The 142,087-nt window shown below is 51.6% G+C and overlaps 1 protein-coding gene across 11 annotated transcripts; it reads right to left on the reverse strand.

Moving 5' to 3' along the window:
- Window positions 1-8,737: 8,737 nt before the first annotated feature.
- Window positions 8,738-62,040, reverse strand: NFASC (neurofascin). Of its 11 annotated transcripts, XM_086476743.1 has the most exons (31): window positions 61,947-62,040; window positions 58,970-58,987; window positions 57,957-58,062; window positions 57,573-57,769; window positions 57,086-57,208; window positions 56,704-56,874; window positions 53,732-53,782; window positions 48,584-48,695; window positions 47,762-47,946; window positions 47,234-47,365; window positions 46,789-46,932; window positions 46,287-46,398; window positions 46,023-46,189; window positions 45,305-45,452; window positions 44,545-44,669; window positions 43,593-43,628; window positions 42,605-42,706; window positions 42,294-42,491; window positions 41,220-41,290; window positions 40,380-40,602; window positions 38,295-38,410; window positions 36,859-37,063; window positions 34,795-34,917; window positions 33,971-34,144; window positions 31,979-31,993; window positions 24,849-25,082; window positions 22,479-22,595; window positions 20,405-20,560; window positions 15,455-15,586; window positions 14,801-14,870; window positions 8,738-8,969 (listed from the first exon to the last, which is right to left on the reverse strand). In XM_086476743.1, exons 1-31 carry the CDS (start codon window positions 62,038-62,040, stop codon window positions 8,738-8,740), a joined length of 4,089 nt encoding a protein of 1,362 aa, XP_086332869.1. The 11 variants fall into 11 exon arrangements, with proteins under 11 accessions (XP_086332869.1, XP_086332870.1, XP_086332871.1 ...); XM_086476744.1 differs by lacking the exons at window positions 36,859-37,063; window positions 38,295-38,410; window positions 53,732-53,782; XM_086476745.1 differs by lacking the exons at window positions 20,405-20,560; window positions 22,479-22,595; window positions 24,849-25,082; window positions 43,593-43,628; window positions 58,970-58,987 and adding an exon at window positions 11,251-11,262.
- Window positions 62,041-142,087: the final 80,047 nt, after the last annotated feature.

Consider the following 142,087-nt stretch of genomic DNA (forward strand, 5'->3'; position numbering starts at 1 on the left):
GGAAAGGGATTAGCCCCAGTTGGGGGGTGTTTTGGCAGGGACACGCACTCCTGTGCAGTGCGTGTGTGTTTCTGTACATATGCGCACCCCCGTGCCTAAATATATATGTGTGTGCATTGTACATCCACGCACGGAACCAGGCTCACACGCGTGCTGGGGAGGCTGCTTTATAGCAGAATTTTGGGAAGCTCCATCGAGCCGAGCCTGTCGTAGGTGGTACCCGACCGGGGAGGACCGGGTTTCCTCGCAGCAGGGTTAGCACAGCGTGGCCAGACGGTGCTGGGGGGGGGGGGATGGGGTGAGAGCATGGGACAGCTTTGGGTTCTGGGGCGTGCTGGAGCCACCTTTGGCTGCGGCTGTGGTCCGAGGGGCTTGGGGCTGGGCAGTGCTTTGCAAACCGTAGCTGTTTTCCCCCCACGAGGCTGCACCCAGAGCCGTTCCCCGTGAATATCTGCAGCCGCGAGGTCTTTGCTGGTTTCTGACTGCTGGGGGGAGGTCTGTCCCACTGGAGTGATGCAATGAGATGTGTCAGGGTTGCTCCAGGGCGTCTTCTGTGGTACCCTGCAGGCACTGAAGTTTGGGGGAAAGAGATGCTGCCGATCCCATCGCTGCTGAGGGGCGAAGGCCCCCCCATAGTGTGGGGTTTTGCCGGTGGGTGGGCAGGTTGCTGCCAGACTGTGCAGCGAGGTGGGAAGTGGAGGATTCAGGCGTGTGGCCGGGACCACCCTGCATTCTCCATCCCTCCCAGCTCCAGCCCAGACCCGTTAATGATGTAAAGAGATCAATGGGCACTGGGGCTGTCCACAGGTTAATGGCCTCCAATTACAGAGGAGTAATTAAGGCATTAGTATTGTTATCGATTGGTAAAGCTCCAGCGGTCCAGACTCCTTCAGCAAATGGGTGCAGGCAGGAGAGTGCCTGTGATGGAGTGGAGTGCGTTGCTGGTCCCATCTCCCTTCCCTTTGCCCAGCTTGCCCCGTTCTCTGCTCCCAGCTCTCGTGTTGGGGTAAGACTGGGTCACAGCCCTTCCCACAGGCCTCGCCTGGGCTGGCAGGTGCTTTTGCTGGACGGAAAGGGAGAACCGGGTTGGATCCTGTCCCCCAGCAAAAGGACTAATGGAGGGAAAGCCAGGAGATGTGATGAGCCTCGTCCCCAGCGGAGGGAGGAGGGTCTGCCGTCTGCCTCCCTCTCCTCAATGTCTCTGCTATCAGCAGCTCTCTGCCGGTGACAAGGGCATCGGTGACCTCCTGGGTGTTCGTCCTAGTGCAGGCACGTACCGAGACCGCAGCAACAGCAGCTGAGGGAGGAAGCAGCTCTGTAAGGGCTCCCTTGGATATTCCCAGTGCTGACAGTGGATGGCTCTTAGCTACGGTAATGGGCAATAGCTGGAGCTCCCTCTCCGAGGAGGAGGGTAATTGGAGGCAGCCTGTCGGCATCGATCCAGCCCCGCTGCCCCATCAGGCGGGCAGAGGTCAGGGAAGAAGCGGGTGTCATTATCGTGCCATAAAAAGGGACGAGTGCTAATGTGTGCGTGTCTCCCCCTGCATGGGTTGCGAGGATGAGGATGGGTCCGTTGTCGCTTGCCAGTGGGTGACAAAAGTGCCGTGTGACCTGTGGGAAGGATGGAAGCAGCCGCCTGCGCAGCCCTTTGCGAGGCTGAGACCTTGGGCCCCGCTGGTTCCCGTGGCTGTGGGTGGTGGGCAATGGTGGCCTTGAGGTATTGCAGGGGTCCTTGGGTTTCCTCTAGCTTGAGCTTCAGCGTCAAGGGCTAAGTGCAATTCCTTCTTCATCCTTCCTTGGGTGGCTGGTGCCTCCAGCACCCCAGTCTGCGCTGGGGAATTCTCCTACATGGGGCAAAAGGTGTGGTTTTTTTTTTTTTTCCAAGTAAGTGCTTGGGGAGGGGGCGGATAAAGCCCCCGCTGCAACACTGGAGTAGGAAGCACTAATACTTTCATCCTATTAGCGAGGGCCGCAGCAATTACATCTTCATTAGCCAAATAGGCTCTGCTGTTTCCCCCCCCCCCCCCCCCCTTCCTCCAGCCCATTCTCGTCAAGGCTTTGCACCAGGGAGCCTCTGTTAAGAGCACTTCAGAGCCTCGGGGGCAGGAAGGGCTGGGGAGGGCAGGATTGGCCCCGGGGGGAGGCATCGCTCCTGGCTGGTCTGCCAGGACACGCGGGGTTGGGGAGGGGGGAGCTGCGTTAAACTCTGGCGCTCCCATATGTTTGCTGGGGGCTTCTTTCTCCAGCTTATACCGTGTCCTTCCGCAGGGTGTTCGTGCCGCAGCTGGCGCTGCCAAGGACGCAGAGATGCTGTTTGCCACCACAGTGTATCTCAGACGTGCCAAGCCAGCATCATATACGTCTGGTTAAGCAGCCATTGCTCCTTTGTGCCTCAGTTTCCCCACCCGGAAAGGATACCGTTGCCTGCACCAAGGGCTGACTGGCCTCGGAGATGGTCAGTGAGGGCTTTGCGAGGAGCGATGCGCTCCTGCCGAGCTCATTGGGAGCAGATATTGCTGCTCTTTGAGTGGTTCCCCTAAAGGTTCTTGGGGGCTGGCAGCCCCGTGTGATTTAAAACCCCGTTGACAGCCGGGAAGGGAGTTAAACTCTCCCGTTTTCAGAGCGCTCAGCTGGCAGACAGACATCAGACGGGGCATCGGCGATGTCGGAGCACCCAGAGCAAGGCGGGGCGGCAAAAATACTAGTGGGGAAGAGCTTCCCTGCCTGTGCCAGGTCACCCCCGCAGCCTCCGCGGGTGCAACAAGGAGCGAAGACCCACGGCTCCCCAGGCCCTTCCTGCAGCCTCGTGTGAACCTCTCGTGCTGTGTTGCAGCGGCAGAAATGCAGAACTGCTGCGCTGAGCTTGCACGGGCTTTGGGAACCGTCCCCTCTGCCCTGAGCCCGCAGAGTGGCCGTGCCGAGACGAGCTGGTGCGGGGAGGGCTGTGCTGGAGGGTTTTCTCCCATCCTGCCGCCCCGGCTGCTGCTCTCGCGTCTCAGCGTGGTCCTGTGCTGCGCTTGAGCTCTGCACCTGCCTGTTGGGAGATGCTTCTGAAAACAAAGCATCCTTGGTGTCTTATCGCTGCCAGGCTTGGCCCAGGGCTTGTGCTGCTTTGCCTAGATAAACTGAGGATTAACAGGACGGACTAGCAGGGTGGCAGAGGAGGCGCTGGGGTTCTTAAACGACGCAGTCAAATTTTCTTCAGCAGGAGCACTGACCTGCTGGAAGGATGAGCTGCACCTCGGTGGCGGCGGCGGTCAGGCTGGGCCGTGCTTCCCCTTTGGGTGGTTTCAGGGGAGCATCCTTTTGAGGAGCCTTCCCTTCCTGGTGAGGGAGGGTGGCGCTGGGGGGCGATGGGGACCATCGGGTGGTTTGTCAGGCTGTGAAGGGCCACGTGTCTGAGCCCTTGCCCGGTGCTGGCTTTTACCTTTGGAAAGCTGACAGAAATAAATTGCGGGCTTAGCGTGAGTTTTGAACAATGTTTTATTATATGTTTAGTGTTCTCTATACAAAAAAATCCAGTCTTTTCTTTTTACAGTGGTTCAAAAAATGATATCTGAGTATTTTGGCCTTCTTTCATCTCTCATGCAGTCAGTTTATAAGTCCTTATATTAAACATTTTTCCTGTAGTCCATAAATCTTCTTGCTGTAAACTGTTAATTTTACAGCTTCAGCTATACATTTCTCATTGGAACAAGTGGGTTAACGCAAAGGTGGTGTTTTTTTGCTTTAAAAAAAAAAAGGCAAATAAATACATAGAATACTTTAGAACAACCAGGAGGTTTTACAGAGAGGATGGATGGATGGTGATATATTTACAAATTAAAGAAGAACAAAACAGTCCGATACTTTCTTTCTGATGTGAGCAGGAGGAACGAACATTTAAAACGCTGTACTGCAAAGGAAGGAGTCTGCTCTGTGGGTCTGACGTGGGGTTTAGACTGCGTTTGACAACCAAAGCCCGATGCCCGCTTGCGAAGGACATGGAGAGACAGGCGCTGCTGGGCAAGGGGGGAGCTACTGATGCGGTGGGTTATTTTGTTAGGACCAGGAAAGCATCGTTATGCTTCTTAATCAAACAGGTCTTAGTGCAAGAAATAGAATGTGGTCTTTTTTTTGTTTGTTTTTGTTTTACGAGGTTTATTGCTTAACTGAAATCATTTGCTGCTAGTACACAATTAAGCCTGGTACGACGCACGTTGCGGGTTGAACTCGCAGCTCTGCTGGGACCTGCGCACCAAGGAGAGGTGTCGGGCCTTGCCGGGAGAGCCGCTGGCACGGGTGGAGCGAGGGCTGCGTGCCAGGTAAGGCACGGCGAGGGGCACGGCGCTGGCGAGGGGCGATGCTGCGCGGCTCTGCCCTCGCCCCCCTCCTGCTGCCCCACTGGGATGGCGGCAGGAGCTGCGGCTCCTCCTCAACAGGCTGATCGCTCGGGTCAGAAGTGACCGTAACGCGGGGACAGGGGGGTCTGTCACCTGTGAGAAGGCAGTGCTGGCGGGGGCTGTGTTGTGGGGACGTTGTGATTGACAGGACAGACAGTTGGGGTTGCTGTGAGCAGGATTTCAGAGCTTGTACCAAAACTCTGTTATTTTTTTTTTTTCACGCTGCTTTTCTGTCTCTGACTGCAACATCACTTCAGAGAGAACAGGAGCAGCCCCAAGATCACGTAAACACAGCGAGTGTCCCCTCGTATCCCGTGCTTGCGCTCCCGTGGTTCCTATCAGTCGCTGTACGCATGCAGGGCTCCAAATAGCACAAGGCGGCATGTCAGGCGGGGACAGGCTGTGTTCCTGGGCTCGGATGCAGCCGGCAGAGTCTGGATCTGTCTCCAGAGCATGGATGAGGTTTTGGCTCAGACCGTTTTAGAAACAGGCTCAAATTTGTATGTTGAGAGTTGGACCCAAACCGCTTTTTCCCCAGCTTCTGGGAGCACTTGATTCTGGGGCTTGGCTCTTCTTTCTCTGTGTATGTATTTATTGTTAGGCCCTAATTTAAACCTTTTATGATGTATCTTTTGGAAAACAAAAGGTGAAAGCGTGCCCTGCTCCAGACAGGCTGTGCAGATCCCAGAAAGGGATGGTTGCCCCTGGGACAGACCCCTTAGGGGAGGGGTCCTGCCCTTCAAACGGAGGGTGGCTGGTGCAGGGCCCTCCCAAGCATCCCTGCTCATCCTGGGGGTTATGCTCTGGAGAGCGGGAGATGAGGTGACTGGCCTGTCCCCTCTGGAAAGGGACTGCTGGGGATGGAGAAGCAAAAGCAGCTCCTGTGGGGTGACACTGGGGACAGGCGGACACAACCGCTGGCACGGGGCACACCCAAACAGGCAGAGATGGGTGGGGAAGACCTCTCAGCACCACCAGCCCTCTGACGGGGTCTCCCTCCGTCTCCCAGTGCTCAAAGGGCTCAGCAGAAGCGAGGGCTTTGCTCCCTGTGACGCAGTAAGTGCCTGGGCAAACATCTACTGAATCTTTATTAAAGGCAGTAAAAAACGTTAAGCTCAGGGTCAGTTTTGAACTTTGTGAGAGTTTTCTTTGGGCTTCAAAACTGTAGGGGAAGTTTCAAAGAAATGTTGAAATTTTTCCTATACCTTATAATTTTGGAGTAATTTTTATACCAAGCTAATACAAGGCTACGAGTAACTTACACCGAGCCGCTTGTCCCCGGGGTCCTCTGCAGGCATCTCCTTCCTTTTCTGGTTACTTAAAGTAACGTGGTGGTAGGACTCTGAATGGTTTTTGTGAGACTTTTTGGGGTGAGGACAGGACTGGCTGGGCTGAGTCCAGCTCCTTCCCTCCCTGCTTGCCAGGGCTCGCCATGGGGCACGCACTGCGAAGCTTCAGGCTGAAACACCTCTCCGTTTCCAAACGGATGCAAAGAGGTTTGCTCAGTAAAATGGTGGTTAATGACAGGACAGGCTTTAATATAAATGGCACGTAATGCAGATAGAGGACACAGCCCTGCTTCCAGCAATGCCTGACCAACTTCCCTGAGGTTTGGAGGTGTTGCGTGGTAGCCAAGGGTCTCGTGGTCCCTCTTAGTGGCTGGTGCACAAAGCGGTGAGGATCTGGTGCGCTGGGTGTGGATGAAGATTCCCAGCTCCAGCGGCAGAGGCTGTTCTGCAGCAGAGGCTGCTGTTTCTTTCTCTCCTCGTTTCCACTGGTAGTTGGGCAAGAAGTCATGCAAACTCAACGTTGTAAGGACAGCCGTAGGCTTGGGAAGCGCTCATCCACGTGCCCGAGGGCTGCGTAACGTTTGGCCTCGTGTGTTTGCTTAAAAAGCAAACACGTGTCGTGGGAACGGGCTGGGAGATGCTCCTTAAAGCGGATCCGTGGTGAGTGGCAGCAGTAGAAACGGGCTTGTTGCATGAATGCCTTTACACTGACGGTAACAGGGCGAGACGTACGGCTCCGACTCTGTAAGGTGACGCAGACGGGTTCCTGTGCGGTGGAGAGGGGACATCCCTGTGCTGCCCTGGGGTAGCAGGAGCTCCCCCAGCTTTAGGAGGGGGCTCTGCCTCTCCACACCAGCCTAAACCCTCCTTGGTTCGTATGGTGCATGGAACTCCTTTGCTGTTTGGTTTGCATCCACCTGTTTTCTCTGTGTGATGCAGCAGTAGGTGCCGTGCGGGTGCTGACCAGGTCCAGGCTCTTCCCCAAAGCGCAGGATAGTCGTGCCATTAGCAGCTTAAAGAGTGTGGCAAGGTCCATCTCAACAATCCATATTAGTAGAAGTGTTCTTGTTAGTGGTATGTCTTCATAGCAAACCAGCTTGAAAGCTAAAAGAATAACTGCATTAATCCTATTGCATTTAATCCATTATGCCGAACGAAAAAACATCCTCCTCGGAAAAAGAAATGAAAGAAAAATCCATCCTAACGTCATTCGCCGTCTGTGAAACAGTCTGAAGAAATCTGATCTCTCTTAGCGAAGGTACCTTTGGTTTCAAAAGTGCAGGAAGTGGGAGAATACACATGGCCTTGGCCACTAAGTACGGTCTATTATAAAACTCTACCTTCTACAAGGATCCATGCTGTCTCAGCTGGGAGAGCTGCCCAGGCATCCTACTCCTACTGGTCTGGCAGATCGAAGACCATCGCGTTAGGGGCGCGTAAGCGGTGGGGGGGATAGTATCAGTTTATTAAACTTCTTGGGAAGTTCGAAGCTGTGTAAGGCATGTGAAGGAGCACTCCTATCCGAGCCGCTTTGTTACGGTGGGTTAACGGGTTAACTGAAATCGCGTGTCGTCTTGATGTGTGAATAAGACAGCGGAGGGGAGTCCCACGGTGAAGGGTCTTGCTCAGGCTGATCGGTGGAGGGGGGGGGGGAAAGGCCACTGTCAGAAACGAGGAGGGGAGTTTAGTGGACAACACGGTCGATCTGGCTCATCCTTGGTGCCTGGGGAAGACGTGGACCTCTGGTCCTGCGCTCCCGCCGTGTGCCATCCTCCCTGTCTCCCCAGGGACACGCAGCCCCGAACCATTCAAGCTGCTGGGAGCTGCGGTGCAGGGTGACAGCAGGGAATCCTCCACCCGATCCCAGGGGGTGCTTCTCATCCTGACCAGGAGGCTTTGATTTTTTTTTTTTTTTTTTTAATTTGTTTTAAACAAGTGATTTCTGGTCCCCTCCTCCTACGTTAACACTGGTCCTGCTTCCACTCCCTCTTTGCTACATAAGATTTATGGAATTGCCTTTAAAAGAAAGCAGGCGTGGTCTTGGGGGCAGTTGTCCCCCAAATTCTTACAAAGCGAAGACTAAACCAAAATGGTTTGCCTGCGAGCACACAGGCAAGCAACGCTGTTACCCTGGGCTCGGAGGGTGAGCAGCACCTGACTGTCCTTCCACAAATCCCACGAGCCCTTCTGCAACCTCTTGTCCTCTGAGGATGCTCTGGGGCCCGGCGGGGGGGCGGTGGCTGACGTCCCCGTGGGCTTTGCAGGGCTGAGTTACGGACCGTGGAGCCTCAGCACCGACGGGAGTTATGGTGCCGAGGGAAGCGGTGGGGACCTGCTCTTCCCTGCATAGGTGCAGCTGGATCTTTCGGGAAGGAGGCTGTGGCGCTGATGAGTTCAGGAGAGGCTATGGGCAAGGGATGGACGTCTCGGTAATACGGTGCCATGGTGTCGTCACCCAAAGATCCACCACTTTCCTCTTTTCGTGCATTTATGCTGCTCTCGCTGCTCTGCCCCGGCCCCGCTCGCCCCTCTTCCCTCCCCAAACTCTTCTCTTTTTTTCTTCTCCCCCCGCCCCCCTCACCCTCTTATCTGGAACCTTCCTGTAGAGATTAAAAAGCAGAAGTTTTGTAACTCCATTCCAAAAGAACAAAAAAGGGCCTCGGGGAGCCTGGGTGGCCGAGCCCATCGCGTGGCCCCTGCCGGGCTGGCGCTGGGTGCTGGGGCCAGCCCCGCAGCCGGGGTGCAGCTCGAGCGAGCATCCCGCTCCTCCTCCAGCCTCTCTGGCTCGGCCCAGATTTTCAGCTACAGCTACAACCCACCCGCGCCCCGGGAGTCCTTGCCGTTCGCTTGTTTGCTAAGGATAAGATGGCATCGGCAGCCACCTGGTCTGCCTGTTTGCTTGGAATATTTTTTTGGTTTATTTTTTTTTCTTTTTTTTTTTTTTTTTTGTCATTGTGGGTTGGTTTCATTAACGCGTTTCTGTTGGAGGTAGTGGCGGCGGCGGCTGTTGTTTAACCCCCATCCACTACAAACACCTCAGGCTGTTTGTGGTTTCAGTGCATCGCGCTACGCCAGCGAGTAGATAGCATTGACTGGGGAGGTGGCTTCCGAGCTCTCGTTGCCTTCGGTCTCCTCTTTGTCCTTCTTCACCGTGTACTGGCCGATAAAGGAGCCGTCCTCATTAAACTGCCCTTCGCCCCCCTCTCCGTAGTCCACCAAGCTATCGTCGCTCTCCTGCTGCTTTATCGTGCCGTCCAAGGAGGTCTGGCTGTTTGGCAGGGGTTTGTTGTCTTCGTCGCTGGGTAGCAGAAGACAGACAGACACAGTAAGGGTTGAGAATGGGGCTTACAACCTTCACCCAAGGTCTGGATATTCAAAAATAAATCCAGTGTGCGAGTGTACTGACCAGAGAGCCCAAACGTGGGGTGCTCTGACTGCAGCCAGCAAGTCATGGTGTGTCTGACACCCACGTGAAGGTGGGGAGACAGCCTCTGCGGGGGCACGGACCCGTGCAAAGGGTGCTGCGGTTGGTATTTCTGCACACCCAACCTTTGTGCTTTTTCTTTTTGGAAAGCCTTTTTTTTTTTTTTTTAACCTATATTAGATACGATGCTTAGATCAGTCCAACTGGATGTACGTTATAAATATCCTTTCCTTGTCATTGCTTATATTCTTTCTTTCTCTTAGCATTTTAGCCAACCTTGGTGTAACCTGGTTTAGTGAGGTTTGTTTCCAGATTTCCTTGCAAAAACCACACTCGGCTGTTTAGCTACATGCAATGGGGAGCACTCTCAAAGCACTGCGAGGGGGCATGTATAGGATGCCAAGTTCTGTGCAGCTTCCAAAACTCGTGGGAATTTACCTCTCCAAGCCTATTTCTGAGCATCTAAGCTTGTCTGCTCAATTCTTTATCCTTTTTGTCTTTTTCACTAGAAAGATTAAGCCAGGTCACTGAAAAATAAATAGTCTGACCCACAGGAAAAAAAACAATGCTTTAAAGAAGCCCTTTTAACAAAAAAAACAACCCAGGGAAAAGCTGTTTTCTCTCTGGAGGGCAACGGCTGGTATCTCATAAATACAGGTAACGTTGTGTGGAGGATGAGAGTGGATTGCTATATATATATAAAAATAACTTTCCTATCAATTAGTCCTTAGTTCATGTTTGATCTTATGTCCAGCATGCAAATTCTGTAATATTCCTAAAGGTATCACACATGTACCTTAAATTAAACATTTGTCCTCCCACCTCCATTCCTGTCTTTTTATTGCTGCTGTTTTAGCTTGGGACTCCTCAGACTCGCTCCCCAGCACAGCACCCTACTCTGTCCCTTTATTTCCCTTAAAATTGGTAAAAGTACTGTGTTTGATTGCAGCACAAAGGTGTTTGCCTTCTGCGAAGGCATGAGAAACATTGTCCTTGGGCCAGGGAGCAAAATGCTCTTTAGCTGGGGAAGGCATGAGATCTCTCTCATACCATTTAATGAATGGCATCAGCTCTCTACAGTGGGAGAGGAATTTGGTATCCCACAGTACAACACGCGGCTTTCTAACGTATTTGCTTATATTAGCACTTTGTGAATTAAGCAATAATACAAAACCAATATTTGAGGCCCTGTGTTAACTTGGCATCACAATAAAAAATAACTCGTTAGCTTTGAAAGCAGCTTCTTTCTTAGGGGAAGAGGAAGAGAATTCAGTCTGCAAGCAGGACTGCCAGTTAGAAAGCCCAATAAATGCCAAGTAGAGAGTGGCAAAACCCAGGTCCCTTTATTTGCAATATCCTTCCCAGGGTTTGGGGTTCAGTTAAAGCTGAATCTAGAGCCAGATTTTCCCTTATGGGGGAGTTTGCAGCACCAAACACCCCGGCAATGCATATCCCGAACCTGCCCCCTGGTTTTACCTCTCTCCAGTACTATTTATCCTGTTAGTGCATTAGAAGGTGAAGCAGATATTTATCAACATCTTGATGCAATATAACTCTGTTAAAATGGATTTCCATTGGGTTTGCTGATGTGTGCATTAGAGAACCAGAGCACCCAGATGAAAACCATTTGGGAAACGTTGTCCTGAGTTGCATAAATCATTGAGAAGAGGGGGGAGGCTTGAGCCAGAGGGAGGATTTTCAGGACTGAGACAAAGAATGAGCAGATTGTTTAGCATCTAGCATTTTTTTTTGCTCGTGTCCCTTGCCACCATCCCCTGGGTGTCCAGCATCAGGGCGCTGAATGCACCGAGGGCATCGTCCCCAGGTCCAACCCTTGGCTGGTCCTGCTCCACCAGGAGGGATCAGCTGCTCAAGCGTGGGGCTGGGGAGGGGGCCTGGCTGGTGCTCGGGGGTGCCCCCAGCCCACAGAGCATCTCCAAGCGAGATGCAACTCGCTGGACGTGGGGGGGACCCCCGGTGCCATCAGGAGTTAGAGGGATCTTGTTTAATGTGTTAGGTGGAGGCAGGTACATGGGAACAGGGAAGGGAAGGTATAGTTTCAGCTATAAAGAAATAAATAGCCAGAAGGAAGGAAAGTAAAATTAAAAAAAAAAAAAGCTAAATGTGCCGGACTTCTGGCAGCACGTGGTCCTACCTTTCAAGAGACCTTCATGGTCCATGTGGATAGACCAGGTGAAAAGGAGAAGAAAGAATGGGAATAAAACAGAGAGAAGCAGAAAGAGCCTGATCAGAGAGAGATATGATGAGGTCTGCATTTACAGGGGCAGTGCTAAAAACCAAAAAGAAATGTCTGCATTCCTCATGGAGCTAATTGCCTCGTTATACCAAATGGAGCCAGTATAATTGTTCAGAGCTGGATGAGCCTCATTGGCTTCCCCGGGAAAGCTAATACAGAGCAGCAGTGGACGGTGCAGGTGGGAAGCGGGCTGTTTGCCATCAGGCTGTTCGGAAAAAAAGGGCTTGCGGTTGCAGTCCCGTTAGCGAGCGGCTGTAGGGAACAGCAGTCGCCGCTGGGGACTGACATACAGCAGGACAAGGGCCAAGTGAACGGGTCACCCTCTCTCCCCTTCAGCCTTCTGTTGGGTTTCCATGATATAGTCATGCACCAGTATCACATTATCTGTTGACAAGCCTACTCCTCCCCAGGCTGCTTTGCCAGACCTCTCCTCCCCTCTGTGTCCTCCTGCCTTGGTGTCTGCTGAGATGGTCCATTTAGGGCAAGCTGGCACTGCCTGCAGTGTGTAACCTGTGCCACAGGACGCTATCCTGAATCTGAACTGGAGCCCAGAAGCTAAAACCACTCAACTTTCCCTTCCCAGCGGCCAGGGTTTCCAGCCGACTCCCCCACGTGCAGCTTAAACATTTGGTATAATGAGGCACAGTCACTGGCACAGAACATTGTCCAAGGATAATGGTCTCCTGCTTTGAAAATAAGCTTCTCGGCTTAGCCTCTGCTCAGGAAAACCATTATTCTGTTAGTGGAACAGAAAGATGTGACAGTATCTCTTAATTATAGGCTGCAGAGATTCGAAAGTTGCATGCACAGGGCATTAAGGACGTGAGATATGATGAGAGCACATCAGACATGCTATGTGGAGGTGGGGAGGGAAACCAATGAAGAACTCACGTCAGCTCAATTCCTGTCCTTGCCTGAAATACTAATTGCTACCCTCCTTGAGCCTAACATCGCAATCATTTTGAATCTTAATCAGCCAACAGCGTTTCATATCAATCCTTCAGGTTCACCTTCCTTTCTGCCTCCTTGAGGGAACCCTCCCATTACTTCTCCCAGGAAACCTGTTGCTCCTGAGAAGGAGGGGACAAAGTTTATAAGTTGTTGGGCTTTTGTTGTTCTTGTTTGATTGGGATTTTTTTTCCCCCCCGTCTAGTCCACGGGACAGCGCGATTGAAAATGCGGGACCATCTTGGAGCTTGGTTATGGCCCTTCTACTGACCTCTGCCTTTAGCTTGCGAACTTTTGGGAATGAGGCTGTCGATAAAAGTTTGAGTTTCAGCGAAGCAGAAGCTGCTGTGTCGGCTGAAGGATTTACCCCATTCCTTCCCATTGCCTGGAAGGCAATGCCCCTTGGATGGTGCTTGGGTGGGAAATGCAGCATTGCCGACTGCCGCGATGCTGCCAGCCATGCCAAGAGCTTGGTTTTCCCTCCATGCAAGGCAAGTCCTCCCTGGCAATACAATTGCCTGAGGAGCGGTGGGGGGTGAGGAGGTCTTGACTGCAGTCGCCTCCACGGGCTCTCGAGAAGCGGATCCCTGAAATCAGTGCGTACTGCCAGAAGCTCGGCTGTGGAGACCTTGACTGAGATCCTGCTGATGGAGATGAGCCTGGAGCGTTGTGGGGGGGTAGCTGCTGGGTGATGAGGCGTTTCAGGCATGCTACGCGGTATTTGCACCTTCCCACGAATTTGGGAGATGAGAGGATCCCTGCCATGACTCGGAGCGTTAAGGGGACTTGTTTTGGTCGAGGTATGGCCGCTAGCTGTGCCGTGGGCAGGTATGGTTATGGCTCGTGTCTGTACAAGGAGCACTGCCTGCACCTGTAACATCACGCATGGGAAGAGGTGTGGTTGATCTGGGACCAGGCAGAGCTAATTTCTTCTTTGCTCTTCTCTGTGTCCTGGCCAGGAATCTGAAGGGAATATCCCCAGGCTGCACTCTGTAGGTGGGCTTAATGCCATTGCCCTGGCGTGGCTTGCCACCGCTAGAAGTGATAACCAAATCTCCCAGGGAGGTGAGGAAGGTGTTGCAGGGCAGTAAAGGATGGCAGCCTTTTCCTACAGCATGCTGCTGCTTCTGCTTCCTGCTGGAGTGTGTTCGTGTTCTTTATCGTGCTATCGGAAGACTGGGGGGCTTTGGGCTTACAACATCCTTTGGAAAAAAGAGTTGCTACTGAAATAGAGTTACTGTGCTACTAACAATATAAATGTGTTCGTATTGAGGGCTGCAGTTGTTCTACTTCCATTTATGTATTGTGTGCAGGCAGAGATATTCATTTTGCTTCCTCTAAAGTCTTTGGCGGAACATACGTGTCTTGTTACATCCCTTACTGAATTGTAAATAAATTCTTCCTATTTCTTGCTGCCTCGATTTGTAATGCTAGGAGTATTGGTAATGATGTGGGGTTTAATTAACCCCTGTTTTGAAGTCAGGAGAAAAATTCCTGCTAGCCTAATTGGGCTTTGGATACAGCTCAGATGGAAAGGTGCACTTTAATTCTTTCAAGAAAAGCCAAGCCCGCAGTAGGTGCTCAAAGGGCAAGCTGGGTGTGCTGTAATACATCCCCGTCATCTGTCAAGTGTGGGCAATCCAATGAGACCTGACATCGTTACCTGCTCCTCGGGGGCACCCACGAAGAGCAGCAGAGCTGTGAATGCTGCATTGCACGTGAGCAGGCTTGGGAGAGCGCTTCTCCCTTGCCGAAATAGCCTGGGAGCGTTCCGGGAGCAGAAATGGGCGCCGCTGCTCTTCCGAGGATGCCATTTTGCGTGCAAGCAGCTGAGCGAAGGTGGGGGGAAATCGGGGCGGTTGAGCAGAACCGCTGCTCGGCTGTGCTGCAGCCCTCAGAGGGCGTTTCTGTAGGGTCTGCCTGGGGACCTCACAGAACAGCCTTGATTGGAACGCAGGCAGACCCCCAAATCGGTGTTCTTTCACACTTTAAGGGCTGATCTGAACATAACTTTGGGCATCTCTCCCCTGGATACTGCTTTATGGCTAGGAGAGAGCTACAGGGTGATATACCTGAAATATCCTCGGGCTGCTTCAGAGTACAATTATTATTTTGGGTTTTTTTTTGCATGTGCTATGAGTGTCATTGCAGTTGGTCTGCACGTGGCGAGAGCTGTGTCCCGGGTAGCTGATGCCGGAATCCCAGCTCTCTGCCTGGACTGATCCTCTCAGGCTGAGGCAGGGAAAGGAGGAGACCTTGGCAGCATCCTCGCAGCCCGGCTACTCTTCCAGGGTTTTAGGCAGGAAATGTTTCCTTTGATGGAGGACTTGCAGAGGGAAGGAGGCAGGAGGAGGAAGGTGGGAGAAATAATTGAAGAGGCTGTGTGGCACCGCGGTGCTGCGGTTATGTGGAGGGGTAGCGCGGTGAGGTCTGTGATGGCTGGGGGTGGGGCTGATGGGGAGACGTGGTTGTGTGGGTACACATGCCGATGGAAGCATACCTGTAGTCGAAGGACCCGTCTTCTACGTTCTTGTCTTCGGGATTTAGGTGCTCGTCTTTATTTTCTCGTACTGTGAACAAGCAGATCCCCAACATTCACGTTAAAAAGCAGCACAGGAGATAAAAGCTTTACGAGACAGTAACAGCAGCTGGTGTTGAGGCTGTCGTTGTGAAAGCCCTGCAGGGTGAAGTACAGCTTTTCATCGACTCCATAAAAACCTGCATCTGGGAGGGACTCGCAAAGTGTGCTGCTGTGGTGGCACCGGGGCACGGGCGCTCCAGATAGCAAGGGAGGATGTATTAATTGCTGAATTTTCTTAAGCCTGATCTTTGCTTTGCAAGAATTTAATGAGATTTTTGCATGAAAATATTTTTTTTTTCCTAGATGAGGACAAGCAAATTTACAGAGTAGAGGTTGGGTCATGCATAGCAGGAGTGTCCAGCTCCGCAGCCCAAAGCCTGCACAGCACAGAGCCTTCCCCTGACCTTTAATTAACTGAAATGCTTCCCACTAATAAGAGTGTTCCCGCTCCAGAGAAAGAAAAGCCCTTGTAATCACAAGCATCTATCTGAGAGCAATAAAATTTGATTAGCCCCCAGAAGCCTGGAGATGTTTAAACCATAAGCACAAACGATTGCCACGCAATGCTCTTACCTGGGTATTTCCCGCCTCTGCTCCTCTTAATGAAGCAGACAATCAACAGAATAAGGACCAGGAGAGCTATGGCACACATCAGCCCGATGAACCAGCCCTGCGTTGCGATGTCCACGTGATTCTTGGTATAAGCTAGAAGGAAAATTGAAAGAGGGGGGGAAAAAAAAAAGCTATAAGGGACAGACCAGAACCACAGAGGGAAACAGATGAATAATAACACACGGTCCATCGGTTTAGAAATTATCTTTAGCGCTGCATTTGTGTGTCTATGTGTGTATTGACCAGGTCATCCCAGAGGGTAGCACAAGGATCTGTGGCTTTTTCTTTTGTGTTGGTAGGTCAACTCTGCGCTCTAGCAGGAGCTACAGACAGCGAAGGGTCCCAACACAAAGTGAAACCTGGCACAGACCAGTGAGAAAGGTGCGCTGCAAACAATGGCAAAAGAAGCTGGGTAACAGATTTGATCTTTCCTTTACTGTGTCTGAAAACTGCCCTGGAAGCGAGGAGGTCTGAACGAAACGTGCCCAAGCGGATCCAGTCCCTGGTGTCCAGTGAGGCTGGACGCTGGATCCGGAGGGTTGCTGAGCCCTGACGAGCTCATTAGCAGCCTCGAGCTGGGAGAAACTCAAATCCTGTGGGGCAGCCTTGCCCAAGCTGCAGAGGCTCTGCTGCCACCACCGCCAGGGTCCTGCTGCCTTTGGGTGGCTACGGGGGTCTCCAGGGCTGAGAGGGGACTTGTGGAAGCCCACCAAGACTTGGCCAATGCACGAGTGGGGACGCAGCGGTGGGATCAGCTCTTTGAGGAACGGCAGCTGGGTCCCAGCTAGTTGAGAGGTGTTCTGATAGCACGGGGAAGTCTTTTCTCCTGGGGCAAGCTCTTTATACCGCTGTGTCCAGCACCCTCAGGGCTATGAATATTAATATGGTTAATACCAAGCAAGGAGGTGTCTTGTTCCCCAAACAATGCTCTGGCTTCTAACTGCCGTGTCCTCCCTCACGTACTCTTGACTACTTGTTTGCAGCTCCCATACACAGTCAGACAGACAAATCTGTGTCCTATAAATAGCAACAAGCTGCCATTTTCTGGCTCTCATTGACATGCGCTTCGTATTCAGCAAGACAGAGCAGAGGAGAAAATAACCTTCAGCGCAGCAGGGGGGCTAAATTTAACCAGGCTGCAGTGCAAACAGAGATAGGTATTCCTGGCAGGAGCGCGGGAGAGCCGAGCTGGTTGGGATTTGGCAGGGGTTTGCCTGAAACGGGCGGGACGGTGCCACGAGCATCCTTTTGGGGCGCCCATGTGACAAAAAACCAGGGTGGTGGTTACCACGAAAGCGTAAAATGCAGCCCTCCGTTAACGTATTCTGAATGAAAGGCTCTTGTAAGAGAGACGACAACTTTAAAAATGGGTTGAATTGGTAAACTTCCCTAACCCACACCATTTCAGGGCTGTAAGGGTGTACTTATTCAATCAAAATTGAACCCAAGAGAAGAGGTGCTTTCCTTAGGATGAAATCTAAGCCGGTTGCCAGTAGGTAATTGTAGCCAAACCACGACAAGGAAATTCAGATGAAAGATGAGAACTACAAGACCGAGGACCATTTGCTATAGAAATTATGTCAGATCCTGAACACTTTTGTGAGCAGCATCGAGCTCCTGGGGAAACCGGGGGGAAGTGGCTGCCTAATAGTGCCTTGGCTCCCTTTTGCTGCTTTTCCCTCTAATGGGGCCACATTTAATATTTACCTTTAGTACAACCTGAGCTACGTAGTCCTCCAAGATGCACTTTTTATTATGGAGAGGATGAGATTATAACAGAGTGGAGCTGAGAACTGGATTCAATTAGCTGAGTGCTTGGGGAGGAAAGGGGAAGAAAGCTTTACTGGAGAGCTTTGAAATGGAAAAAGATTGTGTTAGCAGTCCTGATGGGATGGGGTTTCTACAGAAACCAACGCTAAGGGAGAAATAAGGGAGGGGGTCCTCAAAATACAAAATGCCAGAGCAGCCTGAAAAGGTGGGTTTGTGCCGCCGTGCAGATTGGGGCTGGGTTTTAACAGAGTGGGAGGATTTTGAGTCCTGAGCCACCAGGGGATGTTGCAGTAGGATTGTGGCACTGCCTATCGCTGAGGTAGAGGTATAATTGCCATCCTTCCCAAAAAAGCAACACATGACGACAAAATTATAGTCACAGCAATCTTGTGTTTAGAGTAAACGAGTGACTGTCATTGCAGCATTGAGAAAGAGAAGATTAAGTACATGGCTGTCAGAGAGGATGTTTTGATTTGCTTTAACATAAGGCCAATGTCAAGGGGAAACAGTGGAAGGCAGCTGTGTAATCAAACAGGTAGTGATTTGAAATGCAACTGCAGTGACCTTTTTTTTTAAAATTAATTATAATCTTGTGGTAGAAAACATGTTACCTAACAGTTGTAGCTTGTATGCCAATGGCAAAGATGACTGCATTCCACCAACAGATCCATAAAATTTTTGTCTTTCTGTGTAAAGTGGACTATCTCACTAGCTCTAGCCTTGCATCATCCTCATCCTAGCATTTGTGAAGGCTGGGGAATTATTTTATCTTTTTTTTTTTTTTTTTTTTAATTTAGAAGACCTCTTTGTATTAAGCTACATTTGTAGTTTCAAAGTGTCCTTTACTACTGGGAGGAGCTCTGTTGGGTTACCGAGCTGTCAGTGAATCAGAAGCAAAGTCAGAGGGCAGTGTCCTGCACACAGTGTGGCCGGACTACTCCTGATTTATCTACCCTCCAACTGAAGAAACCTTTAGAATAGCTATTTGCAAAACATTAAAAACCAAACCCCACAAAAAGCTCAACAGTGCTTTCTTGTCAAAAGCATTCCCGGTGGCATACGATTGTCAGCGGGGGCTGAACGCTTGTGTCAGCAGTATCCAGCCAGCAAAGAAATGGATCTGCAGCGTTTATGCATGCAGGGATGGCGAAAGCTCTGTGCGTCCCACGGTGACGGGGCTCAGATCGGCCTCTATCGCTGGGACAAAGGTGGCCCCATCCTTTAGTCTCAACAATAAGCAGGAACCCCTCAATTACAGCAAATAGATATGCCGAGACTGCCAGCATCAATCAGCCAAGGATATTGCTTTTCCCCCCCCCCCCCCTCTTTCTAATGGTTCCCTGCCCCTTGCTGTCTGTGAGCAGGGGGCTGTCCCCTCTCCCCCTGGATCCCAAAGCGGGTGAAAAGCAGGTGAGAAAAGAGACGAGACGGGTCCGGATAGGGAAATAGTCATCCAGAAAGACACATTGCGTGGTATGGGTGGGGGCTGGGGAGCTGGTGGCGATTTCTGACTCAGGGGAGGGTCCAGAAGCCGAAACAAAATTGGGGATGCAACGTTGCAGCTGGAGCTGTTCTGGAGGGAGTTGGAAAAATCAGCTCTTTTATTGTCTGGGGTCAGAATGAGCCTCTGCAACGTAGGAACAGGCGGGGAGCCCAGGGGCTTGAAACCTGCGGACAGTTTGCGTGTCTGTGAGCCGAGTCCTGCCAAAGCAAAGCTGTGAACTGTCCCGAGGCAAGGCGGCCGCGCCGTGCAGCACGTATAGCGGCGGAGCCATAAGGGGAAAAACTCCGGTGAAAATAAATCCTTTTTGAAAACAGGGCTCTCTGAAAAGCTGAGCGTGTTCCAGGGGCCGTTGTGCTGTGGATTTGACCACGTCACGGGGTGATGGAACAGTTTGAGGAGGCACATCGGACCTCAGCGTGGGGCAGGACAGAGCCAAGGTCAGCACTTGCTGGTTATTTCTCAGTGTTGGGCAGCAGAAATACCAGCAGTTGCCATCTGTCCCTGGGTCATCTCAGCATATCAGAGATGGCGTTATGTCTTGCCAAATTTTCGGACACTAGATAAGGTGGGCGTAGGGGGTGTGGGGAGAACTGCTGCTCCCCACCTCCCCCTGCAGCGCTCCCTTGCTGTGAATCGCATTTTCCTTTTGCGCTTCTCAGCAAAGAGACTGGTAAGTGCTTGAGCTTTCCATGGCACGGCTGGATCCGAGCAGAAGAATTTTAGTTCTTCGCAAATCACAGCCTCTACCTACAACGTCTGTCAGTACGGGCTGCTCCAGTGGTGCTTGCTCCTCGGTGTTTCAGCTAAGTGTTTAGACCCGTGCTTTGACAGGCGTTGTGCACAGATTCCTACGGCAAAACCCCCGGGTGAATACAAAGGAAGTTACGGCTCTTTTGATTTACTGAAACTCATGGAGTGTGAACGGTGAGGTTTTATAAATGCATAGAGCCCGCTGCGATGCCTGTGGAAGTCAAGAAGGGTATTTCTCTGGCATTCAGTGGGCAGTGTAGGAAGCCCGTAATTAGAAAGCTGTAAAAATCACTCAGGTGCTAAGCCTGGAAAATTGCTTGTGCAATTAAACATGAAATTGCCAGAGGAAACATATGTGGAGGATGGAAAGCCCTAGGCACACGCCACGGATGACTCTGAGGTCTTCTGCAACCACGACGTTCCCCCTCCTGGCCCTGCCCCTCACTCGCATCCCATCACCAGTATCTCCCTGCCTGCCGTAACCTGGGGCCAGACGCTCTCCGGCGCCAAAGCAACCACCATCGCCGCGAGTAGCAACGCGCGCGGGGAAGTGCCACCGCACAGCGGTGGCGCTTCAAGCGGAGCCACGTGACAACATGAGCGCGTTCTCCACCCTCCTGAAAGACCCTTTCCTTCAAAGGGCTCCCCGTCCCCTCCTGGGGCTCTCCTCCTCCGTGCAATGTGGAGCAACCTCCCGGAGATGCTGGGGGTGGCTCTTGAATAAGGGCAGAGATGGAGGCGGGGGGGGCTGCCAGGGGGGTGTGGATGAGGAGTTCCATGCAGTCATGGTCAAAACCACCTCCCGCCACCACGCGAATGACATCGGCGGTGATGGATGCGACATGCCTCGGAAACGCACCCCGCGGCGGGGCTGAAGCCCGTCTCACCTGAGCTGGTGGTAAAGGTTATGTACGAGTGTTCGCTGGGGCTAGACCATATGGGGAACACCCACAGCTTGTACATCATTCCCGGCGTCAGATTCGCCAGCTGCACAGAGGAAGGGGTCTGAGCTTTAACAGGGATAGATTTCTCTGTCTTGTTACCTGAGAAACAGAAACCGCACATCAAACCCAGCCGCAGGAGCCTCGGAGAGATTACCGTGTTGACACTGCAGGCAACGCATTACGCTCTCCCTAGCCGCTGAGCAGAAATAACGCAGCTTGATGGTCAAGGAGCTATTAACGGCTTCGTGATTATTACTCGCTGAGAATAGAAGGAAAATTGGTGATGCAGGAATGTGGTGTGGGTTTTGCTGCATCCCTGCTTGCCATACTGGAAAAAATACCGGTAGCTATTCAGATCTCTCCCTACTTTTAAGATCTCTTAGGTCCTTTATCTGCCCAGCCTCAGGTCTGGATATTTGGGTATTTACCACAAAAGATCTGAAACTTGCCTGGTCCCGCTCAGCTGGATGAAAGTGCTACAGGACTCAGTAAAGGAGCCAATTCTTGGGCTTTTGGGAGTGGTGCCCGTGCACCAGTTTTGCTGGTAGGTTAAGGAGGCTTTGAATGACCTGGACGTTGCATTAAACACTGTGCGACCCCTCGCCCTAGGCGGCGGATTGCTGCTTTTGAGGGCGAGAGGAGTTTAGTCCTTCAGCTCAAGTAGGGATGCTCATGGGCTGGCTCTCCCAGGCTTTATCCAAGGATGATCTGTTCTTAAGGTGCCAGGAAATCATTTGCTGATGAGCTTAATGCTGAGCATTAAACGACTGAATTCTAAGAAAGCCTGCAGTGGGGCTTTGATTTGTGGCTCTGGAGGTGGGCACCTCCCAGTTCAGCAGTGCTGCAGGGAAGGAGAAATGTGGCATTGAAGCCAAAAGAGTGCTGCTTGCTTCAACCGCCATCGGAAAGGGAGGAGAGCCACGGCTGTTCGGGAAGGGCTGAAATCTCCGAGATTTCCTCCCTTTTGGCCAAATCCTGATAGGGGTATCCCAAGGCATTGCTGCTGCTCTGGAAGGGCATCGTCTGCGCTTTGTGCTTCCCAGGGCTGGCAGCGGGTGGTTTGGGAGCTGGGATACTTGGCATTTAGGGCTTGGAAAGCTAGTGCATATCCTGAATTATGGAAACCAGTTAAAAAAGGGAAGGCTGGGCATAGCCCAGCCCGTGCTGCCTATGGAAGCCCTGCAGGCTGTGGAGCGAGACCAGGCACTGGCTGTGCATTAGAAGTTGTCTCAAGGAGAAATCAAGGTTATCTCTTAAGTGGTGCTGTAAACGACCAAAAGCGGTTTGCTGTCAATAATTGCGCCTCGTTGGTTTATTTTAAGTGCCGATTTAAGGCTGGCATACCAGACGACATGAGGGATGAAACGGCTGGGAAATAAAGTCAGAGATAAGCAGTAGTCATGACTGCCTATCTATAAAAACAACCAACCAACCACATGTAAACATCTTTCTAAACAAGTACTAAACCCAGAGAATACTGGCTTTGAGTTTCCAGACTAATATGTAGCCTTACAATTTTAAGAGACAACGATATCCGATACGACAGGAGGTTTGGGATCATAGAGGATTCTGCCAACTCCGGGTTCAAGAAGCCCATCTTCAAAGGCGTTTAAAACTGCTCTCCAATTTACGTAGATTTCATTTGTTTTCTCTTAAAGTTTTGTCTCCTTTCATATATATACATTTATGTATATTTTTCTAAGACTCTTTACGTTGTACAGCCCAGCTCAATGAACAGCTCACAAACGAACAGCCCTGCTCGTCTATGTTTCACAAACATCTCAAGGCAGGCGGTGCAAGGAGGGGGATCCACTTGTGCCTCACCAGGATTAGCTCTGGTGCACTCTAAACAGCCACGACCGTGACCTGCCTTTTCCTCTCCCATCCTCCACGTGGCCATAGAGCATCGTTCCACACGCAGTAATTAAGACCCAGTAATAGGTTGCAACCGTGGGAGCTGGCAGGATCTCTAATGGCATCACCACCCTGTAGAGTCCCCACGCGATCTGATGCTTACTGGTGATATACTTAACCACAAAGTCAGTTCCTGCAGAGTAATTGTGGCTCCAGGTGATGTTTGCCCAGTTACTATTAGCCATAGCTCTTATGTCCCATATGGACGATCCATTGGTGGCTGGTGGACAGGTTAGAAGAGGAGTTAGTATTTTAGATTATACACGAATGAGACCTCATCTAGCATCTGGTGTTGGTAAAACCTTACAAAATTATTCCTGAAGTTAATGCTTTGATCTTAACCCACAAGCGTACCTAAGGACGTATTTGTTCCTTTCAAGATCCTTAGCTTTAAACTTTTGGGGCTGGTTGGGCAGCGGAAGCTCATGGCGTATCAGTGTTTTAAGTCCAGCTACGCTCAGCTTATCTTTGGAGTCTGAAGACTTCTGTGGCACATCCCCGAGGATTTCGGGCAGCAGGGGAATCTCCTGACTAAACTCCTGCCCAAATGGACACAGGAGACACGTGCATGAGTGCTCACGGACTCACTGCCACAACCGAGAAGGCAAGGCTGGGAGAGAATATTGTCACGTTACTGGGGCTAGAGACAGCCAGTGGGGCAATGAAGTCACTCGTTTCTGATTTTGAAGTTAAGGATTGTCGACGTTGCTTTGGAGAGCGGATGAACTTCACTTCTAGTGGAGCTAATCCACTAGTTTGGTGTGTGCTTAAGTGACATCAGGTAAGTTATGCCTCGGGTTTATTGTTCATACGGTTAACTCCAGGGTGTAGCTCAGGTTTTGGCTTGACAAAAGGCAGGTCGGTAACTGCAGTCCCCGGGACGAGGCCAGCTACGCGACTTTTAGGGAATTGCGAGGACCTGATGCTGTGGGGTCAGGGACGTGACCTAGAATCCCTCGTACGAGCACAACCTGTGCTGCCACACGGCTGCCCTGTCTGCCCGCATTACGGCTCAGCCTCTTCCCTCGTGTCCCCGGGGTGGTTCGGGACAGGCGCGGTTCCTCTTGCCGCTCCTCTTTTCCTCCCGCCTCCTGTCCCTGCTCTGTGGTCCCTCGCCACTTAATTGCCTTTTTTTCAATTAGCAACGTTTTCCCACGTAGTCCCTTAATGGTGACTGTGTTGTGGTAGCAATCTTGCTTCGTTAAAGCTGCATCTGTATTTCTTGCACCGGTTTTCAAGCTATCTTGTTTTGGCAGGGCACTCCCTGCATGCTTTCCCTTGACTTGCCTTTAGCGGCTGTGCCCAGCGAAAGGCAGCTGGGGAGGCGTGCGGTGCCACAAGCTGGAACGCAAGTTCACGTTTCTTAGTTCAGGTCTGCATCTTTAAGAAGCAACTTAGTGCAGAGCAGGAAACGTGCTGCTGATTCCCAAATCTAGTTTACTGCGGAGTACTGGGTGGAGGCAGGTCCGCCCAGCGTATGTTTTTGGTGGGTTTTTTTAACCATCCTGAGCTAATCTTGTGCAAGAATATAAAGAAAGGGGTCTGAACTGCTTTAATCAAATTCCCTGAGATGAGTTAAATGGGTATCAACTTTGTTATTCGTTATTACCATCTCCTTCCCCTCTTTATGAAGAGTTAAAAATGGAAGCTTTTGCACTTGCATTTTTGAGTGTATCCTATCCGGCTATGCGACTGAATTCTTTTGGGTGTGTTCTCTTTTGCTACTGTCTTGATTTATTTTTTGAGTAACCTGAATATAACTATCCATAATTATTAATTAACTGTAGATACCGTTATGGCAGTGTTTTAAAACCAAGGCTCAGCGAGGTACCTCTCTCTGTATCTATCGGGAAAACATGTATAGTAGAGAATGCGCCTCCACCAACGCAGGGTTTGATCATCCTGTTCTAGCTGATTGCAAGAGAAGTTTATCTTGACCTGATAAATACCTGGCACACACCTGCGTGCTGTAACTAAAACACTTCCCCAGCTCTCCTGTGGGCTATGGCTAGGTTACATCGCAAAGAGCAGGAGCATAAACCAAAAGACTCGTATAAGTGGTGACAGGTCTCTTAGCTAACGGCTGATGTGCTAAATTTGAAGTGACATCTTCTATAATAGTAACAGAACCCCTTTGTAATGGCAATAAGGTACAAAATAAGACTTTTGAGAGCTTTTGTAGCATCTTCCACCTCCTTCCCAAGCAATGATCCTAATTTAGCATTGCGACACCCCGGGGAGGGCTTTGTTACCCCTGAGACTGAGACCAGGAGGGTGGCACAGAGCCCCCCCAAATTGCTGACAGCCACTTGTGCACCTCAATTCCTGAGCCCGTGCCACCTCCGGCTCCTCGCAGAGCCGTTCCCAGAGCATGGGATGTCTTAAATTTTGCCTGTGCCCGTTATTAATCCTCCCTCTGAGCAAGATGCGGGGAAGGTGCCAGTAGGGTTAGAGGAAAAGGAAAGCGCAGTACCCAACTCCTGCTTTGTGGTGGCTGCTGGAGCCCTCTCTGTAGCTGTTGTAGTGCTTGCGGCGGTGGTGGCGGCTGTAGTAGTGGTGGTAGTTGTGTCGGTAGTGGTGGTAGTTGTGTCGGTAGTGGTGGTAGTTGTGTCGGTGGTGGTGGTAGTTGTGTCGGTGGTGGTGGTGGTAGTTGGGGCTGTTGTAGTACTGGTTAGACCGACCGTAGTTGGAGGTGGCCCAGTTGCAGCTGGGAGAGGGAAACACTGGCTTTTTAGACAAAGTGCTGTCTCCTCGGGGCTTGCACTCGCCCTCCCCGACGGCCGGACGTGCAGGCACACGAGGGGACGCGGAGCAGCGCAGCACAGGGGGGGGCTGGGGAGGGAGGCAGCGAACGGCACCGGGAGGCACGAGGCTGAGCTGCTTTTCCCACCCGCGTGCGGGGACGGCCACGTGCCCGGCCGAGGGGCAGGGAGTGATGCTGGGGGTGAAGAGGGGCAGCAAGCGGGGGGCTGCCCCTGGCAAGCTGCTCCTGTGCACCCACCTCCCACAGTCTGATCCCTTTCCCGGGGACGAACGACCTGCTTCTCTTTTGCCTTTGCTCTGCCGCCAGTGCCCCCTGCCACCCTGGGCTTAAATCGCATGGAGGGCAAGGAAGGAGGAAGGCAAGGGGTGTTTGGGGGGTGCACAGGGCAGGCTGTCCTCCCCCCATCGTTCCCCCTGCCCCGAACTGCCCTGAGAGCTCCCTGAAATAAGAAATAGGATTTATCTCTTAAGAAAACATAATAATCCCGTTTGTCGTGAGCCAGGCAAGCCGCAATTACATTAATTCAGCTGGCCCTGGACTACACCTCCAGCATTTTTGAGCTGCCAATTCAGCCTGCAGCTTCTCGGCTCTTTCTTTCCTGGCTCTTCTCTGTACTAATGTTGCAGTCTGGTGATGGAGTGGCTTTAGCATTAACATGGATTTTAGCTCGTGGGTGAGTGATGGATGGTACTTTGCCATCTCACAATTTACATTTAAATGAGGATAAAGGTGTTGGCACACCCCAAGCTGTCCAGAGGAAAAGTCTGAGCAATTTGTTTTCTAAATAGCCCCTGTCCACATCTCACCTGTGCCGTATTTCTGGTGCAAAGGGGTAAATGTGTGCTGTGTGCACACACCCCGCAGCCTGGCGGAGAGGATCCTGAAAGGGGAGTGCGTTGGCTTGGGCCTGAAAACCTGCCAGCAGAAAATGCAGCTGAAACGCTGCTTAAACTACCTAAGGTAGATGGACGGAGATTTACCCTGTGATGCTTGCACTACGTTAAATTTACTTACTCTTACTGTAAATCAAGGGATTACAAATCCCCCCGTTAGGCAAATGACACTGGCTATTTTAAATATCACCCACAAAAGAATAGCTCTAGGAAAGTACTTTAAAAGGTGCCCCAGAACCAAGCCAGGGCTTTCTTTTTCACCGAGGAGGGCCAACCCCTAAAACCTCAGCCCTCCTGGCGATCCAAAAGCAGAGAAGAGCAGTAGGTCACTCAGTCCAGCTCCCTACCGGCCGCAGCTGCAATAAAACCACAGTTACCAGCCCACCCCGAAAGCACCAGCCCGCCCCACCGCGTGCCCAGAGAGCAGCGTGGCCTCTCCACGGTGGGACCCACGCAGCGTCGCAGCCAGCCTCATGCAACAGTGCAGCCCCCGAAAGAAAGCACCCGCCTGGCGCAGCCCGTCGGTGCCCCACGGCCGGGCGAGGGGCTGGGGGCGAGCGGGGATGTCCAGCCACAGGGAGAGATGGTGGTGACAGGGTGGGGACCCAGCCTGGGTGGGAAATGGCACGGCTTTGTCCTCGGGTGGTTGTAGCCCTCCCTGACCTGACCCAGCCACGGCAATAAGGGTGTTTGGGGTGTTGCTGTTCTGCATTTCTTTCACCCGGTTCCTGAACAAGGTCTTTGCTGTGTCCTGAGGCTCTAAGCTGCAAAAGCCTTTCTTGGGTTGAGAAGTATTAACATCCATCTTTGCTGATTCATAGTGGGGTTTTTTGGAAGGTTAAGAGATTGGTGTCACTAGGTTAATGTCACCATTAACCAGATTAAGCTGCAGCTCCTCGGTAGGTTTGCAAGGTACACAGTCAAACAGCGCCACAGACACTAGCTATTAGCTAATGCAGTCTCAGCATTTCCCCTGTGAATCCCTGGCTCCCCTCTAAAAGGCAAACAGGACCCAACAAGGCACAAAGTAACTTGCTGAAAGGCAGGACCTGCTGGAAAACGTGGTACAACCACCCCAGCTCCCAGGCCTGTTACACGTCTCTGCATCATGCCTCTCCTACACGGCACCTTTGAGGACCATCTGCATCACCTAGCACTGCTGTAACGGCTTTAGCAGAAGAAGAGATTCAGTTTTAATGCTCCTCTAGACCCTAGTTGGGAAGAAATTATCTGGGATATGTCAAAGCTTCACTATCCCTCATGCAGGGTAGCATCTTTATGTCTTACATACAGATACACAGGCATGCAGGTGAAGCTGCAGTGCCAAGACCCTCTTGGATGCTGCACTGACCGAAGCAATTCAGCATCGCTCTGAGCTGTGCTGCTCAGCTCTGGACAGCAGCGATGCCAGGCAGGATCTGCCCCCACTGCTCCGGCACTCTAGGGGAAGCGATCCCCGAGAGCAGCGCGATCGCATCGCATCAGGATAATGCCAGCGAGCTCCAGAGAAGGGTCCCTGTGTGAGACTGAGGAGGGGGTGTTGGCACTGGGGGTAACAATGATGCTGGCAGGACTAGGAACAGGTGAGAAGCAGGATCAGGCGAGTCTGGAAAGCAATAGATCAGAGAGAGGAGGATGGGGAGAGCGTCTACGGGCAGCACGGCGCTGCAGGAGGGGACCGGGCGGTGGGAAGGCAGCACAGCGGCCGGCCAGGGCTCCCGCAGCCATGGGGGGGGATTTAGTCCTAAGCTGTCCCGGGATTCAAAGCTACAGCCTCATTTGTGTTTAAATATGAAATGTATGCGGGAGCAAAGCTCAGCTGGGAGATTTGGGGGAGAGGAGATAAGGGGCATTTTCTAGGCTTTGAAATCCATCCCCTAATGAGAGCTGATTTCGGTCTGGGGGGAGATAAAGGTGGTCTTTGACAGAGATCAGAGCGCTCGGGCTTCCCCCAAAGACAAGGGCACCTCAGCACGGGGGGAGCTGTGGGGAGCAGCCTGCACGGGGCCACGGCCCTTCCCAGGGGGTACCTGGGGTCCCCCGCTCGCTGCCCACCACGTCAGGGCTAATTAAGGAGTGACAGATCCCTGCTCCTGGCAGCAAAAGGCAGGGGAACAGGGGAGATGGAGGGCCAGGCTGGCCTGTCCAGAACTGCTCCTTTTGAAAGTCTAGAAGTCACACGCATCCTTCTACAAATGGGGTTGCAATATTTCATCAGGTATAATGTTTCTGAGCTTTGCAGAGCAGCTACGTTTATTTTTCTGCATCCCCAGCATGAGGTTCCCTGAAGGGCTCTGCCGACGGTTGCCTCAAGTTTAGGTACAGGACCGAGCATCTGGCGCTTGTGTGATAGGGAAGAAATTCCCCTCCCCTCCTTGCAAAAGCAGGAGGCTTTGCAGAGAAGTGGCTGCCGCTTTCCCAATTGCAGGGCAGAGCAGCGCCCTGAAAACCCGTGTTTCAAGCAGGCTTGAAGTTGCCCCAGTACATCCAGGGTAAAAAACCAGCGACAGCAGTTCCCAGTCTCTCGCTCCCACCCTAGCCCCTTTTCCTGGAAACATCTAAAGGACCATTCAGCTCGTTAATAGGCCCCATCTTCGCAAGGCAGAGATTGCTTTTTCTGTCTGCAAGATGCATTACCCTCTCAGGTAATGGAGACCAAGGGGCACGGTGGGGAGGAGATGCGCTCTTCGAATGGACAGGGGATGTGGCCGTCTGGCTGCAGCAATTAATGGGCTGAGTAACGAGAGAGATGCTGCAGCTTCGCTCCTATGACCGTGAATGGACCAGTAAAAAGGAGCCCAAACCTTACACAAAAACTGTGCAAAGCTCAGATTAGGGAAAAAAAAACCCTGAGAGGAAAAATCGTAAAAGCAAAAGGGGGATATTTCAAGAGGGAGCCTCTTAAGAGAGGGACGCGAGTCCTGCTCCGAGTAGTGCAGCAGTTCAGGGAGGAGTTGCGTGGTTTTTTTGCAAAATACAGGAAACAATACACATCCCTACTGCTCTTTAATTATTTAAAGATGCTTTTAATGTGTTGTTAGGCTGTAGTAACAGCTTTCCCTTGGGTGTGTCTACAAAATAATTGGGCTTGGAGAAATTTGATTAATTTTTCATGAATTTTGATGATTAGCCGAATACATTTTCAGAGATTTTTTTTTTTTTTTTTTCTTCTCACCCTCTCCCAGTTTTTAAGAGAAGGAAATTGTAAGGTCTTTACCATAAGGTGTTTTAAATCTGATGACAGCTATAAGAAATTCAGGAATAAAAAGGAGCGATTGAGCAGTCTCTAGAAGAGAGGGGTCAGCAGTTCTCTGCTACTGCTGTCCGTTTCTAAAACGAACAATGGGATCTTTCTCCTCTGATTCCTAATTATGGAAAGATAAGAAGGGAACAGAGAAAAGTCAATGTTTTTTTCCTTAAAGTCTAAGAGCACTACTCGTTATGGTCCCTGATGAAGTTTTTCCATACACACAGGCAGCACAGGATCTAGTTTTGATTTTTTTCTCACTCATAGCAGAAGCGAGAGCCCTTTTTAGATGTCCTGTCTTTTCCCATATCACCTCTCCCTTTGTCCAGGTCTGGCTTAAGAAAGATAAAGCCTTTCCTAAGGGAAAGTCCCTGCTCTTCACTTTGATTTCATCAGGCTGGTCCATTTTCTCATACACAAACAAAACAGCAATGACCCTGCATGTGTAAGGTTAGCCCTGGAAAAAAAAAAAAAAAGACCTTTTCATTCCTTTTTTAGTGCCAGCAGCCCATGGCAAAGAGCGTTTTTACTGCAATTTAAGCCAACTTTCGCTGTGAATCCATAAAAATCTACCAAATCTAGGTCACTGAGCGGAGATGAATCTTCCGAGAAGGGTCACGCAGTATTTCACTCGAACCCCGTACTTGTTAGGAAGAGAAACAGCCTCTCGCGACCGACACCGCTCGAATGGTGTAACGGCTCCCGCGCCCGCCCCGTGTCCTAACGAGACATGACATCCAGCTCAAGAGCAAGACAAAGATGAGGCTGGATCTTGCTATGGCTTGTAGTGCCTCGGTTTCTCTTGCTGAAGCCTCGCACGGTGAGGAAGCCGTGAACGCGGCTGAGTTAGTGCTTAACGACCTAGTGCTTCAGTTACTGACTCTTGGACTTGCTTCAGCTCTGGCATATCTTTTCCTTTTACTATTTCTCCTAGCAGAAGGTAAAAAATGGAGGGATGGGGGACCAGTTGACTCTGTTCTTGTAAAATTGCCTATTAAATGGCAAACAATTCATCTAGACTCCAGTGGTATAGGAAATTATGCCTGAAATGATACGATGCTGGAAGGATAAAGAGATCACGTTGTGCTTTCAAAGTTCAGCAATATCCACTGCAAGTAGAAAAGTACTTTGGAAGGTGATCCTGATCCGCAAAGAAAATCCAAATTCTTGTGGATAAGCTAAAACCTGGCTGAAGTACAAGCTATAGCAGCAAAACAAACAGCCCTCCCGGACTGGGAGGGTAGGGATCGTCTAAGCCAAAAGGTTACGTCCATTTTCAGTTTCTCACCACCCAAAGCAGACCAATCTGTTACCCCCCCCTTTTTTTTTAGGGAGAGAAAAACATAGTAAGAAAGACAAAGATTGGGATCTATTTTAGAAGGAAAAAAACCCACGCAAAATAATATTGGGTAGAGAGAGACATCACTGCAACAAAATAAAAGGAGGAAAACCACCGATGAGGTAGGAAAGCAAAACCTACAGGTGCAGAGAGCAGGTCCTGCACTTGTATCACTTGGGAAGAGTCTCCCCTAAGAAGCTGCTCCTCCCTGGGGAGCCCCGGGGCCGTGTCCAGCAAAGGCAAAGCACAACCTCTTACAGAGCCCTTGGTGCAGGGCAGACGAGGGCTGTTGCTCCAGACCAAAAAGCTTTTCTGCAGCGTTGGGGGCGCGTTTTGGCTGGCTGCGCTCCCTAGCAGTGCCGCTAGCCCCCTGCTGAGCTTGGCCACGGGGGCTGCTGGAACCCCGACTCAAAGCAGTGGCAGGGGGAAAGTCACGCCTGCAGCTTTTGTAAGAGGTGGGCGTCCTTCTTTGGGCAACCAGAAGTTAGGCTTATGCTTTAGACTTTGCAGAGCTGACACTGGGTAAACTGAGGATTTGGGTTTCCTGGGAAGCAGGTGGAGATGCTGCCCCCCCCGCCCGCCCCCCCGTTACAAGAAGAATTTTTCTCTCTGCTTCAAGGTAGAAATTCGCAATTGAGGGCAAAGCCAGCAGTAGCCTCGCATGCAGACATGCACAGCTGTGGCACAAACATTGTCCTTAACCCTTTCAATGGGCACCTGGAAACAAAAGGATTCCCCCGTACAAAAGCCCTGGCAGCCCTAAAAGAAGCCCGGGAAGGTGTGGGGGCTTGTGGTGCCCGTATGCTGCAACCCAGCCCTGCGTGGCCAAGGGGGGGCAGCTGCTCCAGCAGCGATAGCACAAGCTTCTGGGTGTAAAAATACAGCTTAAATACTGCAGGGCAGAGCACAGCTTTGGGATGGGCACCACTGAGTCAGGGCTGGCTGGTAAATATTCTGTATTTTGCAGGGCAGGGATGTCGAGGCTTTAAAAAGGAGAGGGCTTTGTGCAGACCTGGGATTAAAAACCTCTTTAATAGGGCAACTTGACTCTCATTTTCGCTTGTACAGTCTGTGGCAGCTGCAGTGCTCGGTGGATTTAGCTATCATTAGGCATCTGGGAGGCTGTTAAGCCCCGCTCAGAGATATTTTGATCTTTGCAGACCCCCCTGTGGAGCCTGCCCTTGTCCCTTCTGCCTGGAGGGGGGCTTCATTTTTACCTGCCATCATTTCATATGCCCCAATTTAGACTCCTGACACTTGGTCTTCCCATTGAAAGGGTTAATGGAGTGCATGCTTAGAGCGAGCGAGCGTGGAGTGAGCCTTGCCCCATGCCTGTTACCTCCTCCAGCTGGTACGGTACCTGGGGTTGGCGTGGCTTCAGAGGGCAGCGCCAAGGATAGAGAGGGGAATACGAGGAGAGCATAGAAGAGAAAGGAAGAGAAAACAAGAGGAATATATAAAACAACCAGAACACACCAACGAGAGACTAGGGACCACTTGCACACAGTCACCAGAGACTTGAGAGAGAGGGAATAAATGCATTAGCTACAGCCCGTCACCCTCCTGTGCATCAGAGCCGCTTGCGCAGGGCAGAGAGAGCAGGGACGTCCCCTGGAGATGGAGATTACCAGTGAAACACACACCAGCTCCCCAGCAGAGGTGCCAGCGGTGTCGATTAAGTAGGTGCTTGTATCCAAACCCAGCAAGGACCAGTTTTGACACTCTGAATTTCACCTTAGTTTTTCTAGTGTAATTGTAATATCAGCGCTCGTCCTGTCTTGTGTGGGTTGGAGCCCTGGGGCAAGAACATCAGAGGTGTGTTGTGTTTAAACTTCTCAGGTGAACGAGTCTGGCAAGCAGAAAACAAGCTCTGAACGCATTAATGGGTTTGATTCTCCTAATTTGCCTTTGTTTTTTTTGATTCCAAGCTCATCTTTCGTGTAGCTTTACAGCAAGTACCTTCATATCAAAGTGGGCATTTAATGCTGCTGGTCGCATCCTATGACGTGCCTGTCATTACCAGAACTCGCCTACATCACGCTGTACCTCAGGGTCTCGCGTTTTGAGGTCAAACTTTGCCGTATTTCTGTAACTTCAGACTGTAAACTACTTTAGTTTTTCTTGCTGTTTGACTGCCAACGCTTTCTCCTTTTGCTAAGTGGCAGCAGCTCGTCCCTTCAGCAGGGGCAGCCGGGGAGCACGGGGTGCCACCACCCATCCGCATCCCCGACCCCGCGGACAGGGAACCTTACCTCGTCACGCTGGTGTACGCGGTGCCTGCTGTGTCCTGCTACAAACCAGTTAAGTGACATACAACAGGCGTTGGTTAGGGCTGTTGTTCAGCTGCGCTCTGCTAACAGTCACCATTATCCACGTACAGAAACAAACCCAGTAAAGCCAACGTATACAACACAACTAGGACTATTGACTATCAGCACCGACAGCTTCAATCCGTTCCCTGTGCTGTGTTTGTTCAGCAAAGCTCCTTTTTCAGGCAATGACGTGCCCCCTCTCATGTGTTTGCCAGGGTGTAACTTAACTGATTCTTTCCCCCCCCCGTAGCATATGCAGCCCCATCTCCCATCCGGTCACGTCAATTAGTGATGGTGGAGCCCACCTAAGAGGTGTCAGGAACCATTTCATTTCCACTGGGTCATCAGTAGGAATTACTTTTCCTACTCAGAGCCATTAGTTGGGGAGGGGGAGATGGAGGAAAGGAGACAAAAACTCCATTAAGTCAGAGCACTAACCAAATCACGGGTCTTTTAGCAAATGCGAAAGAAAGGAAAGCGCCAGCTTTTGTCTCCCTGAGCTCCCTCAGGGCTCCTGAACTTTCACTTAGTTTGATGAATGTCCCACAATGGGCATTTTATCTTATTATGAATCTGGGAGTTGGAGCTTTGCTTTGGAGGGTCAGGTCAGCTGCTGTTATGGGGTGACAGGGAGGTGGCACCGTAGCCCCTGCCTGGAGTTCACTGCCCGGAGGATGCAGCTGCTGCACCCCCCTGCGAGCCATGTAAAAACCCTCTCCGTGTGCCCCTTATTTAGCTCAAACAGAGCCTGCAGAGGGGCAGGTTAGAGCTTCGCTCTTTGCAAGAGCGGAGCAAGATGCTCTCCTGCTCCAGGGGCACGTGAGGAATGCTAATTGCTTGGGGGCATAGGACAGTCCCCCCAGTCACCTCCGTAGCATTTCTGCTGCCGTACGCGGTCCTGGCCAGTCTATCTCTGCGGCAGGTAGTAGCTGTGCACCAGGTACTGTCTTGTACTGGTTGCTCTGTGGGCCACCTGATCCTCTGACCTGCCGTTTTTGGCTCACACGTGTACCGTCACCCCCTAACCCCGCTGCACCTACCTTCATTCAGCAAGGGTGGCGACTCCTCCACTATGGTTTCTCCTTCTCCCACCTGGGTCCGTGCGCGCAGGAAGAAGCGATAGCGCGAGATGGGGTCTGTCCTCTGCAGGGTGAACTTTGTCTGATTGGGAGAGAAGTTCTCTACCATGGTTCGTCCCGTTTTGGATCCATTAACTGGGGAGGAAAGGCAGGTTGTGGTGGCTTCAGCCTCGTTTCAGAAATACACTGTGCTGTCTACCTCGCCGCCTCTCCCCGAGGACCGACCTGCAAGTCGGTGTGGGGCCACGTCTGCTCAGAGCTGTAGCTGCTGCTAAATACACTTTGGGGCAGCTGGTGACTTGCTAGCTGGGGGATCTGCTAGCGGGGACGTTGAGGGTTGTACACGTGGTCGAGGAAGGGCACAGAACAAGTGCTGGGGTCTCAAGCAGAGAAGGCTGAGCTGCCCCAGGCATCGTGCTGGGCTCTGCAGAGCATGCTGCACTCTGGGCAGCATCTCTTATATAGCCAGGAGCTTGTATTTGTTGAGTGAGCCCATAAACTACTCATACTGCACTTAAAGGTCTTTCTAAATCAGAGATCAAACTTATTTCCCTTCAATGGTCAAGTCTGGAGAACTGCTGAGCACCCACCACCCTCCCTGGTTAACTGCAGCTGCCCAGCACTGCTCCAGGACTCCTCTCCATCACCAGCGTGTCTCATCTTGTGACGAAAGTCTCCAGTCCCTTGTGGAGAGCTTTCTGTGCTAGGTGAGGAGGTACTCAGCAGCAAGGGAAATATTTAGTGACTTAATTATTATCCTTAAGAAGACAACATGTGGAACGTACAGGCTTGATATCTAAGGCTGTATCCTGTGAGGACTCCATTGGGATGCTCTGGGTGATCCCACTCCAGACTGATGGTTTCCAAGTTTGGCTGTCGGATTCTTAAATACCTGGGAGAGCTGGGCACTTGAGAGGAGGATGGGACCAGGGAGGAGAGGGAAAGAAGAAAAAACACACAAGATAACATACCTTACAATACTGTATACAGCGCAGGCTGACTGATACACTCAAGACACATAAATATGGGCAGATAACACACCCACACTGAAGGTGAGAAACCGACTGAACAAGAACCTGTGCCAGGAACCATGCGCCAGCCCAGGGTTTTCAGCATCGCGTGCGCAGGGAGCAGAAAGCGGAGCAGCTCCGCATGCAGCCCCAGCCCCAGCCCGGAGCTCGCTGAGGCACCCCCGAGAGATGCTGCAGCCGTGAAGCGGAGCTGTGCCACAGTTCAAGACCCTTTCCCAGGCTGTACACGTACTGTATCAGGCCTGTTTACAGCCCCCACCCAGCCCAGCTTTTACATCTCATCTATTTATCTGTTGGAACGGTGAAAAACAGCGTAGCAGCTTCTCTTATTGCCAAGCATCTACGTGTTATTAACGTCTGGAGCTCTGTAACAGGGAGCTGGTGTGCGTATACAGTGGTCCTTACCCTGGGGAATGGCTGCTTTTATGACTGCTTGTTCAAAGCTAGTAAAGGAAGGAAAGCATTATACAGTCTTGAGTTAAATTATTCTCCTGGTTTACATGTAAGTGTGGTGTCTTAATTGGGGAAAGATCTTGGTGCTCTGATCTGAGAGATGAGTGATTTTTTTCTTTTTTTTTTTTTTAAACAGAAGCTTTGCAGAATATTATTCAATCTCCTAAAGGTCGATATATAACAAATAAAATAGCTTTGGGGTTTTTTCCCCTATACCACTATCAACAGTTTCCTTATGACAAGAGTACAATCTGCCATAATTGCTTCAATCAATGCCACCCATGTGTGCCTACAGCTACCCCAAGTGCCTACAGCTACCCCAAACGCCCCGTGCCTCTAGCACCCAGGTAAAAGCAGCTCCCTCAAAATACACCTGATTGCAAAACCACCCTACTGGAGCAGAGTCCTTTCTTTTTAAACAAGCTTAATTATGGCTGATCAATAGAAAATCCTTAGAAAATGGTGACGGCATCCAAGAAAACGTTAAGGAAGAACAAGACAGGACTGAGAGACGCTGTTCTTGTGCAGCGGGAATAGGAGGAAGAGAAAGAGGAAGACCCCACAGTATTTTGTGTTATTTGAGACAGGATTCGCTTCCAGCCTCTACTGTTTTCTCCTCTTGCATTTTTGTAACATACTGTGCCAAAAACATCTGTGCTACAGGAAGATTCATTGCCAGCTACTGAAAGTGCAGCTCCCACAAAAAGTTATCGGCATGTCTATAAATAGCTCCTATGACAGCAAGAAAATTAAAATCTCAAGTTCATCCTTGACACAAGCTCTTTAAACAGAAGAATGAGGCGCTCTTGCCTTAAAAGCCTGACAGGGGTATTAGTGACATTGTTTCAGAACAAAAGTACTTAGGTCTTACAGAGATTTTTCCTGCCTTTTACTGAGCAAGATGAATATATTCACTCCCATTTCACCGACCTGCAGCACGGGGAGGTGCGGTGACATTTGCAGGTCAGGCAGCAAATCAAGGGCACGGTGCTGTGCCTCTGAAGAAGCTTTGCAAACATTTCTCTTGTTCAGCCTAAGAGCTACTTGCTGATGTGTTCAAAGCAGCTGAAGGGGATTTTTAGATTGATGAGACAGAGCCAGTCGTCAGCTCTAGGTGTAGCTGCAGAGATGTCACCTACCCCGCGGTGACGAAGGCGTACAGCGGTGCCGTGTGACAGTGACGCTGCCCAGAAGGTGCTGCCCAGGCTCAGCTAAAAATTGTCCCTAGCCCATCTCCCCAGCAGCGCCGTGGCTCTGCCGCAGAGCGGTGCGGCTCCCGGGCCGCTCCGCAGCGCTGAACCACCCAAACCTCTGCCAGCAGGCGCCCGAGGGACCGACCCCCCCCCCGCCGCCCCGGGAACGTACCTCCTTCTGGGGTGGGGAACTCCTTCACTTCACTGCGTGGCCCATCTCCTCTCCCGTTGGTTACAACCATCTCAAGCTTGTAGTTGCTGTAAGGAAACAGCCGGGACACTATGCCCCGGTTTCGGTCTCCAGGAAAACTCACATACTGCCGTTTTTTGGAGACCCACAGGTTCTTCAGCAAACTACTGTCTCTCCAGAAATAGGCCTTCAAGAAACATGCAGGGCAAGTGAAGCTTTTCCCATTTAAGTGCAATTGGTTTTTCATTAACAAAGCATAGCAAAACCTTGCCTTTCCCAAGAGCAGCTCTCAGCTGCAGAAGCCTTTTAGAGCCGCGAATGAAGCGCCACATCCCCCCAGCGAGGCAGGTCAGTGGTGTTACCCGAGGAAGAGGCTGAGCACGGGGTTAAAAGTGCTTACCAAGGGTCACAGAGCAAAACCACTAAGCTCAGGCTATGAAGAACTGTTTCTGGCTCCCGAGCACTAGGCATCGAGAGGCTCTCCCTTTCTACCCGGATTAGTACCGTAGCGGCGTACAAGGAAAGGTGGGACGCGTCCAGGCACAAAGGAAAGTCTGAACTTGGAAAGTCTCCCATTTGAAGCCCCAGCTGTAAATCTTATTTCATGCAGAAATAAGATTCATTCAGAAAACAGACCAGAATGACAAGAGCAGAGGCAGAAAAAAATGAAAGCAGCACCCGGGGAGCTTGCTTTATGCTCAGTGGATTATTGGATTTGAAATGTTATAACTGTTTGCAGGACACACGTCTTAAAGTCGAATAGAAGGGGCTCTGTCCAGACTTTTGCTTGTTTTGAACAGGGTCTGTCCTCTGTACGTAAACACTGGTATTTTACCTTAGCAGTAAATGAACAAACAGGATCCAAGCTGTCTTTAGCTGCCAGTTAGTAGGAACCGCTGGGTTTAGGCTTTGCAGGGGTTGGTGTTCATTAGAAGACGATGTCGGTACTTTGGGGATGACACAAAAACTGGTCTGTTTGTACTTCTCTGAGGTCATTCACCCCAGAGCCAGCCAGCCAGCCTGTGGTTCTGGGCAGCTCTAGAGCCGGGAGACACCTTGCTGCATGGGTAAGACCACCCCGAGTCCCTCTCTGCGTGCAGAAGGGCAACCCCGCTTGCTTTGTCTGAGCACCCCAGATCCAGCCCAGCACCGAGCCCTGGGGGAGCAATGGGTGGTGACCCCAGCCCTGTCCAGGCACCACAAAGAACAAACCAAGACCCTTCATTTCTGGTGCTGCTCCAGAGCAGAGCTCAGCCCCTGTGCTCGGCACCCAGCCATGGCAAAAGGGTCATGGTGATAGCTGGAGGAGAGTTTTCTGTCATCCCCATCGCAGGCAGCTCCATCGCTGGGGCCACCTCGGCTTGTGAGAAGGTTAGCTGAATTAATAGTCAGTGCCGGAGAGCTTTGGTTTTGCTCACTCTGTACTCCTTGAGCTGTCCCTGGATGGTGTCCAGGTGCACTCGGGTCCAGGTCAGAGCAATGGCAGTGCTGTTTAAAACTCTGATCCTAACATCCGTAGGCGCAGCCTTGGGATCTGAGCGTTTGGGGATAAAGCAGAGTGTACGTTAGGTACCCGGTGGTACCGTGGAGGTCAGACAGACAGAGGGACATCCTTCGGTCCCCCCCTTGCCATGGCTCTCCCGTCGCAGCAGTGCTGGACTGCTGTGGCCCCACATGCTGGCTCTGCTATCAGCTGGTTTCCCGGCCAGCCCCATCTACTGGCAGCATTTTCATGGGGATAAATCATCTCCTTTTCTCCCTCTTTAAGTTCAGTTTCTGAGGATTTCCAAACTGGATAAAATAAAGCAGCCGTGACAGGCCAATTCTCAGCCTCCTGGCCGCCCTCGTTTGGGCTGAGCAGACCCTACAGCCACGCAAATACACGGAACAGCATCACTTACCTCCATCCCCCTCACTTTCTCCTTGACAGGAGCACACTTTAAAAGCTGACTGTTGTTTTTTTTTAGCACTGCTTCCACATGAAGGGTGGGAACCCCCCCATATTTCACTCAGCCAGCCATCATGAGAATATTTGCGAGCCAGTTAACGTGCTGCTGCGAGGATCACGGCAGCAAGGAAGGGGTCTGGCTCACCTCCCTCCCCGAGTGAAGGGTACTGGCAAATCCAGCCCCCTCCTGCTGCAACTGCCTGGGCACCGTTAGACCCGAGAGTTACAAAACTACCTGTTATTTCCACATCCGTTAATCTGAGTTTGGCCAGAACCTGCTGTTGATCCAGTTGGGTTTTTACCTCCTCTTACACATCACCTGCTTGTATGTAGAAATCTGCAGTTATTGGTGAAGCAATTCAGACATGACAGGGCAGGGACTAGTTTTTTTGTTTGGTGTTTGGTTGTTTTTAACTTGTCCCACCCCTCGGGAGACAGGCAGGAACACATTTGTGTCTAGGGTGTGATAGGGAAGCTTCGGTCGTCCTGGTTTACCTCCGTATAAAGTCCATTCAGATCCTCCCAAAACTCAAAACTATTGCACAAGTTTTCAACTGAAACTAGAAAAAACCCAACCCTGGTAGTGCATGGACAGGTAAAGCAGAGACAATGGTGCAGTCGGGTGCTCGTGGAGCTTTTCCAGTAACAGCCTCTCAGCTCAGTCCAGATTTGTTACCAGTGCTCAGCTTTTACCCTGATTCCCACCGTTTCTGCCCTTATCCCTTCCTGTTGCCCTGTCTCCTCTGGGAGAAGATGCCCAGTTGGAGGATGTATCTCAGCACCAAGATTGCAGATTTTCTTGAAATGGCTGTGCCCTGTTTGTGCCCCCTTGACTTCAAGCCTACAGTCACGGATGTCAGCTGGCTTATCTACCTTACTTCTGGGTAATCCTGAAGTCCCACTGACGCTGCAATGCAAGGAACTAATACATATTTCTTTAAAAACGAAGCAGTTGGCAGCAAACCACGTTATCCTAACAGGCTAAGGATAACCATAGTGCAGAGTCTTGGATGCTACAGGCACAGAAAGAAGGTGAAAAGAGAGTGAAACAAGCTGGCTGCTGTTCTGCATGACCAGGTGGAGAGTTTTAAAGAAAGATAAGCTGAGCCAGTGGCATGTTGCAAACAGGACCCCAAGCTGGGGCCTTACCAGGGAGGCACAAGAATCCAGTCCAGGATGAAGCAAGGCCCTTTTTTTGGCCATTCGTAGCACCTCCCATCTGAGTGCTCTACAGAAGTCAGGGGCAAAAAAATTTAACGTGGTTTATTGGAATAGAGCCAGAGCTCATCTGAGGTGAAATCTTACTGTCTTCTGCACTCAAAGCGTTATCTGGTGTGACAGAGAGCAAGGGAGAGGCTCAGTGACTTGGGCCAAGCAGGCAGAGCCCGGAACAGAATCTAACGGCCAAGCCTCTTTTTTCCAATGCCTGGAACTGGATTTTTGTGCCAAAACAATCAGTGCTATGAACACGTCCTGAGCACGAGTGCCAACCGACTGACCTTGGGTGGGATCCTGCCCTGAAACATTTACAACCTCTGTCTGAGCAAGTACTCACAATCTTCCCCTGAGTAGCCGATGAAGGTGTCAGGCTCCGGTGCTCTACCAAAGTCGTTCTCTGCTTGCACTTTGATCTCGTAGGGTACGTAGATGGGTGTGTTCCAGACGACGTGCCTCGGCATCTTCACTGTCTCATTGTACCAGCTCCCTCGGGGGTCCCTGCGCCTCCATCTCACGATGTACCTGAGGTTCGGCCCATAAGCTTGAGTTGCGTTCAGAGGCTTGATGGACCGAAACAGAAAAAGAAAGTGAGAAGGAGAAAGAGCAACTGTGTTTCTCTGCCATGGAGCTCCAAAAAGTTCTGTTCAGCAGCTGGTTCTTATTTCACGCTCCATCAGCGAATCTCAAAGGAAGTCAATATTTGTGTTCCCAGAGAGACACATACCTCGTCCTTGCCCTCTAGACCCAAGGCAGGACCAGGAGCCATACCCTTATATTCCCTCTGCAATTTCTATCCTCCTTACAGATGCTGGCTTATTGGTGGATGACACCTGCTGGCCCATGAAGAAAAGCAAGAGCTGGTCTGTAAGCCTTATGTACTGCTGAAGGAATCGGACTCTCTGAGCATCCTCCGCAACCTTAGCTGTGATCCAGCATCTTTTCTTCGGCTTACATTGCTGCAAATTATTGTTTTGATCACAAACCTTCTTCTAACACTAGCAATGGCCTCTCTTGTAGATGCAGCTTCTGCTTTTTATCTCCTTTATCGTCATTAAGGTTACGGTATTCTGTGTGGTAAATCACACATTGCTAAAGACTCTGAGTTCTGGAGATCCCGGCGCCTGTGACCGTCATGGCAAGGTGCTGGGTCGCTGTGAAGCATCAAAGAACAACTCACCGTCCAGGTTATCTCCATGTTGTTTTTTTGGGTCCCTGCACCTTGAACTCCTGTTGGGTTAATCTCAGGACCTGAAATTCATATTGAAAAAAAAAATGCAGTTTATAATGTTGAAAAATTACCATTTGAGTGGTTAAAAACCCTTTACTGTGCAAGCCAAAAGTACTTCCAAGACAGAAGTTAATGGCCTGATTTTTCCAGAAGTTCCCATTCAGGTTAATGGAACATGAGACTCTCAGCACTCTTGAAAACCAGGCCATTTATTTAGGAGCCACTTTTTTTTTTTTTTTTTTTTTTTTTTTTTTCTGCAAATGTCCTAAATCTTTGAAAGACAGCCATTGTGAAGCAACCCCAGGAGCCGAGTCTGACACTTTTGAAATCTGAAACAAGAAGAGTAATGTCGAAAGCCAACACTAGATGCCAGTAGATATTGCAGAAGCATCTCTGCGATGGTTAAATTAAGAAATGCAGCAAAACTACTAAGCTTCTTGTGAATCCCTCGTATGATTTTTCCCATCTATTCTACAACGTACAAAGCACTGGGCACAAAAAATGAAGACCCAAGTCTCGGTCGTGGACTGGAGCACACTTTACTCCTGAATCGATCTGGGCTCCTGGCCAGCTCTAGCTGCAGACAATGAATTAGCAATTTTGGAACAAAATGCCTTTTGCTTGTGGCCAGTTTACACTTGAGTCTAGTTTTCCAAGAGACTTCTGAGCTTCCTGTGGTCAGAAAGGATGAAAGACTTTCTTTAGAAAGCCTCTCTGTAAGGTGAACCCAGGCTTTTCTTCAATGGATTCTGCTGAAGTGACCTTTGCACAAACCTTTCCGTTTGGATTTCGCTGCTCTGCAGAATATCAAGCAGTCGTGGGCTTGAGGATGTGATATATAAAATTACACCCCAGCCCAGGACTGCGTGGACCAGCTCATTCCCTCGCCTGTGTAAACCTGTTCCTGTTACAGGAGCTGTGATCGTGCACCACAAGGGAAGGGTCTACATGGAGAGTGGTGGCCAGATGCTCAGACCAACGCCAAGACACCCCGGCAAAAGGGACCGGGCGGACGGTACTCACGTGCCCCGTTGGTCTGGTATCGTTCGGAGGGCGTGCTGGGCAGGCTGCTGCCCACGTCGTTCACTGCAATCACCCGAAACTGGTAGTTGACGTACGGAGAGAGGCGCAGGACGGCCGAGTTGACACTCCCGGGGTACCTGGAGTGGTTATGCCACATGCCAGGTTGGAACCGGTCCTCCTCAAACTGGACGATGTAGTCTGGGAGAGAGGTTGGAGAGGTGAGGTTAAGGGCTCCTCTCACAAGGAAAGTTTTCCCTCCACCCAGCAGAAGAAAGCAGGTGGGATACGGGGCAGAGGGTCCGGCGGCTGACCTGTGATGGGGCTGTTGTTGTCATCACCAGGAATCCACGTCAGTCGCACGCTCCTCTCGGCCAGGTCTGTCAGCTCCAAGTCACGGGGCCGGTCGGGTCGTTCTGTTGGCCGAGTAACGAGACAAATTAGGCTGGGATTGCCCCAGGAGCAGGGAGTCCCAGTTCCCATCGCTTCTCCCGGGAGGGGAAGCCCTGGCCATCTTAGCCCAGACCCGTGGGAGGACACATGCTCTGTGGCACGATTCACGTCCTGCAGCTCTTGGTGGACCAGAGCAATTTTTTAAATACAATTGTGCCTTGCCTTGAAACCCTACCTGCCCCCTGTACGACTGATGTTATCTGGTGGTGGAAGCACGATCTAGTGGCTCAAAATGGTCTTAAAACAAACTACAGGCAGCTGTCCAAAAAATAGATGCAAACAATAGAACAGGAAGGACATAAAGCCTCAATGAAAATACATACTTGTTAGAAATGGTCTGGGCACAATTCTGCTTTCTTTATGTGGTCACAACCCCCATGGTCGCACAGAACCAGGTCATGCCATAACAGTAATCACTTCTTTCCAGGTAAAGGTCAAGGGATTCAGCGTGGGGTTCTTTTCTCCCATCAGGGCTCACCATTTCCAGGTCTGAGTAAAGTGATTCTTGCACTCAGGAATTGGCACTGTGGCACACGAAATGATGTGGCACACGAAATGATGTGGCACACGAAATGATGTGGCACACGAAATGATGTGGCACACGAAATGATGTGGCACACGAAATGATGTGGCACACGAAATGATGTGGCACACGAAATGATGTGGCACAGGACCTTTCTGCCCACAGCCATCTGGATGGGTTTTCAAGGACAACTTGGACAGCACTTGGAAGCATCAGCTCCCAGCTTTTTCAGCTGCTACACCTGGATTTTCCGTTGGCGTTATTAGCAAGGCAAAACAAAATCAATTTACAAAATAAAATAAACCCAATGAATTAGTGATGATTACCTTTCGGTAACTCTCTCACACGGTTAGCAGGGGTGGCTGCAAGGTAAGACATTGGTTGTTAACGGTGTTAGTTTAGTCATTAAGTGTGGGTGGCCAGAGGAGCACCTGGCAAATATAAAGTTACACAGAGTTACAGGTTTCAGAAGGATCCAATCCTGCCCGGGGGCTGCAGTCCTTCCCCCAGAGACCTCCAGGCGCGCTCTGCACACCTTTATTCATACTTCTAGTACACAGCAAAGGGGGAGCATCAGCCTGCTAGAGAGTTAATTAGCTATTAGGGGAAAAGGAAGGGAAATAAATCAAGCCTGGTCAAATTATTAGGGATATGGGAGTCACATTGCACCCTGACTTTTGTAGGGCACTGCGGGTCTGTGCCAGCAGCGCCGGCAGGTCGGGGCAGCCCCGTGAATGCAGCACGTCAGCAAGAGCTGAGGTGGCCAAGCGCAGGGATTGATAAATGGGCGTTCTGCAGGTAGGTCTTGCAGTGTGCGCAAAGGGGTGTGGGGAATGGGCTTAGAGTGTGACTCCCTGTCTTGAAAAGGGGACCTGCAAGGCCAGGGGTGGCTCGGGGTTCTAGCGTTGCTCAGCACCGTGACACTCACTTAAATTCACTCGCAAATTTAGGACTGTTCTCACTGAGCTTCAACGTCCACACTTGGATATTTTTAGCTGCATGTAATGACTACTCCTTTTTTTTTTTTTTTGTCTCAAATTCAAGTTTTCTTCGATTCAAATTCAATGCCATTGTCCGAGTCTGAGATTAGGCAGCACGTCCTCGGTGAGTCCTGCAGCAACGGAACAATTGCTCTGCCAGCATCTCCCTGAGCATCTCTGCTTCAGAGGACAATTCTGTGATCACAGATCACCCTCTCAGTCTGACCTTGAAGTCAGCCTGTTGTATTAAAAATAAAGCACTTGGCTCTGCGTCAGGACGTTGGGAGGACAGCTTTACCTAGCACGGTGAGGTACGCTTTCGCCGAGTCCTTGTCCAGCTCCGTGCTCGCTACGCAGGTGTAATCCCCTTGGTCCTTTTCAGCCACCCCATATATTGTCAGGCCATCATCTTCTTTCTTCATCCTTAAACGGATGAAAGCGATAATCACACAACTGGGCCTAAGCACATTAGGCAGCAGGACTGAGGTCTAACTGTTCTCTGATAAGACACATGTAAAAGCCCGAACAGAACAGGAGTACGTCTCTGGTCGGAAGATTTTATCAGCTAAGGATGTGTTGAGCTATTCTTGGAAACCTCATTTCCTAAGGAATCAGTGAATGTGCTCTGGTGTGTATCTGGAATAATCACGCTTTCAGGAGAACAGTCTGACCGCTGACTGCCTCGTGTCCTCTGATCAGATCTCGCTCCACGAGAAGGGAGTCAGCTATGGAAAGGAAATTACAACGGTACCTCTCACAGCAGATAAACATTAATTTTTAAGTAGCTTGTTATTAACCTGCCTGTTTTATCAATATGTCCTAAAATATCTGTAAATAAAACCTATAGTCAAAGTCTTGATTTACTGATAAGTCACTTTTAATTGCTAGGCAGTGTCTGTTGGAAGGAGCTAGTACTACTGAAAGTATTGAGAACAGCAAATCTTGCCTAGATGGGAGCTCAATGTTTATCCATATTATCCCTGGTGATTCCTGAAACGTTCTGTAAAAAAATCCAACAATCCTGGGAAAGGAGACCCGTGAAAGTGTTAAACACAGACCTGTTCCCCATGTACAGGGGCGCATCGTCTTTCAGCCAGGTGACCGTGAGTTTCAGCGTAGGGTCGTGCTTTATACGGCAGTGGAGGCGAGGCATGGAGCCCCTCTTCACCACTTGATCTTCTGGTCCTCTCACGATCCTGGTTGGGTCTGCACAAAGCCAGAAAGCAAGTTCTAGGCACCAAGCTGCTGGGTCTTAGCTCAGGAGCTCAATGAAGAGCGGTGTTACTTGGAAAGGACCAGCATGCACATCAAGCGTTTGTCCAGTTTGCTGTAGTGAACTGCCTCTGATTGCAAATAAATTAATTTAACAAGCCATCAATTCATGCTGACGCTTTTAAAAATACCCAGTTTTCTGAGTCAGCATCAGTTCTGCTGAACAGGGAAAGCCCCAGTGGAAACTTGATTCAGGAAGGGTTTTATTGCCATCGGTTAACCCTGAGGAACGTTTTGTATTTCTTTTTGCATTGCTTAGGGCATCTCACAGCTCAACATCCACACCAAGCCCTCCTACAGCTTTGATGTATTGACAGTCTTGGGGTTTTTTTTTTCCAATATTAAAAGGGAATCTCCATTTTTCTGGATTCCAGCTCCAAATTACGTCGGGCCTCTCCTGCTGGAGCGCACAATTAACCCTCCCTTAACCCAAACTATTATTTCTGCTGCAAGTGTCACAAGATCCAAGAGACCATTTTAACCCAGAGCCCTTTGTGCCCTTACCTTTGACTTCCAGGCGAACCTGGGCCTCCGCTTTACCCAGGATGTTGGTGGCGACGCAAGTGTAGATGCCCTGGTCCTCCTTCCGAGCCATGTTCATCTCCAAGCTCCCGTTCTCATGTGCCTTGTAGTTCCCTCCATCCAGCGTGTTCCCCTGGCCATTCTTAAACCTCACAACACCACAAAGTGCTATTGTAAGGGCAGAAAGAGCAGGAAACCTCCCTTTCCACTCCTCTGGACTGGCAGGGGATGTGCTGCAGCTCTTACCATCTCAGGGTGGGGATCGGCGAGCCGAAGAAGGGGCAGTCGAGTCGGGTCCGGTTGTTTTGAATCACCTTGATGAGCTGATTGCGAGGGGCCAGTATCCGTGGAGGCACATCTGCAAACAGCAAAAATCACAGCCGTTGAGAAAGAAAAGAAACCAGGTTCCAGACTGCTGCTTCCAGTCTTTTCATCCACCCGCCCTTCTCTTTTGTTCACTCTTCCTTGCTGGCACGTTCAAGACTCGGTAGAGCTTCTCCACTCCCTCTCGTCTCCCCTTCCCGTTCTCGCCTCGCTACATGAACCAGCTTCCATCTTAGCGCCAGCAGGACTCGCTCAGCCTTGCCTGGCTTTGCAGGACCACGGCAAGGCACTTCTGCCCCAAAGCCCGGTTGCAAAGGTCACGTACCTTTGTGCGGTCGCTTCAGAGGGGAACAGCAAAGGGGAAGGCAGAGACCTCTTTCAGGCAAAACCGAGCGTAGGGTGTTCTCCTTCCCTAGGTACTCACCCAGGACACTGACAAAGGCGTTGGCGAGGAGGTAGCCGTGCTCGTTGGACGCGTTGCACTGGTACACAGCGCTGCTGCCGATCTGGGTATCTCGAAATACGATTGTGTCTCCAGACACCTCTCGGCTCGGGTTGGGGGGAGAAGCTTCAAAACAGAGCGCGCTCTTTAAATTCAGTTTTAAAGTAAAATTCAGCAGACAAGAGCATTACACATCTTTCCTTCTCAGCCCAGATAAAACCAGATGATGGTACACCAGCCTACAAAGACACGGTTCCACTGGCCTTGCCTCAGACAAGCAGGTGGTTTAGGTGCTGCGACGCCAGAGCCCACGCACACCGCTCGGCAGGGTGCCTGGCACCCCGACAGCAGCTCTGGCTCTCACGGTCAGCCACGAGATCCTTGGCTAGGGCTTTGGTAAAGGAGGGGCAGATTCTTCCTTGCTCACCTTCTATAGGCTCGCCGTTCACCAGCCACTGTATCGCAGGCTTGGGGTTCCCGTTGGCTCGACACACCAGCCTGCCATCCTCGCCAGGGGCCAGAATGAGGTTTTGGGGTTCGTCCAACCAGTATGGAGCAGCTTTAAAATACACCAACGTGTTATAAAAGCAGCAGCAGTACTACCTCACCCAAAAATCCCCTCTCCGCTGCTCCCTGCTGGCTTGACAATGAAAACACTGGCCTCTCGAGTGGGCTTCCCTGGGTGCAGCGAGGGTGGAGAGTCCTCTTTCCCCCCCGCACTCTTGGGACACGCACAACCATGTACATCAGTGAAGCTCTGCTGAGTTACGCCAGCTGAGATCCCTTCTCACGCTGCTTTTGGGTCAGTTTGGGCAAGAAGCAAATATGGCTGGATACAGCACAGAGCCGGCCCCCGCTGCCCCTTTCGGCAGAGCAGAGCATCCCCTCCTGTGCACGTCCCCTCACAGCCGCTGGCTGCGAAGATAAAAAAGATGGCAAGGTAAAGCCGACGCACCCTTCACCCTCACTGAGATCGTGTGGCGGATGCTGCCCATCTTGTTCGACGCCAAGCAGAAATACTCCCCGGAGTCTTCCTCAGAGACGTTGGAGATACGAAGAGCCTTGTTGAAGTTTTCCAGCTTGGTTTTGCCTGCTGGGAGCTCTCCTCCTTTCTTGTACCACATGATGTCTGGTGCTGGTCTAAGGAGAGGGGAGGAGATAAATGCTTTTGCGAGCCAAGAAAATGACTCAAGCACTCGCAACACCCAGGGAGAAGCACTGATCCAACCGCTGGGCCACCCTCATCCTGCCACAGCCCCTGAACCAGGACCCTGAGCATCACCAGCTGATCAGGAGCCGGGTCCGTCTCACGCCTCGCGTTTGGGGCTGCAGAGCGCTGGGCTGGCAGCGTGGGCAGGCAGCACCAGGCAGCACGCCCCGGGAGGGCTGCCAAAGGCTGACCCCGAGCCCAGGATGCATCTTGCAGGCACGTGGCCCACCAGTGTCCTCACCCAGAGTTGATACACGTGGCGAGGCGCGCCCAGGAGGTTTGCAAATAGCTCTAAGGACAAACCAGTGGGGAATTATCCCCGGACAGCAAGTATCGGCAGACACCTGCTTCTCTGAACAGTGCTGCAAAACTCAGCTCTCCTGTTGGCTCCGTGCTCTTGGGCTTTAAGTAGGTTATGAGAGTATTGTTAATAGCAGTTAAAAGGAAGGGAACGAGCCCTCTGCCTAGCCAGAGGTATTGCCACTGGTGATTCAGCATCTTGGCCCCAAGCCGTCCCACCGGGGATCACCCTCTCCCCACCTCCACCGGCCGGGAAGCGGTACGTACACTCCTGAAGCAATGCACTCCAGCAAGAGGTCCACCCCTCTGAGCACCATCTGACTGCTTGAGGTCCCGTAGGGATACATGAAGCTGGGAGTTGTTTCCGTAATCCCTCGGGCTGAAATCAGCAGGAGAGAAAAAAAAAAAAAAACAAACACAAAAAAAAAAAAAAAAAAAAAGAAAACCAAAGTGCTTTTAAACTCTCCTTTGCCACAGCAATGGGGAGGGCACGTAGAGGGCCAGAAATACATGGTGTTTGTGGGGGGGGAAGGTGGCAAGTTCCTGGCCAAGCCTGGGCTACTGAACTCGCCCAGAAACGTACCTGGAAAGTAGAGATGGGCTCAAGGTAGTTTTTAAAGTTTAAAGAAAAAAAAAAAAAAAGAGGGGGGCAGAGAGAGGATGCTTGTCAGGCAGGGAGGTAACGAAGCAGCAGAGGATGGGCAGAGGGAGCTGAGCCGCAGAGGTGGTGCGTCAGGAAAGTCCCCGCACCACCAGGTCCTGCCGGGGCAGCACCTTTCCTGCCCACCCCTGCCTCTAGCACAAAGAAATGGGCTGAAATCAAATGAGACTTGGAAATACTGATGGGCAGAACATGTGATGGAGGACGAAAGGCACAAATGGGCACAGGAAGGGTTTACTCGGACATCTGAGCCGCTTTGCCACCGAGATCTCCGAAATACGGAGGATCCCGGCGCTGGCTGGGGCTCTAGCAGCACCAAGAAGGTTTGCCACCCTTACTGGGAGCTGCGGGGTCTGGAAGGACAGTGCCCTTTGGGAAGGAAGAACTTAGCGACAAAAATGACAGATTTCAGGACTGGACAGGAAAGTTTAACAGGAAAAAACCAGGGGAAGACACAAGACAACCATCTACAGATACACACAGTGAGGGTCTCTCTGTAGGGGGGAAAAATTAATTATTAATGGAATAAATTCCATTAATAAGTGGAATTATTAAACTAGATGTGGATCAGTGAGGCTGAAACAGGATGAGATGGGCTTGAAAGCAGCGGTAGCAGAGACAGAGGTTATGAGATTAGGAAAGGGGACAGAACAGCCAGGGTTGGCACAGGGTCACTACAAATATCGAAGCGACCCGTGGGGAGAGGCCCCCCCAGTGCAGGAGCAGGATCTTGGGGTGCAGCCCAAGATCCAAAAGCTTTGTTCAGTCAGCGAACAGGAGGCAGCCAGGCATGCCCAGCGCCACGGGGCTTTTAGGGGTACCCACGTCTACTTGGGAAGCCCCCACCTGAGCTGTGGTAGGGGAAAAGGGCTGGGAAGGAGAAGGGGAGAGAGGGCAGGGGCTGTTCACGGGGTTCCCATCAGCCTGCCCTAGGGGAAGGCTGGGACCAGGCTCACAAGGGAAAAAAACGAAAAGACCAACCCCAGTTAAACCGTGCCTTTGAAACGACTCCACGTCTGCCGGAGCGCAGCCACACGCACGCATCCCGCCGCTCCCACGGGTTACCGCTCCGCTCGTGCTCCTCAGCGGGGTTAGTCAATTATTTGATTAATGGATTATTACCAGGGCAGGCAAATCTTGTCCTTATCCTGAAGGGCCAGCTCTCTGGGCAGGCACAGGCTGCCGTTTGCCTGCCTGCTGCTGGGTCTTGTTCCCAGTGAAAACCAGCCAGCCCGTGCCGGGGCTCTGCCGGGGGGTGACAGAGCCAGCGGCTGGGTTTAAAGCTGGTGTTTCTCATCAGCTCCCACATCTCCAGCCAGACTCGTGAACTTCTCTCTTCTCACGTGATTAGCAGAGTGGGGTATTATTTGATAAGCCAATATTGGCTTTTATTAGCCAACAGTCTGCAGCCCGTTTGAACAGGCTGTTTCACACCCACAGTGAAGCTATTTGCTCAGGAGCCCGGGGCATAACTAGAAGAGAGGAGCAGCAGTGCAAGCCAAATTTTACGAGCCATATATTAATGATGAAAATTAAAAATAAGGGAGATAAATTAGTATCCTACCCACTTGTTTAATAAGCCTAACAACAACACTGCATAGCTGATCAGCTTTTTGCCTTAGCACAGCACTACTAATAAATATTTTGCTATTTATACTAGGGAGTGGCCAGAAATTCTCTCAGGCAGAGGTACTGCTCCAGCCCTGAACTCGCGGCGGCTACACCTGGAAGCTGTCAGACAAATAGCGACGTCTCACTCGTCTGGATGGAACAGAACTGGAAAAATACATCCCATGGCTATTTATTTCTGCTCAAAAATAGACTCGGCTTCCAATATATTGCTGCTGTTTTCCCCGCCTCTGTGAAACTGGACCCGTTCAGCTGTGAACAGGGTACCCCAGAAACGGCCATTTCTCACCCCAGAGCAGCCAAGTGCCCCCTCCCCACAGTCCTGACCTGACGGTGTTTAAAAATGGTACGTCAGCCCGCATTTCTACCAAAAGGCGATAATAGGAATCTGCACATCCAGACACATCCCATCTGTTTGCCTCCTGCACAGCGAGCCAGCTTTGAAACACCCCGCAGGTTTGCCAAAAGAAAAAAAAAAAAAAAAAAAAGAACAAAACAGACTTTCGTTTCCATTTTAAAAAAAGGCGAGAAACTTTTGCTAATAAAATATTCTATGACTCCTTTTAGATCATTTTTCCTTCATAATTGCAGACAGTTTGCCCAGGCAATTAAGCTTTGCAGCAAGGAGACCACTGCACCCGCTCCGAGCCGTGGGGAGAAGGTTGCACCTCCCACAACTAGCCTGGCCCTCGAGTGCAGTTTGGGACAAGTGTCCCACCAACCTCTCGTGCCCCACGTCCGCGCCAGCAGGTCCCTTGTCCCCGAGATGAGCCCAGGCACATCCATCGCAGCCGGGCAGGGAAGGGGACTTGCAGCCCCCTCGCTTTGCCGTGCGCCCCCAGCCTGCCCCATCGAGCCTCCCTGCAAGCTCCGCAGAGCCCTTTGCCAGCCGGCTCTGGAGCTGAGCCCGTACCACAGGGGCCGGCACCCCAAGGAAGAGGGTCTGAGAGCCCCAAGTCTCCCAAACACCTAAAATATTTGGGAGGCTGATGGCCCTCTTCCCCGCTCCCCACCCCTAAGACTTCTTTGCTTTGCTGCAGCTGGTTCCAGTGGCCAGTACAGCCAGACTGGTCATTCCAGGCAGAAACGCGGGGACAGCAAAAAGAAAAAGGGGCTGAGGGTAAGAAATTTTCCACCAGTTCATGAACGATTAAGAAATTGCTGGGTTGGAGCTCAGATTTGCACCGAGGTGTGAGTGGGTGATTTGAGTCCACTGGACCCATAAAGCGTTCCGGGGGATGTGAAGTGCCAATAGCCCATAGAGCGCAAAGCTCAGGCAGTTCACCCTGTGCACCTTTGAGGAGGAATCTGGAGAAATCTCTGAGGCTGTGCAGGTAAGATCTCATTTTCCTAACCGAGTGACTGTTAAGCATCCCTTTTCCCTGAACAAAGACGTGCAGTGGGAGATCCAGAAGCCCACAACCACCGCGGTGACTTTCCCTCCGGAACCTGCAAGGGCTGCAAACACAGAAACAGCGCCCAGCCAGCGTGAGGGCCTTCTGTTGGAAATGCAAACGTCGTTCACGCTGCTGAGGTGCACGATATGTTTACAGGAGAGCTCGCCACTGGATTTCTCTTTGGTCCCTGGCCCTGTGAGAGAGGCACCTCCTCCCGCTCGCCTCTCGATGAGGCGTGATGCAGTTTATGCGGTTCCCAGCGAAGCTGACTTTGCTGGCAATCCCTTTTCGTGGCCATTTCTACAAATATTTTCAGACTACGCCCAGCCCATTTGTGGCCACCAAGGCTGGTTCCTCTGCTGAGCCTTCCCCAGCTCTCCAGCATCCTCAGCAACTTCCCAACTCCTGGCTGCTGGTGAGATGCCAACGCCCCGGTTCCCTCGGCGGGGAAGGGATGCCCGAGCTGCCCGCTGGCACGAGAGGGCTTTTCCCGGGGACACCGAACCCAGTGCCCTCGCCTGGCACATCCTCCTCTTCTCACGCTCCAGCTCTCCGCTCTGAGCTGGCAAAAGCACCCCTTGTCCCCAAAAGTCCCCGTGGAAGAAGAACACGTGCCCGGGATCATGCGGAGCACAAAGAAACCTGTGGCTCTGGGTGGAAGAGGAGGAGACAACGGCTGAGCGGGGTTTCACTGTGGGGCAGGGCTGGGGACCAGCACAGAGCGTGGCTGGGGTTGTTCCCATCCTGCCCCCGCACAGCCCTGGTCCCCGTAAGCAGCAAGAGGGGCAGAAAGCAAATCCTGCCCCTGACAGCACCCGGCCTTGGGGCAATCGGACTCCACGGTGGTCTTTGAAGAGGCGCTCGCATCCCTGGTAGCGCCTGCGCTCTCGGCATCGCCCGCAAACAGCCCCAGCTCCCCGCTCCCCTGCACGCCCCTGCTGCTGCCCGGCTTCGCCCGCCTTAGCCCGTCACGTCCATGACGCTTCCAATCCATTCTCAGGGCAGCGATTGTGCCCCGGGGAGCCGCGTGGTTTTGTGTCTGGAGCATAATTTATGAGTTTGGGATGGGCTTCTCCCGGCAAACGCAGGCTCCGGAGGTAATCTCCCTGCCCAGACAAAGGGCAAGAGCCTCGCGAAAGCATCCGACACGTGGACAACCTCACCACAAAGAAACAAAGCACCCAGCTTTTGAGAAAACCAAATACTCCTTTTTTTTTCTTTTCCCCCCTCCCAGCCTCTGTCTATGTTTAGCTGCAAACACAATAGATGCTCTTTCTGAAGACAGAGAGAAGAGGGATGGTGGGTCTTATCTTTAAATTATGAGCCTTCGCTGAGGACAAGCCACCTCGTCAGCGAGGAAGCAAGCTGGGCTCGCTCAGCCACGCAGGCTCCTTCACGTGGGCCAGATCCTATTAACCCAAACGCCTCTCAAGCTGGGCTCTGCGTATCCAGTTAATTAGCTTAAAACTCAATAAATTTTAAATTCTGAAAACCTCGAGAGGATTTTGCCGCCGTTTGGCTCGTTTTGTCCCACCCGGTTTTGCAAAGTGGAGGCCGTAACCCACGAAGGGGGACAACGGGCACGACACAAGGGGTGCTTGGGCACGGACGAAGGGCAGACGGTGCCGCGAGCGCGGCGGCTCGCTGCCCGGTTAGCGCGGGAGATAAGTCGGGTTAGGCAGAAGGGGGTTAAATCGTGAAGGTCCCCAGAAGCCAGCGTTGACTCACCACTGTACATGTCAGTGTGATTTCGTAAAGACGTTTCGTTATGGGGTTTCTCTGCAATAAACAAAAGACCGTGAGAGTACCGGGTGCCACAAAGCGGGCGGGGGGACAGGCGGTGCGGGGAGGGGACGGGGGACAGAAAACAAAATAACTTCCCGAAACACAAGAGCAATGCGGACAGGAGACAGCGGGGATACAAAAGCACTCTGAGCACAGCTGCCTTCCAGGACAAACAACATAACACAGCAATAAAGGAGAGGAGACGAGGGCTGTTTTCCTCCTAGGAGACGAAAGGACAAATAAACGTATGAAAGTTGTATCATAAACATTTTCTTGGAGCGTTTTTCTTTCCGTTGTATCTTTGACAAAAACTTCCTTTCAGTTTGAAGAATAAAAATGTTTTTTTTTTCTCTCAGTTTCTCAACTATGAGGGAAACATTCTGGCTACTTTTTCTCAGCGTAAAGCACAGGCTGGACTCAACTAGGCAGCAGCGTAACGATGCAGAAAGGCATGGCGAAGATGAACAAATAAAAATAATGACTGGGCTCTAAAAGCATAATCTACTGTAAAATCCCTTTGAATTACAAGGTATTTAAAGTGGATTGCGTTACATGCAAAATACCAGCTCTCCAATAACACGCTGCTCTCATTTATTGACAACCACCCCCAGCCATCACTTGTACTTGAAGAAAAACCTATTTGCCACCCGTCCTCTGCGAGGAGCAGGGGGGACGCACCATCCTGGCCAGTGGCTGCTGCAGGATCTGCCCTCCTCAGCCCACAGCCCTGCCTGAAATACTGGTTTGGTGCCTGAGAACGCCCTGGTTTCCACCAGGAGGTGGCACAGCCATATTATGGTATCATCTGCCCAGACAGGAGGTGTGAGAGGCTATGGTGGCTACCATATAGTTGTTGCCCTGACCCCTTAAGCCATCACACGTTGTGTCTCTGTGGAAGAGGGTTAAGAGAGCCCAGCAGATTGCCCAAGAGCTCCCTGAACCTGGATACACCAGAGAAACTCTCTGCAGGGAAAGGCAGGGGCTGTATCGCTCGCCCAGGCCTTTGCATTTTTCTCTTCTTGCATCCAAGGGCACGGCAATCCCATGCAATCATTTTTTTAGCAGCTGGTGAACTTCTTTTTTTAAGGACAGCCGATGCTCGTGGCTAAATGCCGAGATGATTGAACAGCTTGAGTCAAATACAAGCTTGTCTCCTTTGAACATCGTACGTATAAAGAATTTTTTGTCTCGTAACAGTTGAGAAATTAGAGCCTCAGTTCTTTAAATTATAAGGACCTCAGGGGGGCTTGTGGGGTGGCGTTTGCATCTGATAATACAGCAGATGTTTCCAAAGGAAAACTTAAAGAGAGGGTCCAGTATAACTGGATGCCAATTCTGCATAGCCTGGGAGCAAACCACTGCGGTGGCATCTGAGCCCAGCAGGAGGGGGAGCTTGTATCTGTCTGCACAGAAATCTTCCAGGATTTCTTCCACTTTTTTCCTAAAGCTTGGCAAATATGTCAGACTGGAGCCTTTGGAGGCTTCAATGATCACAGATCTTTGCCAGAATTTCTCCAGCTCACACTAATTTAGGGCTCAGTCCTTCCCTAATAGGTAAACATTAGCATTGTTTGCCCAGCTCTGTAAACAGACAAATAATATTCGGAATTAATTACCTACACACAGTCCTCACCATTAGCAAAGAGCCTGTTCATAGTAGTTATATTGCTGATTCTCTACTCACGCTTTGCACAGAGGAGACGCTGTTACAATAAAAGCCCAAAACACTCCAGGCCTCCTCTGCCTCTCACATGGCTTTCAGGTCGCTTTAATAGCATTACTTCTAATTTAAGCTGCTGCAAGATCAAATTAAGCTCCTAACGCTGCGATTCAGGAGCTCCTCGTGCCTGCTTTGCACAAGAGCCCGCTGCCCGAGACACAGCCTTGCATCTGCCAGCACACGCTACCCCTTCCTCCCAGTCAGACCTTACTGGGAATGGGAAATGGCTCCTGTCTCATGACTGGGGCTTGCAGATGCCATTTCTGTGTCAACTGCTGATTGTGCTCTTGCGCATACACCCCCCCCCCCCCCGCAAAAGAGAGCTTTTGCTCTGCAGGACCTGCATCAACTCGAAAGCTTCATGTCCTGCAGCTCTCTGCTCAGCTGCTCTCTGCCAGCGTTCCCCACCAGCCAGCTGCCACCAAATGCGTCAGCATCGGGAACTCGCCTGCCTCCGAGCTGTCTCGTTTCTAGAGGAGAGATTGCTGGTGGCTGGACCTGCCCGTGGAAAGGCTCTTCACATGCCCGGAGAGAGCCACGCACGTGCTCCTCCTGTCCCCCAAGACACGATGCTCTTTGCCATGGTGAGATCGCCGGCATCCTGAGCGTGTCCCACATGTACATGCTCAGACCCCAAAGCCTCAAGCCCTCCTGTCAGCACAGCCCAGAGCAAAGGAGCTAAACAGCAGCTTCTGGTCAGCAGGTAAATCCTGAGCTGTGCAAGGCTGACACACACTCGGTCCCCCCACGCAGCACCAGCATGGCTGGGGGTTCCCCATAAACCCAAGGCTATTTCCAGCTTGTCAAACTAGGGAAACACCACTTGATACTAGACATTTCCCTGAAGACAGGGGGAATGCCCCATCTGCGTTGAAATGCTTTCCAGTTTATCCCACACACGCAGACGTAGCAATACGTGCACCAAGCTACCTCTGCAGCCCTCAACCCCTCAAGCTGCAAAGCTCTGAGATGCTGGAGTGAAACCAGCCACCCCTCCCTGCCAGGTCAGCCGCCTGAAGACTGCCATTCCTCGTCCAAACTGGTTTTTGGACTATCCTAAACAAAACAAACGGAGCCACTTTTCTCCCTGGTAGGTCTCAGTGCTGTCAAGGATGGAAACAAGGTGTCTGGAAGGAAAACCCTGCCCGAGAGAGGCCAGGGAAGACCCATCCTGAGCGATCACCGCGACACTTACTGGTTTTCACCTTGAGGGTGTAGGGGTTTTTCTGCTGGATGGTGTGGGTGAAGTGGAAGCGCGCGTTGCAGCTGTAGTCGGTCTGGGCGTCCCGCAGCATGACGTTGGAGAAGTACAGGTCACCGTTCTGGCCTTGGGAGACACGCTTGTCCTGGTGGATGGGGTCCATGGCTGCAGGGGAGGACAGAGCAAGTCAGGTACACCCGCGGGGGGCTGCATGGAGGAGAAACCCCGGCCCCAAGCCGCCTATGGGTGCCTCCAAGCTCCGAACTAGCAGTCACGACCCTCAACGTAGTTATTTTAGACCAACCCTGCAGGCGGTGGAAAGGCTGCCCCACAGGGTTCGAGGGGGGGAAGGAGGGGGGGGGTCCCCCCGACTCACAGCTGCTCATCCAGAAGATGACGGGAGGGGGCAGGCCAGGCGGCGGGTTGCACTGCAGGCTGAGCGGGGCGCCTTCGTCCACCTCTATCACATCCACCTTCTCCTTGGGCCACAGGGGAGACTCTGCCACATGAAGTAAAGGCACCGCGTGAGGAAGGGAGGGGAGCAGCTTTACAGATCTCTTCCCGCCGGAGCTGACCTGGTTTCAATAGAGCGGCCTCGATGCAAACTCCATTTCTACATGCGCAAGACTCCCTTAAATCTATACCAAGTATTTCCCTGTTCGCTACAGCCATAACCCCCACGCCTTCATCTCGGTCCTGTGGCTGGATATGTCCCGACACAGGTAACACATGAAGCACGCTGAGACGTTGGAGCACTGGATATTTTCCATGCCTCTTCTGCAAAATCTCATACGAGGCCAACAATCCCTGCTCTCCCCGGGGCTGCTGGCTGCTTGCTCTGCGCTGCTGCTGCTGATACTCACTAGAAACCTGGAGGTGGATTTTGCTGGAGAGAGCAGTGCCGTAGTCGTTCCGGGCGAAGCACTGGTACTCGCCCTCGTAGTCCTCCGGCCGTCCCCCGCTGTGGAAGTCAACGATAAGCGTCCCCGACCGCCGCCGCTTGGACACCTTGGGGTCCTTCGCCACGTTGAAGAACTTCCCGTTCCGCGTCCAGGAAAACCTGCAAGCGTGGGAGGGAGGATGGGTTTGTAACCACAGACCGTAGTTACCCAGTGAGATCCTTACCGGTGCCGTGCAAGCCCACAGCTGGATTAGCTGGTGGTGTAAAGGGCACAGCTCGACCAGAGGGGAGCCAGCTCTAATGAACAGCAGAAGTCCAGCGTAACACGGGCTGTAAATGCACTTACGTGGGAAAGGGGTTCCCTTTGGCTTCACATTCAATGAAGATGTTATCCCTTGGGTCGACGATGTAGTCCTTCACAGACTGCTTGGTGATTGTAGGGGGCTGAGGCACTGCAAAACAAACAAAAGGCCATGAGGAGGGTTGGGCAAAGAGGGTGAATCCCCTCTCTGCCATCCTGCAGCAGATCCCGATGGGATTTCAGCTCCTTCCCCAGGCTGGACATGCAATTTGTGGTTTAAAGCCCTTCGACACCTGAGGAAATTACCATGAGCATTTGTCAGGGTGTGCTACTACTCATCACCCCTCGGACCGTTGGCACTGTTCAGGCTCCCTTTTGGTACCGGGAAGCCCGTTTCTCACTCGGTGTCGTGGTCTCATTAAGAAATTCCATGGTTACATCTTCCTGCTACCTCAGGAGTCGGACTGAAAGGCACCCTGGCTGTGCCCCTCAAAGAGAGGGGCTGCAGCTGGGACAGGGAGCCAGAGAGCCGCTGCAAGACGTTTACAGGTACTCCCTGTGCAAGGAAGAGGCTCAAAACCTCCCAGGTCTACCCCAAAGGAGCGCAGAACTGGTGTTCGGAAGGACAGAGCTAGCGAGGCTGCAAATGTGTCAGTGCATGGAGCTGAGCTTGGCACATGCCCTCACCAAGGCAGAGGAGCCTGAGCTCCTCCGAGATGTGGCTTTAGCAACAACAAGCCTCTGCAGAAACAATATTTGCAATGCAAAGACGCTGTCTGGTTGCTCGACCTGCTCCAGGGAAAGCAGCAGAGCCTAAGCCCTCCTCCCAAGCTGCTCCAGCACCTCCCGTGCCTCTCCCAGCCGTGCCTGGCTGTGAAAGAAGAGGCTCATCCTGACTCTGGCCAGCCCTGCCACCGGAGCGGGCGATGCACCCACCTCCGCCGCGTGCCAAGCCACAGCCGCCACCAGCTCCCTGCTTGGTAGGGACCCCTCGTGCCCCGTTTCGGCCATGCAGGGGAGACGGACACATAGACACCGAGGGCGAGGGGAACACTTACATTCGCTCTGAATATTTGCTGCAATTCCCAGTGTGCAAGCATAATGAAAAAAAGAAAAAAGGTTATCTGAAGAACAAACCTACACACATCACGTACACAAACATAAACACACATCGTTATTGTAGGGCTTGCAAATACTACACACGGATCATTTCACAATTCAGGCGTGTTCTAATCTATCTCCTCACTGTCCATGGGAGAGAAGCTGCTGCTGAGCCCTCCTCTTAGCTGTCAGCTGCCTCTGCAGCAGGGGTTTTCAGGCCAAAAGAGAGCACAGGGTGCCAGGAGGGGCTTTGGTATGCTCACACCGCTTTTGCCTGCAGGCGCTGGTGGCCCCGAAGTCCAGCAGGTTGCCTGCAGGAGTTAGCAATGTTCCCCCCTTCCCCACGGCCAGGCTTATCCTGAGCACCCCCTAGTTTCATCCCCCTGAGCCAGAGGCTAATACAAGCCTGATAAACCCTTAGCTGGCTTTTTAGGTGATGCTCAAACCCAAAGAAGATGCCTGTAATATAGAGATCTATATCCTGTCCCCAGGATATGGGCAGGCAGGATTTTATCCAAAGATGAAAACTGGTTAGGGTTGGGGCAGGGAAAAAGCACGTCAGCAGGCTTAAAAGAAAGAGCAAATAGCGCAGCTCCCCCCAACACAGGGTGAGCGGGGGCTGTTCCCTCTGCTGTGAGGCTTTGCCCACACATCTGCCCTCTCCCGAGCTGCTTCTGCCCTTAAAACATACAGTTTGGGGAGCAAAATGCCTCCCTGGGGAGATCTCCAACTCCCGAGGCGTGTCAGCAAGGGCAGCTGGGTGCCCACCAGCACCTCGACCCCTCTCCTGCCGGTGGGGACCAGGCAGAACCCACACACCAGCACCTGGGCGAGGGAGCTGGTCTCCGTGGGGCAGGGAGGACTTTCACAGCTAGCGAGAGGTGGAGCACAGGGCTTGTGCAGCCCCAGAGCCTGTGATTTGCACGTTTCTCACCCCAAGCCGGAGCAGCTGGGGCTCTTCGCACACCACCCGCTCAAACCTGCCGGCGTTGGGGCGCAGGAGGTGCTTTCATTAGCTCAGGCGAGCGGTGGGCGAGGGAGCCCTGATCACCGGGTGGCTGAAACAGGAGCTGAAACCAAACCCCTGGTGGCTCTGAAGGCTGGGAGGGAAGCGAAACAAAGCTGATGCTCCCCGTGTGTCCCAAAGGGCTAAGGGAGGTGGGGAAGGGGTGGCTGGTGGCGACAGGTGTCGGCAGGACCCCTAACCCTCGCTGGGGGGGCTGGAGGTGCTCCTCCCCCACCTGCTCTTGGCACTGCTGTGCAAAGCCGCCTCCGTGCACGTTATTTGCAAATACCTGCCATGCAAGGGACTCATTCAAGAAAGGATGACGAAAGGACACTCTTAGTTACGGTCCCAGTTTCCCCACCAGCACTGGAGGGGACGATGCTCTCCTGTGTCTCAGTGCTGTGCGGCAGGGAGGAGGAGGAGGCAGTCGCGGCTAGAGAAACGGTGAGCTGCTGAGGAGCAGGGAGCTGCTGCAGGCTCCGCCAGCTGTCAGCATTTCTCTTACTTTTCGAAGGTCACATTACATTTAAATAGCAAAATTACTCCTTTCCTGAGGCGAAGCACAAGAGGCGGCAGAAGGCAGCCGTTTGCAGACCCGTGCAGTTTTCTCCAGCCGCACTGGCCCCGGCTTCCACGCTGCCTGCCTGCATTTCTGCACTATTACAGATGCTAACAAAGCCAGGCCTGCAGGAACCACCGAGCTGTGCGCCTCGAATAAAATTCCCATTGCTAGGAACAAGAGTGCCCCGTGCACGTTACAGTGCTGACTCCAGGGGAACCGATATCTTCGTCCACAATCATCTGGAACGGAGCAGAGCAAGGGCTCGAGTCTGGGACCCCCTCCCTGTGCTTTCAAGTAACACAAGTGTCTGTTCCCCTCCACAAATCAGAGCTTTCCCCACCCATTCTCTTCAGTCGTTTCCATGCTTCAGCCAAAAGCCACTGCCCCAAATTTTTCCGTCCTGTTTCGCTGCCCAGAGCCAGGGATCAGCTGAGGCACCACCGGCACACCCAGGACTCCACAAAGCAACAACCCACAGGGTAGAAATTTCTCCTCTCAAGAGCAACCCTGGCACTTCAGCCTGAATTTAGACCCCAGCAAAAAGCTGTGCTTTTTCTACTAACGCACTGCTCGCTGGAGGATTTCTGTGTGTTGCGCTGTCGGAAGAGATTCCCTGCAGCGACAGGCTGATTATTATTAACAGCCGCTACAGGAGGAAGCTGGGACACAAAGAAATTATGAAACTGGTTTCCAGAACAGTGGCTGAGCATCTCTCAGTACAAACCCCCATCTCAAGTGCATTCAAACAAGTCATGCATTTCCCATGTGCTGGCCTGAAGATGCCCATTCAGCAGAAACATCAGCCCGTGTCTCCCTTCCTCCTCGCTCCATATCCCCCAGTTCTGAATAAAACATAACTCCTGTCTCATGATTAACCAAAAACTCCCGACAGAGTGAGAGAAAAATTGCATTGCTCTGCAGGACCTGCCTGGGTCCCCACTGGCCTCGAGGACCCAGGTGTCAGCTCATGGCAGCATCTGCCAGATAAGACTGTCAATGAGCTCATGTCCTCCACAAAAGAGCATCCCAAAGCCTGCCTGTTCTCCGTAGGGACACCACAAGTCCTGGGTTGCTCCACTTAAATCAACAGGCTGAAGACTTACCAGCTTGGCTGAGATGCTCTGTTCCATTTTGACATGTGGTTTTGAGTCCACTGCTCAGTTTTTGAGATAGATTGACTAAATCAGAGAGGGATTTAGGTGACTTTCTGCAGGGCGTGTGGTTTAAAGAGAAAAATAGCCCCAAACAAACAACAGAGAAGAAAACTTCAGGCTGGACCAGAAAAGCCTCCTGAGCTGTGCACACCTTCCCGCCACCCCCTCGACCATTTCAGCACGAGTTTTTACAGGGGTAAACCACAACTTACAATCCAGAGGGACTTCGATGGCGCTGATGAGGTGATGAAGGCAGAGGATGAATGCTATTCCTGCGCAGGTGAGGTGGTGTCTTTGCATGACCATCTTGGACGCCTATGGCAGCGTTAGGACCTCAGTTGCGTCCCCCCGAGGCGAGCAGACCTGCGGCGTGCGCAGACGGATCCTCAGCTGCAAAACAAACAGAAACCTAGCGGTCACTGAGCCCTTTATAGCTCTGTTTCTGTTGTCTTCCTTTTGGCAACTGTGCAGAGAGAGTGTTTCCAAGCCAAAAATATTTGTGTGGAGGGATGGGAGTGTGAATAGTGTCAGAAATAGTTTCCAGGCTCTGGTGACTCGGGTACAAGTCCACGGTCACTGTCCTCCCAACACCTGGGTGGTTGTGCTGGCAGAAAAACAGCCTTATGGGGTTATTTGTGCTCAAACCCTGGAGAGACCTCTTGGATGGAAGGAGAAGGACCATGCTCTCCCCTGGGACTGATGGAAAGTTACTCAGAGCCATTGAATACAAAAGCAGTGAACAGTCCCCGTGGGATAAAATAAAAAGAATGATTTGCTGTTTAAAAATAATAATAATAATTTTATTTTATGCACAAGAAACGGGAAATATCTGCTGCCTCTGCTTGCAGCCTGGCCATAGCAGGGAGCCAGCTCCGGAGACCCCCTCGTGTACCAAAGAGGCTGTCACTGAGCCGGCACAGCTCTAGCCGGAGTCGGGGCACGGTAGGACCTTTCCCAACCGGTCTCTAAACAAGCCCATTTCCAACCAGGTTCCAGCTGCTTCCCTCCCCAGCCAGTCCCTGGTGCCAGATGTGCAGCACACTGCCGGGCTCCCAAAGGCACCCATGCAAACCTCCCGGGGACCGCCAGGTTATCGTTTGCCTTTTCCAGACACGCACCTCGTGTTTTGCTGTTAATAAACCCATAGACCAAATGCAGATTAAAAAAAAAAAAAAAAAACCAAACAAAAAAGAGTGAAAAGGAAGATAAATTATCCCGTTGCGCCACAAAAGCCCCCTTCGAAAGGCTGCTGAGGCGCAGAGGTTGCATCGTGGCTGGGTTACAACTCCCTGCAAGAGAGACACACAAAGGGCACCGGCCGTGCAGACAGCTCGCTCGGCTAAGAACAAAAATAACGCCGGGGCAGCAAACAGTGGAAAATCCCCAGCCTTGCTCCACGCCGCTCCTCCCCGGCCCTCGCACAGGATTTTCGCCGAGGTGGGATGTCGCCAGGCAGGGGAGCGGGGCGGAGAGGCCATTTGGCAAGCCAGGAGAGCCCGTCTTCATGAAATATAGATCACCCGCTGCAGCTTTGGATGCTGCTCCCCCTTCAGCTGTTCCCCAGCCCGGTACGAAGCAATTGCAGGAGGGAGGCGGGGGGGGACCCACAGAACAACAGACAAAACCCGGCGAGCGTGGGGCTGCCGGGGGGCTCCAGGTACCGCAGGGAATGCTGCCGGGAGCCAGCGAGGAGCAGATGTCTTGGGAAGCAAACAGCCCTGACACATGGCCCGGGAAGGTCTCCTGAACCCCAGACAGGCTCAAACCCGGCGCAAGACAACTTTTAAGGACACTTTTCCCCGTTACGCTTATGGGGAACAAATGCGCTTAATAATTTCTTCATCCAGCCCTCCTCAGGTGCCATCGGGGTCTCTGGGTCCTCACTCTTGGGCTGAAGCCCGGAGGAACTTGCCGTCCCAGCGTGTCCCAGTTACACCAGATGACAGATTGTAGGTTGTGAAGGGGCTTGGAGGAGAGTGTTGCTTTGATCTTTTTTGCTCCTTCTAAGGATTTTCCAATCCAGCTGTTGCCATAAAAATAGTTGAAGGACAGAATAATTATAGGACTGGGCCAGTAATTAAAGTCATGTCCAGGACTTCCACAGTCCTGTGATCAGGTCATGCTGAACAAAGCTCTTTGAATTACTTCTTTAGCTTTCTGACTAAGGGAAGATATCATTTTGATCTGTAGCCTTCATTTTTTAAAGTGGTTCGTTTCTCCAGTTACAGCTTAAAATGAGTAATGGATCAGCTGGTTTTATGCCTTTCTGTTACTAAGCACAAGTCTGACTTATGCACTGAATCAGCCAATACTGCAACCCGAGATGTAGCGAGGCTCAGATTTCTAGCGTCCTTACTACGCTCACATACTGATGCTTCACATCACTCTCACAAAATACTTTTAAACCCCTTTTTCATTCACAGATGTAGCTCAGGAGGGGAGGTGCAAGGCAGCAAGGATTTAAACAGCGCACATCTCTACAAGCGGCTTGGAGCCCGGAAAGCAAAGAATATGTTGTTTTCTTTAGACTGGGAACTATTAGTGTGAAAGAAATGGCCGTGACACGAAGGAGTAGGTTCCCGGCACAGATGCGTGGGAGATATTTGTACATACACGCATTTTGCATTAAATGGGAATACAGAAAGGGCTGAGCCCCTACACTGATCCATACAGCATACACAGGAGGCATCTAGCTGATGCAAAAGCGTCGCTCCTACCCATCCCCACGTGCACTGGGACTGTAAAAGTAAGGGCTGTACAAATCAGGAGGAGATAAATGTGCAGGTAACTTTTGAGCTGCAAAAGGGAGCATCAGGGACACAGCGGCTCTGGGCTGAAACCGTGGGCAGAGCTACGTGGGACTGACCCTGGCGCTTCCAGCACCGGTGGACGAGCCGGGGGGGGACAGCCCGTACAGCACGGGCGACTGCACGTCCACGCAGAGTGGCGCCGACCAAGAGCAAATAATCAAATCCACGAGAGAGCACGCATGAAATGCATCCCCGCCTTTGGAAGAGCGAACGCTGGGCTCCTCCAGAGCCCCTTTGTCTCGGGGCAGATGTGGGTGCGACTCGCCGTGCGTCAGGAACAATCGGCCACCGTGCCTGCGCGTGTAGGTGGGTCCTGGGGACAGGCAGTGCCAGAGCCCCCGGGCGCGCAGAACACAGCCCACATTGTCAGGGCTGCTCCTCGCCCGGGGACAGGGACATCTCCCCAGCCCAGAAGGCTGGAGCTGCGTTCGTGGAGGGCATGAACGTGCTTATCTGGGGACGCTGACAGTTGTGAAGCTGTCTGATGTCTTCCTCTGGCTTCTGCCCAGAGCCATGGAGGCGAGCGCTTTGAGGGTGGGGATGTTCGGGAAGCCTCTGAGCTGGCTGGACCCAAAACCCATCTGAAATCTGGGTCCATAATGTTCAGTAAAAACACAACGCAGAGGAAAATCTCACACAAATAGTTGTGAGATTGTGATGCCATCAAATAGGAATTTAACTGCTTAACTGCATTTCTCATCCAGCACTGAGCCTGCATCCAGGCACCAACAAAAGCCCTGTCCCTTCTCCCCTTTCCTCCAGCTACAGACAAGGCAGCAACGAGATGAACTCGGATGTCTTTTTCCCCAAATACTTACCCAGAGTTCAGAAATGTTTTTCAGACTTCTTGGTGCTTTCCATTTCCCCCATGGCCTGTTGTAACACCAGTTTTCAGAAACTGTTAGTCATGGATTGAGAAATACATCCCAGACCTTGGCCAAGACCTCCCTCCAGATGCATCAGATACTTTTGCAAATACATTTTTCTCTGGACAACAGCATGAGTAACCCCAGGACAAGATCTTTAAAACTAGAGGCTGCTCCTCTTGACGAAGTCCAGCCAAACATCCACACAGCACAGGGTGCATCTAAAATCAGGAGGTGGATGTGCAACCTTAGCTCTGCTCCGTTTGGAGCCTCCATCGTCTCTCTGAACGGACACTGGAGGGAAAAACATTAAATGCGAGAAAGACAAAAAAAGGATGGACATCTCTGGGGATGACAGAGACACCCATGATGGGACGATTAGTCCCAGGGCTGAAAATACAGATGCTGGGACTCAAAGGCAGCAGAGCCTGCCCCAGCTGAGGGCTGGGCAACCAGGATGGGAACTGGAGGCTCTGGAGAGGATTTGTGCTTTCTACAGAAGAATTAGCCACAGTTTTTACACTTGTGCATCAGTCAGGGCAAACCACCTTTCCAGAAGGAAACATCTTGCTGTGCATAAGCCATCCTGCACTACAAATCACACAGGCAGAGGACCGTATCCTGGCATTGTGAGTTCTCTGTTCTGTTTTAAAGGCAGAGAGTGATTTTGAGGCGTTGTCAAATGTTTTCCAAATAAATCTGGGTTTTCAAACGATAGCGCAGCAGGTAAGCAACTGCCCCGAGGGTTGGTGGAGTGAAGAGGAGGTACAAAGAGTCAAGGGCTATCAGATGCTCGTGTGGCCTGGCAGAGCCCAGCCTGGCTCCAGGGAGACCCACATTGCCCCCACCAGCAGGGACAAGCCCCCCATGACACCCTGACGATCGCAGCACCCACCAGGCGAATGTGCCTTGATTATCCCATGTGGCAAACGGGATGTCACTGAAACTGTACCGGGCCCATGTGCTGTTACAGCGTCGTTGCCCTGCTCTGCTGCGAGTTTCACGCTCTCAAGTTTCTCCGTATGTAAAGACACCACTCGCGTACCAATAATTAAACCAGAAAACACATCCAAGCGCTTTGTCTGTGAGCCACCCAAAAATCTGCAGTGAAAGGGGGAGGGAAAAAAAAAAAAAAAGCAGCTTTAAAAATTCCTTTAGGTCCTTCTCCATCTCCTGCGAGCCCTGCTCCCGCGTCAGGAGAGCTGCGGATGGCACCACCAGAGAAGGGTTTCTCTGCAGGCGCTGCCTCCTCTCTTCACAGCTCCTCAGGGACACCAAGCCAGGCAGCGGGCTGCGTACCAGCCTGGCAGAGCTGCAAACCCTCACAGCCATAGCGAGGGAACTTTGATTCTCTATTTCTCCACGCACACGTCGATTTAACATGTACATTGCTTCCTCCCTGCCTCGAGATGGGGGAAAAAAAAGTCTCTCCTTTCCACAGATGGTAGAGCGCTGCGCTAGCGCATCCTCATATCCCAGCCCTGGAGCATCCCTTCTTCCCCCCATGCCGGCGAGCCAGAGCTCCCATCTGCTCAGCACCAACAAGTTTCCCGCTGGCTTCGATTGGCACAGCCAGGAGAGGTGGGAAGGGGGACTTTGCCTGTTGCAGGCTCCCTCTGCCAGCAGAAAGTGGCCGACGCGCTCCGCTCGTTAGCGGAACACGAACCACGTCGTCCGCTCGCTTCTTCTCCAGCCGCGCTTTGGGCTCCCCCTTCAGAGCTCCACGGCTTCGCAGCGCTGGAGGGCAAATGACAAATGAAAAGATCTCCTCTTGCTGCTCAGGTGCATCCCCGTCGGGGAGAACCCGCTCTGGGCCAAGGCAGTGGGAGCCAGGACCACTGTCCCTCCCCCAGGCTGATTTGGCCAAAACGTGGCTCTTTGTCGTAATTCCCAAAACCACATCCCTGCAAACCGCAACATGTGGGATGTCCTGCCCCAGCCCCGCTGCCCTTCATCCCGCCGCGGGGAAGCCGGGCACGCTGAGCGGAGCCTGAGGACTTGCTCTGGGTGCACAAATAACACTGGGGAAGGGCTGAAATTCATTTCCTTCTCCACAGCTTAATGAAATGGGACCTTCCGGAATAACGATGGAAACAAATCCCTTCCTGGTAGCCCCGCTCCGGCAAAATGACCACAGGCATGACCTCTGAGGCAGACAGGGGCTGGAGAGCAGACACAGGAATGGTGAGCAAAGGGAACTCTGGTTGAAATTAAATAAAGTGAAATAATTCCACAATGAAGGATTGTTTTTAATCAGCTCATTAGGTCCAGCAGGACTCTTTCAGCAGCAATTAGGCATTTATCCTTATTTATGGTTGTAAGAGGAACAGTAAAACTCGAGCAGCTACTGCTCCCAAGAAGATTCCTACAGCACCATTTAATGCCTTTCAGATGCTTAATTAATACTGATTGAACAGGGCAGAGCAACGTCTCCACAAAGAGAAAAAACCCTTTTGGTTTCAGATAATGAAAACCAGTGATTTAGAGGGGAATATACGTGTGTGATTACCTAACAGTGACTACAGGTTTCATTTCGCTCCTGCTCCATTTCGGTTCTCCATCGCCTTTCCCCTCCATACCTAACACAACAGGTGGGCGCCCAAGCTGCCAACTTCCAGGCCATAAATCTACATCCCCCTTTCGTTTGGCAGTGACGGGACTGTCTGTCACACCGGGGAAAAGCCACCAGGCAGGTGCCAGCCGAGCCGGACACCCCATCAGGGAACTGCTCCACGCAGGTGAATCCCCATCGGGAACCACGCAGGAAGCCGGGACCCACCCTGCAGCACAAACCCTGGGCGATAGGGACGGGCACATCCCCACACCTTTGCGTTTCCCCGGCCGTACGCAAGCACACACACCGGTAAATGATGTCTGTACAGCCACATCCCTGCAACACGGCTAAGAATTCGAGGCAAATGTTGCATTGCAGTGCAGAAGTCAGGGGAAAGCGAGAAAGAAACGATCACGAAGAAGCAAAGAAATGATCACAAAGGCAAGACACGACCATTTGGCATGTCCATCCCGAGGGATGGACCCGTGCCCTTTCCTGGGGACAGCCAGCAGCACGTCCCTGCTTGCCTCCGTTTGGAGGAGAGAGAAGCGCTTTGTGTCTGTCCCTGAGGTTGGGTACAGCTTTCACAATTGTTCTGCAAAACAAATGTCCGAGCAAACACCAGCAAATTCATTTGCATCTCGTCTTCTCTCCCTTAAAAAGTAATCATTCCCATCCTTTCAGCAACTAACACTTCAGACCTACGTACCCTCTAATCACAGACAAGAAGGAAAGTCAGGCTTGTCGTGGGAAACGGGTCCTGGGCTAAGACTATTGATGGTCCAGTGTCTATCAGCAATCATTTTCTATACATGCTGTAACCCCAAAAGAGTCCCCAATCACATCTTTGCTCCTGTCCTCTGAACAAAAGGACGATTCTCAAAACACAGCCTGCAGGAGCAGAGGTTTGCAGAGACAGGCACTTTCAACACCATCACTGCCAACCCTCTGTAAAAACTCCAGGCAGACCAATTTGTTTGGGATAACTGCCCCTATACTCCTCCCGTCACATTTCCAGCACATCTTTAAGGAACACACTCACAGGCTGCTTCTCACAGCCCCTGGTTTCTCGTCTCACTCCTCCACGGGATTTTTGCTGTATGCTGCATTTTCCTTTCACTCCCTGTAACTCTCCTGCCTCGCACGTGGGTGAGTTTTCAATGCCAAGCCCCGCAGGCTGCATCCATTTTCAAACAATCGAGCAAACAAACAGGCATTGAGAGAAAACGCCGTGATGCCACCAGGAACAAGGATGGCTTCCTAAAGTCACCCACCAGCACGTGCCAGGACGAGTCGTGGCACCATCCCTCCGACTCCACGTAGGGCAACACGTGGGAAGTGGGAATGAGCCTGTCAATCCCCAGAACTCCAGAGCTGATGCTGGCAGTAAGGAGATTTACACCTTAGCTTGTCTCCACAGCTATCTGCCAGCCAGAGCTCACCCGACCTTCCTCCTGCAGCACCGTCGGGACCAGCTGTACCCGGGCTCCCGTTTCAGAAATATTATAAAAACGCAGGAGGCCGGGGACAACTGCCCTTGCTGCTATTCAGAGCTGCGCCTGCGTTTCGCAGCGTTTGAGCGCACACGGTGGTTACACTTTCAGGAGGTAATTCATTCCCTTGCAGAGCTGCGTGTCACTACCGAGAGCGCGGGTAACTCCAGGGACAGACTCTTCATCTATCACGGTCATATCGCAGCACTACATAAATGTGAATTAATTTATCATCCTGTCCTTCTGGTAATGTAAGGAAATACTGTCATTCTATTACACAGAGGGACTCCAGTCCGGAGAGGTTAAGTGCTACCCCAAGGTCAGACAAAAGATACGGCATGAGTGGGAAATGAGCTGAGATCACCACAGTACTCAGTTTAATCAGAAAATACCATTTAACCTTTACAAACCGGTCACAGCCTGGGGAGGGGGGGGTGGTAGGGGGAATAAAAAAAGGGAAAAGCATGAAACTTTCCATGGAAGATGACCACATGGCCTTCCCCAGCCAGCCCGTCACCCACAAGCCTGTGCCGTGGCCCTGCGACAGCTGGGAATTGGCCCCACGACAGCTGATCCGCAGGCTGCTGGGGCCGCTCCGGGACCCGCGGGGCACCGGGTCACACCAGCCCCACTAATCAGCTTCCCACCCTCCTGGGGAGCCGCTTGTTTCCACATCTTTTCCTTTTATCAGCAAGAGTGAGAAGCGAGTAAGAAAAAAAAACCAAAACCACAAACCCCAATTCGTCAGAGTTATCCCTGGTTGAAAACAAAGGGGCTGCAGAGCATCGTTTCTGCACAGGCTGCAGCTTGAGCAGGACGTGACGTTTAAAGAACATGGGACGGGTTACAGCCAAGATGAAAAAAGAATCATTTTTACTTCTTATTTTGGGGGAAAAGCACTTAACAGTTGTTCTTACATGGCACCTATTCAGAAAAATACATGGTCGTTTACTTCCATTAGGCTATTGCTTTGTTTAAGAGGGACAAGGAAGGGAACCAGTGTGAAAAATATGGATTAAAAAGGAAAAAATACAGGTGGGAAAGCTTCTCAATGAGAGGCTTTAGGGGGCAGCTTTAGGGCACACTGATGACACCCGTTTTAGCGCTGCACGGGACCTTGCCTGGGTGCGCTTCACCTGGAAGCACCCAGTTCACCCAGGAACTTCCCAATCACCGTTTCTACACCAAAGCAGAGTCCCAACAGCCGAACCCCGCGCAGTGGCTGTCGGGTGGTGCCTGTGAGGAACGCTCTGGGCATCTTGTCCAGTTCCTGATGGAGCAGCACCCACACTCAAACCCAAGCCCAACGGTGGCACTGCCAATCCACCAGGAGTCTCAGGAGCGGGGGGAGACAACAGGGTACCAGTCCCCCACCCTCACAGCAAAGCTCCTTTCCAAGGCCATCCATCCCACGCTGCTCAGCAGCAACAGGGGACACCCAGCCTGCGAGCAGTTAATTTCTGCCCCCGCCGTGTCCCTCGGCCACCCCTCCCAGGGACAGCAGCATCTGGCCCCTGGTGATTAGCCAACTGCTAATCACGCAGAGCAACAGCTATAAACAGCAACCGCAGGACAGTTCGTCCAGCAATTGCTCTGGAAAAGCTGCCTGTCCCCTTCTGGCTCCCACGTGAGGCTGCTCGGCTTCTCTCTGCGGGCCACGACCCCGAGGAGGAGCACGCAGACCCAGGGGTTTGCAGCGGGCTGAGCCTCCGTAGTAAAGATGATGGATGCAACACGCAGGGAGAGGCAAGAATATTTATACTTCCCTAATTGCACGGGGCCAGGGGATGGCCGGGCTTGAATTCATGCAGGGCACCAACCCTGGCTTCCCTGCTTGTACACTGGTCATAACCTCGTCACCTGCCCCTCGTCCACACCGGTGACACGCCTTGAGATGCTCAGGGTTGTGACTATGGGCAGAGCCACCTGGCACAGAGCACCCCAGCGCCGACCTCCCAGTGCCCGAGCAGCCATGGGCCACGAGAGCGAGCCGGCGCTGATCCCCGTGCCTTGCACCACAGACCCGGCTCTGCAAGGCAGCCCGCGGCTCTCGGCCCTGCATGGCGTGACTTATCCCGGCAGCAATTCCCTCCTGCGGCTGCTTGTCGCTCATGACGGCAAATAAACGGTGGCCCAGGCAGGAGCTGAGTCCCGGCTCACGTCCTGTCATAGAGGAGGGTTCAGTAGCTGTGAACTGGCCGAGCCTCCCAGAGACACGCTGCTGGCCACAGTCAGTCCCCGTGGCCAGAGGAGACTGCAAGACACGGCCTGGGACGTGCTGCCCAGGCAAGGTCCCCTCCCTCTGCGCTTTCTTTTAGTTAAAAAGCTCAAAAGGTCAGCAAGATGTTGACTCTGCACTTGGTCACACAGAGGTCCCAGGAGGACAAGGGTCCCACAGGGTCCCAGGAACTCAGAGAGCTGCCCTACCCCTGGCCAGCCTTCCCCCCGGGAAAGCCCACAGCATCTCTCACAACCTCAAACCAGAAATAAATGACAACTTACTCCGCTCTGCCACCCCAGCTCCTCTCCGGAACGTGCCACAGGAGCCGTCTACATTGTCCCGCACTGGGTGCCAGGCAGGGCAAGCCGCCCTGTTCAGCTGCATCCAGGGACGTGACGCATGATGTCATAGAAGTTCACGCCCTGACCGTGCAAGAAGGGCTTCCCCTTGGCACCGCGGGAGAAGGTTAACGGAGCAAAAGGGCCTGACCCGCAACCTTGGGGTGGCCCTGGGGGTTAAAAGTTCCTACAGCAGGAAGCCACTTTGGTAACTAAATGACTTATTTGTGTTTCTCTCACACCTTACTGAGGTCCTGGTCACTTGTGATCCCCAAAGAGCCTGGGAAAAAGCCTTCCACTAACCTCTAACTCCCTCCCAGGGACTCCCAGTGGCCTGATGAGTCCTTTGACTGCCAGAAAAGCTTGCGCTCAGCCTGAACAGGGTCCATATGGCAGCCCAGAGTGGTCTCCAGCATCAATGAGGGCTGCTGTGCCCCTGCCCAGAGCCAATGTCCCCAGTGCCCTGGTTTCAGTGGCTGGGCAGGGACAGCATTGCCACCAGCAAACCTGGGGACAAGGGGGAGCAGGGTGGGAGCATCCCTGGGCAAATGCAGTGGCAGAGGGACCCGCGAGAGCCCCGGTCCTGCCTGCGCCTCTGCAAACAGACGCTGCTTATTCCATGGGTTTTCCTTTCCAAACCATTCACCAAGATTTTTTTATTGAGCAGATGGAAAAGAAATCAATTACATTAGTACAGACAACCCTCGATTTTATTAAGCTGAACACTCCTTCCACCAGGGAAATCAGGTATTTCAGCAGCACAAACAGAAAGAAGGCGGATGCTTCTGGGGTTTAGGATTGAAAAGTTGAAAAGTAAAAGCTGTGCAGGCAGCAAGGCCAGAGCTGGGCTTTCAGATGTGCTCGCAGTCACGGGTGCTGTTCAGGGTGCTCTGAATGGGTGCAGTTCAAGTGCTGACCGTTCCTCACTGGAAATTATAGTATTCAAAGGTGAAGAAGAACTTGAGCACAAAAGCTTTCGTTTTCTTGGGAGTGGTGTAAGCCCAAAAGAAGAGCTGGGACAAGAGTACCAGGAGGAGCAAAGAGGATTTCACCCGAGAGCAGGAGGCACAAACGGCACCGAGGGCTGCGACCAGCTCCGAAGAGCCGATGGGCAGCGTCACGGGGCAAGTCCTCCTGCGCCTCCTCAGAGGGCTCGGGAAACAAAGCGGGACTGTGCAGCCGCCCGCCCATGCAGGAATGCACCTTCCGAGAAGCTGGAAATGCCACGTTCCCGGTGGGAACACACCACGGCACAGGCTGGCCACACGCAGCCGAGATGCTGAGGTCTGTGGGGACCCACCTGCTGCAGCCCCACGGACATTTCCCCGCGTACGCTGGCTCTGCTCCGCCCTTAGGGTCTCCCCCACCTTTTCGGCTGCTTTCTGACTGTTCCCTTCCACCATCGCTCCCACCTCCGGCGCAGGTCCCCAGACACCCTCTCCCCCCGGTCTGTAACCGGATCAAACACACGGGTGTCACCGATAAGGCAGGAACATGCCTGCTGCTGATTAATCCCGTTAAGTGAGATGTATTTACAGACACCGGCTCTTCCCCAGAGCCTGGCCGGGGGCCCTCAGGCTGCTGTATCACCTTACAGCTAATCATGATGTGCGGGCAGCTGCCAGACACCGTGTCCTCCATCCACCACCCTTAGACTGGCTCTCCAGGACCACATCCTTACACCGGATCTCAGCACAAATCCAGAGATAAAGCTCCCAAGAAGAGTCAACATCGGTAATTAAGCTGCTCTGCTCTTTCCAGACACAGTCTTGGAGCACATCTGGTTCCCATGTTCTCCAAAATGCCTTTGACATTTAAATTCAAACCTTAGGCGCTTCGACAGCAGCGACGGAGCAAAGCGGCAGCAAATCTGACATTTCGTCCCTGAGCCATCTGACGTACAACCTTTAGACGAGACTACAGCACAGAACAGTTTGGAGAACTGGGAGGGGACCAAGAAAGATAGGGCAATTCTTGAAAGCCTTATATAAAAATGCAAACAACACGGCAACTGGAAGTCTGCCTCTCTCAGCAGCACTGGATTTGCCTTTGCTAAAATGCTGTGTAACGGGTTTTCCTTGCTCTGTGTACACTTAGACCCTAACTACACGTGGGAAATCACGGGAAGATCATTACCTCTCCTCTACGCTCCCTTAACAAGTCACATTACGACAGTAGAATTGAGCTCATGTCTGGGAATTTCAGTGGATGCCCACCTGCCATAGCTTCACAAATATTCACCAAAAAATACCTTTTACTGGACTATTCTGCAGTTGCAAAGCATGTCTTGTAATGATTTTCTGAAAAGGGCAAACCAAGTATCACAAATCCACATTTTCAGCCAGTTTTCCAAAGGAAAAGCCCTCCCTGGCTTTCAGCTGGTTGCTGCCAGTAACTCCTCAACCTGTTGGCCCGTTTCACATCCAGCTGGGGAACCCTTTGCCTCTGCTAGAGACATTCAGTTCCTGCAAATTGCGTGAAAATGGCTTGTCAGGGAGCTTTCACCTTGTGGGACAGACATTTGGCTGGGAGACTTCGATGCACAGACTTTATTACTTATGCAGTCAAAATCAAGCCAGCCCCACAGCTCTGGCTGCGTCCCCCTGTACCCACCCATCACCCTAACCGGGGCAGGCTGGGTGCCTTCTCTCCCCCTTCCTCCCTCAGACCCCACCAACAGCATTTTAAAGTCATTTCTTTCCCAGCAGCAGCAGTTGGTGACCCAAAGTTAATGGTCTACGTGTCTCCCATCACCCGCCTGTAACGTTTTGGTGGCCCTGTTCTCCCTGCCTGTCCTCAGACGTGAAATATTGACAGCCTTTGATGACAGACAGCACGTTTTAGCCTGGTATAGCAGAGATGCTGTGAAATCACACGTTATTTATTACCCTGCGCTCAGAACTAGAAGGGAAACACCATTCTCTCGTATTTCTCAGCAATGCCTTTGCAAGTTTGCCAGCACGTTTTCACATTACTCTGCATAAAATTCTCACCCTTTGCAACACGGTCATTAATATTGCCGGCGCAGTCACTCCATCTGCCTTCTGAGCCCCCTCCAAAACAGCAATAAGTTAATTGGTAGAAGCATTTGGCTTCTACGTAATGAAGCTGGCTCAAAAACAGCTTTTAACCTTCAGGACTGAGTAGGATGCAGGATGGGGATTACTTGTTTACTGTGTTTATAAAAAAAAAAAACAAAACAGGGATGTGTGTGGATATTGAAAGATCAGGCTAGTGTTTAGTATTTCTTTTAGAAGAGTCAAAGTGAAGGCAATGGCAGCAAGGCTGCGCCTGGCGCTGGGCACAGCATCCTCCCGTGGAGCTTCTCCCGCAAGCTTTGCTGGAGAGGAGCTGCTCCGTGCCCCGCTGCTCCCGAGCTGCCCTGCAAACCTGCTGCCACCCTTGCCAGCTGCGATGCCCACGCCGAGCTGGCAGCATTTCTGGCACTAGCTGTGAAAACGGGAAGGCAAAAGCAACCAGTTTGTGCCCTGAGAAGGTGCAGATGGGCACAGGAACAGTGTAGGTGTCAGCGATAAATGATATATGATGGGAGAAAAAAAAAAATCCATCTGCAGGACTAACCATTGCTTTGTGATCTCCAGCTGTGTGACATCCATCCTGAGACTACCAGCAGTATTTAGCTGGGAGGTCAGTTTGAGCCAGGGGATGTATGAGCTAAGGACCATCATCATTTCCAACATCCCACGGACTGGAAGATAGGAAACCCGTGTCCTGCAAAGCCCTGCAAATATAGATCTCCTCTCGCTGACAAGGACTGGAAGCCGGGGAATACGTCACTAAATAAATAATGGAGTTTAAAGACAAGCAGAAAACAAAGGAAGGGAAAACTTCAATATTTAACTACTCCACTGTCTCCCACCTCATCTCAAATTCACCCAGCCCAGCCCTGCAACATGGCAGTGAACGGCCGCAAATGTTAAATGCAAAATAGAATTGTAAAAGCCATTAAAATGCTGTAGCAGACAGAAACAAGGGGTAATGAGAAGGGATTGAGAACTAAGGGCTGAATCAGCAATTTTCTTGAGTTCTGTATGCCAAAGTTTGAGCTGAAATGTCTTGTAAGATACTCAAATGCTTTTCCCCCTGGCAGTGCTCAGGGAGAGGAGGAATGACCCCACCGAGTAACACCCGAGACCAGCTCTGGCAGGAGCCGCGGCGGGAGCGTCGGGGCGGCTGGTGCTCAGCGTCGCTCAGCCAAAGCATCCCAATGCCTTCCGGCCCCGGCACCCTGGCCATGCTCCAGCCGGGCAGGCTGCCTCCGCTGCCTGCGCCGCTGCCTGCGCCGCTGCCTGAATAGGGCTCCTGGGGAGGAACCAGCGCGCAGCCAGGCACCAGGCTCGGGGCACGACTCGACCCAGGGCTTTTCAAAAAAGCTGTTCCCAAGCTCCTTCCCTTGACATTCCCCAGGACAGAATATATAGAAATGCGGAGCATGTTCCACGCTGGCTAAAGCGATATGGAAAATAGTAAATGTTTTTCACATGGTTTTTGAAAGAGTTTCTTTCCCTTTGCTAGCACAAACTGCACGTTTTCCAAGCGACATCATTCTTACCCTGAAGGAACTGTGTGAGCTTGCGTTTGGTGTCGTGGCTTTAAGAGTGGAACAGAATCAGAAGGAAAGCTACGCACTAACTTTGATTTAAAACTTAAAGTAAATTTGAGTCTCTTAACCAAAATGCACACAGAGAACCACGTGGAGCTGGATCACTCTAAAAGGAAAAAGAAAACATGCAACACACAGATTCCAAATTTCACCATATTCAGTGTAGTGCTGACTGCAAGGTCCCCAGCCTGCAGTTCTCGCTTGGCATCAAGAGTCAGTACCATAACGTACGCACCACTACCACCGCTTGTGGCTGCTGGGCTGGAGGGCTAAGCCTGGTTTCTTCCATGCTACCATAGAGTTACACGCTCAAAGCCCTTCAAGAGCTAATGGCACTGAAGAGCCTAACTCATTTAGACATTTCTCTACTTTAAGACTTTGTTAGAAACGTTGATAAGGCAAGCATATGCTTAAAGATAGCTACGTTAAAAAAAAATCATCTCTCCCCAGAGATATTTTCACAGCTCATTTATTAAACCCCCTCAAAGAACAGAGGGGAAAAGCCAGCTTCAGTTGTTTTTAAGCTATAACAAGCGATGAGAGTTCCAGTTTTGCCTTCCAGCCTTGCTGCTAGTTTCACTCCTAACAAGCTGCGCTTCAAGGCAACGCACTTATCACACAAGCAGCTTTATTTCAATCCCAATATGAACAAAGGGAGAGCAAGGCACAAGCCTGATCACTCCTGGCCTGATCCTGTATCCCCCCAGCTGCATCTTTACACCCAATTCAACCAGGCTGCTGGCTCAAGAGTTACGCTCTAATTTAAAGATGGGATTTTCATGCTCCTTTGCAGACGAGCCCATGCTCAGTACTACTGAAAGGTAAAGCAACACCATCCCCATCAGAAGGCACCAAGGGGCTTCTGTTAATAAGCCTTGGCTTAGTCCCAAGCAGGACCACCTGTTTGTTTTTTTTTCCTTGCCTGAATATATGTAATATAAAGGCAGCAACAGCATTTTCCAAGTGCCCTTGCCAGAGGAAAAGCGCTGCCGCCCGGCTGCGGGAGGAGGTGGGTGCCTGCAAAGGCAACTGCTCCCCGGGCAGCAGGCAGGGCTGGGAAGGCCGGTTTATCACCATCCGAGAAAGAAAGGCGTTTGTAGAAACTTGACTGAAACGTTGTTTTTACAAATGCAGCCAGAGGAACTGTTTCGGACATGGGAAGATGCCCAAACCCTACTCCCCTGACGACCTCAGGGCGGTCTCCCATGGCAAGCGCTTCCCGAAGTAACTTGGGAAATCACAAGCCTGTCTGAACTGAGCCCCTTGAAGCAGCTTGATAAACCTAGAAATGTTTTGCAGTGCTTGTAAACCACTCCTTTTTATGATCCTACAATTACAAACAGCTGTTTATTTTGCTAGTTAGCTCTTTCAAAGCGTTCTTCCCAATGCATAAAGAAAAGTGTCAGGCATTTTCCAGGAATTTTCGGAGCAGAGAAAGTTTGGCACTCTATTATTTGAGAATCACTGAAAGGGTGCAATTAGCTTAAGAACAAGCATCTATTCTGGGTGGCAACCTCAGGATCCTTCCTCTGGCATCCAAACAGGCACCATGTGACAAGTGGATGCCAAGCAGCCAGAGCCTCCCTCCCGCTCAGGCATGCATACAATTCCCATAATATCTGCCTCCCAGCCTCCCTCATAGCTCAGAAAGCTGGTCAAAACCTGCAGGCATCTGTAACCCTTTGTGTGCTTTGCATCGCTTGAGAGAGCCGCAGAGTTTCAGGAAACACGAGCAAACCCAATGCCACAGCCCCCAGGTGAGGGGCAGCTGGATCTGGGGCAGAGGCAGGAATCGAGGCTCTCGCCCTCTCCTGCCTGCAGTTTTCTACAGCCATAAGAAGAAGATTAAATTACAGTGATGTCAAATCAAATCAGTCCCTCATCCACCCCAATTAACATGTTTCCACCATCAAAATATCGAGGAACGCAGGAGAGGTGAGCTTTGAGTTTGGGAAAAAAATGAGGATTTCCATGAAGGAGAAATGAGAGCACACGGGCAGGCACGAAAGCCCTTTCAGCTTCAGAGTGCCACCAAAGCACACACCAAGATCAGAGCAGGATGGTTTGGAGCAGACGCCACCCTCGCAGGAGGTCGGACCCCTTTTGGGGGGTCGCCAGCCCCCAGCGCTCTCCCCGGCCTCTCGCTCGCATCCCCCGGGAGCGCAGCCCTTGCGCGTGGCCATAGCAACCCGTCATAGCATGCGCAGAAACGCCTGCTTGAGCGAAAAAAGGAGGAGAATTCGCTCCCCAGCTCAAAAATTATTCATGAGAAATTAGTGAGAGCTACAACGAGCCCTCTGAAGCGTGCTCCCCCCCCTCCCAGCGCTGCCTGGGAGCAGGCAGGCAGAGGACCTTCCTCTCCATTCCCCTTGGCAAAAGGCTTGATAATTTAATATTAAAAAAGGAAAAGAGCTCTTTCTTGCGTTGTCAGTTCTGAAGCACCAGTTTGAGTGCCTTTTTTTGTTGTTGTTGTTCTCAATTAGAAGAAAAACCTTCTTGAAGGCAGTCTCTGAGCAGCTGGCAGAGGGGTCAATCACCCCATCACCGCTCTCAAACCCCCTCTCCTAGTCCTCTAGTTCAGCTCCCAGCGCAGCCTAAGCCAGCACGAGTTGCTCACATCAGATATTTCTGAGCCCATTTGCATTTTTATTCTTTTTTTTTTTTTTTACTCCAGGTGCCAAACCTGATCTTGCACCGAAAGGTAACCTCAGGCTGCAGACAGCGACTCGCAGGGATGCAGCAATGCTGTGGGGAGAGGGACAGCCCTGAGCCCCCGCCTTGCCCCACCCCTCTGCCCCCAGACACCCACAGCCTTTTGCTTGCTTATTTTCATCTGAGCCCCTTCCTGCACCCACGTGCCAGCCAGCCAGCGAGGGGCAGAGAAATCCTGTTACTTACAGCAGTAAATAAACTGACATGGAAAAGAAAATACTCAGTCAGGATATACAAGGAGTTGATTCAATTAAAAGACCATGTTCTACCACAATTCCATGATGGCTGAGAAACCAGAAACCTCCTTACCGTTCCCACCCCACCAGAGCTCGATGAGCATTTCCCACAGGGAATCGCAGCTGGCTACCCCTGCGGTTCAGGGACCGCTTCTCCCCTTCCCCCCGGAGCGGGCAGAGGGTTTGCTTGAGCTGTGGCAGGAGGAGCAGGCATGCAGGGGGGCCAGCACTGCCCAGGGTCCCCGCTGCACCCCCGGGAGTCTACTACCCATCCAACAGCCTCATTTCAGCCACTTTATGCTAATTATTTTCTGTACGGTTTTATGCAAATTCTTGCTACAGAGAGAGATGCATGGAAATGTATTTGCCATACTCCGAGTGCCGGCAGTGCAATCAGCTCGTCACGTCACCCTCTAGACACGCCTGGTCCTGCTCCATTTGGGGACGCTAATGCCATCCTGCCGGGTCATTGCTGGGATGCAGGAGAGCTTGCCACACATTACGCCCTTTTCACCAGTTCCCAGCAAACTGGCTGCTGGGTATCACATGGTGACTAATGGCTCCTGTTGCATCCCACCACCGCAGCCCAGCGTGAAGCCCGAGGGGGTATAATTTTGACCTGCTGTTCAACGCTGGAACTGTACCGCACAATTATGGGTATGGAAGGAAAGATGCCAGGGCAACGGGAAGAGGAACACAAAAGGCAGCAAAATTGAGCTTATTCAGAGACTTTGGTTCCTACTTTCCCAAATTCAGATGCTTCATAAGCAGGAGAGAAGCTGGGGCCTCGAGCTACATGCAGGGGAGCCTGACCTGCAGGCAACCCTGGGTCCATGAAAGAGAGACCCCCATGACAGATGTCTGCTGGAGCATATTCTGAAAACAAAGCAGCAACACCAAAACACAGTTGCTGCTATCACGGCTTTTAGGATAGGTTTCTCAGTCAATCTTTCAAGAGGTTTTGATTTTAATCAGATCAAATCACAGCAACAGACAGGTACGACTGATGTATATAACTCGACACAGCATCTCCAGAGCAACGCGCCTGCAGTTACACCCAAACCATCTGACCATGCGGCCTGTGTCGAAGTCTGGAGCCACTCAGAAGGCAGCTTTCCTCCTTCAGGGCTTGGAGGAAATTCTGAATTTGCGTGCTGGGATGGGCTGGCCATAGCTGGGGACAACAGAGATGCGATATCCCCCTTGCACCACGCAGCTCACAAGCTTGCCTGGACGGATGGAGGAGACCAGGGAGGCAGATTTCCAGGTCACCAGCTCATACACGCCTTTTGCATTCCTCCAAAGCATGAAGCCAGCCCAGGGGGCTGCATTCTATTCTGTGGATGGAGCTTTCTAGGGCCTCAAGAGCCAAAGCAGCTCAGTTCAAGGAGGGTTTGGGCAAGGCAGAACAAAGCCCACCATTAAATAGTAATGAAAATGCCCAGCCCAGTTCATGGGAGGAAGACGATACTAATCACCTCCCCAAGGAGTTCACCTCCATCATCTCCACCTCCTGATGCCCAGAGGCTGCAGGGTGCTCTAACGCCTCCTGCCACCACCTTGGGGCTGCCCGTAGCACAGGGGTGCACAGGCAGACCCCGCCGTGGTACCACTGCTTGATGTCTGCCCTGGGGGGGCATCTATAGGTGCTCTGGAATACCCTCCTTCCCACACCAGCTTGGATCCAACCCACAGCACAGTGCAAGGGAGCAGGAGGCTACAATCGGCTTACACCCAGATTACTGCAGAGCCACCAACTCCTTTTGCAAGAAAAAGCTTATTAGTAACCCAAGAAGTCAGGAGAGCACTTTTACATCTTGCCCTAAAGCTCTCTGGATTAAAAGAGAAGCATCCTAATTAAACCAAAAGGTACATATGTTTCCAACGAACGCTGGTATTTACACCACCGCCTCCCCCCTGCAGAGGAACGGGCTGTTTCCATCCAAGCACAGTGGCAGCGTTATTCAGCTCTGTGCCGGTGACGAGCAGCCCCGAGAGCGGGAATTAAGGGGTTAGATGCACACGTCATCCCTGCCTGACTTGGAAAAGAACGGAAAGCAAGAAAGTCAAAAGACACACTGCAATAATAGAGATCAAAGCCCAATTAACTCGCCCCGGGCAGCATCCAGCCATGGCAAAATGAGGCAAGCGAAGAGCAAAGGGGGGTCTGGGTGCAGGCAGCCGTTCTCAGCACCGCTGCCGCAGCGGGATGGATGCACGCAGACGGAGCCACCGGCGGGTCTCACCCCCAAGGTGACACATGCCATGCCCTTGGGACACGCTGGTCAGCCCTCAGGCAGGACACAGTAGCAGACTTGCCTGCCCGTGCTACAGCAAATGTCTCGGAGTCCAAGGCTTTCACAGAAAATCACCTTCACCGCCACCTCCTCACAAGTTACTCCAAAGGCAGAGCCGCCTACCTTTGCCTTCCCCATTTAAGACACAGATTTTCCCCTCCAGAGCTCGGGTTAAGGTTCTCCGTCTCCTCTGTTCCAAATGCCAAGTCTCTCCATGCGCTGCGGAGGATGCACTAAGCCCCTCGCAGGGCTGTGAGACCTGCAGCCCCCACGTGGATCCAACCTGCCCAGGGGCGAGCCCAGAAATCACTGGGCTGCTGCCCAGGACCCCTTTCCCCATCCTCCCCCTGCCACACTGATACACAAATAACTGTTTTCTCTCCAGCCCACCTATTCCCACAGGCCGGTGAAGGGGAGAAGGCACAATAGCAGTTATTAACAACTCCAATTTTCTTCTCCCTTCCCTCCCTGCTCTTGCTGGATTTTCCTTCATGAATAATGCAGGGGCTGTGGTGCAGGACACTACCCACTCTGTCCCCTGTCGGTCCCCGAGCCAGCAGGGAGCGGGCTCAAGTGCCAGCCAGGGCCTGTCCCCACGTCCTGGGTGCCAGCACCGCCGGTACGACAAGGTTTTGTTCCCAGATGCAGCTTCCCTTTGTTCCAGCCCCCCTGGCAGCAGCGAGACAGACCCGCACATCATGCAGCAAAGCTGCTGAGAAGGCAGAGCAGAGATCTCACCAACAGGGGAGCCAGCCCATGGATGGAAACGTCTAAGCCAAGGATTTCTAAGTATTTCACCCATGTTTCAGCACAGTTTTCCCCCTTCCAGCAGCATCATCATCTCCATTTTATGGCAATGGAAACTGAGGCAATAAAGGTGAGGAGTTGCAGGGAGCCTCACCTTCTACCACGCTGTTTGAGACACTCTCAGATTACTCAGGTACCAGCAGAGCTGGTACCAAATTGAAGTGCAAGAGAGTGAATTAATTAAAGCCCCCTGCCCACCGCCTTTACCCTGTAGCCACAGTCCTAATGTGCCTCAAACACAGACTTCTCAGACTCTGCTGAGAATGTTATTTATTGCAAGGTACAAGGTGAAGCCTGAGAAGAACCCCTCCTGTTCGAGCAAGGGAAGCAGAGGAGGAGGCTGGCCCAGGTTTGAGAGGGCACATTTTGGACAGCACGGGCTTTTCTGCCCTTCTACCAGCTGGAGTGGGAAAAATAAAACAACAAACTTTGAGCTCGCAGATCCCGGTCTTGCAATGCAGAAAGCACAAAGCACACTGCAGAACCAAGCCCCAAACGTCTCTTAAACCCAGCGCGCTCCCGAACATGAACCATCCTTGAGACTCTGTGCCCAACGCAAGGTGTCCTACCCCAAGCTGCTGCACGTCGGGAGCGCACGGCGTTCCCCCGAGCACCCGCCGGGCTGTGATGAATCCGTCCTTACCACCCCAGCAGCCTAACAATGCACGAGCAAGGCTCAAACGCAGCTGAGCACAAGCGAAGAGAGCAAAGCAGCCGCCTCCTCCCAAACCCTCTTCGCTCCAACCGTTCTGCTGAATCACTTACTGCATTGCCGGCACGGCTGGCGGGACCTTCCCCGAGCCTTGTGAGCCTCACGCCCGAGATGCAGCACCCAGCAGCGGGTTTAACTCCTGGAGCATCGCAGCACACCAAAGGCATTCGGAGCCAAGGAGAGGATAATTACCTCCCAGTAGGTTTCAGCAGAGCCTCAACTATCTTGCCCTGCATATAATTAACTGCATCTCTACCAGTTAAATGCTTTTCTGCCAACCAGACTCTAGCTGCCAGCAAAGCAGCACTGTCCTCATGACGGTGGCTGCTGGGGTGCAGAGGTACCGGGGCACGGCGGAGAAGCGGGGTGACTCCCAGCGTGGGGGAGAGGCAGACGCGTCTCTGCTCGTTCCCATGCGCCGGCAGCGTGGGCTGAGCAGTCAGACGTGAACAGGTTTTCCTCATCGTGTCCCCCGTGGTGTAGACAAGATGACTCAGAGCACAGGAGAGGGCAAGGCAGGATAAAATAGAGGGCGAGGAAAAAGGCAGAGAGCGAGGGGAGAAGGGGGTGAAGATGCCAGCTGGGTCCTGGGGCCGGAGAGCGTGCAGTGGTTTGCATCTCTGCCACGAGAGCCAAAGGCTGCAGCAAACCCTGCACCGAGCGGGCATCAGTTCCCATACAGATCCCAAGCTGCCACCGCAGGGCACTTCTCCTCCCAGTAACACCAGTATGGATGAACAGCTTCCCCCCCCATCACCACACAGGGCCTTTAATAGCACTGTGCTTGCAGGAAGGGAGAGCTCGCTGGCACGGCACGGGCCATGGCACCCCTGGAGCTCTCCAAAGGAAGAGGATGGGGCAGGCAGGTCAGCCTGTACAAGGACAGAGGGACACGGGGATCCTTCCTTCTTGGCCAGAGAAACAGGAGATTGCTCTCCTCCCAAAAGCGCTTCCCTGGTCCAAAGATGGCTGAGCAGTAGGGTGAGACCTCCTCCGGGGTCCCGGGTCGCTCAGCCTTCCCCTCCGGATGACTTGATGCTTTCTGATCCATGCGAAGGACTGAAGTGGTTCTGCATTCCAGCTCTGATGTGAAAAAAAATCCCCCAAATCTGAATCTCAGACCCTTCTCAGCCTCACTTGCTCTCGTGGCACATCCTGTCTTTTACTATTTTCCCAGTAGTGAGACGCAGCTTTTAAAGAGCCAGCCACAAAACATTGCAGAGAGGTGATTTAATTAAAAAATGGGCACAGTCTGCATATGTATCCCAGTTCCACTGGTAATTAGGAAACAGATGGGGTAAGGAGAAGAGAGAGAGAGGAATCTTTGTTAGGTTAATTGTTTGAAGTCACTAAATGAAATATAGGTGGCCTGATTTCCCTGGAGGATCATACATAAACTTAAGGATAGACTTTTGCAGAGAATAAAGGAGGGAGTTTCCCAGTGAAGGACAGCAGAAGATTATGACTAATCAGGCAAGAACAGAAGTGATAAACCCAAGGAAAAAACAAAGCTCCCCTTTGTAGCTTCAAATGAGGAATTGACCAATCTGATCCACAACTTCATTACCATCCCATTAAAACGCTATTTCCATTTTCCTGATTAAACGGGTCCGAGTGGAGAAGTCTTTGTGGTCTTGGCTGTCCTCCAGGGAGGAGGTGCTTTGGTGCCGAGAGGTCTAAGCCCTGGGGGCAGTTCGGATGGCACCTTTTTGACCAAACACTTCAGTTCTCTCGCTTCCCAAGGTGCCCTCCAAGGATACACTTTCCTCCCGGCTCAGATGTACCCAGAACTTGATATTTTGGAGCAAACACAGCAACTTCTCCCTTGTTTTCTGGCTCCCGTCTCCCAAGAATTTGGTACTAATGCTCACTGGATGTTGTAAGCCAAGGGGTATGTTCTTATCTCCTCCAACAAGAGCACACAATTTCCCCCCCACGGTGCTGCAAAACTTACCCTTTAGTAGCAACTACTGTTCCAATAACTTTAAGCCTCAAACAACTGATCGGAATGTTATTTGTGACAGCTAATTTAATCACAAGCTCAACAAAACTTGGTCTCCATAACCCCCCCAAATCCTCTCTCCCCCATGAAAGGGCCTGGTAACCACCACGAACTGATTTCAGTTCAACCCTGCTGTCTGTATCTCTCATTAACCCAGAGTAGCTGCCGAGATAATTACAGAGTCAGCCTCGCTGATCCGGATTACTGAGATCGGGCAATGCCCAACGGGCAAGCCAGCAAGCCCAACAGATTTCAAACCACTAGAAAATTAGAGTGGGGCTGGAAGGGAGGAGAAGGATAGGGGGCCCAATGCAGCAGGACAATGAGAGCTAGACCAAGCCTTGGGATTTGAAACTATAAGCCACATTCCTACCAATCGATTAGTTAGTTCCCTCTGCCTTCCCCTGCATTCAGGCAATGTCTTCCTGCTATCTGGTGAAATTAAATCATGATCCAGCCTCTTGAAGAATAAACATTAAAGAGATAGAAGCAAGATCTGAGTTTAAAAACTGAACTGCTTTTAATCTGCAAAGATTGCCTAGTGCAGATCCCCAGTTGAACCATCATGATACCAAAGAGACTAAATAAGACGCAGGGCTACGCTTGAGAAACGGCAATGGGAGCCGGCGGCTGCGGGAACCAGCATCGCTGCCACCGCGCCGAGCGGCCGCTCGGGTGGCTCAGCCCGCTCTGTCACCTCACGCAGAGGTAGAGGAGGCGGCAGCTCGGCCACGTCTGGAAGGAGGCGGCAGCAGCTGCTGCAAACGGCCGGCGATGTCGGCACGTTCCCCCCGCCGGCCGTGCTGCTCGCCCCAGCCCCTCTGCGCTTCACACCGCCTGAAGGGCTTCCCATCGCAGAACTGGCCCTCCGGCAAGGAGCTCAGGCTGAGCAGCGCCCCGAGCCAGGAAATCTCACCAGTTGCCCTGAGTTGCTGGGTCTGGGCTTGCCTTGGTGCCCAGCCTGCGGAGGCCACAGCATCTCCATTTCCCCGGGCAGGCGCAGAGCGGGTTTGCCTCTGCATCTCTCCGGGGCTGTGGCTGCAGTATCTGTGGCATCGCCTAATGATGTCCCCAGGACATTTCCCTGACCCCGGAGAGTGAGCCACCCAACCTTTGCTGATAACCCTCGCTCCTGACCTTTACAGCACAGCGTACTCCCACGAGACACGCTGATGATTAGCACCACCATCCTCCCAGTCCGAAAGCAGCCCGACAGATCTGCTCTCCGCACGACTCCAGACAGCAGCAGGGCACTGCCAGCACTGCAGTCTGAAAAATCTCCCGTCCTCGTGGTTGCTGTCTGCTTAGTGATGGACAGCCCAGACAGCGCGTTACAGAGGTGGGGAGGAAGAGATGCAAAGCCTGGCAGGAGGCGATGGTCGCAGTCATGTCACAGAAAGCAGTGGCAGGTGGTCAGAAGCAGGGCTGGTTGCCAGCAAAAAATCATCCCTGCTTGAAGATGAATGAAGTCACTGGGGATTAACTCAGTCCAATATCTCTATTGCTTTAAGTTGGGGACAGCACAAGCTGCAGGCCTGGGAGATAGGGAATAATGAGGATGAATACAGGCTCCCCAGGGAAGATGAGCCATGTTCTCTTTTCAGGACCCTCGGAATCCCACTGATTGCTTACAGGCTTACACTGAGCAAGAAGAGTCCGCTGGAGCTGGTTCTTCTTTCCCCCCAGAGAAGCCCGAAGAGGTTTTTAGAACTGGTCATGTTTCAGGGATAAGTAGCTGCTGGGGAGGGGCTGAGTTTTTTTCAGGGGGGCTGAGTTTTTTCATGGGGCAGAGGCCCACAAGTCAGCAGTGCTGGCAGGGAAAATCCTGAGCTCCTTTTGCAGCTCAGGCTTGGTGCTTTATCAGGGACTGAACATGCCCAGGGCAGCAGTTAGGAAACAACTCTAACTTAGCATAAAGCTGTTTATTAAAGAAGATGCACTTCTTGTTCCTTGAAATGGCAGCATGCAAGAGTGCACATAGTGCTGCCTTCTGCTTGATTAGCCCTGCAAACCTCCTGCGTGGTCATACAGGATGAGTTTGACAATTCTGCAAAGTTTCTGGCCAGAATAAGCTCACCATATTTCTCTTCTGCCTTTGTCCTGAAGGAAACTGCAGAGGAAAAGCAGTTGGTTTCTTCTAGTGCTTGCCCTTGGTGCAGTTTCTGAGTATTGCTGTCCTGTTTGCTGCCTCTCGTTATGGGGGGAGGCAGGACTCCAGCCAAGCTGTTGCCCATGCAGACAGCAGGACGTGTTGCTGTCACGCAGGACTGCTTCCCTTCCTTTTGCAAGCTTACAGACTGCCATAACTCAGAGCGAGAAGGAATAGGAGGGAGAGGCAGGAATGTTGTCTCAAATCCATGAATTTGCATCCATGTCTAAACCCAAATCACTTCTCCTGCCTCAGCTCCTCTCCAGGAGGAAGATGCCTTTTATCTGCCTGATTAACACTGCAGGCTGTATTCTAAAAACCCTCCAGAAGTCCCAATTAACAGTTTAGTGCATCTTTAACTTGCTCTTGAGACAATTGCTACTCTGCTACCAGGATCCCAGCTGTAGCTGTATTCTCATTTCAACCATCTTTTCTAGCTTAGAAACTCATCACAAAACCTCTGACCACATCCCACATACACCCTCCTGCTCCCATCCAGATGCTCAGCTGCAGGGCAGGACCCTCTGGGTCCTTTGCACTCAAGAGGCACCCGAGACGGCGTTTTGGCCACTGACCACAGCCCAGATGTGCACAGAGACACCAAGGACGCGGTCAGAGCAGCAGGATGAAGCCCACGCTGTCGTACCAGGAGGGCTCCGGTCCGTGCTGCTCCATCCAGCAGCGGTGGGCCCCGCTGCTCCCTCCCTCCCTCTGCAGGAGCCACAGCTGCCCGCACAGGGCTATAATTAGCCACACTGATGGCAACTCAACTCCAAAAGCTTTTCTTTCGCCCTCCAGAGCCCGCTGCCAAAGACAACTATGGATTTGTCACAGATTGCGCTTCAGAAATAGAAAGACGGCGGCACACAGCGCTCCGAGCGGCCCGGGGTCCCTCGGCGCTGGGACAATTAGGATTTTAGTCAGGTGTCAGATTCACTTGCCCGAGCCCAGGACTGTGTTCTCTCCAAAGCACGTCCCCCTCCACGGCCGCTCCCACCGCAGGCTCTCAGGGAAAGGCTCGCTGCAGCCCGGGCTGAACCCGAACCCTCGCACCAACCCCACGTGGCATCTGGCCAACGCTGCCCACCCCGTCGTGGGAGGTAATTGCGCTGCGGGGCTCCATCTGTCTTCCCACATCTCAGCATCTGTTCAGAATCAATACAGGAGCATCGCCAGCGCAGCTCAAACCCCTTTTGACCAGACAATAGGCAGCATCAGGCAGAGACTGCATTTCCCTTGTAAAAAAGCAGGGTTTTTTTTGCTTTCTGGCATGTAACTTCCATGGCTGTGCACGTACCATATCGCTGCTGCCTGTCTGCACTATTTTATTTTGCAAGAGCTCCTTCTGATTGAGAAGCAGGATTTATTGCAAGTTGATTGACATATGTTGACTTGAACCAGGCAAAGGCAGTGATTTAGTGCGTTCAACAGCCCACAGAATAAATAAGTGGTGCTCACCCAGGGCCTCGATGTTTCTTGACGTGAGGAGAAAACACATACCAGCCCCTGCAACATGGACAGTCCCCCTTATCTGTCTGTGGGGAAACTGAGGCAGGGTGTCTAAATGGCTGGTTCAGGGTCACAGCCTCCCGGCAGCAGAGCTGGAATTAGATTAAGGACTTCTGGTTTTGTCCTACAGAATATTTTCTATAACTTCTTAGCTGTGCTTTAGGGAACAATCCCGCAATAACAGAGGATGGAACTGGGCCTTGAAATGTGGAGGAAGCAAAGCAAGAACTTTGAAAAATTCTCTTTGCAGTTGTTTTGTCTTCAAGTCTGTGACCACAAGAAGGTTAAACCAAGTGCCTGCAGTTGGCTCAGCACTCTTACCATGCAGCCCCACCACTCTGCACAGGGCTGCTCCATCAACAGAAGTCATGAAGGCAAAATCCTCCCCTACGCTGGGCTGGAGATGATGGGTCCCACAGGGCATCGCTGCCAGGGATGGCTGGGAGGTCAGGAAGAGGCACAAATACTCAGCAGCTCTGTCCTCTGTGCTTGGGGCCAGCAGCTACGAGGGTTTCCAGAACACCTGAGGCCAGCTCGAGTCTCTCCTGGAGGTCTGAGCATGGACTTGGGATGCGTGTTTTATAACCAACCCTCTTCCCTCCGGTGCTGGGCTGCTCCGAGGCTGCACCCAGACTTTGTCCCTGCAGTAAAGCATGGCGCAGTGCACAGAGGAGGTCTGATTCGGAAGGATTAAGAGGAACTGAAAGTTTTTCCTACTGGTTGATCCACCTCGTCCCTTGGACAGGCTGTGTCTGGAGCCCAGCCCTCGAATGCCTACAGCCAGCTGCGAGGCAGGGAGGGCAGCACTTGTCCCCGACAAGCCACCCCCGGTGTGACTACACACACTAATGCAAAACACTTTCCAGCCCCCAAGCCTGAAGTAGGTAGTACGAGCTCAACGGATGCTCTCTGCCACCCCAAGCAGCCCAAAGCCAGCCTTAAATCAAGTCATACCACTCCTGCCTAAGCATGTCAGGGATTAGACACTGAAAAGTTCATTAGTGCCATTTCCCTACTTATCATGGACCGAGGCAGGCGCAGGGGGGGCCGGCGCTGGCGTTACTCGCTGGTCAGCTGCAAGGCCACCATCGCTGGCTGCGCTGAGTGGAAGCGACACGCTGCTGCTCGCTGTGTGCTGCTCCAACGCGTGGCTGGAGCTGACACCATGTCTGTGCTGTCGGCTTCGAACAGGAGGGTGACACTAATCTCTGCCCATGATAGGGCTGCGCTGGTCAGGGCGGGTTAAACACCCTCCCACGACAGCAACCTGCTGCGCGGCTTCCTACAGCTCTTCCACTGATGGAAGCCAGAAACAGAGCAAAGCTAGCTCGCTGCCATGGGGAGGCTGTCGAGGGGCCTGGGAAGTGGCTCCTCACCCTGCCTGGAGGGATTGTGGAGCTGGGATGTTCCCATGCTCCTTTCCCAATTCCTGCCTGTGGTCACACATCAGCCTTCTCCACAGAGGCTGAGTTTTGGCTGCCAACACACCCTCATCTCTGGAACGATATCTTGCACCCACAGACCAAAAACTTACGGGCAACTTCAGAGTTTCTCCTTCTTATCCACTCATTCTGCTGGAGGAGGTTTTCTCCAAAGGGTTCCTGCCTGGCTGGTTCAGTCCCAGTACAAAACAATGCTCTGACAAAGCAACTCAAAACACTTCATCACCGCTTAACTTAAATTAATGTAGTTTTAAAAGCAAGAGCTGCTACTCAGAAGCCCAGCAGTGGAGCACAGAACTTTTCAGCCACCTACCAGCAGCAGAGTCAGCACGATGAAATTGGAATACAATTTGCTTCCCATCCAAGGAATGTCTGGTTGTCTGCTCCCACCTGGACATCAGCAAATGGAAGCCTGCATCATAAGGTACAGGTAACAGCAGTCCCTATGGAGCCATCTCCATTGACAGCACCTAGAAACAGCGAGACAACTAGGGTGTGGAGCCCAGGGCAGCTGCACAGACATCTCGTGTCATGATAATATCACTTGTGGCAAGAGGAAAGTGCCTGCAAGACTTTGAGGCAGCTGATGTACTGCAAGCCCTTGCAACCTGCAGGACTGTCTCCTATTGTTTGTGGTGTTATTTTTTCTGCCTCTGTAAAGGCTTATTTCAATTTTTTTTAATGCACCCCAGCAGACTAATAGCACATTCTAGTAAGTGAGACCACATCTAAGGTGAAGCGAATCAGGAACTGGGCTAGCAGAGATTTCTGAGGACAAGGAAGGAGAAACTCCTTCCATGGTGCCAGGAGAGGGAAATGCCATCTAAAACCAGCCACTGCTCTGGCAAAGCCCGGATTGAATGAAGACTAGATAAGAGCTGACAAGCTGACATTTGAAAATGCAATTAGCTGCCTTGTAGAGCCACCCTGTTATCTTATTGTTAATTATATGTTTGCTCAGCCTAAGAGGCAATACACTTATTTAAAATTCATTCTCAGTCTCTCCTGCTTTGACTGGTCCCTTCAACCAAGAACTCCTGTCCTTCGCCCCCAACCCTACTTCACAGGGTTATGGTGAGTTTGATTTCCACAAAAGGACTGTGCTATCATGTATTATTATATAACTGCCATTATAAACCTGCTCTTGGGGAAGTATCTAGAGCAGCGAGTGAATTCCCAAGACAAGAGGTCCTTGGGAACAACTGGATGCCTATGAGAGAGATGAGCCTTGCTGCATTCATTTCCCATTTATGCAGTCCCAGGGAAGCGCCATCCCTCCCTCCCCAGCAGTGACAATCCCACTCGCCCCACTGAATTTAACGAACCTGTTTCTGCAGCACTTGATCCGAGCTCTGCAATCTGAGATGTATTTATTCTTATACAAGTCCCTAGCTCCTCTCTTAACTGTGATAAAGTTGTCTTTTAAACATATTAGCGTGCGTCATGGACCAGGGCCATTTTACGGACATAAACATAATTCACACTTGTTTGTCCTGCAAGGCAAGTTAGGTGGAAGGAAGAAGCATCATAGCTGAGCAAATTCAGTGATCTCCCAGGTAAAAAGCCTGCCAGGAGCATCTAGAAAGCACAGGCTCCCCAGCTCATCTCCTAGCATGCACAGGAACCAGTCCCACATCCATTCCACAACCAAGGATCTCTAGAAAGGTTGGTCTATTCAGAGAGGAAGGTTAGAGTAGCAAGGCAGACAAGGAAACTGGAGTCCATTAAATACAACATTAGAGAGAAGCCTGCTGGCCTGGGCTCAAGCCAGATTAGCCTCACAGCTGTCACCATGGCCAGGAGAATTCAGACGAGGTCAACCAAAAATACATAGCCGTGGACCCAGCTGCTGATATTGCTGGAAAATAAAACCCTGTGGGCCTTGGCATCTGGATAGCAGAGCTGTCAATAAGGGATGTCAGGCTGTGATATGCAACATAATATTTTGAAGGACACTTCTATCGTACACATATTTGGCTTCTAATAAGCGCAGCCCATGTATTTTGTATGAACTAATATATGTACGAATTAACCCTAACTTCAGCTTTTCTGGGCAGAAGGGAAGGAGCACTTAGTTTTGACAGAAAGGTCAGTCTTAACACATTTTACATTAGAACCCAAATTCACTAGATACAGTGGAAGAAGGAAATAGGATTATCAGTTTATTAAGTAAGTTGATTTGATACGGTTTTCAAGAGGTTGCTCTCAGTGCTTGTTCATATACATAGCTTCACTGCAGAGGGCCTCAAATCCTACCTAGCTATGGTCTTTTGAATTTGCAATGGGAGAAGTAAAAATAAGCCAAGATTTAAGTGCCCAGACATGCTGCAAGACTTGCAATTCAACTACAGACAGACTGCTCAAGATGACAGTGCCAAAACATGGTCTGGGACATGCCAGATGTATCATGAAAGGAGGGCTGGCATGAGAGGAGCTTCGGGGTCCCATGCATGCTGTCACATGTGCATGGCTACAAAGCCTCAGTTCTCTCCTTCCCTCCTCCCTCCCACTTGCCTGCACACATCTGTGAACACGTCACAGAGATTCGAACAGAAACCAATGAGCTTACAACAAGCAGTCTTTGTTGCTGGGTCTGGTTGGAATCTGAAAGCAAGATTTCACGAATCCTGACACCATTTAAGTGACAGCAAGAAAGAGAGCTTTTTCTATGCCCTTAACTCAATAAGGGTACAGCTCAGCATACAGATGTGTCTTTATCAACTGCAGAGCCACACTGTGCTGTTAGGCATATTAGTAACTCTCCCAGCTATCACAAACAGGGTTCTGTAATTAAATGCGAGGCGGCTGGTGGTACCATACCCTACTGTGGAACTGCTAAGAGCCTGTGGAACAAGATGCAGGCTGGCTCCAAGTACTAATCATCTCAATTGCTTGAGGAAGGGTGACATTTACCACCACTCACACACCAGAGCACAGACAGCCCCTCATTAACCAAGCAGACTATGTGTAAAGCTTCCAGAAGCACATCAAGAGTCAGGGCTGGTCTTCACCTTTTCGCTTTGTTGGGTGAGAGAGGAGGGCTGTAATTTCTTTCTCTCCCTCCTGCCCTCAGGCTGTGTGAATATCCAATAAAAGCTGCTGTGAATATCCAATAAAAGCTGCTTCACAATGATATAAGGATGGGCAGTCAATCTTTGTACAGGAGAAAAGGTTCTCAAAGTGGTGCAGAAAGGGAGCAGGTTCTTCTGCTTCCTGCTGGTGAAGACCCTCAAGGTAACAGGAACTCAAAACAATTCTGTTTGGAAGGGACCACAGCAGGTCAGCTTGTCCAATCATCAGCTGAAAGCAGGATCAGCTATAAGGTCAGACGAGGCTCTTAAGGGCTTTATCCAGATGGGTCTTTAAAACACCCATCCCACACGGGTGGAGACCACTCAGCCTCTTTGAGTGACCTATGCCACACTGGAGAGGTGGGGGGAGATTCACCCCTCATGTTCCAATCTATGCCCGCTATCTTTTCTCCTTACCAAGGACAGAAGGAGCAGCTGGGAGACCAACAACACAGGGACTAAGCGGGGGGCCTGGAGACACCCCCCCCCAGCCCCAGCACGGGGGTCCCGGAGAGCCCCCCCCAGCCCCGGCGCGGGGGCGCGGGCGGCGGTTCAGGACCCTGGAGAGCGGCCGGGGCGCCCCGCGGGGCCGGGCCGGGCCAGCTCCGATCGGGCCTTTCGCCGCCCCCCCGCACACTCATCCCCTTCCCATTCCCTGGCCCCTGGCCATTTTCCTTCTTCTTTAGTAAAACCATCCTTTAAGCACGTTTGCTTGTTGAAATCTGGGGGTGGGATACCCTCCCAGGCTCCCACCGTCATCTACGGTTTTGTTTTGCGTCTTCAGTGTCATAGAACCATCATTTCCAACCAGAAAGGTTGGAAAAGGCCTTTCAGATCATCAAGTCCAACCATAGACCTAACACCGCCATTAAACCATGTCCCTGAGTCTTACGTGGAATGAAAAATCTTTAAAAAGCGGGGAGCATACGTCCTACTTGTGCACCCAACACGTGCAGGACACCTAGTGAATTAAACGAAGAGCCTGAACGCTTGTTCAAGAGCACTGCTCTTTGAGTACCCCTAGAACACAGAAGCTGCTTTCCTTCCTCAAGGAACGACTGCTTAATACAAGTGAATAACATGAGCAACAGGTCAGTCAGTGCCTTAGGTGGTCTCCTCAGTTTTAGAGGCACTGCTTTTTCTTTTAACTTGGAGCTTCTTGAGGTTAATGGGATAACTAGAAAAAAACAAGCGTTTCATAGCAGAAAGGGGCCTTTGCTATACTTTCTGCAGATTCAAGGAGAGTCCTATCCACCTCACAGCTCACACTGCAATTGCCAGCCCTGCCCATCTGTGCCAAGGCATTTCAGGAGGAATATAGTATGCAGGCTGACAGTGAGACAGTATCGTGCTTGCTGTGACTTAGAAGGTCTGTAGGAACCCATCAGTCTCCATGCTGGAAGACAGCAAAATCTACTGTCAAGGAGGCATAAAGCAGTAGAAAACCTGCCAGGAATTCAAATGAACATCCAGGTTCACCTTGCACCAAGCCTCCCTTTAACTAGCCATCTGTAAGGTTCGGTGTTTGCTTCCAAAGGTGGGAAAGCAGCATCTAGGACAGCCCGTGCTAGGTATTTATCAGCTATACCTATGTCACGCTTTGAGATTATTTGTTGCCTGTGACAAGGAACAGCAGTGCCCATTGGAGCAGGGCCTGGCAGGAGGTGGGTCCACCCTGGACTGCACAGGCCCTCATTTATGAAGCTTCAAACCCTCTCAGCCTTCACTGGAGTCACTGGGACTGGAAGGTGCCCAGTACCATGCTAGCTTGGACCTTGATTGTACAAGCACCCTCTTTCCAGTGCTGATGCTTCCCCAGCAGCCCTCAGTTTAGGCTTAACCTAGTAGCAGAGGCAGAGTGATGCTAGCAAAGGATTTCTAGATGCTGCTTTTTGGAGGAAAGTCTCCATTCCCTGTACCTTACCTGCCCGCAGCCAGGGCATGATGCTTTGCTCTCCTGTGCCCTTGGGCTGTTCTCCCTAAGCTGCATTCCTACAGTGAGTATAATAGGACCCGGTGGTTATCACCGGCAGCAAAAGGATGGGATGAGATCCAAAGGACTCTGAAACGCGGGGAGCTGAAGAGGAAAAGCAAAGACTTGTCCCTGCAAGGCATCCTTGGGAACTTCTACCTGGTTTAGCCATGCAAAACCATCTCTATTTGTTCAGTTGTTAATCCTTCTCCTCCTATCTCATTAACTAGGAATGGTGATCCCTATAAGCAGGGCCAAGGTCTAAATCCTCCTCTATTTTAATCCATAATAACACAGCATGGTTTCTTTCAGATCTGGATTTAACAAAAAGAAAGGGGGGGGGGGGGGGGATTATTTAGCATAATGACAACTTCACGTTAATTTTGAGCTGGATCTCTAAAATTATGCAACAATTACCCTGGATAGCAAAGGTAAAAGAATGAAGGTGTGTACTGCTTCAGCATGGGGGGGGGGGGGGGGGGGGGGGGGGGAGGGAAGACAGAGTAGAAGTCATCCAACAACATTTAAAATCAAGAAAATTATTTCTGAAAGGAGTTACCCAGAGGGCAGGGAGACAAGCTAGACCTCTCTGACAAGATTTGCTAGAGCCTTTCAAAAACTGTAACTGAACACAATCCTCTGTTTGAGCTGCCTGCTCAGTTTTGAGATACAAGGGAATATTTCGGTACGGGCAAACTAAACCCAAGGAACAATAAAGATTCAAAGGGGAAGTACCAGAGTTTAGGTTCCTTTCTTGGATTTTTAAAAGTCTCCTCCCAGGTTTTGCTTTTATTCAAATTCAAGTAAAAACTGATTTTCTATACATGACTCAGAGACATTCAATGTAAACAACTGTAATGGATTTAAATCCTCACAATTCAGCTGCATTCTTATCTCACCTAAACAAGCAGAGCTTCGCAATTGTGTGGAAACCAGGGGATTTCACATCTCCCTGAAGTCCTGTAACAATACAAATGAAGCAGCTCTGCCTCACTGTTCAGGTTTATCTACATATAAGGTTAAGTGCTGATGAGATTTGAGACCCCGGCGCTGCACAGCCAACTAAATTAAAACCCCATAAAAGTCAACACACACACACACGCTACTTCCGTACGGAGAAGGAGGAAATTCAGCAACTCCTGCCGAAGGCTCACAGATAACATCACAACCGCAGGAGTGCCCTGGGAATCTGGCTGTTTAATTTCTCCAGATTTCTCAAACAATCTCAAGTGCAAACCTTTTACTTGGGGACTCCTCCTTACCAGAGCACACCAAGAATGAGATGGAGCCAACGCAGTCTGACGCTCTGACCCGTACAAGCCTTCGCTCTGCCCAGGTAGGCTCCATTTCTAGAAACACTGACATTTATCCAGGCAGTATTTTGTTAGAGACGCCCCGTAACTACCACATTTCTGCCAAGTGGGGTTAAACAGATGACAGGAACGGATAGAGGAGCCAAGTCTGGCAAGGTACCTGGTACCTATGAATAATTCACCCAGCCAGCCTTCTCCCAAGGACACCATGTCACCTGACCAGGCCCGAAACAGAGCATTGGACGTAAAAATTGTTTCAGTGGAAAGGTAAATGACTTTAAAAGCCATCTATCTACCATCTCCCATCAGCCTGAACCGAGCACCAACAAAGGTCCCTTTGCCTCCTGTCCATTCTTCCTTTCCTCATGACCACAGGCAATGCCAATGCCTGCCTGGGTCTGCATTTCTCTGCCCGCTCAGTCCTCGACACACAATATCGACACGTTGCCATTCACACCCAATCTCAACACCTTCCCCGCTCACCAGGCACGGGCTGCGCCCAGCAGCTCACCCATGAGAGTCTCAGCACCCTCCTTCACAGGAGGGACACAACCATGCCAAGACCTACACATGGGATCTCACATGAGTAGCCTCCTCGCAGGGTCTCAGGCAGCTGGCAGGACCACGGATGTGAAGAAGACCTCATTTCTTGCCGTTATTATTAAAGATGTGCGACCATCTTTGACGCTCGTGCACTGCAGAAAGCCTTTGCGGTGGCACTTTGCCAGCAGCAGCATCGATTTTATACACAAGACCCACGAAGACAATTAGATCACGGCTAGGCAAATAATTCATTATGAATTAATACCATTTGAGAGCTTGGGATATTTTCCATTTAATCATTAGCTGGGAGAAGAGATGATTGGATTGACTGACTTAGTTTAAATCAGATCCCTAGCCACAGCCAAGGCAGCACAACTCGGGAAACGCTGCGGCCTGCAGTAACCCCCGGCGAGAGCCTGAAGATGATGTTGGAGCTTTGTTGTTAGGGTAGCCAGCACTATCACACAGCTCTAGCTCAAGCAAGACAAAAGCCAGTCCCCAGGTCTCAAGCCCTGTAAACAAAGTCCATTTTCAAATTTAACAACTTAAGCCCATCCTCCGTCAGCTGAGAAGACCGCCATGCATTATTTATGCTGTGCTCCCGTTACAGCCACACAAAAAAGGAAAGTCAGCAAGGGCCCAGCCTGAAGCCGTTAAATAGAAAGAATGTGATGCTGAATGTGAGCAGTTATCTTTCAAGGTAGGCCACAACTAAAAGAAGTTTTCTGGAAACAAAGCAGTCACGCTGGGGATCAATTTAGCTGCCTGCCAAAGGGTAGAAACACAGTCAACAAGCGAGGAGTCAGCATCTCAATAAAAGTCACTGAATTCTTGCTTTTGTCCTCAGTGTCTGATAGGAGCACCCCGGAAACACTGACAGCACCACAGTATCCATCTTAAAAGAGTCAGGCAGCTGGTCTGTGCTTCAGCATCCCAGTTTTTCTGTGATATATGCATCCCCCTGCCCCTTTACACCACCCCTCTCTCACAAAACGGACCGAAACATCCCCGTTTGACTTGCAGAAGTGCTCCGCAGCCCACGCGCTATTCCAAGGACCTGACCTTGAAAAAGAACCTCAAAGACAGTATTCCAAAGGAAAAAGAAAAACCTCTCCAAGCAGCAAGCCCTGCAAGCCTTCCTCAGTTTTAGAAGGGACAGGATTTTCTACAGGAGAGCGTCCCTCCACCCCCCTATAACCCCCCCGCATCCCCACAGGACTGTGCCCAGAGGCCTCACCAAGATGCAAGCGTGGGTTTTCCCCGCGCCCTGTCCTCCAAGGAGCAACTAAGGCCACGGATGAAGATACTACTCCATGCTCAAGCCAAACAGCACCTCTTCCAGGCCCGCAGGGCTCCCACCTCAGACACGGCCACGCACAGAGTTTCCTTCAGCCCCTGCAGCCCATTTCTGAGCGTTTGCCGGAGATGGGGAAGAGCCGAACCGCCCGTACAGCCAGGAGTACAAATGATTCAGCACTTTCCCCACCTCCAGAAGCTTGATCGATAGCAGCGAGCTGCTCTGCAGGCACAGAAATACGGCAGGCACTAACCGCTGCGCTCCGGCGAGGCCCGGCTCCATCGAAGGCAGCTTCGCCACCCAGGGGTTTGCCAAAAAAAGGCCTCCCCGACGAGGCCGGGGGATGGATTTTGCCAGCCCAGGGTGGTTCAGAGGGAGAACGCGGGTCCACCCCCCCAACCCCGAGAGGGGCAGCCTCCCCGCAGGGCAGCCCTTCCTCCCCAGGAGCTTTTGGGGACCGCACCGTGCCCTGCCACACCGGGGTCCCCACCCGCACCCCGCACTGACACATCAGGATTTTACCGCACGCATAGACACGGTGTCGTGACGTAACAGCAAAAATCCCGTCACATGCCCCAGCCCGGTACCCAGCCCCCCCCCGCATGCGGCTTCCAGCCCAGAGAGGGAAAAATGGGGAGCGGGGAGGGGTGGGGGACAACCCCGCAGGCAGCGGGGTCCCAAACTCGCGGTGAGGGTGCGGGGCTAATCCGCTCCCCGCCCCCCCAGCCGTGCCCCGCGGCCAGACCGAGCCGAGCATCCCCCCCGGGAGCCGCCCGCAGCCCGGTACCCCCCCCCAAACCCCCCCCCACCCCCGCCGCTTACCTGATCCGGGAGCGCCGGGGCTCGCCGCAGCCGGGGCTCGGTGCGCCGCACTGCGCGCTCCCGGGCGCGGCCGCGCCGCACTGCGCGCTCCCGGGGACGGGCGGGCGAGCGCGCCCCGGGAGGAGGCAGGGAGGAAGGCAGGGGCTGGCGGGGAGGGGGGGGTATAAAGCAGGGGGAGGGATTCATTAGCGGCGCCGTTAATTAGCAGCTGCAGCGCCTCAGCGCCGCCCCGCCTCTGCCCTCCCCGGCTCAGCGCCCCCCCCCCCCCCCCCCCCAAAAAAAAAGTTCCCGCAGGCGGTAAAAGCGCAAACCGAGGGTTACAAACCACGCGGGTCCCAGCCCAGCCTGAGAGGTTTGGGGCGGGAAAGGACAAGGCTTTTTCTGAGCGCTAGGAGCCCCCCCGCAGATGAAGAGGTGCGGAGGAGCCCTGGGTTATAGCGCACTTTGCTGCCCCCCCCCTCCCCGAGCCCTTGGGGGGACCCCTGCCCCGCGGGGTGCTGAGCCCTTGGGGGGACCCCTGCCCCGCGGGGTGCTGCTGGAGAGGAGCAGAAGCTTCACAGCTTGGCTCTGGGTCAGCCGGCAGCTGGTGGCTATCTGCAGTCGGTCACTCTTCCCCCCTACCGAGTGACCCAGCAGAGCCCAGGCATCTCTTCAGCGACTTGCTTATCAGAAATGTCAGTTTAATTAAAGCCTTCCCCCATCTAGGAAACACTTGCAGCAAGATTTGCCGCTTTCTCTCGCCGTGCATTTTGCTACGTTACAAATATTCTGTTGAGGCTGTGAAGCTGAAGCTAATATAGACACTTCCTCTAGAAGCAACACATGATCCCTATTGATGTAACATATCTTCTAGACGACATGTGGAACACTCTTGATGCACGTTCAAGCCCTTTAGGGATTTATCACAAAAAGTACTGAGGTCCCTGGCTTAGCCCAAAAGATACGCTTGCATTTACGTGTGTCACCGTCCCATGAAAGTCAGTGAAGAATTCACATGTCAGAAGTTACATGTGTGTCCTGCAGAGTTTACTGTACCAGCAGAGAAAACATCCTTTCTCAGGGGATCTGGAAAAGAAGCTGTAGGTTGCAATTTTACTATTGGGTAGTAGATGCAGTAACACAAAACTAGATTCAGAGTGCAGGTGCGGCAGGACAGCAACAGCCCAGCTGCTAGAAATGAAGGAAGATAAATCAATTAGGAATAGCTGAGACAGTGCAGAACCCAGTGCTGAACAGAGCTCCAGCCGTCCATCCCCAACTGCCAGGGTGCTGGCAACAGCAGAGGCAAAAGCCAAACCACACACGCACAATCGGTAGCAAAGCACAAGGAAACCAGGAGTCTAAAGCTGGAGACGTTTTACTATTAATATCCCTGAGGCACAGGCTTACCTCCCTTGTCCTGGAGCTGCTCAGCACCTTTGGAAACATCAGACTTCCTCAGGCTTTGCCATTTCTGCAGGATCCCATTGTACAGCTAGATTTGGGGCAGGAGTATGTAAAGTCACTCAAGAGCTCCCTCTTAAACAGTGCTGAGGGCTCCTCCAAGACGCTGATTACTGTGAACTCCAGAGGGATCCGAGGGCGCACTGTACTTCATGAGCTGCTCAGTACCTTGCAAAATTCACTTCTCCTTGTTCCTGCAAGTGCCTATCCCTTCTCTCCTGTTAGCGGCGTTGGTTGCAAAACAGCCTGCTGGGAAGGAACTCAAACATCCCTTCTTGCTTTCGGAAGTCTCTTTGCAGAGAATCCCCTCTGAAGGAGGACGCTGCCTACCTGCATCACACAAACACTGATTTGCAACATACAGCGCTGACCTGCCTGTGCTATGAACAAAAATTTGCTTAACTCTTCTTTGTAGCTACCTCTGCAAGATGCACTGGAAAAAAACGGTGAGCAGAGCTCTGATGCTTGGACACTGTTCAAGCATGTGTTCGTGGGGGAAATGAAACTGGGACATGGCTCCTAGCCTGCATCTCTGTCCAGGGATAACCAAATCTGCTGCAGCAAGGATCAAAACAGTCAAGAGAAAGAGGTTGTTGCAAACCATTGACAACTTGAGGTGAAGCTTATAACTGCAACAGAAATTGCACCCTGTACTTTGTGAGATACATTTGGGACAGTTAACAGTTAAAATGAACACGAAGCTAGGCCCAGGTGCTTGGTGTTTCCCAGCAAGCACGTGGTTGCACCAGGAGGACATCCCATACCAACAGAGAGACATATGCGCGTTGGTTATTGAGCCAGATCTCCCTGCAGGGCAGAGCCCAGCCACGGGAGTGAGGGGCTCCCTCCTCGGCTCTGCTTCCTTGCCAGATCCACTCTGGGTATTTGTCCTCACTCAAGGGTCCCTTCCTTTGCTTTCTCCCTAGAGATCCACTGCAATCAAATTAACCAGGTGGTTAACCAGGGAACGAGCAATGAGAAGAAATTAGATGAGTTCCTCTCCTCCAACCAATCTCGTTGAAAAAAATATTGATTAGCCTTAAAGCATTTGCGCTTGGAAAGATGGATCCTTGGCACCCTGCTATGGCACTTGAGCCTTTCAGGAAAACCTGGTGACGGATGCACATCCCAGGCACATTGTTTTAATGGAGCAGCAGCTTCGCTTGCCCCTAGGACATGAATCATTGTGCTGCTGCAGCCAGTCTGTGCTTCCCTAGTTGGGAGCACAGGACACGAAGCCCTTCCCATCTGTAGCTACAGGAGCACTGGCAGAGGCCTCTTGCCTTATTGATGCACCTGTAGGTCTATTCAGTATTGGGGCAGGGGCTTTAAAACCCAGACTGGCACTAAAATACACTCACCCTGCCGTTCGCTAAGCCACTGCAAGCACACAAGGCAGCGCAGACTTCTACTCCTTCGGAGCCAACAATTTAAAGGGGGAAGCGATCCCTTCGTTCACCAGCATCCAACTCCAGAGGCCTCGGATCCCACTTGCCAGCAATACCAGACCTCCGCAACTGCAGGAGCCTGCAAAACCCCACCTACCGCTCCCAAACCACCCGCAAGGCTGCGGTTGGGAGTGGATGCCCAGGACTGAGCAGCCGGGCTGGAGCCCTCGGTCAGCCCGGACGATGTTCAGCTCAGCCCAGACCGGCGCCGCCGTTCGTTATCCGGTGCTGCCATCTGCTGCTGCAGCAAAACCGGTGTTTTCCTGCTAAAAGCGATTCTTTTTAGCGTGCACAAACCCCCAACGCGCGAAAAACGCAGTACCGCTCTGCTGCACCTCGCCCAGCGCCCGCCTGCAAATCTCAGCGGACTGGGAAAGTCTGCGGGTGGTTTGCAGCCAACTGGGAGTGCAGGTAGCTCAATTCCCTGCAAACGCTCCTCAAAGAGGATAAGCTCCTCGGTGCTGGGAGTAAAGCTTCCTCTGTGTGCCTATTACAGGCACAGAAGCAAAGGAAAACAATTACAGTCGGCTGGGTGAGCACTCTGCGCCCCACAGAGATTTACTTGGTGTCAGTCATTCCAGGAAAGGTTTCCTTCAACATTCAGATCCAGAAAAAAAAAAAAAAAAAAAAAAAACCAACCCACAAACCCACTTTTTTTGTCTGCTTGTGACAATTAAGACTGCCCCCAGCCCAAATCAGAGGTGGGTGAAGTCCTGTGATGTGGTGTAATAAAGAATAAGGCCAGTTTGTAACGAAGTATGCGTGTGCATGTATCCATTGCTGACTAACTAACTAGCCTTTAGAGATAAGAAGGAAGCCAAGTTAGCCAAATGAAGGGCACCTGGTGGGATCCTCCAACCAGACTGTGGGGCTCAAGGAACACAAGGGACTGAGCAGGAGAGATACGGAGGGAAGCTCGCAAGAGCTGGTCCTGCAGTTTGGAAAAGACCCGGGATAGCACAGGGCATGTGCCACAGGACAAGCTCAAGAGTTTAACCTTGAGGAAGACTCAGAGCTTCATCCCCAACGACCACCAGAGACCACCAACGGAGGTGTAAGTTGGGCGGACTGAGGCGGGACTATGGGAGGAAATTATGTTAATGAATTCCTGGAAATGATTAAAATAACCCGACCTCTTCTTAGAAATGCAATAAATAGGTATAAAAGCTGTAAATATAAGGCAAAAATCCTAACATTTACACACACACATATGGAAGGAACTATCCCCTGTGCTGCTCGGCGCTACAATAAAGGATACCTGCTTAATAACACTGAGTTGTTACCGGATTTTCTTCAATTCAGTGGCACCAGGTAGGTCCACACCAAAACACTGCCATTTCTGCTCCCGAACCAGCAGGGACACCACCTGAACTTGCCCTAACAAGTTTTTGCAAAACAGCATCCAACAGCAGTTGTTTCCCTAAAAATTGCCTCTAATACCCAGGGTCCCCCTCTACCTGGGTCAAATTCCTCTGCACGGTTTGCAGCCCCAAGCCCCCAGCTCCAGACCTGGTCTGGGGAAGCTCCTGGTGGGATGCTGGCAGCGGGGAGCCAGCTTTGGGGACCCAGGGGTGCCATCGGCCCAGGGAGGATCACACGAGCGCTGGCACAGCCGAGAGCTAAGGCTGCTGAGGGTGACAGCAGGTAAGCAGCCACCCGGGTCACTGAGACCTCTCTCTTGCACAACTCCAGGCATTCCTGGAGACTCCTGTGTCTAACACCGGCTTACCATGAAATATTAAGCAGATCAGTGTAAACAAAGCTTTGCTCTGATATTGCTCTTTCCAGACAGATTTCATGATCACAGATACAAGAGTCCAGGCAGCTTTGCCCAGCGTTTTCCCTCCTTTTCCCCTGGGAACGTTACCTCTCGGGGCCAGGCAGGTTTGCATTGCATCCCTGTGCTCACCAGCACTCGCACTCTCAGGCCTCCTGTTTTGCACGAGTGGGTGGGAAGAAGATGAAAACAGAGATGTTTTCAAGGGAAAGATGAATTATGTCATTCCCTTGTAGCTCCCCAGGGTCCCAAGGAGGGGTTGAGAGGAAGCAAAGGAAGGAAGAAAACAAGAAAAACTCTGCCTTTCCCCTCCACAATCTCTGTCTCTCTCTCATCACACCCTGCAAGCACTTCTGCTGATTTGAGGGGCACTGAGTGCCTCCATTTACTTGTTTACTGCCAGAGGATGAGGGGCTTGCTCAGCTGGAAAAGCTGCCTGTGCTTGTATCACCTTGATTTCTAATACGAGTCAGCTGCTCATTATGCAAGAAGGCAGTAACATCGCCCCATCATAAAACCTAAAGGTTCCCAGCACTCTCCAGATGGCAAATTTAAAAGGTTATACTTCCTGAAACATCTTTCTGCATCGTCTATCTTGTGCAGTATCCATCTTCTCTATTGCTTAATACGAAGAATAATGTACATTGCTTCTGTTTTCTCTCATTTGGTGAAGGAACTGTTAGTACAGAGCACATACACACAAGTATCAGTTCCTGCAGAAGTCAGGCTCTACCTGTTAGAGCCTGGGAAAAACTGCTCGGGAGCTTGTCTTTGGCCTGAAGTGAATACCATGAGCCTGTTCCATGTGCTACACCACTAGATTGCAGCAAAGCACCGATTTCTGCTGCCAGCATACTGGCTGGACGGGAGAAGGGAGCAAACGGAATGGTGTGCGGCACTGGAAAGTCTCGCAACCACTTGAGCAAAAATCCAGGTGAGAAATCCTGCAGGAGGTGAGCCGCAGCAAAGAAAACCACTGGCTTCAGGTGCACGCAGCCCACAAGAACATCTTGCCCCCTGGGTTGGGCTGAAGTCACGTCCCACCGGTGCAGCAGTCAGCATCATGCTGCCTCTCAGCCAGTTCACCTCAGGCTCTGCATTGCCACAGAGGTAAATGTTACAAACCAGTCCCGGTGAAACTGGACCCTTGTTTTCTACTGAGTTTGCACAAACATTTGGCAAATTTGAAGCTTGGCTGTGAATCCCAGAAGGAAAAGGTGACCTAAAAGAAACTGATGAGCTGACAAAGACAATGTGTTCCTAGAGCTGGAGGGACTGACAAGCAGTGGTGGCTGTCACCCAACCATGCCTCTGTAGTTCTCTTTGTAGAGTGAAGTCAAGAGGGCTGCTACACCCTAAGCACTCTTGAACTTGGACCCAGGGAGCCCTTGACCTGGGATCAATGTTTTAGAGCCGAACTTTAGGCTCTGAACTTGGACAGGTTGGTCTCAGACTCCAAAAGGTGACTTCTCCCTTCTGTTGCTGTGTGCCTTTGACCCCACCGCCAGCAGCCCACGCCGCTGCTCTGCACCGGAGGGGGTGTCTGCAGCCCCTCAGTTTGACAGTCTTGTCACTGGGGGTGATCCGGGCAGCCTCCTACAGACAGCAGGAACAAAATGGCCTTCGTGGAGTTGCTGGAGCAGGAGATGTTAACTGAGCACATCCAAAGAGCAAACCCATTAGCTGCTAAAGCCGACGAGTTTGGCCATATATTAGTCAAGATCTGCTGCATTTCCACTGGAGCCCCAGAAAGCCCTAGGACTTTCGCCACTGTCACTAGCCCAGCAGATTTCTCACAATTATAGCAAATGATTTTACAGGGTTCTCTGGAAGGAAGACATCTAGATGTGCAAAGCATTCATTAATCATGAATAATTAATAATTATTATTTAAAATACCAGGGCAGGAAAAATCCCGGTGTGGATATTTTTGATTTGTAAATGCCAGGCTTTTAATTAAAAGAGAGGGAACATAATCATCAGTCAACTGTTTGCAACAACTAGCATTCTGGGGTTTGGCTGCTAGATGCCCTAGATGGAAAAGAGCAGAGGCTTCGCCGGAGCAGCGAGAATTTTCGAGTCTGAAGGATGCGCCCTGACAGAAACATCCAGCCCTGGGGCTGGGAGCCACAAAGGTTTTCTCAGCGTTTGGGCCGTCACTCGGGTAACTGCTGCCTTGTCCCTCACGCCTTCCACGGGGCTTTAGTGCCAAGCGGGGAAGTGTCCAGCTGGTCGCACTACCTCTGGCACAGGTCAGGCCTGAAGCAATCTCTCTCCTGGGGATCGGTGGGAAACTCTGGGACTGTAGAAAGCACAGATGAATGAAAGGGTCCAGAGAAGACAGCAGAAGCAAGAAACAACAGGGAAAGCCCGGGTTAAAAGTGGCACAAACAGTTAATTCCAGGAAAAGCAAGGAAGGAGGGAGGGAGGCACAGTAATTGCCCTGGGTCCTACAAAGGACTTGGCTTACTTCTTTAAATGGCCGTGTCTGAACAAAAATAAAGCACATGGGACTTGATCAACACTCAGCAGTGGTTTTGCTTGGCTTGAAAACACCACTCTTGCTGAAAAACCTATTTACATGAAAACGAAAAAAAAAAAAAACCCAGCCAAACTTCTCCCAGTCCCTCTCAGCCAGGAAAAAGATCCCCCCTGCAGAAAGCCTTTGCTGCCAGGGAGGATGGATGCCCTTTCAGAGTCATCCCCTTTAGAAACTGAAGTCTTCACCGAGTGAAACTGCAGTAGCACAGAGGTGCCGTGTCCCAGAGCCAGCTTGTGCGGCGGGGAGAAGAGTCCAGAGAAGACATGGCAGGTCTTCACACCCTCACGAGCTGGTGCAGTCCATCCCTGACATGGGGATTCCTGCCCCCTGCCCTGGAGACCTGTCTCACAGGGATCACTCTCCTCCTAGATGCTTCATGGACGGCTCACCACGATATTTCAAACGCTGATGAATTTATTAACACCGGCCGTTCATCAGCCCTGTGACATTAGCCCTATGCAACAATAAAAGACCAAATTTGTATCCACAACATCGGTCTCCCTCCATCACCGATCTGCCTCCAAGCTCTTCATTATGCCCTGCTGCAGATATTTTGCGGCCTTTCAAACAGCCTCTTCAGGCAAGAGGTTAATAAAGCCAACCCTGAGGGTGCTCGACTTGCTCACCATTTCATGTACCTGAAGGCAGCAGAGCGACACAAGCACAGCGCTGCAGAGTTTGCGCTGAAGCCTGTATATAGATTATTGTTTAATTAATCAATAGGCTTGATGCTTTCCAGACGCTGACAAAAACCTGCTTAAGCACAGCAATCAGCATTAAGGGGGTTTCTGGTACCTATATTCCTACTTAAATTATCTGTGATTGAGAAGCAGCTGCAGGCTGGGTCCCCTCAGCACAAAGTGTAAAAGCAAGGTGGCAGATCCATAGTGCTTGTTCTGCAGGTGAACGGCAGCATCCCACCCTGAGAGGTAATAGAGGTCTTTTGTACAAAGAATTCCCACCTGAAATCCTAGAAATCATATAAGTAGACTGCATTAGCTACACATCATAAATATTGATGCTGTTGCTAAGGGGAAGGAGGGCTGGGTTCAATGTTAATGGACTGATGTTGGTATGCTGAAAACACTCCAGGGAGCAAAGGGGACAAAATACAGCTGTCAAAAGAGAGAGCGGAGTGTGTCTCCTATGGCTTTCGGGCAGGGCTCACACGGCTGGCCCTGGGAATGTGCGTAGTTTGAGATGTGCCTGGGTCCCTCCTCGTACTCCCCCTCCGAGGTTTGGGTTAATGATGCAACCTTGGGAAAACAGCAGCTGGTTTTGCATCTGATCTGAGGTAGAGCACACACCACAGGGGTGGGCCGTGTGTCTTCACACCTGGACCTTGTGTGTGCAGCACCGGCACCTGGCTTTGGGTGTCTCCCCTGGAGAGGGGGGGATCTGCCAGGCACGGGGTGCACCGGGCAAAAGCTGCCTCCTGCGTGGGGCGCTGCTGCAGGTACGTGATGAGCTGGCGCGCTCGCTGCAGGAGGATGCAGCTCTCGTGTTTTCATCGCTGGGCTTGCTGGCACAGGCAGCGCTGGTGAGGTGACGGCGGGTCCAGCGGAGAACCCTGTTCTCTCCGAGCTGGTTGCGGGTGGCAGGCAGGTGGCAGGCAGAGCTGGCACTGCCCACGCTGCCTTCTTCCTGCTGCAGAGGCGCTTTCACACCCCGCTGAATTACTGCCCTCTGTTTGCCTGAGCACTCGAGCACCTGAAGAGCCCTTAATGGATTAGGTAGCTGAGAAGACTATGCTCTGACAATCAGCGGCTGTAATTCCCCTCCCTCCTTTCCCCCTCCGTGTTTTTCCACTCTCTCCTTTACAGTCCCTGATGGTTTCCAAATTTCAAGTGCACAAGGTGTTACACAGGCCAAGCTTCCACGGCTGCTTATTATTCACAACAGAACAAGACCTAGACAGCAAATTGCTTTGTTGATCCTGCGAAGGGAATCGATCCTTGCAAGCTTAGTGCCTCTGACATGTTTATTGCTGGCCGGGCGCAGGGAAGGATGCTCGCAGCGGGACCGGGAGGGGTGGCCCAGCTTGGGCAGCCCTGGTGCTCCCAGGGTCCCCGAGATCCAGAGCAGAGCAAGCGTGAAGGCTGGGGTTAACTGGGGCTTTTGAGGGCAGAAGGCACAGTTCTGGTTGTCCGATCGCCTGCACAGATATTAACTCTGGTACCCCGTCTGCAGACACCGAGCGCCGTGGGTGTGAATGGAAATCACAAGGCAGGAAGGTCCAACTGAGAGCAAGGGGGGTCTTGGGGGGGTCCTGAGGGATGGGCAGGGGGGGTTAGTACGACTGACATCAAGGAGTTAGTACGACTTCTGAAAAGGATGTAAGCTAATGCTTTTCATTGTGACTCAGTCATTACATCTTGAACTTCATGGTGCTACAGAGCTGCTCACCCTGGAGTAGGTGTCCCTGCTTGCATCCTCCAAAGACCAAGTCCTCTGCTCACCCCCTCGCCCGTCCCGGGGCTGCGGGAGACCAAAGGAGAGGAAACCCCTTCGGTTCAGAGAAACCGAACCAGCAACGGGACTGGAGAGGGGCGGGTTGGTTTTTCTTCGCGATTCCCGACAGTTTCAAAGCTCACTCCGAGCTAAAGAAAACGAGATGAGCAGCAAACCCAACCCGAATCTGGGCTGGAGAGAAAGTGATTACTTGTTAATGGACCAGATGGAGATGAGGCTGTCCCAAACCCTGCAATTCAGGCAGTAAAACCCACCCGCTGGGAGCCTCTGCCACAAACTTGTAAGAAAACCGAGTTCTTCAGAGAGAATAACAGATCATAAAGCTGCAGGACACACACACAGATCATTAACGAGGCGGCAACGGCTGAGCCTACACAGAAAACAGGCAACAACCCCAGCGGTGCGGGAGCAGCAGTGCCCGCCGTGCAGGTCGGGGCTTCCCAGCGCGGGTGTCCCCAGAGCAAACACCACCCAGACACGGAGGTGGGGAACACGTGTATTAAAGCAACGCCACTAATTGGCAAAAGAGGCAAAGTGTAAGCAAATATCGCAAGGAACCGGCTTCTCGTGGGCTCCGGTACCCGCGCATAAATCTCACCGCCTGCAAAGAGGAGGCGGTGTGCAGGTTGTGTAGGTATTTAGCCAGCTTCAGGTGAAGTCAGTAAATCAAATAATTTTCCAGGCTGCATATGTCTCAAAGGCAACCGCAAGCATCCAGCAGTGCCTGATTTGACTTTTACTTTTGCTGATATAGACCCCGCGCTTTGCCACTCCAGCATCTTCTCCCCGACAGTTCATTGATTATCAAACTAGAAGGGACAACAGTCATAAATTCATTTGAGCTTGTTTATAGTATTCGTCTGTCAGACTTCCCTGAATCAATTCCTATACAAACCAGAATATTTCTGTCAGGAAAAAAACTATGCATGGCAGAAAACTCTCCCGAAGCCGCCTTGCCTTGTGCTCCAGCCCTTGGTGCCCAGGGCAGACGCCTCGGTCACAGCCAGCCGCCCACCAGCATCGCTGCGGCCGCGGCGCAGGGAGCACCCAGGGCTCCCGCTTGCTGGTGCGGACAGGGAGGAGTTGGCACAAGCAGGGATCAGACCCATCAGTCGGTGGGAGGGCAGCGGAGCCAAAAATAAACCAGTGGATGGGGAGCAACGGCCCTGGAGACCCAGCAGGCTGGGATTTGGGGGTGCTGGTTTGGTTCAGGATTGCTGGGGGCTCCTGTGTCTCCCACGCAAATGAGAGAAATAATTTTTTTCTTTTCCAGTTTTGGTGGGTATAACACGAGATCGCTGGGGCAGGGGCTGTCTCCTAACATGAGCTCCTGCAGCTGCAGAGCTCGGCTCTTTGGTGCAGGCTCTGCTTTCCCGGTACAACACGTAACGGCTCAGCAGCCCCCGCAGGGACCCCACCTGCGACCCCAGGACCCTGGCCCCGGCAGCAATGCCGTCCCTTCCCTAAGGAGTTCAGCCAATTAACGGTGCGCCCACCACGCTGCTGTAATTGCACGCTATATTGCTCTAAACAGTAACAAAAAAAAAAATTAAAAATGGTTGCTGGGACTAGAGACTTGAAAATCCATTAAAGGATTTATTTTTTATTTTACCCAATACCTCGGGGGTTTGAAAGCTCATCTGTGTGTTACTGCTCCGAATGGAAAACCAGAATAAATGCATATTTGAAGTAATAAAAGGCCTTTCGTACTAAATCTGAGTACAAATTAACAATTACTAGTGCTGTCTAATGCCTTTCTGCTTCAACATTTTCATTTAACAGCCGTTCTTTTATCTTCAATGCTCCAGGTTTGTTTTTTTTCCCTCCAAGATACTTATTGTTAGGTTGGGGAGGGGAGTGTTGTTTTGTTTTGGGGTTTTTTTCCCTTTCTTTCCAATTTAGCAGCAGGAGGAAAGGATTTTATTTGCTGTTGAGGCAAAAGAAGAAGGAAAAAAAAAAAAGAGAAGCAAAGGAAGGGAGCCACCACTCTGGCTGCTGGCACAGAGCCCTCTCCACGCTTCGGAGCCAGGGCTGGCTGGGCTGGGAGCTGCTGGGGTGATGCTGCACCCTCTCCCAACAGCTCTGCTAACAGGGGCTGGGGCCGGCATCCTCTTGAGCGTTATTTTGGGAGGAGGGGATGTCGGTGGGGACCACATCCTCCCCACCCCGCAGGGGTGCTGCTACCGGGGCTGGGGTCCCTGCCCACCCTGGGCATCGTGCTGGCTGCTTACGGAGACATGAGTGAGCAGGTAAGATGCTGCGTGGGTGGCACTGGCGTGTGACTGTCACCTTGGTGTGTGCAAGTGTTGCACACCGATGGCCGACAGCCTCCTCTTGCCGGCAGGTGGCAAAGGGAGCTTGGGAACAACCCAGCCGGAGGAGATTTGGGGTGGCTTTGCCCATGGATGAAGAGAAGTGGAAGGGTCTCCTAGGAAAAGGAAAATCCTGGTATCCACCCATCAGCAGCGTCACAGCACTAACACGTTGGGGGAACAGAAGGTGCTGAGACAAAGTCTCTCACCTTTCTGGAGGGCTGAGGATCTCCAAAGTGCCGATGGAAAACGAGCGAAGGAATTAACAGCGGAGTGAACAGAGGGCGTGAAAACAGGAGGTTACCCCCAAGCCCTGCTCGAGCACTGTGTGTGCTTCCTCTTCACACCCCATTAAGTTTATGGGGAAGCACACGACACAGCTGGGCTCCGGATAACTGCTGTCGATTAGCGCTCTGCAAACAAGCAGGGCTGATGGATCTGAGCACAGTGGCTTCGGCGGAGAAGGAAGGATAGTCCATGGGAAAACTCTCAAAATACAGAAAGGGAAGCTACCCGACTTCCAGCTGTCCCCCTCAACAGACTGTGCATCTCTGCAGGTCATGAGGGGTTTATTTTGCTGGGATTCCGAGAAAGCCCTGGCACAAACCTCATCCTGCACCGGGGCACGGCAAGGAACTGGCTGCCATCACCAGCATTGGCACTGGTATGCGTGAGCATCACCCTTGTGTGTAAGGGGAGAAAAAGAGGGATCCTGAAGGAAACTCGAGTTCTAAATACTCTCAATTGTCTCAAACTTTTGGAGAAGGACATGAAACCTATCTTTAAAAAAAGAAGCCTATTTGCATACTTTGCATAACTTAGCAGGAGACGCTGTGTGTTTTTGCTCTCCCCCAAGAGCTGTATCTGGCTTCTCTTTGATCCAGTTCCTCGCATCAGCAATAAAGCACAGCAGCAAGAAAGCCCCGCCAGGGACATCTCGTTCAGGGGAACAGGGAGCACCACAGGCTCTTACCTTTGCTCGAGACCACCCTGGGATCCCCCCCACTCCTCCATGGGGGGCTTCTGCCACAGCAGCTGGAGTCAGAGCAAAGCCCAGCTCAGGCAGGGATCAAGTAAGGAAGTTCTGGGGCATTTCCTTGGCAATGGAGAGTTGGCTGAATGGCTGAAAACAGCGAGCCCTCTTGGGTCCTCTCCTGAGAAGCAGTGAGACCCCATGGCCAGGACGCTGGCCAGTATCTCAGGAGACCCAAGGACTTTTCCCAACTCGGCTGCTGGTTCATTAAGTGACCTAGAGATTGCCCTTTCTGGCCTCCAGTCGCCCCACCGGTGAGATGGGGGACAGTGGGATGCCCACCTCCTGCTGTAAAGCACTTTGAGATCTCAGATAGAATCAGAAGGGCTCCAACGGCCCCTTGCCTGGGGGTTCCCATTTGGTTATTTGGCCTGTTTTAAAATGCAGTTCCTATTAGTTGCCTCTGCTTCTCACCAGGGAGCACAACGTGCTCTTAGCGAGGCCGTATCATGCTTTGAAATTCAATTCATTGCAATCAGCAGCAGCAGCACCGAGGGCAAATGGAGAAAGCCAAGAACGTCCTCTCAGTTAATAAGATAACAATTTAACATGTGGTGGGGTTTCTTTCCCTCTTCCTCTGCCTCCGTTCAGACTAGCAGACATTTGGAGTTGCCTCTAAGTAATTTAGTAGAAAGGCTGCGATGATTTCAATCCCCCATCCACCCTGTTACCATCCAGCAATGCTTCTTGTCACCAGCCAACGGCATTTAAAATATTTACAGCCCTGTCTTTTCCCTGGGGAAGGATCAGAATAAATCATTGTAGCCGACAATAAATCAAAAATTAATCTCCCAAAAGCACGAGGCCTGTCCGATCCCTCAAATAACAAGCAGCAGAATTTATCAAGTAAATTGGTACCGGTGTCTGGATGGCACTGCCGTGGGGCGTAATGGATGGGGTGGAAGGGCAGGCAGCTCAGCCAGCCCCAGGGAGCTCAGACACTGAGGAGAAAAGGTGGGGCAGGGCGCTGGGGTCATTAAATGCCACCTTCCCTTGTCACCAGCGTGGGCTTGTTGTCTGGAAGCGAGAGCTCCTGCTCCCGTGCATCCCCAAGGCCGGTGCAAGCTCTCTGCTTGCTGGCTTTCCCATCTCTGGAGCTGGGAGTGCTGCTGCTTGGGGGTAGCCACAGGGAGCAAATACCCGCAGTTTTCTTCTCATGGTGCATCCCTGCGCCCATGCAGCCCTCGCAGGGACCAGCAGCTCGAGCTGAGCACAGAAAGGGGCACAGGGAGGGAAGTTATAAGGTCCTTTACATGGTAATGATCATTTTTTTGGTGTTTTCCAACATATAAAACCTAAACATACTAATCCTATTGGCATGGCTTTATAATGACTAATTTACACTGTCAATGTTTTATAGGATATTATTCTTTTAAACCTCCATTGTGCTATATATGTACACAGGCGCAGATGTTTACCACAAAGTTTTCTGCAGAGGGACCCCCCAACTCAAAGCCCTCAAAGCAGGAGGGGCTCAGCCCGCAGGTAGGAAGCAGCACCCAGACCGCAGGGTTCAAGAGATTCCTGGAAAGTCAGGAAAGAAACTGCTCCAACCCCGGCACGCAGGATCAGCAAAGAGACCCTTCAGGCAAGGGCAGGGCGAGGAGTTTTCTGCTCCTAGAACAAGGAGGCGAGAGGCAGAGGGGCTGGCCATCAGCCAGGGGCCACTTGCCCTGCAGAGGGTTCTCTGCCAGGGATGGCAGCGCGGGCTCCAGCTCGGCAGGCTGCGCCCGCTGCCGGCCTGGGAGAGGCTGGTGGGGTGGGTTTGCCAGTCAGGAGGAGCAGATCTCCACAGATTGCTGCTTTGGGTGGAAACGACTCACTCTGCAGTTAGTGGAGCTCCAAATAGTTCTTGGATGCTTTGATGTAGATCACATGTGAAAGCAGTGTGAGGTGGGGAGCAAAAAGCTTTGATAAAATTCTCTCTCACAGTCTCCAGAGAGTTGTGGTTTTTTTTTTTTTTTCCCCATGGTACAAAGCCCAGGCAGAGTGATGCTGCCCAGGCCATGCAGCCACCAGACCGGCTGTAAAACCCTGCTGCTGCAGGCAACGTGTAAAACCACGCACCGAGCTGCCGGCACCCTCACTCCTCTGCTGCTCTCTCACAAAGCTGCTCCAGCCCCTGCCCTGCCTTGCAATAATGATCAATCTGCAGCTCTGATGATTACTGCTCTTTAAAAGCTGATTTATCTGAACACCAAAATAGCTCTTTTCCCCCCAAGTATGCAGCCATTATATCTACTTTTCCTGCAGCAGACAAAAAAAAAATTCCTTTTGATCTTTTTTTTCCCCCCCTCTGCAACAAATTAAGACTAAACTCATCTGTAGTAATTGATCCCAACAGACTTACTGTGGGCACCTCCTCTCTTTCTGCTACAGCTCAGGATTAGATGTTCAGTCAATCTTATAAAGAAAGAGACAGATGAAAAGATTAGAGGAATTGAGAGAGATGACCCCAGCTGTGCCCAGGCAGTGCAAATATTTAACTGGAGGTGGTCGCTGGGATGCATGCAGGAGTCCCCCGATGCACAGGGGGACAGCTCTGGCACTTCTCTCAAACTTGCTTTCTGTTAGAGCTTCTCATCACGTTTGGAATCTCTGAACTGCAGCGAGCATGCAGGGTTTTTTTGTGCGCTGTTACTAATACGTGTATGCAAACATTAGTTTTTAAGAAACATGATTTATAAGGTGTCAGAGCTGTAAGGCTGGCTAACCTAGGCAGCAAATTAACTTGGGAAGTGCCAGGGTGCATTAGCTTGACTGACAAGCAAACAGCCTGAACCGGGTCAGCAAATTTGTTAGGTGCCTTAGCATTTCCCTTAATGGAATCAGAGAGATCTCTAACAATAAATTAATCTCTGTCAATAGCACACATAATAGGGTTTCCCTGATAGACAGCTTCCCAGGATGAGTCTCCTTCCTCGCCTGCACGCTCCCCTCCAGCACAGGACCACTTGCAGCGACACGCGCTCAGGTGGCAGCGGAGTCCCAGATCCCGCTCCAGAGACCGGCCCGGTGTCTTGGGGGGACTGGTGGGCTGCTGCGAGGAGGACACCCTTCTGCTGCACGGGGCCCTGGGGCTGGTGCTCAGGGATTCAGGAGACTGGGGTCCAGATCTGAGGTCTGAGCACAGCACTCGGCATCACACTTTTTCTCTTGTTGTATTATTGCACTTTGTCCACCAACATTGCACTCTAAGTTTTCCCTTTGTTCCATTTTCTCTTCACTTTGCCACAATAAGTTAGACCTCTTACTCCTCCAGCTGTGCCCAGCAATAAGCCCCCAAGCTCAGCTCTGGGCCAGGAGCCCTGCTCTCCCCAGAGCCCTGCACCCCCCTGCCAGGGAGGTGGACACCACAGGGGTCCTCCCAGCTGAGGCACCATCCATCCCTGTCCCTCAGTTTGCAGGTGGTGGGGTACAAGCTCAAAAACGGAGATTGCACAGAGGGGGTGGTGGCGACAGGCTCCTTCCTGGCTGAAGCTCGCATCGATGCAATCCCCAAACCACACAGTTTTAAGCAAAAGCCTTAGGCACGTCCCTGTTGCCTTGTAAACTGCTGCGTAAGGAGGCAGGCTTCACCACTCCTGTTTTCTTTCTCAGTGCTAAACACCAAGACAGCAAAGTTTTTATTTATAAAGTTATTCTGAGGTTTTAACAGGATTTTACAAAATTTGCCAACTGTATACACAAGTGGGTGTGTGTTGACTTGAGTGTTTTTCTTGTCATGAGTTACACAGGCAAGAGATTACTCCATTCAAAAGTCTCCTTCCACCTCTTCACACCCATTTCTCCATCTACTCATCTCTCCAGCCAGCCATCAATCATATTTCTGTGGCACATCCATCTACCATGTAATTATCTACCTATGATATTTTACGGCTTGGCTATCCATCCGTATTTCTGTTTATCTTTCTCCACATGAACATACACCTGCTTACTCTAATTGCTCTTCCAAGTCTTCCCTACTCCCCTTCCCCTGGAGATACTGGTTTGCCCAGGGGCCACTTAGCTGTGCCCACACCCTGAGCCTCAGGCAGACCAGGAGCTAAACCTGAGTTTAAACCCAGCTCCAAGCCTGTCCCAGCAGCAGGGAGTGTTTTTCTCAGTCACCCTGGACATTATGAACACCAGGTACCCTATGAATGCACGTAGCATCCAGAGCCAAATACATTTGCAGAACAAAAGTGCCTCCCTACCCTGCGCCCAGCTGCGCTGCAGAGCCAGCTCCAGCAAGGACACAGGTACACACCCCCTTCACACAAACAAATACAACTTTTCCACCCATTCTTCATCGGAAATTGGCCCAGCTCCTTACCCACTGGTGCATGGAGCTTGCCAGCAATACTGTATTTACCGTATTGCTTTTGATTTACACTTGTTGGATTTTATTCTCACCACATCCCTGTTTTATGTGGCATTTCTTCCACACCTATTTGTCTCTTCTTTGTCTCTTCTGGACACGCCAGAATGGGGAAGATTGGACTTTAGTTGCAGAAGAAATATCTCAATATATCAAATGTGGGTCTCCAGCAGCCCTGCCCAATGCCTTAGACTTCTCCTCAAAACAGCAGCAAGTTGTTTACAATTGTACAGAGGCTCTTTATTTACCACAATTACTACCAAGAACACACAGAAAAAAGCAAATTATGAAAAAATTGCTAGACTGCATTTTCCTGCCAAAATGAAGGCTGCTTTTGGCTCAGACTTTGGTCTTCTTGCATTACGCAGATTGATTTGCTCCTTCCCTGGAGAAAATGGGAAACTGGCCCCACTGGGACGTCACTCACATTTACTGGGGTGGTGTTTTATGGTCACTGGAGGAGAGGACAAGCCAGAGGAGGGATGCACTCACTGGCTGTCACTGGAGATGGAGGCAGAGAGGGGAGGACGGAGCACGCTCCCTCGGAGCATCTGAGCCTGTCAAGGCGTGAGGAGCTAAAATTGGTGCCTACCTGACATGCCAAAAGGAACCCGAGGCTGCCGCACAATTACTCTTCCAAATACAGTGATGTTTATCCCGCAGCAATTTTCCATGATTACATTGACGGTACCTGACAGCCCCACGTCAGCCGCCGCAGGAGCAGTCCCTGGCAGCTGATGCTCTCGCTGCTGCGCTCCTTTTCCCCCCCTTGGTGTTACTTTCCAGCTTTGATTCTTTCGATGCCTTTTGACAGGAGATCCTAGGCCAGGGAAGCTGAATCAGGATACATCTTGGGAAGAGGAAGAGTTCAGCCGCTGGCTACAGGGGGACCAAAGGCACCTCCAGCCACTCTGGGTTGGGTGCGAGCACCAAGCAGCAGCATCTGCAGGGAGCAGCAGTGCTCTTGTTCCAGCAACCATGCAAGCTGGCAGGTGATCAGATCAGGTTTATCTTCGCTCTCAATTCTGGGACTGAGCTGTGTAAGTCACTGCCAGCCCACCAACTTCAAGGAAAACCAGTAGGTTATCCCACCTGGGGTCCAGCTCCCTGCAGCACAAGGATGTTCTTGGCCACGAGGCACATTCCTCCCCACTCGGTGACTCTTTCAGTGCTCATACACATCACCTACAGCTTTTACATTTTGTATGTCTGGTGACACAAGTGTTTCTCTTGGAAGGAAGCTCACAGCCTGTGCTGGAGGGGAGAGTTGGATGCAGTACAGTTCCTCTCAGCTCTCTGCACCGAAAGGATGAAGAGCTGGGAAGGCATCTCCTTTTCTGCAGCACATCACTTCCACTAGAACTCAGTTTTCTCCGCTGGCTTTGGTTGGATTCAATTTTAAATTGCCTTGCTTCCTTTGAAACCTCTCTGGGGACTTTCCCATAAGGCTCGTCTAAAATTTTCCATCTCTACTTTCAACTAAATGAAAATTTTCATGGAATTTGCCCTTCTTGGGAAAAAGCAAAAGCCTGTTTTTCGTTAGAACAACAAGCAAAATAATGAAAGTTTGTATTTCCAGATTAAATGTTCCATTTTTCAGTGTCAATCAGCTTCTGGCTTTTCGTTTTTTTCAGGCTGCTGACGGAAGCAGTGTACACAACGTGAAAACCCAAGCCCTCATGCAGTCACCCTGGGGATCTTGCCCATGCAACCCACCCAGGTCTTTCTCTGGGCTCCACTTTGCTCTCCATGCAGTGATGCAGAAATCTTCTCCTGCAGCCCTGTGCATCAGTGATGGTACTCCTGCACCCCAACCTTCCCTCCTGCACCCCAGCTCCCTGCTGGAAACACTGCACATGGCTTTTCCCTCCTCCTTGCATCCGTCATTGATGAGCACGGCCACATTAGACCTCTGCAGAACATCCTGCCATGCAGGGCAGGCACCGCGTGTGCAATACAGCCCCAGGGCTCGCCTTTTCAGAGGCGAGGAAGTCCTAACAATTTCCAGTGGTGCTGCCAAGTCATCTGTTCTCCTGGTTCTTAATTGGAAAGCTGGGTTCCCCCCTTCCTCAGGGGAAGCCATCTGGAGAAGCCTGGTGAGAGATGAAGAAGAAATGCAGGGGACAGATGTGATCTTGTCTTGAACACACTCCCAGAGAGGCTGCTCCACGCTTATTTTTGATCAGGACAGTGGGTAGCTAGACAGCAGGTCGGGGAATGTAAATAACCTCCTTCAGCAGAGTCTTTAAATTAACTCACTTTGCTGAATTTCACTCTGTTTGCTCTCTGCCCATAAGCCTGGTATGAAGCACATTCATGAGATTGACAAGACAGATCCTCACCACGCTGCTCTGTCTCTGGTAGACCAGTGCCAGTTTGCACCAGCCAAAACCAAGGACCCCCGAGGGGCTCGGTGCTGGTGGTGATATGGGGCTGCCCAGGTGGTTTGTGCAGGGAGGAGATTTCCAGGCTTTTGTCCAGCATTTAAAGTGCAGATCAGCAGGAATTTGAGTGTCCAGCTCCCCGTTGCCCATGCAACTCCAGCTGCCCTCAACAGGAACCACATGGGTAGAAGAGCTGGAGCCCCAGGTCCAGAGGGGAAAGGGAGGCACAAGGTGCCTCCCAAAAGCCCAGCCCTTGCCTTCAGGATGCTCAGCAGGGAAAGCTGTGGTACTCAGGGGATGGAGAACCAACTGGGGCTGATGTTTCTGGATGGATGGGCATACCAAAGCAATCATCCCAAACAAGCCCTACACATGCCCCACAGTTCTCCAAGTGTTAATCTGCCCTGATCCTGCAGGGACCATTTGGGATGATCAGGTCACACGCTTTCTCAGGCAATAGGTTCTGACAGCATGATATACTGGAAGAAAATAATACAGCAAAGCCTGGGGGACGTGGTAATGGAAGTTTTATCACCCTAACTACCTCTTCTGATCCCAGCAGCTAGGCAGATAATTGGGTTTCCACAGTTAGAGAAATAATTGGGATTAGGACTGACCAGGACACTGAGGACGGCTTGCCCTGGGTACAGCGCAATGCTCACATCTTGCTACTTCTGTTCAGTGGCAGCTCCCGGTGAGCAGATCCACGCTCGGGCAGCAGGTAAGGGAATCAGCCCTTCGGTTTAACCACTGCTCCATGATTTACACAGTGGCAGCTTCTCTGTTTGCTTAGAGGACTCAGAGCATGTTTGCACAGGTTTCTTCACTGAAAAGAAAAGTCTTGCATGGTGAGCAAATGGCAGAAGGAAATCTAAGGGGAGTTCATGGTCCTGTGGTTGCATCAGGCAGGGGTTTAACCCAGAGCCAAACACAGAGGGTTATTTCAAAGGCTGGGGGGAAGCAGCAGCAGCACCCACAGGCACATCTTGGGCAGGAGGAGGGCTGTGCTCTGCCCAAGCTGACAGGGAGCTGCTGATTTACACCAGGGAGGGACTAACACGGCTCCTGGTGCTAATAAATTGCCCAGCAGTCACAGCCACTGGCTCTATGCATGGCATTAATTCATGCCTCCCCCAGCCAGGTGCGGGGAGCTGCAGAGCACGCAGGGTCTCAGGGAGAGGGACCAGGCTAGTGGTAATTACTATTCATGCAGGAGAGGATACTTTATTCCCACGTCAATGGCAAAGAGGCTGAGCAAGTTGTACAGAACATACATACATAACTAACTGCCTCATTATTTATAATAACCCAGTTTATTCTATACTCAGTCCCATATACAAAACAATCTCCAAGGCAGTTGTTGGATGAGGATTAAGAGCCAGTTTTTGCACGGAATCAGGAAGCAAGCCCTGTTAGAAACCTCCCGTCCCTGGACACAGCAGTGTTTTGATCAAATCGTGAAAGTGCCCACATTGAATCTTTTGCTGCTCTCCTGATTTTTAAGGTAGCAACCACCAACCCACCCCCCTCACCCCAGATCTCTCAGGACCCATCTACAGGTGCCTACATGCATACAGACAAATCCATGCCTGGACAGCACTCAGACATGAGCTTTGGCCTTGGACCTGACGGTATTTGTAAGATACCTGCAGTTCCACATGCTCCCACGTGTAGTGAACTCACATTGCCCAGAGTGGACCCACAAGATGCTGCCACCCCAGACAGGGCTGCACAGCCACTGCAGGTCCTACACACAGTTCCAGCACTAACACTCACACCTGTTCATATAGACAGCTTCTTGCACCCACGATTTAAATGACAACATAATATCTAATATTTAGCACTCATATAGCATGGCATAGTCATTTGCTGTATGCACAAACATGAACTAATTAGCAGACTTAATTAGCGTGATGCTGCAAAGTGAAGAAGAATGAAGGAGAGACATAGAAAGAAGAGACAGACCAGAGGAGGAGGGACAGGGAAGAAAAAGGGAATACAAAAGACCAAGACAGCTGAGAAAGACAGATAGATAAAAGGTCTATATAAAAATAGAAGCCAACTTGTTCTCCCTTATTTGTGCACAGCATGGCTCAACAGCTAAAGAAAGGATTCCCACCTAGGGCTCTAAGGCAGCCCTCTGGGGGGAATATCCATTGCCAGGAAGGACTGACAGAAAATCCTTCTTCTCCCTCCTTCCCCATAAAAGACTGCATGTCCCCAGGATCATCTCTCCACCCTCCGGGCGCTGCTCCTGCCAGCCGTGGGCTTTTGGCTCCTGTGCCCCAGCCCCCGTGTTTCTGGCAGAACAACAGTTTGAAAGCAGGCTGGAGGACAGAGCTGCTCATGGGAGGAGATTTGAAAAGCAAAGAGGGGCTAAAAATACTGCAAGGAAGACTGATGTGCTAGACAGTACAGGAGCCCCACCATCATGTCTCTCAGCAACTTGGGTTTGAGACCACTCTTAGGCAATGCTTCAGGCGTTGAGTCCAGCCACGTAGCAGGAATATCTACTCATGTACATTGAATGTGCATTAAGACTCACACACAAAAGCCCACAGCATGAACACACTGACACACATGTCCGTGCTTCGCGCACACGTGCACCTCCTCACCATCCCAAGTTTAGTTTCAAAGCACTCTGGGTCCCTGGTCCTCCTCATTGCCAATCCACTTCTCACCAGGAAAGCGGAGCATGTTGAGGAGAATAGCAGCACTCAAAAAAATCTTCCTTCTCTCCCCCAGGGAGAAGTCATTTACTTTTCCAACTGGCAGCACAGTTTGGGTTTTCATCCTCCCCACTACTCATCCAGAAGATGAAAGAGTTTGAGGATTTCGCTCTGCCTCCCGGTCTGTGTTGGCCTATACCACACACTGTGGATGATAAGGCATTGCAGCTCTCAACTAGAGAATTTCTCGAGGCAATATTGACTAAAAGGTTTCCTTAAATGTCCCCTGATAGGCAGCATTTGATGGAGTTTAAAGGCAGCAGCAAGCTGAGGCTGGATTTAGGAGACCTGCTCTCAGTGCCCCTCAGGCAGCTAGCTTGCAGACACCCCTTTAATGACAAGTAACCTCCCCGACCTGAAGCACAATGACATTTTAAAACAATGAGCTTGTCCCTGCATGTCTCAACAAGCCAGGGTACACAAAAAAAGAGACTGCAGGGGTAGGAGGCGGCTGGTGCCACAGAACAGCACGGGTGGCTGCGATGTCAGGATGCTCCTGCTGTTGTCCCTTAGCACAGCCCAGAGTTACCTGACTGCCTGTATCTCAAGATTCTAGGCTAAGCTGAAACTAATGCGATGACTTGCCTCTAAATCCAGCCCAATTGTGGGAAGAGATGAAGGGACAGACCCCAGGTCACACCAGCAGAGGCAAGGAGCCCGACTCCCCAGCCCCTCGCCTTTCCCCGTGCTGGTTCCGCAGAGGGGGAGCGGGGCTCATGCCCACCTCCCTTCACAGGCAGCAAACCCGTGGCTGCTACAGTGGAGACAATGCCAACCAGCCCCGGCTTGGGCTGTGCTGGAAGGAGCTCTGCCCTCCCCTGCCCGCTGGCAGGCAGCGGCAGAGGCACACGTAGGGTGGAGGAAAGCAGAGCTGTCGATAGATAACCCCTGCCTGTGTCCCCACTGGCACGTGCAGTTAGGGCTGAAAGCTGCCTTTTGTCAGTCCCACTCCACTAAACCCAAATCTGACGTGTTTTAAATGTTATCTATCCTGCACAGGGAAAGAGGCCTCTTGTGTCACAACAACAACAACTTTGACACATCCTTCCCAGATCCCCTTTTCAGTAAATCTTTAATTAAAATTCCTTCTGGTGCCCAGCTGAGGGAAGCAGAGGAGCCCAGAGGGAGTCAGCCCTCGCTCCTCCTGGGCTGCCTTCCCCCAGAACGGCACCTGAAGGTTTTCTGCTCTTGCTGCTGAACGCCTGGGCTACAGCTTTGACCTCCCTCTGAATAACAGCCTGTGCTCCCCAGCCCAGCCACAGGGCTCAGCAAGATTTGCAATGAGTTTTCATGGGAAGAAAAAAAAGTTTAGTATCCATATACACAGACTGAGCTATAAAACCAGAGCAGAGTCATGATAGCAAGCTGAAAACAGAGTCCCAACAGGTCCAGTTCACAGAAGGATGCACACAAGTGCCAGAGGCACTGGGCACAAAGCTCCCGGAGCTCACTGGGTCTGAGCTACAAAGAGCTCAAGCACTCTGCCCTGGGTTACAAAACGCAGGAGCACAAAGTCACCCGAAGGGAAAGCAAAGCTGATCGGAGCGATCTGTTACACTTCAGTGTCGCAGCCAGGAAAAAAAGACAAAACAAAAGAAGAAATTATTATGTTTAAAAGCCTTCCTTAACAAGGCAGCCTGGAAACAAACCATAGATCTAGGACTATATATAGACGCTGGATAAATTCTTGCCTGTTGTAGGACAGCACAGTGCAGCTGCTTCACTCCAGGTGAGGCTCTGCGAGCTGTTTCAACCGAGCATCTGTGTGATATTTCAGTACAACATTGTGCTGGGCTTTCATCTCAAAATACAGCTACAGGTACCTGTGCTGCTTGGAGTCTGCATGGGTGAAAGCAGCACTTCAAATTGAGGACCCAGCTTAGCATCCTAACCCAGAGCCTCCTGACAAAGTCTAATTAGAGTAGTCAGGTGCTCCTGCCAGAACAGAGCTTGGAGGAAGATGGTTGTTATCACAAGCAGGCTGCTACCCAGGTAGCTGGTTTAATCTCTCCCTGGTCTGGCACATTTGGGAAGCTGCAAACACTGCTCGGCTGGAGCCAGCACATCAGCCTTTGAGCATCTCAGCAGGCATGCCCTGTCCTGCCCAGCAGAACCGCCTGGCCCAGAGGAAGAGCTCCTTAGGAGAACAAGGTTATTAAATACTCCATTTTCACCAGCAGGTGTTGGCATGGGAGCAGATCCATCCTTTGCAAGCAGGAGCTGTGATCGAGGAAGGCAGAGCTCTTGGGAAGGGGACTGCTGCAGAGGAGGAGAGCCTGCCAGCGAGCCCAGGTCATCAACAGAAAACTCCATTTGGACCCAGTCCCACTCGAAGAGAATAAACACGAATGCCAAAAGCTTTACCCAGCCTCCAAAGTGCCTCACAGGCATTAATTAATTTTCCATCTTGTGTGGGAGAGGATAGGAGCCGTGCCTCCTCGGAAGGCGGCACCGGCTCCCTGCAGCTCAGGGTAGCGGTGGTGGGAGCGAGGATGGAGGCACAGATGGGTTGGATGGGCCAAACCCAACGCTCAGCGCCAACCCACACCAGACGTGGCCCCAGCACCATGAATCCCTACGAACTGACTCACCCAGGTCCACAGAGAGTCAGAAACAAAACTGTTCCTTCTTCTTTGTATTAACAAGTCTGGATCCCAATAATTTACATAAAAGCAGGGACCTGACAGTGTTTCTTTTTGCTGTTTCTCCCTTAAAATTCAAGCATCCAATTCTCCAGTACAAGAGAGCCTGTCTTGCCCTCCAAGTATTACACTGAACAGAAGCTGGCTATTAAACTCCTCTGTGCAAAGCATTTGTGTTTTACAATCCACAGTGTCACTATAATGTTTAAACCCCGGTAAGGAGAGCTTTGTTCGCCGAGCGTACATGCCTCCTAGCAGACGTCCAAGCAGCCATGCGTGATACAGCTGCATGCAGCCATCGTTTTACTGCCTTTCCTTCCACTTACTGAAGAAAAACCATGCAGCCATCCAAGGGGAAATTTCCCAAAGTAAATAGGGGGCTGAAGAGGTACTCCTGGTGGGTCTGATCTCCTCTCTAAATGCACAAGCTGCCAAGAAATAGGCCCTGCCACCTGGACAGGAGATCGGCCAGTACCTCTCCCCTTGCTATCTCACTATAAGGGCAACGACTGCTTAAGATGATGGGGTGAAGCACAGCACATCTTGCATTATTCTGGCTAAACCCAGTTGCTGTCAGCAGCCCGAGCACGGTTACACAGACTCCCCTTTCCCTTGGTGACAGTTTATCTGTTTGCCCTGCTGAAGACTCCACTCTCTCACCAGGCTTGGAGACGGCCAACACTTCAAGTCCCCCGGTTGAGAAGGCAGCTGTACGAGGCAGGAGGATCAGAGAGGGTGTCCCAGAGTCGTGCCCTCAAGATGAGAAGGACTAAGAGGGTAAGTGCTGAGACAGAGGCAGCAGCAGCAGTGACTTATCTAACTAATGGCTGGCTGCTGGCAGAGCTGAGCTCTCACATCCTTCAGCAGCGATGCTTTGCCATGGCAGGCAGCAGCACTTTAATACAAAGCACCTTTGTCACCAAGAGACCCGAGCACAGGCTGCACAGCGAGTCCCTCCACGTGGCAGCAGCCAGAGCTCTCCTTGCCTCAGGATTACAACATCTTCCCAAATTCCACTTTTACTCATTTCCCACCTTGCCTTCTCCTATCAGCCCCTGTTATCTGATGAGTTTGCTGGGGCAGAAACAGCTGATTAGCACTAACAGGAGAGAGCTGACACCTCACCAGAGAAATTACAAGGAACACAAGAGATAAGCGAGGACCCTGGGTACACCAAGATAATGCAGGTCTGTGTTTCACTGCGCTCGCCCTGCCTAGGCAGCGCAGACGTGAGCACGGACATCCTCGCATGGGAACATCAGCCTGTTCACCAGAACCTGAAGATACATATTTATCCTGACAGATGAATACATAAGATTCAGTGGAAGAAGCAATGTCAGTCAGCAATGCTTTCTTCTCCACAAATTGCAGGAGACAGGGAAGTCTATAAATAAATACCCCTTTAAACTCCCTAGGAGGCACCTAGGATGGACCCTTAGCTACATCAGAGGCAATTACCCATCTCAGAGGCACCCCAGGGAGCCCCAAGGCCCCAGGTCAGACCTACTGCACAAGGGAAGAGCGACTGGGTTTTACACACTGAGCGTGGTGGAGCTGCTGGCACCCCCCAAAAGCTGAGGGACCATGGGGGCACCTCTGTTTGCGCCTGGTAGACTTGGTGCATACAGCACCGAGCACCCAGTGCTGGATGAAGCCCTCTCCAGAGGGGAGAAGACTTAGTGCCTGCATGCCACGTGCTGATTCATTTGTGCTGCAGGGAGATACGGAGCTTGACTGATCCACGGCTTCGGCTGCTGCAGCAAATTCTGAACCTGTGGACCACAAGACAGATCTGAGACACTCAGGCTGTAGAGTTTTGTGGCTGTAGTTAATGTGCTTCCCTGTCTGTGTGCAAGAATGGCTCAGACAAAGGCATAGAAATGACAAATTACACACCCTCCTGCAATTATGGTCACAACATGCAGGATGTATTTTTGACCTGGCAGCTCTAGCAAGGCCCCCTTTGAAGGCATAAAAATCTTTCTCTTTGTTTATTATGTGACACATCTGATGACACCACACACATCAGAGTGGCTAATTGCCTGGAATATTCCAATGGGTGCTACTTGGCCAATCAAACTGTCGGTGAAGGAAAATTACTGATAAACACACTATCTTGCCTCATCGTATAAATAATTGGTGGTATTATGAATGCATGAGCCAGCACAATTAGGACCCGAAGGTTGTGCCATATGTCACAGCAAAGCTAATTTCTCCTAGATTTGCAATGAGGCTTATTACTCAATGTCACAAGCTTATTTAGAAGTGGATTCTGGCTTGATGTAAATCAGTATAACTACGTTAGAGAACAGGGCAGCTCTGATTTATGCCAGGTGAACTAGTCCATAATGTCCATATGGGTCCATAATTATCCATATGGACAGAGATATGGACATTCTGCACAAAACCACTACTGTGCCTGTTGCAGTCATGATTGAAGATAATAAAAAAAGCCTAATGATGTGTTATATGCCCATCAAAAGACCCAGGCTAGTAGAAAAGTAAAATTTTCCAATTGATACAGGCCCTAAGCAGACAAAATAATGTCCATTTTGTTTTGTAGGTTGGATGAAGCTGAATTACTGAGAGATATTAGCTTAATAAATACAACACTCCAACACTGGAAATGTCACATACCGATGGTGGATACTGACACCTTAATTTAAAGTTAGAACAGCCATTGCAAAGCTTGACTTTACAGCATGGGAGATGCATGGCGGAGCAAGAGGCCTGAATCCAGACCTCCCAAAAGCCACTCCAGTGCCTGGAGCAGCATTTCACCAGTGCTGCAAACCACTCCTCTCCAGGAGGTGGAAGGGTGCATACCAGCGAGGGGGAGGATGGCAGGAGATGACTCAGCCTTCTCCATACTTCAGTAGAGACACAGCATGAGCAAGCGGAGGATGTTGTGCCTACCTGCATGTTTGCAGCCTGCTCAGAGGGAATCCTGAGGAGCTCAGGATGCTAAGAATGAGCACACGCAAGATGCTCAAGTGTGAACCCCCAGAAACCCCAGGGCTCAGACTATATGGAGTAGGTTCAAGACAGGTTTACAGCGAACTCTAAGCACAGCGAGCAAGACAGGCACAGGGTACTTCTGTCTGTACGGTGCAGGTTAACAAAGGAGCTGCGCTGGGCTTGATCTACTCGGGGATCCCATCCAAAGTCAGATGTGATGCTCCCATCCCTCTGGCTCACACGGCTTTGCAAGACACTCAGACCTGGTTATGGTTATCCCCCACCCATCTGACAGCCTCTTCCCACCAGTCAGGGGAGCAGAGCATCGCTGGTTTCTATCACTGACACGTTTGTCCAGCAGGAATTTCAATCTCAACCCAAGGACTACCTGCTTTAGCCAACAGGGCAGCCCTCCCCAGTCAGTGACTGCCTTGGGCAGCAGCAAGAGCAGGAGGACCACAGAACCCAGCCCATCCCTTACTCTAGACTCAGCAAGGGGCTGTCACCCCCAAGGGCTGCAGAAATCCACGCCAGGGACTCTGCTCCTGGCATGCTTACCGAGGCAAGGCCTGGCTCATGGCTTCTGGAGCAGGACACTTGCCAGATTTCATCTGAGGCACAACATGGAGGTCTGGACCATGCCTGAGGATTGATCTTCCTACAGGAGTGAGCTTTTTGAAATAGTAACAGCCCACCTACTTTGCTGGCAGCCTTTTCACATGCTCAGCACTCCTGGCATGCCCATGGCGGGCTCTGCCCAGCATCATTCTCCAGCCTCTCTCGAGCCCAGGGGAGCATTTGTGCTCACCCCAGGTCTGACTGCATGGAGGTGATGAACAGACAGATGCCTGTTACAGCTGATTTACCACAGCACATTGTGTCTTGAGGTTTTTGATGGCTCACGGGCTATGCCATAGAAACAGAGCTCTTTTCCTGCCTTGTCTAAAGCCATGCAAACCACCAACAGGACCAGATAGCTTATTTTATTCAGAGCAGGATAGCAGAGCTAATAAGCACCAGCAAAGCAAGCATTAATAAGGTGCTATAAATATCAGTGTCCCTCTCAGAAGCAGCGAGGGGGCCTCAGCTATCAGTTATATGCCTTGCAGCAAACCTAAGGCTTGAACCTACACAGAAATCCCCTCTGATCAGTTATGGGCTTACATTATCCACAGCACTAGCTCTTTTAATTTGACATTTTCCTCCAGCTTTCCCAGCCTGATTCAAACTCCAACCACCGAAAGAGAGAATTTACATTTCCAATTCATAGGCAATACAGTCCATTAGGTTTAACAAGTGACTGAACTTCACATGTAACCTACAGCAAGCATCAGCTCTGTGGCTATTCATTTTAACTGATTACCTCGTTTGCTATATCTAGGAGCCCCTGGCGTGGCCATGGCAACTGGTTTTGCTTAAATGCAGCTGAACAGTGAAGTTAATTTTAGATTAGGTGAGCAGGAAGCTGGTGCACCAAGGGAAGCTCAGTGCTAGATTTCTCTTCTCGGCTTCTCTAATGGAAATGGCTCTGCCTGCCAGGTCCTTTGCAGCTGGCTGTGCCCTCGCAGTCACACACCAGGCTCCCGGGGCTTGCACATCACCGCTGGGGATGCCAGGCTTCAGGCATCCCTGCGTCAGACCAACCACATTCATTAGTCAGCCATGAGCCTTCCAAACGACCAGTAGGGTCTCTGGGACTCTGCTGGTGGGATGCCTCTCCTGCAGCCAGCCCTCTTCAGAGCTTCTCCACTCAGCTTTGTGTGCAGGCAGTGGAGAAAAGCAGATGGTGTGGTTTCTCACACCCCAGGGAAGGTCTCTAACCCTGGTGGGCTGGCTTGCCCCCTCCCTTCCAGCACTGCATATATCACTGAGATGCCTTCCTCCTGGCGTATTATAACGGTGTCAAAAATGTCTTTAAAAACCCAGGCCTGGAGATGGTCATGCCCCAGCTCAGTACACTCATCTACATATATTGATGTGATTATTCGTACTTTAGCCAGAAAACCCCATAAATAAGCTAGAAGTGACCTTAAACATGATTAGTACTTTGGGCCTAAGAGGTATATTTTGCCTGTTCTCATGAGAATGTGAGGTAGGTGGTAAATGGGCATTTCTTTGAAGCAAACCTGCTTATTACTCAAGTCCTTCCCCCAGGACTGAAGGAAGCAAGCAAAGCAAGGCAGCTTAGAGCCCAGTTTATCAAGTCTCTTATTCCAGCCAGCACTCACTCTGCAAAGCTTTCTCAGGGGCTGGGTTAGCAGGGCTTCCTTTGCTCTTTTGGGGTTTCTACCGTCTTCGCTGCCTGCTCCTGTGATGCTGCTGGCTCCCTGTGCTCAGACTGTGCCACCCAAGGAGCACCCATGCAGCCCTGGGACTCTGTTGCATACACATCTCCCTCCCTGCCAGCTCAGGCTGCTCCTTTCATCATTTCAGCTATTTTACCCCAGCTGGAGCTTAACCACCTTTTACACATAACCTGAAGGAAGGACAGCTACTACAGGCACCAGACTGCATTCAGTCACAGCATGACAGCGCGCTCTGAACTCATACACCACCCAATACACGTGGGCACCCGCTCCACAGCCTGGTTTACTGATAAAGAGCAAGTTAATTCCCCTGGCAGGCACACTGCAAATCCACAGGTGGGCAAACAGGTCAAACAGACCTGCATCACCCCAGCAATGTGCACTATATAGGCATACATGTGATACATGCACATATATAGTCATGTGTTAGCATTTTTGTTATATATCCATACACTGTATGCAAACCATCCCTGACTATTAATACATACAGATGCTCACATAAGAAAGCAATACTGAAATAAAAACAAACCCAAAGCATGCCGTGCTTTGGCTCCAAACTGTTGCCTAGCATAAAAAATTGCCTGCCTGCTTTTAAAATGTGTATTTACTTACAAAATTTTGTATTTTGGGGCAGGAGCCCTGCTAGCTCACTGCAACCCTGAGTCCCTGCAGTGCCCATTGACCACCATGGCCGTGCCGCCCAGCTCAGCCCAAGGGCACTGGGGGACGTTGGTTTTGGTGCACAGCCTTTCCCAGCGCCGGGGCTCTGAGACAGGGGTGAACCAAGCCCTGGTTCTCGCTGCTTGCACAAGGCTTGGTGCCAAGATGAGCGCGTTGCAGAGCCCCTTTTAGTTATTTCTTTTTGGTTTGTATGCAGGCCCCTATCCAGCCAGCCCAGGACTTCAGAAGAGACAAAAGTAACCAGGATCTCTCTAGCAATTCTAGCTAATGCCAAAAACCGGGAGAAGAAAAGCATCAGCTGCTGCAGTCTTTTCCAGGGGGTGGTCAAAAAAGCTTTATACAGGGAAACTTATTGAGATTAACCAATGTTGTGATTTGTAATTTCCATAGAATCACAGAATGGTTTGGATTGGAAGGAACCTTAAAGATCCTCCAGTTCCAACCCCTTGCCACAGGCAGGGACACCTTCCACCAGACCAGGCTGCTCCCAGCCCCATCCAACCTGGCCTTGAGCACTGCCAGGGAGAGGGCAGCCACAGCTTCTCTGGGCAACTGTGCCAGTGCCTCACCAGCCTCACAGGGAAGAATTTCCTCCTAATATCTAATCTAAATCTACTCCCTTTCTGTTTAAAGCCATTACCCCTCATCCTATCACTGCCCTCTCTGATCAAGACTCCCTCCCGTCCTTCCCTGTAGGCTCTCTTTCAGTGCTGGAAGGTGCTATAAGGTCTCCCTGGAGCCTTCTCTTCTCCAGGCTCAACAACCCCAACTCTCTCAGCCTGGCCTCACAGGGGAGGTGCTCCAGCCCCCCTGATCATCTTCATGGCCCTCTTCAGGACTTGCTCCAACAGGTCCATGCCCTTCTGACACTGGGGGCCCCAGCGCTGAGCACAGTACTTGCACAATGCTATTAAAGAAGAGCCTTGACCATTTGTTCAAGAGAAAGACTGGCAGGGTGCCGAGTTTTTGCATAATGAATTCAGAGGATTAATCCTATTAGTCTTCCTCCCTTTCCCCAGCTCCTTAACTTCTCTGAAGAGGAATCGCAGATGCAAAAAACCAACCAAACAGCCAGACACTGGCTGAGCTGCAACTGATATCTTGGAGACCTTTGTGCTTGCCCCACAGGATAGCAGAATGACTCAGAGGAGTGGCAGTAGGTGAGGAGAACAATGGTGATGTTATCAGAAAGGCTGGGAGACTGTTTCAAAGCCTCCAGCAGCTGAAATACACAGAACAATAGAAGAGGAGAAAAAATTGTGTGGTTGAGGAGTAGGCACAGGGATATTATTAGCAGGTTACGAGTGGCGTGTGTGAGGGGGGGCTGCGTGGGAGAGGGGCTGCACCCCATTTAATGCCATGGTAACATCCTTGATGGCTCATGTGCTGGGGTGGTTCAGGGGCTTCAGCCTCATCTGAGAGGGGCACCTGCGGCCCAGCGCTTTCCATGGAGAGTGACACTGTCCAGAGGCCACCCTAACCCCCGAGGCAGGCTTGCAAGCACTAGTGGTGGTGAACATGCAGGAGGAGAGCTGGAGGGCCACCTTGGCCTCTCTTGCCTTCCCCCCTGCCTCTGAGATGCCAGCATGCTGCAGCAGCCCCAGCTCCCCCCCATACCTCCTCAGACAGGAGACCTCTCTGCTCCCACCAAGCCAGCAGTGACCTGCTGGGGCAGGGGGGACAAACCTGGAGAGCCTCCAAGCAGTGCCCCGGGGTGCCCGTCTCCCTCCCACTCGCAGGACAGACACGCTCACCGCTGCTGCTGCCCTGGTTCTGCAGCAAGGGATGCTCGTGGGGGGGGGATTTCACATCAACTCCCATCTTAGAGCCATCGGAAAGGCTAAACTAATTTTCTAAGCTTCGCCTTCCTTATCTTCAAGTATCAGGTTGGGGAGGAAATCACTCTTCCACACACAGTTCCCTGGTCCTCCAGCTACATGTAAAGCATTGCTAATGCACTCTCCTCAGGAGCTGAGGAGAACATTAGCTGCTTTCCTTTGGTGCAGCATGTCACCTATAGACAACATCACGTTAGCTTCACGTCATTACATGTGACAAACCTCTGCATTAGGAGCCATAAATATTTATATAGCATGAACGCAGACAACAAAGCCGACACCTCGCACTGCGAAGGGATTCAAGCGTGGAATATTATTTACAACTTCTTCAGTAACACTTGCATGTCACCCATTGAGTGTCTCCCTCCCTGCTCTGCATTATTCCTTCCAGGAAAGGATGAATATACATCTCCAGGCACTGGGGGTGACATTTCTCAGCTAGAACTGACTGTACAGTCCTTCCCTTCTCCACCAAGGACATCCCACACAGTCAGCCACAAGCTCCAACTGAGTGATCAGGGAGAGCTGAGGAAACCAGAGCTACCTACTACAGAGACACAGAGGAAAACCCAGCTGCACTAAGCGACTGCCAGGCAGGCACCGATTTACGGGCTGTTTTTAACCACCAGGATGACAATCTACTCATTGCTTCACCTTCCTTAGGAGTCTCTCAAAGCCAGAGCTGATGACACCAAACTCTGCCAGTCAGCACTTCCATTTTGGGGAGGATACAGCAGATTAAGCCATTTCATCAGTACCTGATGGCCGCTGTGCCCCCCCAAATCCAGCCACTCACCACAACCTGTTCACCAGTGAGATAAATGCTTTGGGAGCTGCTCCTTCCCAAAAGCTCCTGCCTGTGCACGGGCAAAGACACTGCACCCCTTCCTCCCACCCAAAATCTTTCCTTCCTTACCTTATCACACATGCCCAGGGGGCAGCCCAGGATCACCACCACACCTCCCATCCTCAGTCTTCTGCAGGAGCTGGGTGCAAGCGACACCAAGAGTTTCTGCTTGCAGCCACGGCCACCTCAGCTGGCACCAAGGCTTTCCCATCAGCTATGGCACAGTCAGGAGGAGGGACACACCACCCCAACACATCACCAGTGCTGTCTCAAGGCAGAGCAGGTCCAGCGGCAGCAGCACCAAGGGGAAGCAGCCCCTCCTGTTCAGCAGTTTTATTTGCAGAGCAGCTCTCACACAGGTGCTCATTGTCTTGAATTTCCAACACTTCTCAGGTGTTGGACGTCAATCTTGATGAAAGCAGCCAACTGCCAAGTGTCTCCTTTGTGAGTTCCTTGACGAGCGCTCAGACTTTGTGTTCTTTTCCATTAATAGTTTACTAACGAATTTCTTGGCACATGTGTTTGAGCAAACAGCCAAATTCAAAGCAAGCTTTAGAGATATTTCCAGAAAGAGCTTGGTACCACAAGCATTCAAAACCCATCCCACTGGGGAGCAGTCACAGGAGGAATAACTGATCCAGAGCTCACCGAGGCAACTCACACTGAAAATCTGTCTACTGCTCATGCATTAGCCACGGTTTCAGCAGCTGGTGCAGAAGTTATTCCACGATTGATTTTTAAAAGAAGATCTGGCCAGGAAACTCATAAGCTGCTCACAAGCAAGTTTCAAGCCAAGGTTTGTCCAGAAAATTATTTTCTAGGAGGTGTTTACTCAGTTCCAGCCTTGCCCTAACAAATCCAATATGGTGCCCGTGACAGTCCAGCCCACAGAGGCTGTTGCAGTCACCCGGCCTGTGCTCCAGCACCACCAGCCATGAAATTCCTGCATCTGCACTTACGATTTGTGACTGAACTGGAGCATCTCCCTGAACACCCTGCGTGGAGAGGAGCGGAGGGAAGGCGAGCAGCCTCATGGGCCCCATCCACCAGTCCTGAGATTCCTGGACACCCCGGAGCAGCATTGCACGCGCAGGGTTGTCTCCTCACAAGCAGCGCTCTGCAGAATTAGCTCTCATTAATCCTCATACACTGCCAGTTGACCGCAGCATTAAATTAGCATCTGGTTAAGCATACACAGGAGCTGCAGGAGATCGATCAGCGGGAAGGAGTCTCCAGTGGCCATAGATCAGCTGCAGAGTGTTGGGGACACTGAGCGATCAAGGAGGTCCCACCACTGCAGAAAGGGCATCCACGGAGCAGTGCCCAGCTGCTTCTCCACAGGGGACATGCAGGACCATGACAGGGGGTCCCAACTCTGGTGGGACCTCACAGACACGCAGTAGTTGTGCCCAAGTTTCCCAAGGGTTGAGGGGAATCGAGCAGCTCAGTCTCACCAGAGGCATAGGGCTCAAGGAGGAGCTGCCACCCCACATCTCACATGAGTGACTCGCCAGGGTGATGACAGCCAGGAGCTGTGGAAGGTGGGACAATCCTGTGAAAGGCAGAGTGAGATGGACCTGAGATGGTCCTGATAAGCCCTACCTGCCAGGTTATTTAGCATAGACCAAGCCATGGATGACCCACAGCAAAACAGTAGTCCAGGCAGTGGTCACTGCAAGGGGAAGACCAGACTGTGCCCTTGTCTATGTTCCTGCTCCAGAAACCTGCCCTGGATGGGTCTACAGCACCATACACTCAACCAGAACCCCCATCAGATCCACCTCCACGGCTGCTGCAGCGCAGCAGGGCAGCGGGGCACCTGGATGCTGCTGGCAGCTAACGCACAGCACTGATATTCATCGGGGTTTCTGGTTGCAAAAGAAATACCCTAGAAAATTGTTCCTGTCTTGTTTCTTCAAAATGTTCTGTAACGAGGCTTGCAAGCCATAAAATTTTCACTGCTACGACGGTTTTGCCCTCTCCTTTCAAGGAGTGTGTCTCTAAGAATTAACTGCCTGAATACCTAAGGACAGCCTGTGCTACGAGAAGCTTATGAATGCGTGGTAGGGCATCCTTTGAGCTCCTCAGCGTCCCGCAGGCTGCTGCCCAAAATCTGCACCCAGGGCCCCTCATCTGCATCCCAGGACTGTACAGGAGCAAACATCAGACCCTCCCCTCCAACCTTCCCCAGCTGCTTCATGCTGACACCTGAAGCTGCAGCCTTGGCCTCTAGCAATGACAGGTTTCAGCGTTTGCTTTCTAGAGGAATTTGCACCGGGGCTTTAGCAGGATCGGTGCAAACCCAGCTGGGATCCCTCACAAGGAGCGCTCTCCACCACAGACAGCTCATGCTCACAATGGGCTGATATCCTCCAGCCTGCACAGCTCAGGGTTCATCCACTGGGTCCTTTTGTCCCAGCTCCCGCTCACCGCTCCAGCACGGGAGGGCAGAGCACTGGCGGGATGACCCTCACCACCGGTCCATCCCAGCACCGAGCCGTGGCAGCTGTCGAGGCATCCAGGGAAGCGAGCGAGCGCCGAGCATGTTGAGCAAGGAACATTGCGTCTTACGCCTGCCTGAAGGCTATTTACACGGTTCCAATTGATTTGTTGTAACCTGTAATTATTTTAGTTGATTTTTTTTTTTATTTCATGCTCCGTTTGTTTTCGCTCTCAGGGAGACGAGCAATATTTCTCACTGCTGAAGTGATGCTGAATAGGCTGGGGCGGGCAGGGGTCCAGCAGAGCAGCAGATCGCAGAAGCAGCGGTCACTCACACGCCTTCCAGCCGCCCCGCGAGCCACGGCTGCTCACTCCCCTGCCCTTCAAGCTGGGTAGAGAAGTGTGGCTTCGATAGCTAGCCTGATTCCCTCCTCCTATTTATCTCATAGCTATTTTTATTCTGGTGATTTTTTATTGTTCTCCTTCTTTCTTCCATGCTACCCTTACAGCAATGAAATGGCATCTTTGCATGGGAAATCGGTGCTTTCTGCCAGCAAAGAGATCTCATAAAGCCAGTACTGCCCAGAGCAAGCCCCACGTTCTTGAGGATGGAGCCTGAATGCATCCCCACGAGCAGTCCCAGTTGTTTGTTATTCAAGTTCCATTAGCAGGTAGAGACACTTCTGTGCTTGCACAGCCCGTGCTGGAGCTGTTGGCTCTCGCCTGAGAGCTGTGGGGAAATCCTGTCTGGGACTGATCTTCTCATCCTGGTTTGGGGACAGGTAAACATCAGATTTATTTGTTTCCCTGATCCATTTAGCAGGTCACTTTTCTAATTTACCTTGCCTTTTACCTCTTGGTTTCCTGGGAATGTTCTGCTGGTATTGCACAGGAAAGGAATTATTATTCAGAAAAGAAGTGGGAGAGATGCTATAAATGTAAAGCGCAAGAGCAATCTTTAATCATCCTCATCATTAGTTAATTGCCGTAGCCTGAGTCCATTCCAAGGAGAACACAGAGTGTTAAATATAGATGTAGAAATTGGATCTATTTTTGTGATTTTGTGCTCTCTTTGAAACGTATTCTGCCTGCTGCTCTTCCTAAGGATGTCAACACCGGGGACTGTCAGAAGAGCGTCAGCCTCACAGTCAGTGGGACGTGGGCTCCTACCCAGAGCATTTGGGAATCTGTTTAGCTAGAGCGAAGCCTGACAAATGAGTGCAATTAGGATCCTGCTATATTTTGCACTCGGCTTTTGGGGAAAACCCGTTAAATACCTGGTTCCAAGAGTGCCTTTGTCCAAAGTCACGTCAGGAAATCAGTGGTAGAGCCAGGAGCTGAGTCAAGACTGAGTGAATCCTGCCCAGTGCTTCAACCATGAGGCAGCTGGTTTCCCCACATAAGGAACCATTTGCATCTATTTCTTGGGCCTTAGACTAGCAGAAGTCCTTGCTCTCCCCATTGCACTCTCTCCATTTTCAGAGCCCTTTTTTTCTCCAGTGTGTACCTTTGTTCCGTGTCCCCTCTGCATTTTCTCTCTCCCTCTCTCCTTCCTCCGATTCAATCCACTCCACTAAACATTTCCTTCTCAATTAAGGTAGTGGCACCCGTGGAGAGCAGCTGGCCATGGAGCAGAGAGGGTTTGAAATGCGTGGGGTGGCTCTGTCCTCAATTACCTGTCCAGAGATTTCTTGTAAAAAGGCTTTGCAGTTAACTCCTCCTTTGCAGGCGGTTTTGCAGCAACGCTGAGGACAGAGTAAGATGCTTTTGCTCCAGCCCAGGCTCAAGGCGGCGAAGAGCAGAGCCCTGTGCCTCCCTCCAGCCGCCCAGATTAGCAGAGGCTGCCGGAGCTAAATCCCTTGGCAGCGCCGGCAGCGGGGATGGTGGCTCTGAGAGATAAGGCCCCAGCTAATGCTTTTTCCCATGGCTGGCGGGGAGGCTGCCTTAGAGACAGCAGCGTTGCCCTTCCCCTGCCATCCTGCTCGGCTCTGAGCCTTGGATCCTTCGGTATTTGGCCACATTTGGGGACAGAGACTTGAGACGGAGGAGCAAGCGCTGCCCGTGTTTCAGTGTAAGGGAGTGGGACAGGGCAGGAGTTAAGGGACATGCCCATCCTTGGGTGGGATCCTCTGCAGGCTCCTTGGAGCCCAGGGTGGGTGGGTGAGTCCCTGAGCACCCAGAAGTGTCCCTGACGGTGCTGGAATCCATATGCTCAGCCAGGTCATAAAACACGCGTGACCGATGCGTGTCCGTGCGGCATCGCAGCAGGTGACGCAAGCCACGATCGCACGGTGGTGCAGCTGGAGCCACGGGACGTGCGTGCTTCGTCCCCGTGCAAACGTGCTGCTGAGCAAGGGGGTCTGGACGAGCGTGAGTGTGCGATTGTGTGAGGGTGTCTGAGCATGTCCAAGCATGCGTGTCCTTGAGCAGAGGCTCGGGAAAGGGGGATTAAATGCCAAGCGCTCTGCGGAGCTCTGCTAAGGGCTAACGCCTGTTGTATTGAGCCTGCTGGCCTGTTGACAGATACCTGGGCTTAGTGGCTTTTCTGCTCTCTGGCAACACTCGTACAGCATCTCACCACTAAAAATTCTGCTTAATTGTGTCTCGGGGCTCAGAGCGCCAGGACGCTCTGTGTGTGTGTGTGTGTGTGTGTGTGTATGCTCACCTGGGCAGAGTGCATCGGTGTGCACGTGTGCTCCTGTGGGCCTGCTGCCTGCGCAGTCGAGTCTGCACACACGTGTTCACGCGTGTGCAGTCAGGTTCGTCCCCCTGGTGTGGGTGTGTGCACGCCCGGGTGCTGGAGACAGCTCGTGGTGTGGTTCTGGAGCGTACGGTTACGTTATGGATGTGCGTGGTTCCCCTCTGCAGGGCCATGTCTTCATGCACATGTGTGTCCCAAATTAAGGAGAATTAGGGGCTCAATTGCCTACCTATCTCCTGGTCCGCAGGACTGGTATAATGAGGAGAGTTGGCTGAATGTGACTCCCCTGCAGCCATTCAGACTGAGCTTCAGCAGTAGAGGCTGGGGTTGATCTCCAACAGCGATCTCTGACACCCTGGGGCCACCTTTGTCCTCCCTGCCTCTCTGGGAAGGGGCTGTGCATGAGTCTCAAACTTCCCCCCCATGTGTAAGTGCAGCCGTTCCACCCACATGTAACTCTGCAGCAGGGGCTGTGTCAACACGTGCTCTTGCAGCCCTTCTCCAAAGGGCAGGTACGTTCCCAGGGAGACATTTGCTGCTTTTTATGATATGGATTAATGGATTCATTTGGGTTAGGTTCCTCTGCTCTGCATCCTTCTTGATCCCAGGAAGGTGCTTTTTCTCCAGCCTTGTCCTTCATCCTGCCATCTCCACCAGCAAAGCAGGAGAGGAAGAGGCAGAGGGGCTCCCGCAGGGCTGGGGGAAGCAGAGATGAGGGGCAAGCGTGGCATTGCCAGCAGCGGCACCTCACCGAGATGGGGGGCTGTGGTGGCTCCAACTCCTCTCAGCCAGTGTTTCTCCACCGTAATCCACGTGTTCCCCTTTTTTTTAAGGAGACTGGGGCTCTGTCACCTGCAGGCAGGAGCTGTGCCATCCCTCTGCTCCTTTCAGCTGGATCTGGCCCGTCACAGAAGGGAGGGGAGCCATCCTCACGCCTCCCAGAGAAACCTCAGTCCCTTCCTTCAGATGCCAGTGCTCCCAGGAAAACAGTTGGCAGCGGGAGAGAGATTGGGCAGAGGATCTCAAAGGGGTTAGAAAGGGAAAGTCAAAACTTAATAAGACATTAAGACAACAGATTCATTAAAAAGTCATTAGTCTCTGTCAGGAGTGGCTTTAATTAACAAATGCCAGGAACTGCAGTACTGTCTTGTTGCTGCCACTGTGCCTCAACAGTATTGTGACCACCTGAATGCCGCTAATTAAATGTCATTTAAAGCTCCCCCAGACCTGGCAGCAAACTTTCAACACTCTGCCAATTTTTCTCCGCAGCCTTCAAATTCACCTCGTTTGTCATTGTCCTCCCCACACGGGCGTTTCTTGGAAAACCTCCCGTCCCCTCCTCCCCTCCCAAGAAGTGCTTTCTAAAGGTTGCTTCCATCTTGCAGTCGTTTAGCCAAATCCCACACTTCTCACATTTTTTAAGCTGTGGGAGCGTTGACACTGCTGTCAGCTTGGAGAGTAGAGCTTTCTATGAAACACCAGCTCTTGGACAAGGTCTAGCTGAAGATGTCCCTGCTCGTTGCAGGGGGCTGGACTAGATGAGGTCCCTTCCAACCCAAGCCATTCTGTGATCCTAGGAAGGTGTTCCTCATCTACGGCTCCTCCAGCATCATCAGCTCATACCCATCCTTAGCAAGGGAAGTCCTCATTCCTCCTCCTACCCGTGGGTGACAGCTCCAGCTGGCAACCTTGCTCCAGTGCATGCCCCAGCACCGGGCAGCCCAGACCCTGCAGATGCTCCTTGGCCATCTCGAGGCATCTGTTGATAAGGGATGGGGTTGCTGCTTGAGGGGAAGCTCTGTCAGCTTAATTTATTCCTCTGCATTGCACTTTTACAGAGGCTTCACTGTCAGAGCCGCACCAGTGGAAAAAAAACCCGAGGTGCCCATCTGCCAGCCGCCCCCCACCCCAGCGCCTCTTGTAGACGGGCTCTGAGTGCAGCTGCTTTCCTTTCGAGCAGAGACCCCGGCGGGCTGTCAGCCCCGGGCAGGGGAAGTCCAGCCGAGCTGATGGCTTGGAATAGCTGAGCGGGTCACCATCTGGAGCAGCACAGCTCGCCCGGGAACACCCAGGAAAACAAAAGCTGCTCGAAGCAGTAAAAGAAGGGCAGCGAAGCCCTTTGGAGATGAGGTCAAAGCAGGAGAACTTGTGTCCAAGAGCTGAGGAAGGGGGTTTGCGTCCAAATGTCTTCTCCTCCCTTTCCCCGTAACCATCTGCACCCAAACCCCAGCTCTCCTCTTCTTCTCGCCCCTGGGAAGCTCTGGGGAGAAGGAAGGCATTGCCACAGCCCTTTCTTGACTCCTCATGGTCTGGTGAGATGGGTGATGGTCTGACCGTGAGCCAACTTGCAGGAGATACAGGGCCCCTTTGAGCAAAGCGCTGCTCTGGCTCCCAGCTCTGAGTTTGTACTCAGAACATTTCCATTTGTAAGTACAAGAGCTCCTCCTAAACCACCTTGAGCTCCTTGGCTGTGGCCGCCTTTCCCTCGCTCGCTCCCTCCCCTCTTTTTCCCCTCTGAAAATAGCCTGTCTGTTCTTTGAGTAATGGGATTTCTTTGTACGATTTCAGGAGCCTTAATACTTCATACTGACCTCTATTGGCAAAATCAAATCAAATCAATTTAACCACAGGCTCCTGATTTCCTTGAGTGGTTCTTTTTTTTTTTTTTCTCATATTGTCCTTAACGTTTCTCGTGATTCTTTGATCTGACAATCAAAGGTACCCCTTCAGCTGCACGCACACTCGGGGACGTCAGCAAACACACGATCCATAAAATATACAGCATCCTCACACTGGGATTTACATAACAGTGACACTGAAGGCATCAAAAAGAATCGGATATTAAAGTTAGGAGCAATTACGGCGGTGGCTCCTATAAAAGGGGAGAAGGCTGGAAGCTGACAGCAGGTGACACGGGCTGGTAAACGCTCGGGTCTCCCAGCTCTGGAAGTGACACTCGTTCTGTTTTACACCTCGCTGAGAAGTTCCCAGTTACCAGCAACTCCAATCCTCCCCACGGTCCCCTTGTTTTCCGTAGCCTGAGTGACAGCAGATTTGCAGAGAGACATCTGGAATGAGCTCGGGCTCCGCATCAAGTATCTTTAATTTCTGCAAGCGCCATCAGCCCGGCTGCGGTGGGCTGAGCCCCGGGGAGGGAGGACGCGGGCTGAGCCTTTGCGAAGGAACTTGCAGCTGGATACGGCTCAAAGCGTGTGCGATGCTCTGGTGCTCCAGCGAGGGAGCGAGGGAGGTGGCGTGAAATACCATAAATCAGAGTAGCATTCAATCACCCCTCTTGAATTTGGGAAATTGCTTTGGAAAGCGTTCCTAGCAGACAGCCATCCAGCAGCAATTCAGGCCCCACAGGCAAATCTAGGGCCCAATCCAAATCTATCCAGACCGCAGAACTAACTCATTAAAGAAGACCAGACCTGTATTGCATGTGCCAGATTTAACAACGTGTCCTCGTAGTGCCAGGTAATTGTAGATCTGTGGGAGATGCGGGGCTACAGGGTATCTGAGGAGGCAAATGGCAAATAAAACAGCCAAAACTCGATATTTTTTTGTTAGAGTTCATACTTGGGAACTCTTTTTTTTGGGTAAAGGTCTCCTTTTTGGAGCTAAGCAGGTGACTTGCAGGCATGCCTTT

This window comes from Leptosomus discolor, chromosome 21, assembly GCF_034619465.1.
Source record: "Leptosomus discolor isolate bLepDis1 chromosome 21, bLepDis1.hap2, whole genome shotgun sequence".
Taxonomy (NCBI): domain Eukaryota; kingdom Metazoa; phylum Chordata; class Aves; order Leptosomiformes; family Leptosomidae; genus Leptosomus; species Leptosomus discolor.

Excerpts from the sequence above, each read along its gene's own strand:
- NFASC (XM_086476743.1), bottom strand. The coding sequence starts at position 62,040 with ATGGTCATGCAAAGACACCACCTCACCTGCGCAGGAATAGCATTCATC. Across the intron at positions 46,933-47,233 it reads GAACGGCGAGCCTATAGAAG|CTTCTCCCCCCAACCCGAGC; the intron begins GTGAGCAAGGAA and ends TCTGTTTTGAAG. Across the intron at positions 42,707-43,592 it reads TGTGAGAGAGTTACCGAAAG|AACGACCCGACCGGCCCCGT; the intron begins GTAATCATCACT and ends CTCGGCCAACAG.